At 47.1% G+C, this 122,832-nt stretch overlaps 4 protein-coding genes across 7 annotated transcripts in view; 3 read left to right on the plus strand and 1 right to left on the minus strand.

Annotated features, from left to right (window-relative positions):
* Nucleotides 1-9,895, plus strand: part of FDPS (farnesyl diphosphate synthase) — a 13,650-nt gene extending 3,755 nt beyond the window's left edge. Inside the window, exons 4-11 of the mRNA XM_070951572.1 lie at nucleotides 580-720; nucleotides 946-1,026; nucleotides 2,757-2,879; nucleotides 4,509-4,582; nucleotides 5,051-5,123; nucleotides 5,808-5,885; nucleotides 7,760-7,894; nucleotides 8,681-9,895. Of these exons, the coding sequence (XP_070807673.1) occupies nucleotides 580-720; nucleotides 946-1,026; nucleotides 2,757-2,879; nucleotides 4,509-4,582; nucleotides 5,051-5,123; nucleotides 5,808-5,885; nucleotides 7,760-7,894; nucleotides 8,681-8,881 (906 nt within the window). The 3' untranslated portion in view covers nucleotides 8,882-9,895. The remainder of the gene's footprint in view (nucleotides 1-579; nucleotides 721-945; nucleotides 1,027-2,756; nucleotides 2,880-4,508; nucleotides 4,583-5,050; nucleotides 5,124-5,807; nucleotides 5,886-7,759; nucleotides 7,895-8,680) is intronic.
* A 7,831-nt stretch (nucleotides 9,896-17,726) lies between these two features.
* Nucleotides 17,727-31,133, plus strand: RUSC1 (RUN and SH3 domain containing 1). The gene is made up of 10 exons (XM_070950640.1): nucleotides 17,727-19,344; nucleotides 21,787-22,266; nucleotides 22,924-23,019; nucleotides 23,859-23,935; nucleotides 25,363-25,537; nucleotides 26,248-26,353; nucleotides 26,950-26,996; nucleotides 27,587-28,343; nucleotides 29,206-29,337; nucleotides 30,526-31,133. Exons 1-10 carry the CDS (start codon nucleotides 17,727-17,729, stop codon nucleotides 30,695-30,697), a joined length of 3,660 nt encoding a protein of 1,219 aa, XP_070806741.1. The 3' UTR covers nucleotides 30,698-31,133.
* Nucleotides 31,134-35,757: 4,624 nt separating this feature from the next.
* ASH1L (ASH1 like histone lysine methyltransferase) lies at nucleotides 35,758-103,316 on the minus strand. Its single transcript, XM_070951365.1, is given in 31 exon segments — nucleotides 35,758-38,110; nucleotides 39,335-39,639; nucleotides 40,792-40,832; nucleotides 41,543-41,709; nucleotides 41,868-42,040; nucleotides 42,946-43,084; nucleotides 43,677-43,767; nucleotides 44,801-44,887; nucleotides 45,973-46,221; nucleotides 46,809-46,941; nucleotides 47,083-47,137; nucleotides 47,631-47,783; nucleotides 48,210-48,367; nucleotides 49,840-49,922; nucleotides 49,924-49,935; nucleotides 50,887-51,048; nucleotides 52,218-52,326; nucleotides 53,134-53,280; nucleotides 53,600-53,806; nucleotides 54,847-54,955; nucleotides 55,561-55,606; nucleotides 57,127-57,200; nucleotides 62,256-62,350; nucleotides 66,386-66,625; nucleotides 67,712-68,402; nucleotides 69,693-69,794; nucleotides 77,975-78,716; nucleotides 78,718-78,762; nucleotides 78,764-82,819; nucleotides 97,437-97,952; nucleotides 103,063-103,316. Coding segments are annotated over 30 exon segments (9,180 nt in total). The 5' UTR covers nucleotides 97,854-97,952; nucleotides 103,063-103,316; the 3' UTR covers nucleotides 35,758-38,018.
* Nucleotides 103,317-103,387: 71 nt separating this feature from the next.
* Nucleotides 103,388-121,053, plus strand: DAP3 (death associated protein 3). Of its 4 annotated transcripts, none has more exons than XM_070950987.1 (13): nucleotides 103,388-103,530; nucleotides 105,533-105,581; nucleotides 106,371-106,487; nucleotides 109,260-109,361; nucleotides 110,188-110,296; nucleotides 111,032-111,124; nucleotides 113,128-113,258; nucleotides 114,510-114,590; nucleotides 116,087-116,242; nucleotides 117,136-117,195; nucleotides 118,861-118,950; nucleotides 119,643-119,760; nucleotides 120,895-121,053. In XM_070950987.1, the coding sequence occupies exons 2-13, from the start codon at nucleotides 105,540-105,542 to the stop codon at nucleotides 120,978-120,980; spliced, it is 1,185 nt and encodes a 394-aa protein (XP_070807088.1). In that variant the 5' UTR covers nucleotides 103,388-103,530; nucleotides 105,533-105,539; the 3' UTR covers nucleotides 120,981-121,053. The 4 variants fall into 4 exon arrangements, with proteins under 4 accessions (XP_070807088.1, XP_070807089.1, XP_070807087.1 ...); XM_070950988.1 differs by lacking the exon at nucleotides 103,388-103,530 and adding an exon at nucleotides 103,612-103,791; XM_070950986.1 differs by lacking the exon at nucleotides 103,388-103,530 and adding an exon at nucleotides 103,612-103,787.
* The last annotated feature ends 1,779 nt before the right edge of the window (nucleotides 121,054-122,832 follow it).

Below are 122,832 nucleotides of genomic sequence, written 5' to 3' on the forward strand. Positions count from 1 at the left end.
GCAAAGTCGGGGGGAAACCAGATTCACTTAACAATGGTGGGACTAATTTAACAACCGCCATATTTTGGTTAACAAAACTTGACAAGAACCGTCGTAAAACGGGCCAAAGTTCACCGAGCAAATTTCCTCATTTAGCGGCGTAAATTTTGGGGCGCGGTTGTGGTCGTAAGTCAGAGGGGGGCAGTGACCTAGAGGTGGAGCTCTCGCCTCACAATCAGGAGGCTGTGAGTTCGATCCTAGGTAGAGGCAAATATTTCTCTCTCTGGGCACAGCGAGAATATTATCTGCTGAACAAAACTCCGCTCTGGTGACAGGAAGAGCATCCGGCCAGTAAACACTGCTAGCTCCATTCAGTTGCCCAGACTCCACCCCGCAAAGGATTATGGGGTCGTTAAATGATCATGGATTTGGTTGTAAGTCGAGGACTAGCTGTAATGCCCAGTGGGGTGAGCTGGAGACCAAGAGGAGATAAAAAAAAAAAAAAAAAAACCAGTGGGATTCAGCTGAAGTGGGATCTCTTCTTAGACACAATCGTCACAATTCCCTTACTGTCTTTTTTGGATTTTTTTTCCCCCGTAGGTGATCGAATATAACGCCGTCGGCGGTAAATACAACCGCGGATTGACGGTGGTGGCCGCTATCCGGGAACTTGCCAAACCGAACCAGCCCGACCCGAAGACTTTCCGCATCGCCCTCGTTGTGGGTTGGTGCGTTGAACTGGTAAAAAATTCCTTTGTGACTTTTTTGTGGATGGGTTTTAAACGGCCGGCTGAGTTTTTTTTGTGGGGGCGGGAACAGAATCGCTCTTTCCTTGGTGTCCACCTCAGCCTTCTCGTGTTACTAGTCCTCAATGCCGCGATTTCCCAATGAAAGGTCCCCCGATTGGCAAAGCAGAAAGAATGTCTTTCCTTTTGCCAAGGGCCAACGTCTGATTTTGAATTGCAGCTCCAGGCGTTTTTCCTCATCGCCGATGATATCATGGACTCTTCGGTGACACGGCGAGGCCGACCTTGCTGGTACAGACAGGTAATTCGAGCGGATCCGAAAAGCCTTGCTACTGAAAGACGAGGAAATCGTTTGGCGCTGAAAAAAGGATTTACGATCCCTCAGGGTCGCGGGATCAAAAATTCAGACACTTCGCCCACGGACTCCTGTTTATGACGGTTGAGGAGTCCCCGTGTGTGTGGGGGGGAGAGGGATATCAAGGGATCCCCTTTGGCGACCTCCTGACAAGCAAAAATCCACGAGGTGGGGGTGGGGAAGCCAGATTCACTTAACAACCGTGTGGCTGACTTAACGACGGCAGTGATTCGCTGAACTGCTGTGGCCAGAAAGGAGGTAAAATGGGGCGAAACTCAACTTAACAAATATATCACTTGGCAAGAAAAATTTGGGGGTTAATTAGGATAGGATAGGATAAGAAGAGAGAAGAGGAGAAGAGAAGAGGATAGGATAGGATAGAGTAAGATGAAGAGAATAGGAAGAGAATACAGAATAGAATAGAATAGAATAGAATAGAATAGAATAGAATAGAATAGAATAGAATAGAATAGAATAGAAAAAATGGAATGGAATGGAATGGAATAGAATTATGAAAGAGAAGAGATAGAAGAGAATAGGAATAGAATACAGAAGAGAAGTATAGAATAGAATAAAATAGAATTTTGGAGAATAGAATAGAATAGAATAGAATAGAATAGAATAGAATAGAATAGAATAGAATAGAATAGCATATAAAAGGATAGAATAGAATAGAATAGAATAGAATAGAATAGAATAGAATAGAATAGAATAGAATAGAATAGAATAGAATAGAATGGAATGGAATAGAATGGAATAGAATTATGAAAGAGAAGAGATAGAAGAGAATAGGAATAGAATACAGAAGAGAAGTATAGAATAGAATAAAATAGAATTTTGGAGAATAGAATAGAATAGAATAGAATAGAATAGAATAGAATAGCATATAAAAGGATAGAATAGAATAGAATAGAATAGAATAGAATAGAATAGAATAGAATAGAATAGAATAGAAAAAATGGAATGGAATAGAATGGAATAGAATTATGAAAGAGAAGAGATAGAAGAGAATAGGAATAGAATACAGAAGAGAAGTATAGAATAGAATAAAATAGAATTTTGGAGAATAGAATAGAATAGAATAGCATATAAAAGGATAGAATAGAATAGAATAGAATAGAATAGAATAGAATAGAATAGAATAGAATAGAATAGAATAGAATAGAATATAGAAAAAATGGAATGGAATAGAATGGAATAGAATTATGAAAGAGAAGAGATAGAAGAGAATAGGAATAGAATACAGAATAGAAATATAGAATAGGATAAAATAGAATTTTGGAGAATAGAACAGAATTATGGAAGAAAAGAGATAAAAGAGAATAGAAATAGAATACAGAAGAGAATAGAAAAGAAGGGAGGATAGGGTAAGAGGAGAGAAGAGAAGATGAGAAGAGAAGAGCGGAGAGGAAAGGATAAGATAACCTTTATTGTCACTTTTTTCTATAAACACACTGGCACACATTTTTTAAAAAAAAATGGAATTCCGATGCCCTCTCGAAAAAAAATAATTGTGGTCTTAAGTCGAGAATTATATGTTTAGAGACTGCATTTTCTTTTCTTTTCTTCTTTTTTCTTTTTTTTTTTTGCAAAGAAGTCAAAACTAGGATTTGGGGCTGACTTGATTTCCCCGGTAATCCCTGGTTCCCTTTTTTTTTTGGCATCTTCTCTCGCAGGAAGGGATCGGTTTGGACGCCGTGAACGACGCGTTTCTGATGGAGTCCAGCGTTTACCAGCTGCTCAGGCGGCACTGCCGAGACCAGGCGTACTATCTGAATTTGATGGAGCTTTTTCTTCAGGTGAGCAGAAAAACTTTCCTCGTTGAGGGCCGTTACATTTGGCTGTCTTATTTGGGGCCCCCGAGAAGCTGCGGAGGGGCCGAATAAATTGAATTTTTGTGACATTACGATTTTTTTCTTTCTTTTTTCTTTTATTAAACAGTTTTTTTAAAAAACAAACAAAAACAGATATTTACATCATCTTCTTTTCAACATCTTCACATCAGTAATCCATAATTATACATTTTCTCTTTCTTATCTTAATATATCTTTTATACCTATATTTCTAATATATGTTTTCTGAGGTTTTCGTGGGTATTTGTATGTCGGTCTTTGGTTATTCGGGTTTTCTCCCGCGTAAAATTGGAAGTGTCTTGGCGACGTTTCGACGAAGTCTCATTCGTCATCTTCAGGCTGGTGTTTTCGGCTTCGTGCTTCTAGGAGCAATGTGAGATCGCAGCTGTTTCTTCCTTTTTGAGGAAAAATTTCTAATATATCATATATATATATATATATATAACATTATAATATATTCTATTATTCTAATTATTCTATTTACATTTGACATAAACATGTACCTAATTTCCTTTCCACAATTTTTATTTCTTCCCATTTATTTTCTATATTTTTCCACCTAATTTAATCATTTTTTTTTCCCCTTTTCCTCCAACCATTTATACCATTTCTCCCAGACTAAATAATATTCTGTTTCATCTTTTTTTTGTATCTCCTTCGTGAGCTTATCCATTTACGCACACTCCATAATTTTTCTAATCATATTGTCTTCTAATGATATGTCGTCGTTTTTCCGGTTTGGGGCAAAAGTTATTCGTGCTGCTGTAATTATGTAAATGATTAAGTATCTCATTTCTTTTTCATATGACTCAGTAATTATTCCCAGGAGGAAAGTTTCTGGCCTCATTTCTATTTGTTGATTTATAATTTCTTCTATTTGTGTTTTATGACATTTTGATTTTTTAAGATTCCACCCGGAACCAAACAGTCCCACCGATTGCAAATTTTCACGTAAACTCAAGGGACAAAAAAATAAAACCCAACAACTCTGAATATTGAATGGCAATGAGGTGTGCAGCTAGTCCTCGAACTTACGACGGCAAGGGAGCCCAAAATTTCTGTGGCTACGGCCCCCTCCCTCGAGCCCACCTCTTCATTAACCTAAGAGGATTCGAACTCGCTGTAAATGCAGATAGTCCTTGACGTACGGCAGTTGGGTCCAAAACTTCCGTTGTTAAGTGTGACCGTTGAATTTTGACCCCGTTTTACAACCTTCCGTGCCACGGTTGTTAAGTGAATCACTGAATAAATGCACTGTTGTAAGTCAAGGATTACCTGCAGTGGAGAAGGTTTTGGATTAGGGATGGAGAGAACCAGGTTCGAGTCCTCCCTTCCCTGAGAAACTGAGCCATTCATTCATTCGCCAAGCCTACCTTGAAGGGTTGTTGTGCAGCAAAACAGAAGGGAGGAAGGGATGAGCTCCTGAACGGGAAAGTTGGGGTGTAAAGCAAATAAATAGATGAATAAGAAAGCCAAAAAGTGATGGAAAGAGATGGTTTCTGGTCTTTTTCTTCCTTTTTTTAATCTTTTTTTTTTCCTTTTAATCTTTTTCTTCTTTTCCCTGTTCTTTCCCAGTCATCCTACCAGACCGAGCTGGGCCAAACCTTGGATCTATTTCAGATCAATCTGGATTGCTTCACCGAAGAAAGGTGAGAAAACGTTGCAGTAAAGACATCGGTGGTCTTTGATTTACAAAAGTTTGTTTAGTGACTGTCCAAAGTTACAACAGCATTGAAAAAAACGACTTATGACTTAGTTATTCTGCTAGCCTTCCTTCTGTTCATCTGTCCGCCCGTCCTTCCTTCCTTCCTTCCTTCCTTTTCCTCCCTCCCTCCCCTCCTTCCTTCCTTGGGGTTGGACTACAAGACCTCCAAGGTCCCTTCCAGCTCTGATACTGTTATTTTTCCTTCCTTCCTTCCTTCCTTCCTTCCTTCCTTCCTTCCTTCCTTCCTTCCTTCCTTCTTTCCTTCTTTCCTTCTTTCCTCCCTCCTTCCCTCCCTTCCTTCCTTCCTTCCTGTTGGACTAGAAGCCCTCCAAGGTCCCTTCCATCTCTGTTGGACGGTTGCAAGGAGCCGTTTCTTCTCCCAAAGGCTGAAGCTTTGTGCTTCCTTCCGCAGGTACAAAGCCATCGTGAAGCACAAAACAGCCTATTATTCGTTTTATTTACCGGTGGCGGCTGCAATGTATATGGTGAGTCCAAAATTTGGCGTAGAAAACATGAAGTTGCATCGCTTTTTCCATTGCTTTTTTTTTTTTTTTCTGAAAAGGTGCAATTTACTTTAACAACTGCAGTGTTTGCTTAACAACCACGGCAAAAAAAAAAAAAAAAGGTCATAAAACGGATCCCGTTATGTCACCGATCCACTTTAGGACCATCCTGAATTGCAACTTAGGACCGTTTTTTTCAGAGTTACGCCCTTTCCCCGTGGTCACGTGATCAGAATCCAGGCGATCGATTGGCGACTGACTCACACTTATGACGGTGTCCCAAGGTCACGTGATTCCCCTTTGGCGAAAGTCTTGACGAGCAGAATCCATGGGGGGAAGCTGGATTCACTTAACAACCGGGGTTACTCACCTTTCAGCTGCAGGGATTCACTTAGTAACTGTGGCAAGAAAGGTTGTCAAATCGTGCAAAACTCAGCAGTTGTCTCACTTAAGAACGGAAATGCTGGGCTCGGTTTGTGGACATAAGTCGAGGACTACCTGTTTTTTGTTTTGTTTTTTAAAGATAAATGAATGCGGCCGCAATCCCAGCTAAGGGCGAGGAACAGGCGAATATGCTAGAAAGTTGTATCTTAACTCGTTGCAAAGTTTATCCATGTAGTTTTGTGTTTAATTTTTTTTTCCTTTCTCCTCCTCTTCCTCACTTAGGCTGGCATCGACAGCGAAGAAGAGCACGCACACGCCAAGGCCATCCTTCTCGAGATGGGGGAATTTTTTCAAATCCAGGTACCGTTTTTGCAAGTTTTGGGGTCAAGAGATGGATGGCAAATACATTTGATAATAATAATAATAATAATATTTTTTAAAAAATTAAGATTGCTTGAGATTTGAACATGGGACATGCAGACTCGGAGGAACGAAACTGGCGAGTTTCCTTCGTTTCCCTGATTTTTTTTCGGCATCTCTGCAAAAGGTGGCCTCCATCAGGACTAGGAACCTGTTGGGGTTCTAAATAAATCCAGTGTTCTCCGAAGCCCTCTATTGGAAACAAGCCGGTACTGCACTTCCTAGCTTAAATCCCTTACCTGGGAGATTCGAAGTTGATCTGCCTTTTGTATTTAAAAAAAAAATATGTGCAAGATTCACTTTTAACTAACCGGTCTTTCATGTCTGTCTGGAATTCCTGGAATTAAAACAATTTGGGCCTTAAGTGGGGATGGGGGTGGAAAAAAATCAAGAAAAGCAGGAAATTTTGCAAGGGTGCAGATAAACTGGTTTGGGTTCATTGTCAGCAACCGCAAAAGGGGTTGGACTAGATGACCTTCAGTCATGATGGTGAATTTATGGCATGGGTGCCAGAGGTGGCACGTAGAGCCCTCTCTGTGGGCATGCATGCCATCACCAGCTGTTCTTCCGGTTTCTGAAAAACAGCCTAAAAACAGCCCAAAAATGGCCCAAAAAACAGCTGGAAAACAGCCCAAAAAAACGGCCTGAAAATGGCCCAAGAAAGCCCTCCCCTAATGGCCGGAAAACAGCCCAGAAAATGGCAAAGAAACAGGCTGTTTTCTGGGTCAAAAACAGCTGAAAAAACGCCTGAAAATGGCCTGAAAAAGAGCCCAGAAAATGGCAAAGAAACAGGCTGTTTTCTGGGTCAAAAACAGCTGAAAAACCGCCTGAAAATGGCCTGAAAAACAGCCCAGAAAATGGCAAAGAAACAGGCTGTTTTCTGGGTCAAAAACAGCTGAAAAACAGCCTGAAAATGGTCCCCAAAACAACCTGAAAACAGCCCAAAAACCGGCCTGAAAATGGCCCCCAAAAGCCCCCCAAAACGGCAAAGAAACAGGCTGTTTTTCAGGTCAAAAACAGCTGAAAAACAGCCTGAAAATGGCCTGAAAATAGCCCAGAAAATGGCAAAGAAACAGGCTGTTTTCTGGGTCAAAAACAGCCTGAAAATGGTCCCCAAAACAACCTGAAAACAGCCCAAAAACCAGCCTGAAAATGGCCCCATAAAACCTCCCAAAATGGCCAGAAAACGGCCCAGAAAATGGCAAAGAAACAGGCTGTTTTTCGGGCCAAAACAGCCTGAAAATGGCCTGAAAAAAGACCAGAAAATGGCAAAGGAACAAGCTGTTTTCCTGGTCAAAAACAGCTGAAAAACAGCCTGAAAATGGTCCCCAAAACAACCTGAAAGCATCCCCAAAACTGGCCTGAAAATGGCCCCCAAAAGCCCCCCAAAACAGCCGGAAAACTGCCCAAAAAACAGCAAAGAAACAGGCTGTTTTTCAGGCCAAAACCAGCCGAAAAACAGCCTGAAAATGGCCGGAAAACAGCAAAGGAAACGGAAAAGAAACAGGCTGTTTTCCGGGTCAAAAACAGCTGAAAATGGCTGGAAAAATGGCCGGAAAACGGCCCAGAAAATGGCAAAGAAACAGGCTGTTTTTCGAGCCAAAAACAGCTGAAAAACAGCCTGAAAATGGCCTGAAAACAGCAAAAAACAGCCTGAAAATGGCCTGAAAACAGCCCAGAAAATGGCAAAGGAACAAGCTGTTTTCCGGGTCAGAAACAGCTGAAAAACAGCCTGAAAATGGTCCCCAAAACATGGATTGACCGGTAAAAGATATTCCGGAAATTAAAAAGAATTACTATATTTCTCCCTGCAGGATGATTTCCTCGACAATTTTGGGGACCCCCAAGTGACGGGGAAAATAGGGACGGATATTCAGGATAACAAATGCAGCTGGTTGGTGGTACAGAGCCTCAAACAAGCATCTCCGGAGCAGAGGAAGATTTTGGAGGTAACCTGGTTAGTTATAAAACAACAAACCGAGTTTTCCAACTCGGCCACTGAATCGACCCCAAATCGAACGCTGACTCTCTGGAAATTCGCACACCCCCTTCTAGTTACTCCTTGATTTACGACCACAATTCGCCCCAAAATTTCCATCGCTAAGCGAGAACCTTGTTAAGTGATCTTTGTCACGCTTTACACCCTGTCTTGGCACAGTCGTTAAGTGAAATCCCTACAATTGTTAAGTTTAGGAACAGGGTCGAAGTGAGTTCCGCCCCATTTTATGACTTTTCTTGCAGCGGTTGTTAAGCGAATCGCCGCAGGTATTAAGTTAGTCACCCGGTTGTTAAGTGAATCTGGCTTCCCCATGGACTTGGCTTGTCAGAAGGTCTCAAAAGGGGATCACGTGACACCCCCCGGGACACTGCCACCGTCGTAAGTGTGAATCAATAGCCAAGCGTCCAAATTTCAATCACGCAGTCAAGGGGATTGCGCAACGGTCGTAAGTGTGAAAAACGGTCCTAAATCGCTTTTTTCCAGTGCCGTGGTAACTTCGAACGGTCGCTAAACAAAGCATTGTAAATCGAGGACTATTTCCATAGCACGTCATTCAAAAAAAAAAAAAAGAATCATTTCTTAAGAGCTGAAATTCTGCAAATTCCAAAAAAATAGGATAATTTCTTAAATTGGGTCCTGCAAACCCAGCCTGGGGGAGAGAGAAAAGTTGGAAAAATTAACTCTTAAAACTGTCCAAATTTTTATTTTATTTATTTTTTTGGAACTCCCCGCCTAGGAGAACTACGGTCAAAAGGATCCGGAGAAAATTAATCGCGTGAAGGCTCTCTACGAAGAACAGGATTTAAAAGCCGTTTATAAAAACTACGAAGAAAACAGCTACCAACAGATTGTGGGTTTAATCGCCCAACACGCCATCCGTTTGCCCGGGCGGATTTTTCTCGATTTAGCCAACAAACTCTACAAAAGGGAAAAATAATTTCTGCAGAGAAATCTGGATTTTATTTTTATTTTTTAGCTGGGACTTGAGATAAAAGCAAAAAAAAAAATTCTTTAGAACGGTTGTGGGCTCATTTAGAAACGGGAAAAGGGGGGGGAGAAAAAAAAAGAGGAATATTTTCCTTAGGTTACATCCTCAATGGGATTTTATTTTTATTTTTATTTCGATAGGGGGTGCTATTTAGGAAGGGCGGATAAATTTCATTTTTCTTCCCCAGAGGATAAACCCAGGGATTTATCTTAAGGGATGAAGGCCGCTTTTATTTTTGAGTGGTGGGGTGGCTTAGAGATGGAGCCTCTCGCCTCACAATCAGGAGGCTGTGAGTTCGATCCTAGGTAGAGGCAGATATTTCCCTCACACAATGAGAATATATCTGCTGAACAAAACTCGGCACTGGTGACAAGAAGGGCATCCGGCCAGTAAAACACTCAGCTCCATTCAGTTGCCCAGACTCCACCCCGCAAAGGTCATTAAAAGATGATGTTTCAGGCTGCTTTTTTCCATTTTTTTCATCCTTCCTGAGCCTCCGATGGGGCCGTGAATCCTTGCCACCGGGGGTCAGCGGTTGGGGATGATTGGAACTGTAGTCCATTTAGGAAACGGATGAGTTGCTGCTTGGATGTTACTTTGTGTTCGACGCCGGACGAGGCTCGCTAAGCTGGGATCCGTCTTTGGGTGATGGCGGCGAGGTCTTTTAAGGAGCTGGTTGGAAGACTGTGTAGTACCAATAATAAATTATTTTCCAGTTGGATTTTGTGTGTTGAAAAGGGGCGACCGAGGGAAGATTGTGGCTTTTTTTCCCTTCTTCTCTCCTTCCTTCCTTCTCTGTTCAACCCAGAGGAAGGTAAATCCTCGTCTTAGCGACCGCAATTTAACCCGGAGTCTCCGCGACTAAGCAAGGCAGTTCTTAAATGAGTGGTGCCTGATTTTAATGACCTTTTTTGCCTCGGTTGTTAAGCGAATCATTACTGTTGTTCAGTGAATTAGGCTGTTGTTAAGTGAATATAATAATAAAGCACCTATAACACCAATAATATAACATTGCAGTTGTTAAGTGAATCAGCTGTTAAGTGAATATAATAATAACAAGGAAATTTTATGATTGGATAGAAAAGAGAAATAGATAAAGATTTTGATAACGAAATAGGAGAACGTTGTATTAAATGTATTGTACTTGGGGAGGAAAATATTGAAATAGAGAAGTGGAAATTATCAGGGAAGTAATGAAGATAGGAGGAGTAATTAAAAAGAAGAAGTTACTGAAGAAACACCGAGATGAAACACGGAAGGATTGATGTATTATGTGTTTGTGTAAGAAAATAAAATAAATAATAATAATAATAACCAGAGCCCTGGTGGCGCAGCAGACTAAAGCACTGTTATTAACATCAGCTGCCTGCAATTACTGCAAGTTCGAATCTCACCAGGCTCAAGGTTGACTCAGCCTTCCATCCTTTCTAAGGTAGGTAAAATGAGGACCCGGATTGTGGGGGCAATAAGCTGACTTTGTATAAAATATACAAAAGTATGAAGGCTATTGCTTAACCCATTGTAAGCCGCCCTGAGTCTCCGGAGAAGGGCGGCATATAAATCAAATCAAAAAAATAAAAAATAAAGCGTCAATAACAGCAATAATATAATAATAATCATTGCAGTTAAGTGAATATAATAATATAGCAACTAGCAGCAATAATATAATAATGATAACCATTGCAGTTCTCAAGTGAATATAATAAAGCAATAATAACAGTAATATAATTTAATATAATATATAATATAATAATAACAATAATAATATGACGATAATAATAGCAACCTGTATCAACCATCGGTGCCAGCCAATGCTATTTGTGATACGTTTTTAAATATTCAGTTGACTCAGTTTCGTGTTTAATGAATAAAAGATTATTATGAATAATAATTATAATTTCTCTGCTGACTTTGCAATGACTTTGCAAGTCGAAACGGTTTCACATTTAATATGTGAGTGCAGCAAAATCGCGCAAACTGATTACAAAGCTAGACACGACCGAGTTCCTAATTTAATCCACTGGTCCTTATGTAAAAAAAAATACGACTTAACCTGTATCCGAAAACAAAGTGGAAAAAGTTGTCGAAAACGAGACGGTGAAGATTTTGTGGGACTGTCAGATACAGACGGATCGTCACTTGGAACCCAACACGCCAGATAATCACAGTTGTCAAAAACCAAAATTTTGGTTTTTGTATAAATTAAATTTATACAAAATTGTATAAATTTATACAAAATTGTATAAATTAAATACAATTTATTGACATCACGGTACCAGGAGATGCCAGAGTCGAAGAAAAAGTACTGGGGAAAAAAATCACGAAATATCGCGACCCTGGCCATCGAAACTACGCGGCTATGGATGAAACATGTCACAGTGATACCCATTGTCACCGGGGCACTCGGTACCATGTCCAAGAATTTTATAACACACATCAGCAAATTGCAGCTTCCTGCAATAACACCAGCGGAAGTGCAAAAAACTGCGCTACTCGCAACATCGTACATCTTAAGAAGGTCCTTGGTTGATCCCTAGGATGCTGGCAGCAACCCCTATCAACCATTAGCACCAGTCAATGGTATCTGTGATTCATTTTTGAATGTTCAGTTGACTGAGTTTCAGGTTTAATAAACAAAGAATAATAATAATAATAATAATAATAATAATAATAATAATAATAATAATAATAATAATACAGACGCTACCTTAGCAGCTCTTAGGTCCTTGGTTAAGACTTGAACTGTTAAGTTTTTACCAGTCCCAGACTATGAATTGAATTGAACAGTAAATCTATAATCATCATCCTCCATTGCTCATCATGTAAAAAATACGACTTAACCTGTATCCAAAAAGTCATGAGAATATAAAGGGTAAAAAGTTCTCGAAAATGAGAAGGAGACGATCTTGTGGGACTTTCGAATACAGACGGATCGTCATTTGGAACACAACACGCCAGATATCGACAGTTGTCGAAAACTGAAGCGTACAATTTATTGATATCACTGTACCAGGATCTATCTATCTATCTATCTATCTATCTATCTATCTATCTATCTATCTATCTATCTATCTATTATCTATCTATCTATCTATCTATCTATCTATATTCTCTTGTACACAATCTATCATCTCTCTTGTCTATCATCTATATCTATTCTCTCACACACAATCTATCATCTCTCTCTCTTGTCTATTATCTATATCTATCTATCTAATCTATTTTATCTGTTTATCTTTATCTATCTATCTATCTATATCTAACACTATCAATCTATCTATCTTATCTATTTATTTATCTCTATCTATCTATCTATCTATCTATCTATCTATCTATCTATCTATCTACTCTCACACACAATCTATCATCTCTCTCTTGTCTATCATCTATATCTATCTATCTATCTAGCTATCTAGCTATCTATCTATCTACTCTCACACACAATCTATCATCTCTCTCTCTCTTGTCTATCATATCTATCTATCTATCTATCTATCTATCTATCTATCTATCTATCTATCTATATTCTCTTGTACACAATCTATCATCTCTCTTGTCTATCATCTATATCTATTCTCTCACACACAATCTATCATCTCTCTCTCTTGTCTATTATCTATATCTATCTATCTAATCTATTTTATCTGTTTATCTTTATCTATCTATCTATCTATATCTAACACTATCAATCTATCTATCTTATCTATTTATTTATCTCTATCTATCTATCTATCTATCTATCTATCTATCTATCTATCTATCTACTCTCACACACAATCTATCATCTCTCTCTTGTCTATCATCTATATCTATCTATCTATCTAGCTATCTAGCTATCTATCTATCTACTCTCACACACAATCTATCATCTCTCTCTCTCTTGTCTATCATATCTATCTATCTATCTATCTATCTATCTATCTATCTATCTACTCTCTCACACACAATCTATCATCTCTCTCTCTCTTGTCTATCACCTATATCTATCTATCTATCTATCTATCTATCTATCTATCTATCTATCTATCTATCTATCTATCTATCTATCTATCTCCTCTCTCGCACACAATCTATCATCTCTCTCTGTGTGTGTGAATGGGTTGCTTCTCCAAATTAAAACACGCACCCCCCCCCCACCTTCTTCAAAAGATCCTGAACTGCTCACAATCAGAACTATCCAAGTTCTTCAACTTCAGCTTCATTCCGGCGGGGGGGGGGGGGGGTTGAGCTGGATGACCTCCAGGGGCTCCCTTTGGCATCTCTTTCCCGGAGACACCGATTTAGTTCCAGCATGGCAAGTGTTAAATGGGGTGGGGGGGGGGAAGAGAAATTGCAATGTGAGCAGGCTTTTAGCTCCTCCTCCTCCTCCTCCTCCTCCTCCTCCTCCCTGCTTGGCTGGGGTGAGCTCAGCCCCGGGGAGAGCTGGCACGGCTGGGCAGGGCTGGGTTGAACCAAACCCTGCAGCAAGAGGGAAGGACAGACGGGCAGTCAGACAGACAGAGGCAGGTGAGTGTCCTTGAGGGCGGACACCCAGCAGCAGCCCCCCCTCCTCACCTCCCTCCCACCCACCTAAAAAACACCAGGCTGGCTTTGTGATGGATGGAGGGATGGATGGATGGATAGATAGATGGATGAGTGACAGGACCAGGAAATAAAATCAGGGCAGATCCTAGCTTGTCTTCCTGGCTGGCAAAACCCCTGCCCCCCCCCCCGCCCCCCCGCCATCTGAGCATCCTTCAGGTATGTCCCACCTGCCTTCCTTATTCTTTTTTCTTTCTTTCTTTCTTTTAATGTGCATCCCTGCATTGCTTCCTTCCACGATGCCCTCTTCTCCCATCCAAATCTTGTTTTGTTTCCAGGGAGGAGGAAACGCGGGGGAGTTTGAGGAGGCGAAGCTGTCGCCATTCGAACTCTGGACACACCCCGAAGACCTTTCCCCAGGTCTCCCCCACACCCACACCCCATCCTTTTTGCCTCCCTTCCCCTTTCTTCCAATCCCTTGAAATCAGGGTGTCTCGGTTTTATTTTTTGGGGGGGCAGGAGTAAGAGTGGGAAGGAAGGGAGGGGTCACCCTTCTCCTTTACCGGTTGGAAAGCTGCCTGCACTGTCATCTCTCTGCAGTGACTGCCTGCAGAAACATCCCCCACCACCCCGGGAAACCTGGTACAATTATTTGAGCTGGTCACTTCTGTCTGTTGTTTCCTTCCTGGGTGGGGGGGTTTCTTAGTCTTTGAGCTGTGCAGCCTAGTGGTCTCAGGCCCAGATTTGGGTTCCAATGTCCCCCTCTGCTAGTTTTCCTTCTTCTCCCCCCCCGATGGGCTCAGCCCCCTCCCCAGGCTAAAAGCAGAGCTGAACCCCAATATCAAACTGAGATTTGAGGGGGTGGAAACTACCCGTCGAAGGTATTTTAGCACCGGATAGCATCAAATCTGACGAACGAGAGTCCTCTGCGCTCGTGCAGAGGGCCTTTCAAAGGGGGTGGAATTAAAATTAAAAGTAGGGGGGATCTATAGTTGGGTGGGCATCACATCATTGGCTGAAGCAGGATTCAATCTGCTGAGCTGATAATTCTGGATACAAGCAAAGCCGTATTCGGAGAACCGTGTCAGAGATTCGGGCTGGATTCTAATATTATGGGTCTGTTTAGGGTTGAAATGTTATTTTATCTCCTTCTCTGCTGTGCCAACCACAAAGGTTGTGAAGAAAATCCAATTTCCAGCCATTGCAGGTATATATATATATATATACATACCTTGAAAGGATCTTAAAATATTGTTTTTCTAGACAAGGTGATTTCGCTGGGACAGCATTTAACAGCGTTTAGCAAAACCAAACCCCCCAGATGAAAAGGGAATTCAGTTCACACCTCTGGGGAATACCTACATGGCAGAAATATCGAAATGGAAGGAAAACAACATTGGGGGGGAGGGTTGATTTTTTTCCTCTCTGTTTGCAAAAGGAAGCAGATTTGCAAAGTAGTTACAATCAGATGTGGGCCAAATGCCAGCCCAGAATGAGAATGGATCTCAAAATAACAACAACAACATTATTATTATTATTATTATTATTATTATTATTATTATTATTATTATTATTATTATTATTTTAGTGTACAAAGGGTTTTGGGAATAATTACAGATGTTTTCCCCTGCTTGATTTTTGGTTTTGAGATAGATAGATGATAGATAGAGAGAGAGATATGGAGAGAGAAAGAGAGAGAGAGAGAGAGAGAGAGAGGGATGGATGGATAGAAACACAGACATAGATAGATAGATAGATAGATAGATAGATAGATAGATAGATAGATAGATAGATAGATAGATAGATAGATAGATAGATATGGAGAGAGAGAGAGAGCTGGAAGGATGGATAGATGGGTGGACGGATGGATACATAGAAAAAGAGACAGACAATAGATGGATGGATGTATAGAAACACAGACATAGATGATGATGATAGATAGATAGATAGATAGATAAATAGATAGATAGATAGATAGATAGATAGATAGATAGAGAGAGAGAGGGATGGATGGATGGATGGATAGATAGAAACAGACAGATGATAGGTAGATAGGTGAATGGATGGATGGATGAATGGATGGATAACAGACAGATAGATGATAGATAGATAGATAGATAGATAGATAGATAGATAGATAGATAGATATGGAGAGAGGGAGAGAGAGATGGATGGATGGATAGAAACAGACAGATAGATGATAGATAGATAGATAGATAGATAGATAGATAGATAGATAGATAGATATGGAAAGAGAGGGAGAGAGATGGATGGATGGATAGAAACAGACTGATAGATAGATGATAGATAGATAGATAGATAGATAGATAGATAGATAGATAGATAGATAGATATGGAGAGAGAGGGAGAGAGATGGATGGATGGATGGATGGATGGATGGATAGATAGAAACACAGACTGATAGATGATAGATAGATAGATAGATAGATAGATTGATAGATTGATAGATTGATAGAAATAGAGAAAGACAGACATAGATAGATAGATAGATAGATAGATAGATAGGCAGACAGACAGACAGATGTAGAAAGAGAGAGAGAGAAATAGATAAACAGAGATGGGGAGGGAAGGGAAGGGGAGTGATAGGTAGACAGACAGACAGATATCTGTAAACAGGGAGGGAGTGGAGGGGCTGAGGAGGGAGGGGTCTGCCACCCGACATCCTTGTTGTCATGAGAACCCCAATTTCTCTTCTTGAACAAGAAGACACGGAAAAACAGTCGCCGCCTGTCCCCCCCATCTGCGCAGTCGAAACAGACAAAGCGAGGCTCTTGTCTTAGCCTACTTGTCAATTGCCTTTTATCGTTGGATCATTAGCTTTGGGGGGGAGAGAGATGGTCGTGGAGGAGCAGAGCCTCCCCAGCCAAGAGCAGTCTACCTGGGGAAGGGGGAATCGGCACTCAAGGCTTTTCGGAAAGGACTCGGTGACACACTTTCTGCAGGCATTTTTGTTCTGATGTTTGTGATGCATTGGGGGTGGGGAAGATCTTTGGAAAGGAAGCGGTGAACGAGTCGAGTGTGGAAATAGCTTGGAATATATATATATATATATATATATATATATATATATATATATATATATATATATATATATATATATATATATATATATATCTCAGGCTGATGAATAATAGAAGAGGAACAGCTTAGCGCGCTGGCTATGCCCAACACACATATTACATCTGCCGATATTTAAGTTGCAAATGGGTTTGGGGAAGGGGGTGGGAGGGTGGGGGGAATCTGCGAATGGAATGAGCTCATGGAAAGGAAGGAAGGAAGGAAGGAAGAAGAAAGGAAGGAAGGAGAAAGAAAGAAGGAAAGAAAGAAGGAAAGAAAGAAAGAAAAAGAAAGAAAGAAAGAGGAAGGAAGGAAAAAGAAAGAAAGGAAGAAGGAAGGAAGGAGAAAGAAAGAAAGAAAAAGAAAGAAAGAAAAAGGAAGGAAGGAAGGAGAAAGAAAGGAAGAAGAAAGGAAGGAAGGAGAAAGAAAGAAAGAAAGAAAAAGAAAGAAAGAAAAAGGAAGGAAGGAAGGAGAAAGAAAGAAGGAAGGAAGGAGAAAGAAAGGAAGAATAAAGAAGGAAGGAGAAAGAAAGAAAGAAAAAGAAAGAAAGAAAGAAAGAAAGAAAGAAAGAAAGAAAAAGGAAGGAAGGAAGGAAGGAAGAAGAAAGGAAGGAAGGAGAAAGAAAGAAAAAGACAGGAAGGAAGGCAGGCAGGCAGGAAGGAGAAAGAAAGAAAAAAGAAGGAAGGAAGGAGAGGGGAATTGGGAAGGAAGGGGAGAAAAGAAAAGGAGAGGAACTGAGAAGGAACGAAGGAAGGAATAGATACTGATGGAGATGAATTGGAAGGAAGGAACAGATACAGATGGAGACGAAAAGCAGGAAGGTAGATCCATGCATGTGGGGATGGAAGGAAGGATAGAAGGAAGGAATAGATAAACAGATGAAAAAGGAAGGGAGGAAGGAAGGAAGGAAGGAAGGAAGGAAGGAAGGAAGGAAGGAAGAGATAAACAGATGGAGAAGGAGTGCTGGCTGGCTGGGACATTTTAGGATTTGAAGTCAACCTACTTTAAAGTTGTTGAGGTTGAAAAACACACTGGATGGCGAGAAGGAAAGTAGACCAAGCAGTGATGTCCATTCTCCCCACCTGTTTTTCCTACCTTTTGTCTTTTCTGATCTTCCTTTTCAGGAGAAAACAGAGCCGAATCTACCAACGGGCTCTTGCATTCCAAATCTTTTCTCTCCGTGTGCCCAGGAGCCATGCAGTCTCCCAAAAAAAGCTTAATTTGCAACTTAAACCACGTCCACTTGCAACACATCTCCTTGGGGCTCCACCTCTCCAGGCACCCAGAACTTCAGGAGGACGCCAACACCTTGGGGCCATCAAGGGAACAAGTGGGTTGCCACGAATGCGAGGAACATGGAGGTCAACTGGTCCCAAGCCTGGTGGACGCCAACTCCAACAACCCATCGTTGACTTGCCGGTGTTGTGAGGCTCACCCGGTATCGTCTGAAGTTAAGCAGGGCCTCCAGGCTCCATCTTCCTTGACCAACCGCCCAACGGTCAACCATGAAGAAGAAGAAGAAGAGGTGGAGGAAGAAGAAGAAGAAGAAGAGGAAGCATCAGACCAAACTTCTTCGTCCATCAGCAGCTGCTCGGATCTCAGCTTGGATGAGTCTCCCATCTCGGTGTACTGCAAGCCCTTCCCTGCTGAAGAGGCCCGAAGTCCAGAAAGCCAACCGAATATTATCCCCTTGGAGGACACGCAGAACGTTCTGGTCCACCACCAAGAGAGAGGTCCAAACCTTAATGTCCCCGTGGTTGAGCATCCTGAGGCCCATATCTGGGATAGTCCAGACAGTTTGTACAGCAGCAGCTCACCAGAATCTCCATTTGACAACTCTCCTCCTTGTCCGGAAAGCCAAGAAGGATCATCTCAGGTTGGGTCCATCAAAGTCCTTCCTCTTGTTCCGCCACCTGTCCGCCCCTGCAGAGCACCTCCTGCGGTGCCGGTGGTCCCCCCTCGTGGGCTGGAAGTAGATTCCAACTGTAACGCACTCCCAGCCCGCGAGGTCAAGCAGCTCAACAGTGTCTCCTTGGGCCAAGTGGACATCAACTCCAACCGAGCCACGCCGGCGAGGTCTCGTTTTGGAGGCGTGCCTCCTCCGATTCCCCCTCGGACCAAAAGGGGTCTTCAGGGGTTGAGAAGAAGTGAAGGGGGGAAGCCAGCTCCAGAGGTGGCGGTCCCTCCTGAACCTGTGGAGCACCAACTCCACCGCAGCGAACCCCAAGGAGAAACATCTAAGAAGATCATCACCTCCTTCCATGAGTTGGCTCAGAAGAGGAAGAAGATGACATCCAAGAAGGACCAAAGCGATTGGTTGATTGTCTTTTCTCCCGACACGGAGATGCCTCCGTCTCACGAACTCACCTGGGGAACCGGACAGGAGGCCACCAAGCCATCCACTTGTCCGGTGGAGCCTTCTCCTCCTACCCTCAGTCTCCAACGTGGGGTCATCACATTTAAAGACCTCCGTCATCGGAAGCAAAACAGCCAACTGGCCACCAAGGCAGGCAACCCAAGCCATCACCGGGGGAATCCTGCTCAAGGGGTCCCCGACGGTCACACGGGGCGAGAGATGAACGACTCGGAACCCGTGGCCAATGGACATTTGTGGGGCGCGAAGGAAATCCCGCCCCGGATGAAGAGATCTCGTCCGGGTCTACAGCCGATTGTGGAAGGAGGTTCTGACGATGGAGAAGATGTAGGAGTCAAGCCGAAACAGCTTGGGAGACCCATGGAGACTGAACGCCAGGAGAGGTGGGATCCTGACGTCTGCAGGAAGGCAGAGATGGGGGACAGGAAGGTCCCTAAGGGTAAGATGCTCCCCCTTTTCTTGATTGACAGGCCGTGCCTCATTAGATGAAAACTGGAACGATTAGGAATATAAGCAAGGATTCTGATAGGAGTGGTGCGGTGGCCTAGAGGTGGAGCTCTCGCCTCACATTCAGGAGGCTGTGAGTTCAATCCTAGGTAGAGGCAGATATTTCTCTCTCTGGGCACACTTGAGAATATTATCTGCCGAACAAAACTCCGCACCGGTGACAAGAAGGGCATCTGGCCAGGAAAACACTTGCTAGCTCCATTCAGTTGCCCAGACTCCATCTCACAAGGGATTATTATGGGGTCATTAAACGGAGACGATGATAAGCAAGGATTCTGATATCAACAGACACAGCTCTATGCAGGTAGTCCTCGACTTACGACCACAATCGAGCCCAAACTTTCTGTTGCAAAGCGAGACCGTTCTGAAGAGAGTTTGGCTCCGTTTTACGACCTTCCTTGCCACAGTTGTTAAAGGGCATCCCTGCAGCTCTTAAATCAGTCACACGGCGCTTAAGTGAATCTGGCTTCCCCATGGACTTTACCGGCAACGGTCGTAAGTGTGAAAAATAGTCATAAACCGCTTTTTTTTTCAGTGCCGTTGTAACTTCGGTCACTAAGTCGAGGACTAGCTGTAAACGGAAGGAGATTTGAACGCCCATCCCTGAAGACATCCTCACATCTAAGGAGGCTTAGGATACAAGATGGGGAGCAAAATTTTTCCTTTCTCATATCTGTACATATCGCAGATTTAACCTCTGCAATAAGAATAATAAGGTTTCTAGTCCCTAAGCACTTATCCTATCTAATCTCACTCTTATTTTATCTACGTTAATCAATAATAAGGCAATAATTATACTTCTACAAAGGGACGCGGTGGCTCAGTGGCTAAGACACTGAGCTTGTCGATCGAAAGGCCGGCAGTTCAGCGGTTCGAATCCCTAGTGCTGCCGCGTAACGGGGGGAGCTCCCGTGACTTGTCTCAGCTTCTGCCAACCTAGCAGTTCGAAAGCACGTAAAAAAAATGCAAGTAGAAAAATAGGCACCACCTTTGGTGGGAAGGGAACAGCGTTTTCCGTGCGCCTTTTGGCATTGAGTCATGCCGGCCACAGGACCACGGAGACGTCTTCGGACAGCGCTGGCTCTTCGGCTTTGAAACGGAGATGAGCACCGCCCCCTAGAGTCGGGAACGACTAGCACGTATGTGCGAGGGGAACCTTTACTTTTACGAAGGCTTAGATAGGCGGGATAAAAATGCCCCATCCAGTCCGAACAACTGGTGAACAACTTTGCAATTATAATAGTAAGACAATAATTATAATTCATAATCATGATTTTTTTTAAAAAGCAGGACATTTGCTGGGGATTTTGGGCTGAGTGTTTTTTGTTTTTTTTTGCTTCCTTGGTTTTTTTTCTTTCTTTCTTTTTTTTTCTTTCTTGAATGCTCCTCCCATCCTCCTTGCCAGTCGGATTAAATATTTATTGCTTTCCCCGGGAATCACTTTCTCTTTCTTTGTTCTGCGGCTTCCACCTTCAACCTTTCTGGCAAACAAACAGGACGTTTTGTAAGCTAGCTTCCTGCCTTTATTTAAAGAGCCAGAGAGGCGGGGGGGGGGGGGGGTTGGCGGAAGGGACGAGAGATCCCGAATTCAGGAATCCGAATTAGCTGCCTTTTCCTGTTCAGAAAATTTCCTTCCCCACCCTCCACTCAAAAAAAGGTAATCTGAATTTAGCTTCGTTCGTCCAGCAGGAGGAAGGAAAGCAACTGAACCTTACAATTGGGGTTTAATTGTGGCTTGGCTCTCGTCCTTTCAGGAATCTCTAGTGTGGTGTGATGATGTGCATGGGGGGTGGGGGGCTTGTAGAGTCCAGCCCCCCCCTGTTTTTTGCATGGGAGGGGGCTGTTTTTAACCTCTATATTCCTGTAGGAATCCTTCCCCCCCCCTTCTCAATTTCCACCTTGTAGGCCTTGGGCTGCAGAGAGTAATAAGGAAGCTGTCACCCAGCCCAGGATGAAGGGGATTGTAGTCCGAATTCCAGGCTTCCAAATAGGGGAGGGTGGAGGTATTGGCTTTGTGGGTGGGTGGGCTGGGCCTCCCTCCCCCAACAAATGATATGTCTGTTTTATTGTGGTGTCCAGAATTAACGTTTTTTTTTTCTCCTTCTCATATTCTCTCTTCCTTCCCTCCCTCCTGTCTCTACAACCTGCACCCGGCTTTCGGACTCCCTTTCCTGCTGCCGTTCCCCCTCCCCCTTTTACTTCTTTCTGCACCATCCTCACGTTCTCCACTGGCTCCCCAATATTTCTTTCTGCCACCCACCCCAAAATCCTCCATCCGTCTGGTTCTTGTCTAAAAACCCCCGGCTGCTATTTTTTCGGGACTCTGACCCCGACGTCTTCTGCGTTTCTCGTCCTTCGTTCCCGCCGCCTGCAGCTCACCAGTTCTTCCCTCGGCCTCGGGGTCTCCCCCCAGCAAAGGGGCAGGCTGCTGGACCCTCTTCTCCCCTTCCCCAACTTCCCAGCTTGGAGAATGCTGCTCAGCTGCCCCCTGACCCATCAGTCGTGGCCTTTTGTCCGAGGCTGAAGACTCTCTCCTGCGAAGACGTTTGCTTATTGGCAACCCGGCAGGGACCGCTTTTCGACGCGGTGTCTCCGGACCTCCCCGTCCGTCTCTCGCCCATCGGGGCGTATTCCCCACCGGCTCGAAGCCTGCTCCCCTTCCTCAGCAGCCCTGATCTGGCCGTCCTGTTCTCCCCCTTTTTCCCCTCCAGCAAATCCTTCCCCATCTTAGCTTTCCCCACCCACCAGGTGCCCGAGCTGTCACTTGGAGCCCGAGACCCCATGGGAAAGCAGGGTGGAAAGGGTCCCTGGGGGAAAGCTATGAGCGCCAAGGAGTCGGGAGCCCCTCGCCAACGTAAGCCTCTCCCCCTCTTCCTTGATGGCGCTTTGCGATCTGCCCTGTCTTTTTGAGGGGGGAGGGGAAAGGACCCTAAAAACAGAGGAAGCTTAGTGGAAAAGGAGGGAGGTGGACTTTGGAATCTCTTCCCGTAGTGCAATATTTAAATCAGAGTTTTCCCAAGCTGGGCAAACTTGAAGATGTGTAGACTTCAACTCCCAGAATTCCCCAGCTAGCATAGAATTCTGGGAGATGAAGTCCACATCGCTTTAAGTTGTCAAGCTTGGGAAAACTTTGATTTAAAAAAAAAAAATCAGTCTGGCCTTGCATTGCAAAGGAACATTTTTGGGACTCGGCTAGTCACCTGGAATTAACCCAGATAAGCAGACCCAACTCAGACCTACCTAACCTGATAACAGACTTTTTCTATGGATCTGGCAAAGTTTTAAACAGACACCAGGAAGAGAAAGAAAAAAAACAAACAAACCACACCATGGGATGAAAAAAAAAAAAAAACAAGGGGGAGGGAGGAAGGGGAGAAGGTTAAATAATTAAATAATTCATAAATCCTGCCCGCAGAGGAGCAAGTCAACCTATTAAAGGCAGGTTGATTCTTACGTTCTCCACTTTTTTTCTTTCTTTCCTTTTTCTTTCTTTTTTCTTTTTTTTTACTAGTTCGACATTCTCAGTCCTTTGCTGGGGTCTCACTCCAAGGATGCCCAGCGAGGAAAGGAGATGCGGTCTCTACACAGCTTCGACAACAGAAAAAAGGTAAGATCGTAGGTCGGTTGGTAGGTGAGAAGGAAGAAAGGAAGGAAGGAAGGAAGGAAGGAAGGAAGGAAGGAAGGAAGGAAGGAAGGAAGGAAGGAGATGATAGATAGATAGATAGATAGATAGATAGATAGATAGATAGATAGATAGATAGATAGATAGATGATAGGTAGATAGGTAGATAAGGAAGGAAGGAAGGAAGGAAGGAAGGAAGGAAGGAAGGAAGGAAGGAAGGAAGATATGGAGATGATACAGATAGATTAGATCAGGGGTCTGCAATCTTAAACTCTCAAAGAAATAGATAGATAGATAGATAGATAGATAGATAGATAGATAGATAGATAGATAGATAGAGGGACAGAGGGACAGAGGGACAGAGGGATAGATAGATAGATAGATAGATAGATAGATAGATAGATAGATAGATAGATAGATAGATAGATAGATAGATATGATAGAGGAAGGACGGAAGGAAGGAAGGAAGGAAGATAGGAAGATACGATGGGCAGACAGACAAAGCTAGAGGGAGAGAGAGATGGATAGAGGGGTAGATAGAGGGAGAGAAAGAGAAAGAAAGAAAGAAAGAAAGAAAGAAAGAAAGAAAGAAAGAAAGAAAGAAAGAAAGAAAGAATAATAACATGTAGATGTTATTAAAAGTCTTGTTCGTGTAACCTTTAAATGGGCAAAAGTGTGCATCTGCGGGCAATAATTTTTGAACCAAAATACCTCAAAAGGGTTCACTTAACAGAATGCACCCATAATCTGGGGCCCAGGACTCCCCCGGAATTGGGACTCTTCCCACACCCCAACGCCTTCCTCTACCCCCCCTTCCTTTCTAGCGCTGCTGGTGGCCGTCAGTGCTTCCGTGGACAAAATCATGGCTCATTTCAGCACCGCCAGGAACCTCGTTCAAAAGGTCAGTTCGGCGCGCCGGCCCTCCCCCCCCTGCTCCCGTTTATCCGCACAACCACCCTGCGAAGTAGGCTAAGCCGAATAAAATGCCATCTTCGGGGTGGTGCAATTCAACCGCACAATTGCAGGCGGTCCTCCACCTACGACCACAACGGAGCCCAACATTATCTGCTGCTAAGCGAGACCGTTGTTAAGTTGTTGTTGTTGTTGTTGTTATTATTATTATTATTATGGCCTATTTTATGACTGCTGTTAAGTGGATCCCCGCGGGTGGTTAAGTTAGTAACACAGTCGTTAAGTGAATCTGGCTTCCTCGTTGACTTTTTTGCTCGCCGGGAGGTCTCAAAAGGGGGTTGAGTGGCCCCCTCCGGGGATGCTGCGATCGTCATAAAATGAGCCACTTGCAAAGCTGCGATAGTTGTAAGCAGGCGTGGGCTGTTGGGGGTTCGCAGCTAGAGAACTTCTAGCTAAGATTCTGTGCAGTTCAGAGAACCCCCAAATCCCACTCTGGCTGGCCCCGCCCACCCCGCCCCTCCCAGGAATCCCCACGCGGCCTGTTTTAGATGCAGGTAAGTGCAGGGCACGCACAGAGACTGGGGAGGGCAAAAAACAGGCCTCCCGGAAGTTTGGGCCTGGCCTCCAGAGGGCCTTTGGAGCCTGGGGAGGTCGTTTCTGCCCTCCTGGAGGTTCGAGAAAAGCCTCCGGAGCCTGGGGAGGGCAAAATTTTATTTTATGGCTGTTCACCGCCCTGAGTCCTTCGGGAGTAGGGCGGTATACAAATTTAATAAAATGAAATGAAATGAAAATGAAAAAATCGCCCCCCCACACCGTGGTGCAGTTGGCCGAGTAGGCCACACCCACCATGGCCACGCCCACCCAGCAACCAGGCAGAGAACCCCTTGCTAAAATTTTTAAAGCCCATCCCTGGTTGTTAAGTGTTTAAAAACGGCCCTTTTTCCATGCCGCAGTTCGGTTGGTCTCGTTCGGTGGCTTGGCCGGAAGCCAAAGTTAGGATGATTTTCCTCCTTGGTTAAAAAGTTGGGCGGGCAGGATGTTGAATGTTAATTAGGATAGGCTAATTGGGATAATTAGCAAAGGCAGGGTTGAATTATTTGCTCTTCTCCTGCTGCCAAGCGCTGGCGCGGTCCTTTCCAGTGGTGAAATCCAAATTTTTTTTACTACCGGTTCTGTGGGCGTGGCTTGGTGGGTGTGGCTTGGTGGGCATGGCAGGGGAAGGATACTGCAAAATCCCCATTCCCTCCCCACTCCTGGGGGAAGGATATTGCAAAATTCCCATTCCTTCCCCATTCTGGGGCCAGCCAGAGGTGGTATTTACCGATTCTCCGAACTACTCAAAATTTCCGCTACCGGTTCTCCAGAACCTGTCAGAACCTGCTGGATTTCACCCCTGGTCCTTTCTCTCCTGCGCAGGCTCAGCTGGGCGATAGTCAGCTCACCCCCGAAGTGGGGTATTTGATCCTCAATACGCTGTGCCCCGCCTTGCACGCCCTGGTGGGTGACGGCCTGAAGCCTTTTCAGAAGGACGTCATCACGGGACACCGGCCCAGTTCTCCGTGGAGCGTCATTGAAGCTTCGGCCAGGCCAGGTAGGTGGTGATGGGGAGGTTAAGAGAATTGGGGAACCGGAGGAGAAGGAAGCATTTCGTGTGGATTGTGGTCTGTATTTGTGTTTGTGTGTATGTGTGTGCAGGGATGGGATTCAGCCGGTTCAGACAGGTTCGGGCTAATCGGATGCTAATTTTTACATCCGGTTCACTGAACCGGTAGTTGCAAGGACTGGTTGGTCTTGCCCATCCCTCCCCTCCCAGGAGTCTCCACGCGGCCAGTTTTGCGAACTAATTGCCTCCTGCAAACTCCACTCCCCGTTCACTCCTCTTTCATTCCCTCTGGGAGGGGCCATTCACCGTCCACCTGTGGCTTTACTCCTGAGTCGACCCTTGTTCTTTAGCTGTTCCCTTCGTCTGGCAACTCTGGGAACAGGCTCCAGCTGTTCCTCTGCCTCACTGATGTCCGATTCCGAAGGCAGCTGACAACTATCAGACGGCCTTGGCCCCCTCTCTGCCTCTGACGCAGAGCCCTCATCAGTGCCTTCCCCTGACTCCAGGACTGACTCCTCCCCAACCACCTCACTGTCTGAATCTGCTGTCAGCTCTGCTGGCCGCTGGCGGGCCACAACACACAGTTGTTGGGGTTGACACAAGGCACTCGTTCACACCTAAGTCTATCTTTCCGGCTGAGACATACGCGATGCTCACAACAGTCTTGCGAAGCGATCTGGTCTGTTTTTTCTCTCCAGGTCCCCACACCAGATCCTTTACCGCATTATACTGGCGTGTGTCACGTCTGGCCCCACTCCGGAGTAACCACCAACGCTTCCACGCTTTTATCCTGGGCCTTCTGAAGTGAGTCGGGGTGGTGGTGCAAGGTGGGAGGATGGAACTGAGGGAAATGATTTAAAAGGTTTTTTTTTTAAAGAAATAAGAGTGTTTCGTTTCCGAAGCTGTCACCGGCTCCCGATTTAAGGATAAAGAGTGGCCCCGTCCCTCTCGCGCATTTAAAAAAAAAAAGGGAGGTTGGGAAAAGAAAGGATGGAAAAAAGATGAAAAGGAAAGACCAACAAGGACAAAAATAGAAAATGAAAAGGGAGACGGATGGTCTTCGACTTACAGAGTGTTTTGAAGTTACGACGGCACTGAAAAAAGTGAATTAGGACTGCTTTTCACACTTAAGAAGACCCGGGGCAGTATCCCCAGAGTGACAGGATCCAAATTGGGATGCTTGGCTATTGGTTCCTTTTTATGACGGTTGGATCGTCCCGTGATCTCCTTTTGTGACCTTCCCAGCTGGATCCCGAACAAGCGAAGTCGAGGGGAGAAGCCGGTTTCGCTTAACAAAATTGTAAAAATCAGGCGCGATTCACCGAACGACCAACTGATTTAGGGATGGCGATTCTGGTACCCCATTTCTTAAATGCTCCCCTCTTATTCTTCTTCCTCAGTTTGAAGCAAGTAGAGGAATGGTTCGCGCAGCTGCAGAGAAACTCAGGTAGGTCAGATTCGGGTGGGTGGGTTGCGTCTTTTCCAGAAAAGGGGTGCTTAGTTGAATTGTCAGTTCACAATCTTTTGAGTCTGGCTCAAAACGTCGTTTCCAACGTAGCCTGGGAATTATTTTGATTTTTTTTTTGCAGAGGTCTGAGGAGAATAAGAAAAACATCCATTACCACTAAGAAAATGCTTCTCGACCGTGGCAATTTAAAGAGTGGAGTGGATTTCAACTCCCAGAATGCCGCAGCCAGTGGGGAATTCTGGGAGCTGAAGTCCATCCACACTTGGCTGGGGGAATTCTGGGAGTTGAAGTCCACCCATGCTCGTTGGGGAATTCTGGGAGTCAAAAACCTACTTGTCTTAAAACAGGTTGGTTGGGGGGATTCTGGGAGCTGAAGCCCACCCAGCTTCAAACGGACAAGGTCGAGACACAGTGGACTAGTAGCTTGACTCCAATTCAAACACCCGTTTGCTCTTTTCTCTGCTTTTCGTTCTTCCCTGCACCGAACCATCTCGTTATCCCGTTTAAGATGCTCTTCTCCGTTCGTGTTTCTGACCCGTTTTTGCCATTTTTACCCCCCAAAAAACCAGAGCTGATCTCCTCGCTCTACCTGCCCACTGCTTTCCTCCTCCTGAGTCAGCGGTTCTGCCACCGTTGGGCCGAAGAGCTGCTTCTTCTCCTGCAACCCCTTTCCGTCCTCACCTTCCAACTGGATTTGCTCTTCGAACACCGCCACCTGCCCGTCAGCGTCCGGCTGATGGCCCAGCGAAGCACCCCGTCTCCCGAACTCAGCGCCGGTCGTTGGGAGAGCCCCGGTTTGACACCGGTGGATTTATCCGAATCTCCGATTTCTTTGGAAGATGGGTTCTTGGCTCCATCCAGCCCCTTTCAGGAATGGCTTCTGCCCCAGAGATTTCTGGGGTGGAGAGACCGGTTGGCCAGCACCCTCCGTGGGAACGGGAGCCCGGCTTGGGCCCATCCGGAGCCCAAGGAGGAGACCCCAAACCTGCCGTCGAGCAAGTGGAAGCCCCAATGGACCAAGCTATGGGTGGCCATCAGGGAAAGCCGGGCGGCAGCCGGAGACACCGGTGCCAATGCCGAGGAATGCCCGAAAAAGGAGATAGAAAAACAGGAATCGGTTTGCAAGGAGGAAAGCTCATCGTCAGGGAGCCATCTCAAGCCAGCAATGGATACCCCTGAGGCAGGAGAAGTCTACCTGGAAGGAACCCAAGCGGGCGAGGAGAAATCGGAGGCGGGAAACGGGAACGAAAGGTGGCTGGGATGGCTGTTTGGAGCCAATTTTCCTGGGACGCTGAACGAGACGGATTTGAGCCTACCCCGAGCTAGGTAGGTAGGTAGGTGACGGGACGGCCCTGTGTTTACACCTGGAGAAGCTCTGACGATGACCCACGAAATGTGTTAGGCGTAGGCGGGGAGGGAGGGGGCTGCCGAAAAGGAGTTTAGCTTTGAAAAGTGAAATGGGAAGGGTTATGGCTGCCTGTCTGGATGTGGCCTCGCTAAGGAGTAGAAGCCGGGGCGGGCTGCTGGGGGTTCGCAGGGGTTCGGGAGAACCTCTAGCTAAGATTCTGTGCAGTTCGGAGAACCCCCCCAAATCCCACTCCTGGCTGGCCCCGCCCACCCCACCCCTCCCAAGAGTCCCCACGCGGCCCGTTTTGGATGAAGGTAAGTGTAGGGCGCGCGTGGAGGCTCGGGGAAGGTGAAAAACGGGACTACCGGAAGTTCAGGAAGGCCAGAAACGGGCCTGTTTCTGGCCTCTAGAGGGCCTCCGGAGCCTGGGGAGGCCGTTTTTTGCCTTCCCGGAGGCTCAGGGAAAGCCTCCGGAACCTGGGGAGGGCAAAAATGCCCTGCCCCCCCACTGTGGTGCAGGAGGCCGACTAGGCCACGCCCACCACACCCATGCCTACCCAGCAACCAGGCAGAGAACCCCTTGCTAAAATTTTTAAAGCCCACCCCTGACCAGAAGAAGCCTTTGCTATCCAAATGGGAGAATTCTGAAATTCGATTCTTCAATTTAAATTTAAAATTCGAAGGAATATATATCGGTTAGTTAGTGCATTATTTACATTTTTTCCCTCCCTACCCCTAAGGCTCCGATCCCCCCCATCGGACATTTAGATCCGTGGGGCGATTTCTGAAAGAATCAGCAATTCGTAACGACCTCCATCCCTTCCATGTCTTCGTTCTCCAGCAGGCGCCCCTCGAGATGGCTCTGCCCCACCGTTAACGCGCTGGCCCTCGCGAAGAAGGGGGGACCGACCCAGAAGCCCTGGCAAGAGGCAGACGGGACCCAGAATCCCCCAGACCCATTACAGACCTACAAGTAAGTTGCTGCCTTGTTGGGACACATCTGTGGGGCAGGGCTTTAGCTGATTGGGAATAAAAGCTCCGGCGTGCCAGCCAGTCCAGCAGGCCCTTTTTCAAAGCACACCGTTACCGTTATTTCCACCAAACCTGAGAATTCATTCTGAATTCTAGTCCTGCCTTAGGCATGAAAGATGGCCAGGTGATTTTTGGGCCAATCACCAGGAGACGGGGAGTTCTAGTTCCGCTTTAGTCATGAAAGCCAGCTGGGTGACTGGATCAATCACCAGGAGACGGTGAGTTCTAGTTCTGCCTTAGGCCAGCTGGGTGATTGGATGAATCCCTAGGAGACGGTGAGTTCTAGTTCTCCGTTAGGCATGAAAGCCAGCTGGGTGATTTGGGTCCAATCACCAGGAGACGGTGAGTTCTAGTTCCACTTTAGTTATGAAAACCAGCTAGGTGTCTGGATCAATCACCAGGAGACGGTGAGTTCTAGTTCCACTTTAGTTATGAAAACCAGCTAGGTGTCTGGATCAATCACTAGGAGACGGTGAGTTCTAGTTCTCCCTTAGGCATGAAAGCCAGCTGGGTGATTTTTGGGCCAATCATCAGGAGACGGGGAGTTCTAGTTCCACTTTAGTCATGAAGGCCAGTTGGGTGACTGGATCAATCCCTAGGAGACGGTGAGTTCTAGTTCTGCCTTAGGCATGAAAGCCAGCTGGGTGATTTGGGTCCAATCACCAGGAGACGGTGAGTTCTAGTTCCACTTTAGTCACGAAAGCTGCTGAGTGACTTTGGACCCTCCCTCCCTCCCTCCCTCCCTCCCTCCCAATCCAGCTCACGGAGTTGTCATTGTGGGGAAAATAGGAGGAAGGAAGGAACTTTTAAGTACGTTCACTGCCCCGAGTTAGTTTTAAAAACAATAAAGGTAGGTTGACAACAAACCAACATTTGGCTCCGCTTCCTTCCCTCCCTCCCTCCCTCCCTCCCTCTAGAACGATTATTAGAACAATTAACCAGCGGAACAACTTGCCACCGGAAGTTGCGGATGCTCCAACACTGGAAGTTTTTAAGAAGAGATTGGATAAGGCATTTGTCTGAAGTGGCGTAGGGTTGCCTGTTTAAGCAGGGGGTTGGACTAGATGACCTCCCAGGTCCCTCCCTTCCAACTCTTGTTTCTTCTATTCTATTTATTCTGTTTCTCCAGAGCTGTGCGGGCTCTCTGCGACCACACAGGCGACGCCGCAGGCGGACACCTGGCCTTTTGCAAAGGGGACATCCTGCAAGTGATGGAGACGGTGGACGAAGATTGGCTCAAATGCCTCTCCGGAGACCGGCAAGGCCTCGTCCCCGTGGGTTACACTTCCCTCGTCATGTGAATGGCGGTCCAGGCCAGGTGGAAGGAAGAAGGGAGACCCCCCCAAGGATGGAGGATCGAACTGACCCCCCCAAAAAAAAACTGTTTAAAAAAAAAAATAAACCCACCCCTAAAAGCACCGACTAGGTGGCTCAGTGGCTAAGACACTGAGCTTGTCGATCAGAAAGGTTAGCAGTTCGGCGGTTCGAATCCCTCGTAAAGGTCTCCTGACTGAGCAGGGGGTTGGGCTAGATGACCTCCAAGGTCCCTGTTAACCATCCAAATGACTAAAGCATCACGGAGGGAGCTTCCTAGCACAGCACCCAGGGATCGTTTCAAGCCGACGTGCAAATTTACCCCCCTCCGAAATGCTGAGCTGTGCTTTCTCGGATCTGGGGATCTTGGACTGGCCCATCCTCCCCGCCGTCGGAAGCTGGCTGGGGATGATGGAGGGCGGGGCGGGGGGGTATCCCAGGACACCTCGAGTGTTGCGTAGGGGGGAAGCTGGACCGGTTTCTTCTCTTTTGACGTCCGGGATTTCTGATTTTGATTTGTCCGCCGCTCGTGTCTGCCGTCCAGCCGCCACGCAAAAAAGAGCATTTCCCGTCATGTGTATATTGCATATATCCGTGTAAATATAGAGAAATTGATATATATATATATACATATATACACACACCCAACCTTAAAATAACAAAACACAAAAGACTATAGGAAGTCCTCGACTTATAACGGTTCACTTAGTGACCGTTGGAAGTCACAACGGCGCTGGGAAAAAAAAGGCGATTTTTGATGATCCTTTTTCACCCGTACGACCGTTTCGGCCTCCCTAAGGTCACGCGGTCGAAATTCGGACGCTTGGTAACGGACTCGCATTTATGACGGTCGCAAGTGTCCCGGACTCCCCTTTTGCGACCTTCCGACAAAGCAACGTCGAGGGAGGAAGGCGGATTCGCTTAACGACCGGGATTCGCGTAAGCCACGGTTGGCAAGGAAGGTCGTAAAACGGGGCAAAACTCACTGAACGGAGGTGCTCCCTCGGCAACGGGAGATTCCCGGGCTCGATTGCGGTCATTAAATCAAGGACTGTCTATATTGCTAGGATTAACCGGAAGACAAATATCTTAAGGAGCCTAATTTTTAATTATTATTATTATTATTTTTTGCCACTGCACGCTCTTCCCAAGCGCTCTTTGTCGATTCATTCCTTCTAGAATCAGCCCACTTCTGCTTTCTAGAAGGCCACTTGTACACTGGAGAAGGAAATAAAAATATTGTTCAGACAATCGAATTGGTGAGACCAACTTAACCCTGGTGGCAATGGGGCATCTGGATTGCTTTGCTGGTTCAAAGGCCTGCCTAAAGGTGACGGATTGGGGAGGAACAAGGTAGCGTGTTTTGCACGCGCCACACTCTGTTGCTAGGAATCAGGGAGAATTTTGAATTAATTTGCCTTTTTTCCCTCCTCTTTGGGACGTTTTTTTGAGAAATGAATCTTGAATTCAGATTGTGATCTCAAAGAGATGCATCTTTGGCTCCCTCTGGTGGCGCAAGGTGAAAATAACACCTTTTAAAAAAAATAATAACGTAGAAGCTTTTAAAGGCTCCTCTCTCAAATTTTGGTCACTTGGGAAGGATTTTTTTGACTCCCAGAATTCCCCAGCCAGCCTGCTTTAAGATGGGTGGACTTCAGTTCCCAGAATCCTCCAGCTGGCTTGCTTTAATATGGGTGGACTTCAGTTCCCAGAATCCTCCAGCTGGCTTGTTTTAAGATGGGTGGATTTCAACTCCCAGAATCCTCCAGCCATGATGCTTTAATATGGGTGGACTTCCATTTCCCAGAATCCTCCAGCCAATGTGCTTTAATATGGTGGACTTCAACTCCCAGAATCCTCCAGCCATGATGCTTTAATATGGGTGGACTTCATTTCCCAGAATCCTCCAGCCATGATGCTTTAATATGGGTCGACTTCAATTCCCAGAATCCCCCAGCCGATGTGCTTTAATATGGGTGGACTTCAGTTCCCAGAATCCTCCAGCTGGCTTGTTTTAAGATGGGTGGACTTCATTTCCCAGAATCCCCCAGCCGTGATGCTTTAATATGGGTGGACTTCATTTCCCAGAATCCTCCAGCCATGATGCTTTAATATGGATGGACTTCATTTCCCAGAATCCTCCAGCCATGATGCTTTAATATGGATGGACTTCATTTCCCAGAATCCTCCAGCCGTGATGCTTTAATATGGGTGGACTTCATTTCCCAGAATCCCCCAGCCGATGTGCTTTAATATGGGTGGACTTCAGTTCCCAGAATCCTCCAGCCACTATTCTTTAATATGGGTGGACTTCAATTCCCAGAATCCCCCAGCCAACGTGCTTTAAGATGGATGGGGCTCAACTCCCAGAATTCCCCAGCTGGCATACTTTACAACTGCCCTGAATTATGACCAAATTGGGGGCTTAAGGTCGGAGGTCAAAGACTACCTGCGCTTAAATTCAGTCTTTTTTCCCCCCAACTTTAGCAACCGTTAAGAAGTGTGGACTTCAACTCCCAGAATTCCCCAGCGGCCGAGTTCCACCCCGCCCTTCCCCAAATCCGAGGCTCAATCAGCTGTCACCCCTAAGATTTAGGATTACTCAACTGAATAAATGACAGGTGTGCAACTGATTGTCGGTAAACAGTCGCACAATCCCAAAATTAGCCGGATCTGCAAGACGCATCCCTTTGGGGCCAAAATTGCAAAGGATGCAACCGTCACAACTGGAGGAATTTTGGCTGCAAGTCATCCAGTAAAAGGAACAGAGTTTGATTGACAGCTCTAACCACTAGTCAGGGCCACCTAATCTGCTAATCTGCAATTAATCTCTCCCCAAACCACCAATCTCAAAAGTTTTTTTCCGAAATGTCCCAATTTCTCCAATGTTTTGCCACCTTCAGTCCCCGCTTTTAAAACCGCCCCTGGGAGGAATTTTGATTTCCAATTTACAGGTAGCCCTCAATTTACAACGGTTCCGTTTAGCGACCAAAGTTACAACGGCGGTGAAAAAAGGGATTTTTCACACTTACGACTGTTATAGTATTCCCCCCCGGCCATGTGATCAAAAATTCAGACGTTTGGCAACTGACTCGTATTTACGACCGTTGCGGGGTCCCGAGATCCCCTTTTACCTCATGATGGAGAAGCCAGACTCGCTTAATGACCACATCCCTCACTTAACAATGGCGGGGATTCACTTAACAACGGTGGGCAAGAACTCCTACTGTGAGGCAAGAGTTAACACGTTTCTCGCTTAGCCACGTCAATGTTGAGCTCAATTCAGTGGTGGGTTGCTACCGTTTCGCCCCAGATCGGGCGAAACGGTAGCGGCTGCGGGAGGCTCCGCCCACCTGCCCAAACGCTTCTGTGCCTACCCACAAACGAACTGGTAGCGCCGGGTTTTGAAATTGCGGTCGTAAGGGCGAGGACTGCCTGTAACGAGACTGTTAACGGTAGTGTTGAAAGAAAGACCCCCCACTCCCCAAACTGAGGTCAAAGGGCAGCTAAAATTGAAAGGGAGGGGAGGAAAAAAAAGAGTTTTTAGCAAACCTGGGGAGAAAAAAAAAAAAACAGAAAACACCCTGAAACCGTAAATAAGAAACATGTGGTTTTTTTTCCATTTAATACTAGAATCTCTCAATATTTGAGATGCAGGCTCTTATTTTTTTTTTTTTATGCAATTACATCCAATGTTAAAATTGGTAATACATAATTTACAAAGATTAAACATCAAAACAATTGTCTATTTAGATATGCTTTTGTAAAAAGGAAATATATTAGCAGCAATTCTTCTCAGTCACCACACGGCTTTGTCCCATGCAGGCTAAAAAGAGTTTTGTTATCTCCACTTTGCCACAAAAATGTAGTGCTTTTCGTTTTTTTTTTTTCTTTCTTTCTTTCATTATTTTCTTTCTTTCTTTTTTTTTTTTTAAATTTTCCTGGGCCTCTTTTCTTTACCAGGGTTGTGTTTTTGTTTGAAAACAACGGGTCTGGGTCTCCTTTTTAAGTTTTCATACAAAATAACCTTCCCTTTCCCTCCCAAGCTGTCCCGATTTATTTGATTTTATTTCTCCTCCTAAAAAGTCAGCGATTCTCTACAAACCGAGTTTTAAGAAAACAAAGCCAAAAATAAAATAAAAATAAAAATATTTTTTTTGGGGAAAAAAAAAAAAAAAGCCAACACAAATTCTTCCGCTTCTCTAGAATTTGATTGTCTAAAAAATCATCGGCTTCGTCTTTATTTACTCTTTCCGACAAAAAAAAAAGAAAGATTTCTTTCTTTTCTGTTAAAAATCATCATCATCATAATAATAATAATAATAAAAAAAAAACGGCAAAGTTTTAGTGTCTCGCATCTCGCGTTCCCCCGGGCACGCTTGAATTTTTTTCTTTATTTTTTTTAAAAAAATCAACATTATTCTTCTTCTCTGCTCCACTGTCAGCGACATCGAACATTATTATTATTTTCTCTTTAAAAAGGACTTTTTTTTTGTTTTTAAACCTCTCTCTCTCTCTTTTTTAGTGTTTGACACCATTTCGAGACCAAAAAAATAAAAATAAAATAAAGTATTCCCGCCCGCTCCCGTTTTTCGAACTCGGCGCAACTAAAAAAGAAACAAAAACACAAATTATTGTTTCTTTCCCCCCCCCCACTTGCAACTCCCTTATTTTTAAAACATGCGATTTTGTGGTTTAGTCCCGCACGACACAAACATTTGAGTATCACATACTCTTGGGGAATCTTGCTATACAATTGCTTCTCTACAGTAAGAAAATATTCCAAACGGTGGGTTTTGTTTTTTTTTTACTCCTTTTGTCTTTTGTTGTCGTTTTTCTTTTTTAATAAAATATTTTTCTTTTGCACCGCGAAGGGCCGTCATTATTTGTCCCTCTCAGTTTTATTCCCCCCCCCCCGGATCTCGAGAAAACCCCTCTTCACTTTCCCCGTTTCCCCCCCTCCCTCCCGTCAAAATCCCGCATTATTATTATTATATATATATATTTTTGTTAAAAACCATTGAAATCGTCCGGTTTATGAATGGAATGGCGCCTTGGTTTCTGTTGTTATTGTGGTTTTTTTTTTTTTCTCCGTTGTGGTTTCAAAACTAAGATCAAAAGAAGAATTAATATAGTCAACGAGAAAAATGTACAGTGGTTGGGCAACAAAAATTGGTCCGTCCGGAAGGAACATGGAGAAAGAGAGAAAGAAAGAAAGAGAGAGAGAGAAAGAGAGAAAGTTACCATATTGCTTTACAATCACACGAGAAAAAAAAAAAATTAAAAAGGAAAAGGTTTAAGATATATACAACTTGGCACATTTAAAAACAGGATTTTTGTTTATAAGGACACCAAAAAACAGGACCAAGAATATGCATGTGAACGCCGAAAAGACGAAGAGCGGGAAGCCACGTTAAAGAGCCAGTGTAAAAAAAAAAAAAAAAAAAGGAAAAAAAAAAAAACTCCCGATTTTTGTGTGGGGTTTTCGCTGCTGGGGAAAACTTTGCAGAAAGTCTCTCCTTTTTTGATTTTCCCCGCGTGAAGTCTGGATTTTTTTTTTTTTTTTGCAGCAAACCAGAGGGGGGGGGGGAACGGAAGAAGAAGAAAAAGAAAAACAAACAAACCGCCCCCCCTTTGAAAAAATCCTTATTTTGTTTTTGTCTTCCATGACGATTTTGATTTTTTATTCCCCCCCCACCCCGCACCCTTTGTTCCTGGCCGAAGAGGCGGAGTGCGAAATACACTGCCTCTTTAAGAGGCAGCCGCTTGGTGAGCTGTACAGTTTTTGTCTTTCGAAATTTAAAAACAAACAACAAAAAACACGAGGGTTTAAAAAAAAAAAAAATCAAAAAGGAAAATTTAAAAAAGGGGGGGAAGGAAAAAAAAGCCCGCAAAAGAGTAGTGTCATCGGTGGGTCCAGTCGTCTCGACAGCTTCGCGACAAGACGCTCGCTCGTTCGCTCGCTCAGAAATACTGTTTCCACGGTTCGTGTAGTGAAAAAGTTATATATATATAACTAATATATATATATATATATATTTCTCCTTCTTCTCATATCATTGGGGCGTGGGAGATTTTCTCTGGGTTTTCCCACCCTCCCTCCTTCTCGAATTTCCCGCCCCCCACCACGATATACACTGGACGCATGAGAGAACGACAGCTGAGTACGAAAGCGGGCAGGAGAGGGAAAAGGTGATAAAAAAAAAAAAGAAGAAGGGAAGAAAGAAGAGGAAAGGAAAAAAACGAAAGAGAAAAGACAGGAAAAGCCCGCAAGAAGGGGGGCTAGTCTGAACCCGGAACCTGCTTTTAAAAAAAAAAAAAAAAAAAAAATTCTCCACAGCAGGAGGGGGAGGCAAAAAAAAAAAAAAAAAAAAAAGAATTTAAAATTAAAATTAAGCGCAGCATCCTCTTTGTCCCGTCCTCCCTTGGGATGCACGACGTGGAACCCAAGTGCTTCCGAAAAATCCAACCGTAGTTTCCCTGGGGGGAAGGGGGGGCAATCCGTAGGGAACGCGAAGCTTCCTGTGTGTGCAAAATGTCCGGTAAGGAAATTCTCCCGCCCTCCCCGCGGTCTCGTTCCGGTGCCTGCCAGAGACAGGTTTTTAATTTTTTTTTTAATATATAGATATAGATATATTTATATTTTGCTAGACCTCGGGGGGGCCACGCAGTGCCCGGATAATTCCCCGGGTTTTGGAAAGGGCAGGACCGACGAGGTGCCCGTGGGAGGGGGGGGCAGCAGGGCAGGTGCCCCCCCACGGCTTTTTTAGGCGATGCCTTGTTTTTCTCCCTCTGGACCATCGGAGTGAAATGGGGCAGGGGAATCAAAAAGAATAAATTAAATTAAAACGGTGACCGTCCCGTCCCCCTCCGTCCCCGTCTCCCCGAGGAGAGAGGCTGTTTTTTTTTTTTTTTCCTAAGTACCTTAAGAGGAACGAGATGGCAGGGCTGGCTCCCCCCCCCCCCCCGTCCCCACAGTGCTGAAGGCTCCTGGGGGATGTGGGTGGGGAGGGGGTGAGTGGGTGGGAGGGGGCTTGCCTGCCCAAGTGCAGGGACTAAGTGCTACAGAACCGTTTCGTCAGTTTCCTTCTGCTCGGCCGGACCGCGAGGGCTTCGGCCTCTTCTTGCCACCGGTTGCTTCTTCCAGGAGGGCTGAGAGACGCAGGATGGCGGAAAGTCCAAAAATCCCAGCCCGGCTGTCAGTCTTAATGCCCGGAGGAATTGCAAGACGCACCCTTGCTGCAGGGGGTGAGGGGGAGGGGCGCGCGGGCGGTGTGCGGGAGGGGAGAAAAACACACGGACGCGGGTTCACTTCCTGCAGCTGCTCTCGGGGAGGAGGAGGGTGCGACGTCGCAGCTTCCTTCCGGAGCCTTCCTCCAACAGGTAGGTGACGTCAATGGCTGTACGGAGAAGGGGGGGGGGAAGCGGAGACAGAGCAGAAAGGTTAAGGAGAGGTTTAAAAGATGATAGGATGAAAAGCACGACGGTCGTTTTTTGTTTTGTTTTGCGGGTGGAAATACATAAAGGGCCGCTTTGGGGAGGAACGGGGGGAGGGGGGGAGAGAGATGGAGTGTCTAGCGGGCATTTACCAGACCGTTTTCAGAGCAGGGACTCTTCCAGAACACAGGATAACAGAGTTAGGAGGGACCTCAGAGGTCTTCTAGTCCAACCCCTTAGCAGGAGATACTACAACATTCTGGACAAATGGCTATCACAGTGTTTCTTTAAAAATCCATGATGGGGGAGAGGGAGGGAGGGAGGGAGGGAAGGGAGGGAGGAAAGTTGAAGGGAGCTTGGAGGTCTTCTACTCCAACCCCCTCTCAAACAGTCCTAGACCAGTCCAGACAAAGGGTTATCCAATATCTTCTTGAAAACAGATAGAGATGGAAGAAATGAAGGAATATACAGATACAGAGGAAGGGAGGAAGGAAGGAGAGAGGAATGAATGAATGAATGAATGAGTGAAGGAAGGAAGGAAGGAAGGAGGAACGAAGGAATGAAGGAGAGAGGAAGGAAGGAAGGAAGGAGAGAGAAAGGAAGGGAGGGAGGAAGGAAGGAGGAAGGAAGGAAGGAAGGGAGAGAGGGAGGGAGAGAGGAAGGAAGGAAGGAGGAACGAATGAATGAAGAAAGGAAGGAGGGAGGGAGGGAGGGAGGAAGGAAGGAAGGAAGGAAGGAAGAAAGGAAGGAGAGAGAGGAAGGAAGGAGAGAGGAAGAAAGGAAGGAGAGAGAGGAAGGAAGGAGAAACGAATGAATCAAGGAAGAAAGGAAGGAAGGAAGAAAGGAAGGAGAGAGAAAGGAAGGGAGGGAGGAAGGAAGGAGGAAGGAAGGAAGGGAGAGAGGGAGGGAGAGAGGAAGGAAGGAAGGAGGAACGAATGAATGAAGAAAGGAAGGAGAGAGGGAGGGAGGGAGGGAGGGAGGAAGGAAGGAAGGAAGGAAGGAAGGAAGGAAGGAAGGAAGGAAGGAAGGAAGGAGAGAGAGGAAGGAAGGAGAGAGGAAGGAAGGAAGGAGAGAGGAAGGAAGGAGAAACGAATGAATCAAGGAAGAAAGGAAGGAAGGAAGGAAGGAAGGAAGGAAGGAAGGAGGGAGGAAGGAAGGAAGAGAGGGAGGGTTCCAGGGAAACTCACCGTTTTTTCCTGGGATTCTCTCTAAGAGGGTGAGGAGTATTTGGTTCAGCCGCTCCCGCTGCAGGTGCCGGCGTTCTTCCGGGCTGCAAGGCTCCCTGGGCTCGGGGCTGCCCTCCTCTGCCTTTTTATCCAGCTCGACGTTGTCCAGGGAAGGGGCCTCTTTCTCGGGCTCCTCGGGGTGGGCTGGCGGCTCTCCAGGAGGGGGCTCGGGATTGGCGATCCCCTCTTCCGGAAGGGGGAGAGGCTCCTCCTCCTGAGGCAGGTCTTTATTTTGGGACTTGGAGCGGTCGGACTTCCAAGATGACCTGGGAAGGGAGAAAAGGAGAGGAATGATGGAATAACAGAGCTGGAAGGGGCCTCAGAGGTCTTCTAGTCCAACCCCATGCCCAAGCAGGAGGCCCTATATCTTTGCAGACAAATGGTTGTCCAATCTCATGGGGCACCCATAACTTCTGGGGAAAGTCGTTCCAGAGAGCCTGAAAGATGGGGAGGGGGCTGTTTGGCAGGAAGGGGTGCTTGCCCCTCACCCCCAAGAAGTCCCCACGATCACCACAGATTTGAATTGTAAGATGGATTATAAGAGGCACTTTTTTGTCTCCCAAAAGGGGGTGAAAATGTCTGTGTGTCTTATAGACCGAATATTGCTGAAGCCTTGCCCACCCGTTGGTTGTTTTTTTGGTCTCCGCATAGGCCTTTTTCAGGGCTTTTTTTGGCCCGTTTTCAGGGCTTTTTTCAGCCTGTTTTCGGAAAAAACGGCCTGAAAAAAGCCTCGAAAATGGGCCAATAAAAGCCTCGAAAACAGGCTGATAAAAGCCTCGAAAACGGGCCAAAAAAAAAAAGCCTCAAAAGCGGGCTGAAAAAGTCTCAAAAACAGGTCAAAAAAGCCTCGGAAACGGGCAGAAAAAAGCCTCAAAAATGGGCCAATAAAAGCCTTGAAAACGTGCCAAAAAAGCCTCGAAAATGGGCAGAAAAAAGCCTCAAAAACAGGCCAAAAAAAGCCTTGAAAACGGGCAGAAAAAAGTCTCAAAAACAGGCAGAAAAAAGCCTTGAAAACGGGCAGAAAAAAGTCTCAAAAACAGGCAGAAAAAAAGCCTTGAAAACGGGCAGAAAAAAGCCTCAAAAACAGGCCGAAAAAAGCCTTGAAAACGGGCAGAAAAAAGCCTCAAAATCAGGCAGAAAAAAGCCTCGAAAACGGGCAGAAAAAAAGCCTCAAAAACAGGTCGAAAAAAGCCTCGGAAATGGGCAGAAAAAAGCCTCAAAAACAGGCCGAAAAAAGCCTTGAAAACGGACAGAAAAAAGGCTGGAAAAGGGTTAGGCCCAAAACTTTTTGTTGTTGTTATTTTCCTCTTCTAAATTTAAGTGTGTCTTATAGTCAGGTGTACCTTATAGTCCAAAAAATACGGTACCTCAAAGGGCTGTGGTGAAGGTGTTTTCACACAACCATCAAGGGGACTCACCTGCCTCCGTTCCTCTTGTAGTTGTCAGGTACGTAATGAGGCTGAAATGGAAGAAAAGAAAAGAAAAAAAGCCCATCAGATTCAATCTCCAGGGTATCTTGAGGCCCATCAATCAAAGAGAGGTCATCCCAGGGAGGGAGAGGTTTGGGAAACTGAGGCAGGGCCAGGCAAAAATCTGGTTGCAGACTGTGAAGCGTTAACCACCAACCACAGCGTATCTAAATGTTGAAAGTTCCCGATTAAAAGGGGAAGAAATTGATAAGAGTACAGATAGTCCTTGACTTACAATTAGCGACCGTTCGAAGTTGTGACGGCATTGAAAAAAAAAGTGACTCATGCCCGTTTCTCACACTTACGACCGCTGTAGCCTCCCTGTGGTCGTGTGATTTACATTCAGTTGCTTGGCAACTGACTCAGATTCTGACGGTCGCAGCGTCCGTGTGTGTGTATGTATGTCACGTGATCCCGTTGCAACCTTCCAACAAGGGGGGGAATGCCAGATTCGCTTCCCGGCCTGGTGGCTAATTTAACGACAGTCGATTCGCTTAACGAATGTGGCAAGGGAAGTCGTAAAAACGGTGTGGTGGTGGTGGGGGGGGCGAACTCACTTCGGCGACGTCTCCCTTGGCGATCTAAATTTGGGGGCTCCGCCGCGGTCGTGGAGCGGAGGGGCGACCTGAATTTTAAGGGAGGCGGTCGCGGGTGGCTACCGGAGGCTTCTTCTTTGCCGAGGAGGGTTAAAGTTGCTTACCGAGAAGTCTCTTTTCGGCGCCAGCCGTTTCGGGAAGTGGTCGAAGGCGTAGGATTTGGTGCAGACCGGATAGCGGTTACGATGGATTTTGTAGAAGAGATGGGCCGACTTGTCCAGCCGATAATCGCAGATGTAAACATCTGGCTCCTTCGCCCCTTTGGGTCTTCCTGAAAGTGGGGGAGGGAAGGGGGGGAAGAAGTTCTCAAGGTCATTCTCCGCCCCAAAGACCACCAGCCCTTCCTTCGATTGAGGGGGGCGGGGAGGGGGCAACCATTTGTCTGAGGCAGGCGGGAGGAAAGCCGCTTCTGGGATCTGGCCAACTTGCCTTTGCAGTAGGTGTAGAGATCCAGCACGCAGCAGGTCCCCACCACCGCCTCCAGAGGGATGATCTCGTACAGCGGCACCCGGAAGAGCTCGTTGTGGTAGAACTTGCGGGAGGGCGAGTGGTGGGTTTCGTGCGGGCGGAAATAGTGGTGGCCGAAGGCGAAACGTTCCCCCCTGCAGAAAGGCGAGAAGCAAAGGGAGTCCCCCCACCTAAAGCCGCTGTGCTCAAAAGAGGAGGCTCCTCTGGGCAACCAACAGTGACTTGGAGGGTTTGTGGGGGGTTTTTTTTGAATTTGAACTCACAGCCTGTTGCTGATCGTTGCTTTAAGGTAGGGTTTCTTCAGTTTTAGAAACTTTAAGAGGACTTCAATTCCCAGAATCCCCCAGCCAGCGTGCTTTAAGAGTGAACTTCAGCTCCCAGAATTCCCCAACCAGAATGCTTTAAGAGGTGTGGACTTCAGCTCCCAGAATCCCCCAACCAGAATGCTTTAAGAGGGATGGACTTCAACTCCCAGAATTCCCCAACCAGAGTGCTTTAAGAGGGATGGACTTCAGCTCCCAGAATCCCCCAACCAGAATGCTTTAAGAGGGATGGACTTCAACTCCCAGAATTCCCCAACCAGAGTGCTTTAAGAGGGCTGGATTTCAGCTCCCAGAATTCCCAGATATAATAGTTTAAAGTGGTGTGGACTTCAAGTGCTGGAATCCCATGCTGAGGAATTCTGGGACTTGAAGTCCACACCATTCAAACTTTCAAACGTGAGTGCTCTAAGGAAACTTTTTGGATGAGAAGCGAAACAACTGGACACAAAGATTTTTTTTTTCTGCTGAACATCTATTTCCCACAGCCCTGTCTTAGGCCTAAAGGTATTTACACCACGTAGTAGGGGCTGTATTGCTCTTATCCTTCCCATCTACTTACAGTATATGGGGGAAGGTTTTATATCTTCAAAAACTGTGAAAAACTCCTTCCATGTTTGCCGTGAATTCACGGCGTCCACTGCAACCATTTCCAGCATGGCTGAAAAGCGAAAATAACTTTTTTTTCCCCCCCGTGGAGGAAGACGTGAAAAACTCACTTCTCATTTTTCCACAGCTTCTCGATCCGGAAGATATCCAGCCTTTCGCGGTTGATGTGGGACAGCAGGCGATACGACTGCCGGACCGGGTGGCCGTCGGGGGTCCTTCGGCTATCTCGCATCAGGTACACGCAGTCTCCTGCGGGCGGGAAGCAGAGAAGAGCCTCAAATACATCGGCAGGGGCATAAGGGAAAAAAGCAAAACAAAATAGGAAAAGAACGAGAAATAAGCCCAATGGAATTTGAATATCCCAACAGCTCTTTCAGAAGGTGACTGCCTTCCCCATAGATGCAAGAAAGACTCCCCATAAAGAAAAAAAAATCCACTTTATTTACACTTTGGGAATTAACTGCCTTCACCGACAGAAAGTCCAGGCAAGAGAGTCCTGGTTAACTAAAACAAGAGTCCTTATCAGCTCCTTAGGATAAATGCAAGGCCGTGAGCTCCCAGCCTGGGAGGCTGCCAATTAAGTCAGTTCAAACAGAGCAACAGACAGACCTCAGTTCTGGCAATGTCGCATGAAACACACAAGGAGCAAACTTTCCAGAAATACGAACGGTTGTCTCCTACAACAACCAAACCACTCCCTTTTCCTCCTATTTATTCCCTGTGCTTGGATACCCCTCGCTAGTGAGCGAGAACAGAACCCGGAGACCCTGAAGGGAAGGCAAGAGCTACCCCACAGCCCCTCCTGGCTGCCTCTCACTCCCCCCCGGGGGCAGACACCCACCTTGGCGGAGCAAGAGATCATCCCGTAACAGACAGATGAAGTAAACGCAGCCGGGTTGGGTGTAATGAGGCCGGGGAATCATCGGTACCTCCTGAGGGAAGACGAGAGAAATAGGAGGAAGGGCCCGTGGGGGGGAAAAAACAAAACAAGAGAGAAAGCTCGGCTTTCTTACCCTTAGGGATTGTTTCAAAGGTTTCCAGGGTGGTTCAAAAAGGAAAAGAGCCAGTTTGGTCTAGTGGTTAAAGCAGCAGGATAGAAATGGGGAGTTCTAGTCCCACCTTAGGCACGAAAGCTGGCTGAGTGACTTTGGGCCAATCACCAGGAGATGGTGAGTTCTAGTCCCGCCTTAGGCATGAAAGCTGTCTGAGTGACTTTGGACCAATCACCAGGAGATGGTGAGTTCTAGTCCCGCCTTAGGCATGAAAGTTGGCTGGGTGACTTTGGGCCAATCACCAGGAGACGGTGAGTTCTAGTCCCACCTTAGGCACGAAAGCTGGCTGAGTGACTTTGGGCCAATCACCAGGAGATGGTGAGTTCTAGTCCCACCTTAGGCATGAAAGCTGTCTGAGTGACTTTGGGCCAATCACCAGGAGATGGTGAGTTCTAGTCCCGCCTTAGGCATGAAAGTTGGCTGGGTGACTTTGGGCCAATCACCAGGAGATGGTGAGTTCTAGTCCCACCTTAGGCATGAAAGCTGGCTGAGTGACTTTGGGCCAATCACCAGGAGATGGTGAGTTCTAGTCCCGCCTTAGGCATGAAAGCTGTCTGAGTGACTTTGGACCAATCACCAGGAGATGGTGAGTTCTAGTCCCACCTTAGGCACGAAAGCTGGCTGAGTGACTTTGGGCCAATCACCAGGAGATGGTGAGTTCTAGTCCCACCTTAGGCACGAAAGCTGGCTGAGTGACTTTGGCCCAATCACCAGGAGGCGGTAAATTCTAGTCCTGCCTTAGGAATGAAATCCAGCTGGGTGTCTTTGGGCCAGTCCCTCCCTCTCAGCCCAAACCATCTTGGTTGTTACTGTGGGGAAAATAGGATGAGGAAATATTGTGTGTGTTCACAGCGAGGAGTTATTTGTCTGCCTGCCTGTGCCTCTATCTACTTACGTACTTATAGACACTTACCCGATCCACTGTGCGCAACTCGCACTGTTCACACAGGTAGTGTTCGACGTCCGAGTTCACCCCCATGCAGTCGCAGTGCTGCCAAACCTGCGAGAGAAAGGGAGGATTCAGGAAACGCCGAGAAAGAAACTTTGGCTTGGTATAGGCGAAATATATATATATATATATATATGTATGTATGTATGTATGTATATGTATATATGTATATATGTATATATGTATATGTATATGTATATGTATATGTATATGTATATATATGTATATGCATATTCTTTCTAGCCAGGTTTTACCTACGTAAACTAAGTTGTTCTACAGCCCTGGTCATATATATATATATACATATATATATATATATGTATGTATTATAGGGAAAAAAAAAAAGAGTAATCTGCCTGCTGAGAAGCTTGGAATATCCCTGGCTAATATCAGCTGAAGTTAGCAGTGCTGAGCAAAGCAGAGCAACGAAATAGCAATAGAAGGGTATTGCATTTTGCAAAACAAACAAACAAACAAACAAAACAAACCCAAATAAACCTGAAAAAAAGATTCTTGCAACAGGAAAGAATCCAAGCTCTTACAAACTTCGCATATCCAAACAGGGCAGTGGTGGGATTCAAATAATTTGACAACTGGTAAACTGCCTTAATGACCGGCTGGGTGGCCGTGGCCATAGTGGGTGTGGCCAGGGGTGTGTGACAGGCAGCACTTGGCCTCCTGCAGCTTCCTGAGAGCGAAAACGGGCAGCAAGGGGGCTGTGTTGCACACACACCCTTGCCCCGTTTTGGGCCTAGTACTGCACTTACCTGGGAACAAAAACGGGGGTGCATTGGGACTCCTGGAAGGGATGGGGAGGGGGAGGGGGCAAGCAGCAATTGAACTACCAATTCACCCGAACCGGCTGAATCTCACCACTGAAACAGGGGATCCTGTTGCTTTTAAGATCAGGGTGTCCCCCAAACGTGGCCACTTTAAGATGCCTGGACTTCAACTCCCAGAATTCCCCAGGATTCTGGGAGTTGAAGTCCAGGCATTTTAAAGCAGCCACGGTTGGGGAAATCCTGTTTTAGAACAAAACCATGGGGGGGTTTCCTCTATTTTTGGAGTGGGAAACCTGCCCCTCTCCCGAGAGTCCGGGCAGGGCAGGGGGTCCTTCGGTGCCCCCCCCCACTCACCATGCACTTTTCGCACTGGATCATCAGCCCTTCGTCTTTGTACAAGCCGCAGATGCAACGGATGACGTCTTCGTCCTTCTCGTGCCCGCTCTCCTTCTCGCACAGGGAGGTCTCGCTGCTGTCCGCCTCGCTGGCCGTCTCGCCCACGATCTCGTCGATCTGAGCCGCCGCTTCGTGACGGGCGTTGTAATAGGCTTTCCGCAGCCGGCAGACGTCCCGCCCGATCGGAGATTTGCGGCCGTAGTATTTCTGCAAGGGGAAGGAAAAAAAAAACAGTGGTCATCTCCTCGTGTCGGAATTCCCAGATTCTTGGATTTAACGGGCCGTGAAATTCTAGGGTTGATCCTTGTTAAGTTAGACTAGTATTTCAGGCAGGTGAAGAAGGGTGGATATTAACTCCCAGAATTCCCCAGCCAGCCTGCTGTAAAGTGAACTTCAATTCCCAGAATTCCCCAGACAGCATGCTTCAAGATGGGTGGACTTCAACTCCCAGAATTCCCAAATCAGCCTGCTTTAAGATGGACTTTGACTCCCAGAATTCCTCAGCCAGAGCTTTAAGAGTAGACTTGAACTCCCAGAATTCCCAAATAAGCATGCTTTAAGAGGGGTGGACTTCAACTTCCAGCCTGGCTGGGGAATTCTGGGAGTTGATGTCTTCCCCCATCTTAAAAGTTGCTGAGGTTGCTGAAACACCCATCCTGGGTGCAACGTTATTCCCAGCGCCGAAGCGAAATCAAACAGGGCCGGGAATCTTTGGGAATGGAGGTTTTTGGAGAGAAGGGAGGGTGGGAAACCGTCCTTGGTTTCCGACATCCGTGTGCCAGCTGCCCGCTCACCTCGGCGTTACGGAAAACCTTCAGCATATCCCCGTCGAAAGCCTCCACCGTTTTGTAGTAGCCCGTCAGGATCTGCTTCTCGATGGTGGTGAGATCGAGGGGGTCCGAGATCTTCTCGTAGTAATCGGCGTTCCTGGTCCGGGGAGAGGTTGGAAGTGCGGAAAATGAATGACCAGGGGTCCAGTTTGGACGCTCAGATGGCTGGAGGGAGGGGGAGAGGAGTCCATCCACACACCCCAAGCCCCCCCCCCCCCACTTTGGCAAAAGGACTTACTTTTTTTTCGGAGGGACAACCAGCAAAGGGGTGGCCAGGACTTGCCTGGAGGAATCTGGAAGTCAAAAGGAGAGGAAGGCCGTGAGGACCATGGAGATGTCCCGAAGAAGGAGTCAGCTGCTGGGGGTTCGCAAGGGTTCGGGAGAACCTCTAGCTAAGATTCTGTGCAGTTCGGAGAACCCCCAAATCCCACTCCTGGCTGGCCCCGCGCCCCTCGCCCCTCCCAGGAGTCCCCATGGCAGAAGTGGGTTTCAGCAGGTTCTGACCAGTTCTGGAGAACCAGTAGTGGAAATTTTAAGTAGTTTGGAGAACCGGTAGTAAAAATTCTGACTGGCCCCGCCCCCATCTATTCTCTGCCTTCCGAGTCCTAGCTGATCGGGAGGAAATGGGGATTTTGCAGTAACCTTCCCCTGGAGTGGGGTGGGAATGGGGATTTTACACACAGCAGCTGTAATTTTTACGTTTTAAGCCTCCTTGAACCCTGTCCTGGGTTCAAGGGGACACTCCCCGAAGCTTGGGTTCGGCTTCAGGTTTTCGCTTACCCTCACCTTTGTAGGCAATGATGCCGTCGCAGATCTCCTTGAAGATCTGTGCGAGGCGCGCTGCTCGGGCCACTTCCAGGTTTTCTTCGGCGGCCGCCAACCGTCGCGTCCTCACCGAGCGGGCGGTCTGCAGGGCGGAGAACTGGGTCATGAAGACATCTGAAAAAGAAGGGGAGGGCGATGAGGGAGGGAGGCTCGCCAGGTTCCTGACAGCGTTACGGCAGTTTCCTTCCTTCCTTCCTTCCTTCCTTCCTTCCTTCCTTCCTTCCTTCCTTCCTTCCTTCCTTCCTTCCTTCCCTCCCTCCCTCCCTCCCTCTCTCTCTCTCTCTCTCTGGGGGTTTTCAAGAAGAGACTGGACAACCATTTGGGGTGTACCAGTATAGGGCCTCCTGCTTAAGCAGGGGGTTGGACTAGAAGACCTCCAAGGTCCCTTCCGACTCTATTATTCTGTTACTACGAGCAGCTGGATTTAGCAAACGGGCAGTGATGGAAAGAAGGATGTGGTTTAGTTACGAGAAGCCCCTTTCTGGCTGCAACTTTGAGGCGCTCGGAGAAGTGGAGGGGTTCAGGGGTCCGAACCCTCACCGGATTTGATGTTGCCATCGTCGCGGCACATCCCATTCCAGCGGGTGTACAACGAGGGTGAGTGGAGGCTGTCGCTGTCGTGTTTGACCTCCTCCTGCTTCTGACGGATCTTGTCCCAGTTGCGTACCAGGAAAACGTGGTGTTTCAGCACGAAATTCCTAGAAGGGGGTGAAAAAAATGTGAAGATAGTGGGAAGAAGGATTTTTTGGGGAGGGAGAGAGAGTGGGGGAAACTTTAGCCACTGCTGCAGGCGGTGGTAGGAAGAGGTGGCTGCTTTAAAGGGTTGGTGGGTGAGTGGACAGGGAGGAAAATGGGGGTGGAGTCAATCAACCAGTGACCAACCAAGCAACCTGCTGTTAACCAATCACCATCCAACCAACCCATCATCAACCAACCAAGCAACAACTATCAACCAACCAAGCAACAACCATCCATCAACCAACTAACCAACCATCAACCAACCAACCATCAACCAACCAACCAAACAACAACCATCCATCAACCAACTAACCAACCATCAACCAACCATCAACCAACCAACCAAAAACCATCAACCAACCATCAACCAACTATCCATCAACCAACCAACCAACCAACCATCAACCAACTATCCATCAACCAACCAACCAACCATCAACCATCCATCAACCAACTAACCAAGCAACAACCATCCATCAACCAACTAACCAACCATCAACCAACCAACCAACCATCAACCAACCAACCATCAACCAACCATCAACCAACCAAAAACCATCAACCAACCATCAACCAACCAATCAACCATCAACCAAGCAACAACCATCCATCAACCAACTATCCATCAACCAACTATCCATCAACCAACCAACCAACCATCAACCATCCATCAACCAACTAACCAAGCAACAACCATCCATCAACCAACTAACCAAGCAACAACCATCCATCAACCAACTAACCAACCATCAACCAACCAACCAACCATCAACCAACCAAAAACCATCAACCAACCATCAACCAAGCAACAACCATCCATCAACCAACTAACCATCAACCAACCAACCATCAACCAACCAACAACCATCCATCAACCAACCACCATCCATCCATCAACCAACTAACCAAGCAACAACCATCCATCAACCAACTAACCATCCATCAACCAACCAACCAACAACCATCCATCAACCAACCAACAACCATCCATCAACCAACTAACCATCCATCAACCAACCAACCAACCAACCACCATCCATCCATCCATCAACCAACTAACCAACCATCAACCAAGCAAGCAGAAACCATCAAGCAACCAAGTAACAACCAACCATCAACTAAGCAAGCAAGCAGCAACCACCAACCAGCCCATCATCAACCAACAAATTACCTCCCAATCACCATCCAACCGCTAATCAACTACCCATCAAACCAACCATGTTTCCCACTCCTGGCTAGCCAAGCTGTGGCAAACCAGGGGTTCTCCATTCCGAAGCGCCATGCTGGGCCTACTTAGCTCCTTAACCCGTACAGCGGTTGCAAGACCCACCAAGTAAGTGGCAACCCAGCCCCAAGGAAGGATGGCTCCACCCTTGTGTTGAGGCTGGCAAGAGCCCAGGCCGAGAACCAGCAGCCCTTCCCTTCTCCTCACCTTTCCCTGTTGGACATGGGCTTCATCTGCAGTTGGGGAGTCAGCCGAGTTGGTGGGGTGGCGTTATCGCTGGGCTCTTCGGGGAATGTGGCCCTTCTGGAAAACAAGAGCGGTGTTTCTTGGAGGGCGGGAGGAGAAATCTACACTGGGGGTGGGTGGGTTTCAAAACTCTATGGTTTTACCCTCCCCGCTATGATGAAAAACAGAAGTTTTTGGCCACTTCTGAAATGTTGATGGGGGCTGCGGGCGACTGAAGTGAAGGACAGAATTGTCACCTGAAGCTACCTGCTTCCTAATCCCAGCGACGACCGGGATGCTACAGGTAGTCCTCGTCTTACAACAGTTCGTTTAGTGACCGTTCCAAGTTACAACGGCACTGGAAAAAGTGACTTAGGGACCAGAGGAGGCTGGTGTGGTGCTGCGCCAGCAGCCTGTGCAGCTGGCACTCGAGTCGGACAGTGAGGAGGCTGGAGAAGAGGTGGTGCCAGAGGCGGGGATTCAGCCAGGGCCTTCAGAACCTCCAGAAGCTCCCATAAGTGAAGAGGAAGAAGAGGAGGAGCCTCTTCTCGATGCACGGGCGCGCAGAGCTGCCAAAAGGCACGAGTGGCTCCTCAGAAGGAGGTCTCCTCAAGAGTAACTCTTGGGGCTAATTGGCCACTCCCTTAGCCTATTTAAGGAGGAACCCCCGACTGAAGCAATTTGCAGGGAACAACTTTAGTTCATTCTCCTTCGTGTCTGGATTCACTGCAAATTGCTTCTGGGCTTTCTGCCCGACCTTAGTAAGATTGTGATGACTTTATCTTTGGCTTCTTATAGGCTGTTAAGAAAAGTTTATTAACAGCCTTTGTTTTTGATAAAGACTGAGTTATTTTAGTAAATTAAGTTTTGTACAAACTTTGTGTGTGCTGCGTTCTTTGGGGTCCGTAGCTGGGGCAGAACAGAGGTTTAACCCCCACCACCACCACCCCAGGCTGTTGTTTTTTTGAACCTCACATGTGCCTCTGATTGACGCTAAACTGCAAAGGTCAACTTGGGGTACAAACTCACCCTCTTTTTCAACTTGTGCTTGGACTTCCTCTTCTCTTTGGACCGGCTCGGCCGCCTCTGTGCCGTGACCATCTGGTTGGCTTTGCTGAGCAGGCCGTTCATTCGCTGGCTCTTGCCGCCGATGATCCCTCGGCATTTCTCAAAGCCGCACTTGCAGAGTTGCTGCAATGGGAAGTCAAACGGGGGTGTTTAAATGGGGAGGGGGGGGGTTCCTTTGGGAAGCCAGGGCGCCCCGAAGTGATAAGCAAGACCGAACTGCAAACCCCCTTTAAGGGGGTCCTTGACATGCAGCACTTCGTTCAGTGACCGTTCCAAGTTACGAAGGACCACGGCAGCATCCTTGGGGTCCCGGGGTCAAAATTTAAGAACACTCGGCAGCTGACTCGTATTTTATGACGGTTGAAATGTGATTCCCCTTTAGCGACCTTCTGACAAGCAAAGGCAATGGGGAAGCCAGGTTCAATTGACGGCCGTTGTGATTAAATTAAAAATGGCGGTGATGCACTTAAACTGTGGGATGGTCGTAAAACGAGGCAAAACTCGCTTAACGTCTGTCTCACTTGGCCACAGAAATGCTGGGCTGCAAGTCAAGGACCACCACTGGAAGTTTTTAAAGAAGAGGTTGGACAACCATTTGTCTGAAGTGATGTGGGGTTTTCTGCCTAAGCACGGGGTTGGACTAGAAGACCTCCAAGGTCCCGTCCGACTCTTGTTATTCTATTCTATTCTATTCTCTTTTCTTCTTTTTTCTTCTTTTTTCTTCTTTTTTCTTTTCTATTTTCTATTCTATTCTATTCTTTTATTCTATTCTATTCTATTCTATTCTATTCTATTCTATTTTCTATTCTATTCTATTCTATTCTATTCTATTCTATTCTATTCTGAATCCTATTGTATTCTATTCCTTCATTCCATCATTCTATTCTAATTCTATTCTATTCTATTTTCTATTCTATTCTATTCTATTCTATTCTATTCTATTCTATTCTATTCTATTCTATTTTCTATTCTATTTTCTATTCTATTTTCTATTCTATTTTCTATTCTATTCTATTCTATTCTATTCTATTCTATTCTATTCTATTCTAAATCCTATTCTATTCCTTCATTCCATTATTCCATTCCATTCCATTTTCTATTCTACTTTCTATTCTATTCTCCTGTATTTTATGAACAAGTAAGGCGGCCAACAGATCTCCTTCCTCTTCCTATTTTTCCCCACAACGACAAGCCTGCGAGAGGGAAGGGACTGGCTCAAAGTCACCCAACTGTCAGACGATCCAAGAACAGAGACCCCCCTCCCCACTCCCCCCAAAGCCCTCTGCCCTCACCTGCTTCTCCACGTTGAAGGAGTGGAAATTGTAGTCGTAAGTCAGCTCGGTGCCGGCCGGCATGTCCTTCAAAGCGTAGAGTCCGATCCGGTAAACGCCGTTGACCGACCTGAAGGCAATGAGAGGAAAATGATTACTTTAAAAAAAAACAAAAAACGCACAAACACAACAATTAGGTTTTAATGCATTTCTCTGCGCGATTGTACAGGTAAGTTGACTTACGACCAAAACGGAGCCCCAAACATTTCTGTTGCTAAGCGAGACGGTTGTAAAGGGAGATTTGCCCCATTTTACGACCTTCCTTGCCGCAGTTGTTAAGTGAATTACTCATCATCATCTTCTTTTAACGACCCCGTAATCCCTTGCAGGGTGGAGCCTGGGCAACTGAATGGAGCTAGCAGAGTGTTTGAATGGCCGGATGCCTTTCCTGTTGTCAGAGCGGAGTTTTGTTCAGCAGATAATATTCTCATTGTGCCCAGAGAGAGAAATATCTGCCTGTACCTAGAATTGAACTCACAGCCTCCCGATTGTGAGGTGAGAACTCCACCTCTAGGCCACCGCACCTCTCCTAGTTGTTAAGTGAATCACTGTGGTTATTAAATTAGTTACACTGTTGTTAAGTGAATCTGGTTTCCCCATTAGTTGTCGGAAGGTCGCAAAAGCGGATCATGTGACCCTGGGACACTGAGACTGTCGTAAATGTGAGTCAGTTGCCAAGCGTCTGAATTTTTGACCGCGTGATGCTGCAACAGTGTGGAAAAATGGTCCTAAGTGACTTTTTTTCAGCGATGTTGTAACTTTGGTCACTAAGTGAACTGTTGTAAGTTGAGGACTACCTGGATTTGAGCTTCTGGGGCACGCCAAGGCAGGAGGCGGTTTCCGACGGCAACGTGGGGGGTGGCGGGGGGATGCTTACCATTTCTGCATCTCACAGTTGGGGTTGCAGCTGTGGTTGATGAAACGGGCCTCGTTCCCCATGCGGTAGCTGTCAATCACCATCCCGCTGTCCAGGTTGAGGCAGTAGTGGTCGCTGTGGTTGTGGTACTGCTCAATCATCCGGTTCCTGAAAAGCCGAACAAATGTGAGGGAGGGAGGGAGGGGGGCTGGACTAGGAGACCTCCCGGGGTCCCTTCCGATTCTGTTATCCTGCCTTCTGAGCAAGGGGTTTATTTTATTTTATTTTATTTATTTAAATTTCTATACCGCCCTTCTCCTTTCGGACTCAGGTTGAGCTAGAAGACCTCTAAGGTCCCTTCCACGTCTGTCATTCTGTATTCTGAGCAGGGGGTCACACTAGGAGACCTCCGAGGTCCCTCCCAACTCCGTCATTCTAGGTATTTCTCCCCAGCTTCCTTTTCTTCCTCCTTCACCGGGGCCTTTACCTGAATTCCTGCTCGCTGACAACCTCCCCCAGGTACTCAATGATGAACTGCCCGGCTTTTAGGGACTCCTTGGTTCGGATGCCCCAGCCTTTCTCCTCCGCCCGGAAGCGTTCGAGACACTGCACCCACTCGTGCCTCTGGATCCGCTGGTTGCAGCACTGCTCCCCGCAGGGACACGTGTTGGGCGAACACTCGGCGAAGATCATCCTGAGGAGGAGGGTGGGGGAGAGAGAGAGAGAGAGAGAGAGAGAGAGAGAGAGAGAGGCAAGGCAGGTGTGGTGAGAAGGCACCAGGGAGCTATCTCATGGCTGAAGCTTTTTTTTAAAGAGGGGTGGACTTCAGCTCCCAGAATTCCCCTGCCAGGATGGGAGGGGACAGGAAGGGAAGCAGGGTGGGAGTTGACAACTTCAACTTCAACCTCGGCAACTTTTAAGTTGTGTGGACTTCAACTCCCACATTTTCTTTTCTTTTTTCTTTTCTTTTCTTTTCTTTCCTCTATCTTCCTTTCCTTCCTTCCTTCCCTCCCTTCCTTCTTTCCTTTCCTCTATCTTCCTTTCCTTCCTTCCTTCCCTTTCCTTTCTTCCTTCCTTCCTTCCTTCTTCTTTCTTTCCTTTTCCTTTCCTTTCTTTTCCTTTCCATTCCCCCTTCCCTTCCTCCCCTCCCCTTTCCTTTTTCCTTTCTTTTCCTTTCTCCTTCCTTTCCTCCCCTCCCCTTCTCGTTCCTTTCCAGTGCTTTCCTTTCCGTTCCTTCCTTGTTCCTTTTTTTATTTTTTATTTTTTTATTTTAATTTAATTTGTATACCGCCCTACTCCCGAAGAACTCAGGGCGGTGAACAGGCACAGAATAAAACACGTAAAATACAAAAATTAAGAGCAGAAATAAAATCGAATTAAATCAATTCAGCCCAAGACAAATTTAAAACCCCAGGTTAAGAACAAATTAAAATTTACATTAAAATTTACATTAAAAAAGAATGGGAAAGGTTAGGCCAGACCAGCCTAACTTTCCCTTCCCCTTTCTTTCTCTTCCTTCCTCCCTTTTTCTCGCCTTTTCTCTTTCCCTTCCCTCTCTTCCTCCTTCCTTTCCCCCCTCCTCTCCAACCCTAACCCTTCCCTTCTCTATTACAGGGAGTCCGAGCCCAAAATTTCTGTTGCTAAGCGAAACAGCGGTTAGGTGAGCTTTACATTCGGTTGCTAAACAAACCATCATTAAGTCGAGGACTACCTATATTCGAATGTGCCGCGTACCTGTTCAAACAGTCGTCCAGGCACCCGCTTTTCCGGCTGTCGTCGGGCTGCTTGCAGTTGCAAGTGGTGGCTTCGTAACCAGACAGAGGTTTGACGTCCACATAAACATCTGTAGGTGTGTGTGGAGGGGGGTGGGGGAAGAAATAAGGCCCAGGATGAGGCGTTAGAGATCCTGAATCCGGCTAAGGATGGGGAGGGGGGTATAAGGGCTGTGATGGCGAACCGGGTTTTTTTTCCATGCGTGCCCACACCCATAACTCAATGCCCCCCCCCCGGCCTGTTTCCTGACTTCCGGTGGCCCCAGTGGGCCCATTTTTCACCCTCCCCATGTTCCAGAGGCTTTCTTGGAGCCTGGGGAGGGCTAAAACAGCCTCCCCCGTCCCTCCTGGAGGCCGAAAACACCCTCCCAGAGACTCCGTGCGAGCCTTGTACTTACCTGGCATCCAAAACGGGCCACGTGGAGACTCCTGGGAGGGGTGGGGGTGGGGTGGGATGAGGAGCCGAAATTCAGCTGGGCGGCACATGCATGCGTGCTGGAGCTGAGCTAGGGCAACGGCTCGCGTGCCCGCAGATATGGCTCCGGGTGCTACCTGTGGGCACGCCTGCCATAGGTTCGCCATCACGGGTATAGGGGACTCGAGGGGGAGGCTGTCTGGGGACTCCCTCCCCTCCCAACCTCCCCCGGAAGCCGTTACAAACACTGGACGGACTTACTTGATCGGATCTTTTTATAAAGTGGAACATCTGGCTTTTTGTACAACTGAAAGGAAAGGGGGGAAAGGGCCGTTTAATGCGTTGCACCATGGAGGGCCTCCCAGGAACAGAATCGCAGGGTTGGGAGGGACCTCGGAGATCTTCTAGTCCAACCCCTTGCTCAGAATGCAGAAGAACAGAGTTGGAAGGGACTTTGGGTATAAGGAGTCTCCTCTCCTTTGGCTTGTAAGGCGGGAGAAATAAAACGAAGAAAATGTGGGGGGGGGAAGAAGAAGAAAAAAAAGAAGAGGAAGAGGAAGAGGAAGAGGAAGAGGAAGAGGAAGGAGAAGGAGAAGGAGGAGAAGGAGGAGAAGAAGAAGAAGAAGAAGAAGAAGAAGAAGAAGAAGAAGAAGAAGAAGAAGAAGAAGAAGAAGAAGAAGAAGAAGAAGAAGAAGAAGAAGAAGAAGAAGAAGAAACAACTTTTTTTTTCCCTCGGGCCCAGATCCAAGAAAAATAAGGCCTGAAATTTTTTTCACGGCTGTTGGCAGAACATCTAAATTCTCCAGAGGGGTGTCTCACACTCACACACACATATCCATGCACAACATATCCTTGCTGAAGAGCTTCTGTCAGAATAAAAGTCCCCAGCAGGATTAAGAGACGACATGTTTTGCCAGCAGAACAACTGCTGTTGCTCGGGCACGGCAGGGAGGGAGGAGGCAGAGGCAGGCATGGTTAGAGGTGATGGAAAGAGTTTTGTGCAGGTAGGCGGGTAGGTAGGAAGGAATGAAGGAAGGGAGAAAGGAGGAAAGGGAGGAAAAGAAGAGGAAGGAAGGAAGGAAGGAAGGAAGGGAGGAAGGAAGGAAGGGAGAAAGGAAGGAAGGAAGGAAGGGGAAAGGAGGAAGGGAAGAAAGAAGGAAGGAGAAAGGAAGGAGGAAAAGGAAGGAAGGGGGAAAGGAAGGAGGAAAGGGAGGGGAAAGGAGGATGGAAGGAAGGAAGGGGAAAGGAGGAAGGGAAGAATGACGGAAGGAGAAAGGAAGGAGGAAAAGGAAGGAAGGAAGGGAGAAAGGAAGGAGGAAAGGGAGGGGAAAGGAGGGAAGGAGGATGGAAGGAAGGGAGGGAGGAGGAATGAAGGAAGGAGAAAGGAGGAAGGGAAGAATGACGGAAGGAGAAAGGAAGGAGGAAAAGGAAGGAAGGAAGGAAGGGAGAAAGGAAGGAGGAAAGGGAGGGGAAAGGAGGGAAGGAGAATGGAAGGAAGGGAGGGAGGAGGAATGAAGGAAGGAAGGAGAAAGGAGAGAGGTAGGAAGGAAGGAAGGGGAAAGGAGGAAGGAAGGGAAGAATGAAGGAAGGAAAGGAGAAAGGAAGGAGGAAAAGGAAGGAAGCAAGGAAGGAAGGAAGGAAGGAAGGAAGGAAGGAAGGAAGGAAGGAAGATGTCTTCAACTTCTTCCCTTTTTTAACCATTGCCGTTAACAAAAGACGGCTGGCTGAGTTCAGGGCAGCTGTGGCAGAAAGCAGGTGACTCTGGAAACAAGAGGATGCCGAATTCGAACCTGGGTCGTTCGAACCAGACGCCGGTCTTACCCTTACCTGGTTATGCTTCCACTGCCAGAGAATGTCGTAAGGCAACTGAAAGTCGATTCGCTTTTGCCGAAGGTATTTTCCTGCGAGAGGGGAGTGAAGAAATGCATCCAATCAGAATGGAAGGGACACTTGGAGGTCTTCTAGTCCAGCCCCCCCCCCCCCCCAAGGCAGGAGACCCTATACCATTGGAGACAAGATACTGTCTTTTCATAACAACCTCCAGTGATGGAGCGCCCACAATTTCTGGTGGCAAGCTGTTCCACTGGTTAATTGGCCTCACTGTTAGGAAGTTTCTCCTTAATTCCAGGTTGTTTCTCTGCTTGGTTAGTTTCCACCGGTTGCTCCTTTGTCCTGCCTTCAGGTGTTTTTGAGCCAGGTTTCGCCCAATCTGTACTTGTATCTTTGGTTTTTTCCCTGCCTAGGTGTAAAACCTTGATTTTTCTCCACTTATCCAATATTATTATTATTTTGCAAACAGCCCCAAAGGCGTCTGCTCAAAAGGCAACTGGATTCGGTTTTTCCTCGAAGACGTTTCGCTTCCCACACCCAAGAAGCCTCTTCAAGTTCTGAGACTGAACGGTGGAGGATTGGAAGGATTTGTACTCCCCGCAGTCCTCTGGTCGTTAGCGCTCCCTCTGAGAGTCCTCTGAGACTCTAGGGGGCGGTGCTCATCTCCGTTTCAAAGCCGAAGAGCCAGCGCTGCCCGAAGACGTGTCCGTGGTCATGTGGCCGGCATGACTCAACGCCAAAGGCGCACGGAAAACGCTGTTCCCTTCCCACCAAAGGTGGTCCCTATTTTTCTACTTGCATTTTTTTTTTTTTTTTACGTGCTTTTGAACTGCTAGGTTGGCAGAAGCCGGGACAAGGAACGGGAGCTCACTCCGTTACACGGCACATGGGATTCGAACCGCTGAACTGCCGACCTTTCAGATCGACAAGCTCAGCGTCTTAGCCACTGAGCTACTGAGCCCCTTATACAATAGGGTCTGCTTAAATTACTTCGCCGTTCCCTGCAGGAAAGCTAAGAGAGAGTAAGCCAGGAACGCACCCCGCGTTGCTGAATTAAAATTCCAAAACGCCCAGCCGGGGAGATCTCACTGAAAGGAAAACGAGGAATTACAAGAGTTTGAGCGCGGCTGCTCTACTCCCGATTTACACCAAGGCTGGGCAACCGAGAGGTTTAATGACTAAAGAGGCATTTTTACTCCTTTCCAACCTGGCTTGGAAATGGCCCAGAATTGTTTGACGGTGAGATGATGGGCGTGTACATTTAATAAATATTTAATAATTTTTTTAAAAAATCAACAGCGTTGTCTAAAGACTAAACTTGATCTAGGACAGTGATGGTTAACCTTTTTGGCACCGAGTGTCAAAAATGGAGCGCACATGCGCGCATATGCACACACACGTGCCTGAGAAGAGAGCAGCTGGCCGGCGTGCACGCGTGTGATGGAATCCGGAAGAGCAGCTGGTTACGGCTGCGACGTGGCCCTGAATTCACAGCCAGCCTGTTCCACAGGTGTCGATTCGTTTCCTTTTAGCCAGAGAACTGAATTCGGAAAGGCTCTTGTCCGCTTCAGACTTCCCAGAATCCCCCTGGCTGGGGCTGAGGATTCTGGGATTGGAAGCCCAAGACATCTGGAGGGGATCAGAGCCACAGAAGCGAGCGAAAAGTCCCGGAGTTGGGACTTCTTTGCAAGAAGCGAAAGGGAGAGGAGAGGAAGCCGCTGACAAGTTGGGCTCTTTTAACATTTGTTCGGATTTTCCAGAGCCTCGAGTTGCGCTCGGGCGAGTTCCAGGAAGCGGCCGAATCTGCTGGGAATCTGTTTTCACTTCTATGACCTCACTGGAGGGAAACAAAAGCCTCTTTCAAGAGCCTGGCAGCTGGCCCGGAGAATGGGGAACGCTCCCTCTCGCCCTCAAAATAAAAAGGAGCCACCAGGCTGAGTTGGCCGAGGCAGAGAAATAATCCTGTGATTCATGAGATCCTCGGGGCGAGGATCTCATGAATGCAGCCTGATCTTTCCAGGAGGGTCCCAAGGAAACGGCAGGCTGGGATTGGAGAAGGGAAGAAGGGAATCCATCTGTAAGTCCCTCGTCCCAATTCACAAATTCCTACACAGGCTGTTTTAGCACGAGGGGACCAAGCAAGATTGGCATTGGCATTCTGCCGATGCCCCTCGGTCCTGCCAGGTTTCCTTCGCCAAAGATAACGTGGGATCAGCTCAGCATTGGAAGTCCCAAAAGTGCTTTTTTTCCCCCAAGAGGCAACCGGAGTTTCTGGCGTTTCTTTGAAGACGTTTCGCTTCTCATCTGAGAAGCTTCTTCAGCTCTGATCGGATGGAGGGGAACGGAAGGATTGATACGCCTTGCAGACAGCTGGTCATTTGCATCCTTTTAGAGGGTCGTTGAGGCCTCTTGGAGGTTTCTCTGTGTCCTCAGTCACCTTGAGCCTTCTCCCCACCCATTTGCACTACTCAAGGTGACCCCGAGGACACAGATAAACTTCCAAGTGGCCTCAACGACCCTCTAAAAGGATGCAAATGACCAGCTGCCTGCAAGGCGTATCAACCCTTCCATTCCCCACCATCCAGTCAGAGCTGAAGAAGCTTCTCGGATGAGAAGCGAAACGTCTTCAAAAGAACAAAACCCCCAGAAAAGTCCACTTGCCTCTTGAAAAAAGCACCTTTGGGACAATCGTGACCTTGGATGACGGAGAATCTCTACAGGCATTTAGCGACACCATTTGGGATGGACACCCTTGGAACGATGTGGGGATAGAAATGGAATTCCAGAGGAAAAACTGTAGACTGCAGGAGCCTTGGTGGCGCAGCGGATTAAACTGCTGTTAAAGTAGCATTTAGCTGCCTGCAATTACTGCGAGTTCAAATCTCACCAGGCTCAAGGTTGACTCAGCCTTCCATCCTTCCGAGGTAGGTAAAATGAGGACCCGGTTTGTGGGGGCAATAAACTGACTTTGTATAAAAAAAAGAACACCGCTTGGGGGGGACCTGAAAGTCCTACTAAGCAGGTATATACAAAAGTATGAAGGCTATTGCTTAACGCATTGTAAGCCGCCCTGAGTCTCCGGAGAAGGGCGGCATATAAATCGAACCAATAAATAAATAAATAAATAATAAACGATTTGCACCACTCAGGTGACTCTGAGGATACAGAGAAACCTCCAAGCGGCCTCAACGACCCTCTGAAAGGATGCAAATGACCAGCTGCCTGCCAGGAAGATCAATCCTTCTATTCCCCACCATCCAGTCAGAGTGGAAGAAGCTTCTTGGGATGAGAAGTGAAACGTCTTCAAAAGAATAACCAGAGAGTCCAGTGGCTTCTTAGAAAAAAAAATACCTTTGAGACAACCTGGATGACTTGAGAGCCTCCATAGACACTCAGGTCAAAAGATGTGTGTGTGTGGGGGGGGAGAGAGTTTTCCTCTCCTGCTGCTTTCCTCTCTTGTGAATTTGGGGGGGTGGGAGGAGCGAAGGAGGCTGGGTGGGACTGCACGAGGCGGATTCTCAGCCTGGGGGGAGAGGCAGCTCGGACTGGCGGCCAGTGCCAGGCCTCCTCGCTGGCCCAGTTCCAGGTTATTGTTACCGTTGGCAGGCTGCCTCTGTCCTGTAACTATAAACATGGTGGAGGGTGTTTGCCATAATTGGGGAAGACGATGGGCTGTGTGTTTAAATGTCCCCCTGCCCTCCTCCTCCCGTTGTGGGGAAAAGTCACGCCCACACCCACTTCGGGAATGCAAACCTGGCTTCCTCGCACGGATTCAGGGTTGCAAACCCTTTAAGGGGGGAAAAAAAAAACCCCATGGAATGGAACCAAGTACTGAATGGGTCTATATGCTTTCAAGGGGAAAACCAGGAAGAAGGGAATTTAAAAAAAAACAAAAAACAAAAACCCATGAAATCCATCTTGCTGAACTCAAAACCTCGCATATTTTGTTGCTTGGGAATTTTAAAAGTTCCAAACGTTTGGGAAAACGATGGTAGTAGGGGCAGGGGGTCTTTTCTTTTCTGCCTGGAAGCACAGCAGGGACATTCATTATCTATCTATCTACCTATCTATCTACCTATCATCTACCTATCATCTATCTATCTATCTATCTATCTATCTACCTACCTACCTATCATCTATCTATCTATCTATCTATCTATCTATCTATCTATCTATCTTAAATTTGTTTTGATTTTTTTTTAAACCCTGCTTTTTTATTGTTTTTAGGAATAATTCAAGGTCGGGGAATATACCTAAAACGCCCTTCCTCCTCCTATTTTCTTCACAACGACAACCCTGTGAGGTGGCTGAGAAGGAGGGAGTGGCCCCAAAAGTCACCCAGCCGGCTTTCGTGCCTAAGGCGGGACTAGAACTCTCTGTCTCCTGGTGATTGGCTCAAAGTCACCCAGCCGGCTTTCATGCCTAAGGCGGGACTAGAACTCTCTGTCTCCTGGTGATTGGCCCAAAATCACCCAGCTGGCTTTCCTGCCTAAGGCGGGACTAGAACTCTCTGTCTCCTGGTGATTGGCTCAAAGTCACCCAGCTGGCTTTCGTGCCTAAAACGGGACTAGAACTCCCAGCCTCCTGGTGATTGGCCCAAAATCACCCAGCCGGCTTTCATGCCTAAGGCGGGACTAGAACTCTCTGTCTCCTGGTGATTGGCTCAAAGTCACGCAGCTGGCTTTCGTGCTTAAGGCGGGACTAGAACTCCCAGCCTCCTGGTGATTGGCCCAAAATCACCCAGCCGGCTTTCCTGCCTAAGACAGAACTAGAACTCTCTGTCTCCTGGTGATTGGCTTAAAGTCACCCAGCCGGCTTTCATGCCTAAGGCGGAACTAGAACTCCCAACCTCCTGGTTTCTAGCCTGGTGTCTTTACCCTACATCAAACTGACTCTAATTCTAGTAAAGGAAGGTCTGGTGTCCTGGGGGGCCCTCTTGTCTTGAGGAACAGCAATCGTTGGCTAAATTCTGACCCCACAAGGTACCTCCTTCATGACACCCGGTCACCCACCCACCCCGCCTCCCAAAGAAAGCTGCACATGTCACATAGTTCTTCCACAGTTGAGTCAGAGGAGGAGGAGGAGACCTTCCCTCAAAAGCAACAGAGACCGTGGTCGTCACTCACCTACGTGAATAGGCGCGGGGAATAAGCCGTATTCGTGCTCTCCGGGCGTGTATTCCAGTTTTTCTTTCTTTAACTGGATCAGGCGGCTTTTGGGGCTAAGGAAGAGAGAAAGAGAGAGAGAGAGAGAGAGGATGAGAGACCATGAAGGATGACGTCCAATTCTTGATGTCATCATTGATGTGCAATGATGTCTGAAGCTCTAGAAAGAGTGCAGAGAAGGCTGAGTCAACCTTGAGCCGGTCAGGATCGAACAGTGAGCAGTGAGTTAGCCTGCAATGCTGCATTCTAGCTACTGGGAAGGGAGGAAGGAAGGAAGGAAGGAAGGAAGGAAGGAAGGAAGGAAGGAGGGAAGGAGGGAGGGAGGGAGGGAGGGAGGGAGGGAGGGAGGGAGGGAGGGAAGGAAGGAAGGAAGGAAGGAAGGAAGGAAGGAAGGAAGGAAGGAAGGAAGGAAGGGCAATACCAATAGCACTTAAACTTATATCCCGCTGCACGGTGCTTTTACAGCCCTCTCTAAGCAGTTTACAGAGTTAGCCTTTTGCCCCCCCAACAATCTGGGTCCTCATTTTTACCAACCTCAGAAGGATAGAAGACTGAGTCAACCTTGAGCCGGTGAGATTTGAACTGCCGAACTGCAGCTAGCAGTCAGCTGAAGTAGCCTGCAGTGCTGCACTCTAACCACCGCGCAGTGGTGGGTTTCAAATTTATTTTTACTACCGGTTCTGTGGGTGTAGCTTGGTGGGCGTGGCATGGCTTGGTGGGCGTGGCAGGGGAAGGTTACTGCAAAATCCCCATTTCCTCCCAATCAGCTGGGACTCAGGAGGCAGAGAATAGATGGGGGCGGGGCCAGTCAGAATTTTTATTACCGGTTCCCCCGAACTACTCAAAATTTCCGCTACCGGTTCTCCAGAACTCGTCAGAACCTGCTGAAACCCACCTCTGCCACTGCGTCACCTCGGCTCTGATGATTCTACATACGATTCTCTCTTTTATTAGTTTTAATGGTTTTTTTTTTATATGATGTTTTTATATTCTTGTAAGCCGCCTTGAGTCGCCATGTGTGAGCAGGCAGAAATATAAATCAAATCAAATCAATCAATCAATATCCTACAGCAGAGTCCACCCGGCATATAACCAGGTCAGATTATACCGCATCTACCAGCATTAAAACAGCAACTTTTAGGGGTATCTAGTCTGCAGGCTTAATCCACTATAAAGTAGATTTTCAAAGCAACGGGAATCCCTACTGACTGCTCCCCTCCCAGCCCGATTTCCAAGGACCTATTCACAATGAATGGTGCAATGAATTGTACTGTCACTAGAGGGCACGCTCCCCCAGCAACCATTATCTCCAACTACACCCTTCCGTTTGTGTTAACTCGCACCAGCAGCTACTGCTGGTAGGACGGAGAAATGCATGGCACTTAATGGGGGTCATAGTTTACAGCCTTTAGCTCTTATTCCCACTGGATTTCCGTTCCGGACAAGCGCTATCTTCTTTCTTACGAGCCGCGGTGGCGCAGTGGTTAGAGTGCAGTACTGCAGGCTACTTCTGCTGATCCCCGGCTGCCAGCAGTTTGGCGGTTCGAATCTCAGCAGGCTCAAGGTTGACTCAGCCTTCCGTCCTTCCGAGGCGGGTAAAATGAGGAGCCAGATTATTGGGGGGCAAGAGGCTGGCTCTGTAAACCGCTTAGAGAGGGCTGGAAAGCACTATAAAGCGGTATATAAATGTTAAGTACTAAATGCTATTAGGATGGAGAGAGTTTGGCCCAAAGTCAGCAGATTGGCTATAAGCCTAAGGTGGGGCTAGAACTCACAGCCTCTCCGTTTCTACCAACAGAAGAGAGCATAACTTGTGGGGTTCTTGGTGCTCCCTGAGCTTGGTTGTTTTCTTGCAAACGTTTCATGACCCAACTTGGTAACCTCATCAGTGCTAGAAGGGGGTGGGGTTACATTATTTATAAACGGCAAATCCCGCTCCCTCATAGCACTGATGAGGCTACCTAGCTGGGTCATGAAACGCCTGCAAGAAAATAACCAAGGACCCCACAGTCATCCTCCTCTCCTCTCTGCAAACCCTTCTCCCTTCTAGCACTGATGAGGTTACCGAGTTGGGTCATGAAACGTTTGCAAGGAAACCACCAAGCTCAGAGAGCACCGAGGCCTGGCCTAATTTTTCTCCCCTTTCTTTTAAATTTTTAAACTGAAATTTTAATTTGTTTTTAAGTTATTGGGATTTTAAACTGTCGTGGGCTAAATTATTTAATTTGGTTTTAAATTGTTTCTAACTTTTGTACTTCTGTATTTTATCCTGTGCCTGTTCACCGCCCTGAGTCCTTCGGGAGTTAGGGCGGTATACAAATTTAATAAAACATAAACAAAACAAACCGAGGACCCCACACAGTCCCGGTTTCCAGCCTGTTGTCTTAACCATCACATCATGTCAGACGATGTGATTTATGCATTGTTGGCATATTATCGTATGTCTTCGCTTCGTCGTGTTTTTGTTCTTTTAAAAAGTTTGCTGGGCTTTGCCCGAATAAGTATTATTGATGGGCTGCTGTGCCAAACTCGCTCTGTTTCTCATAGTAAACATGTTTTTAATGGGTTATGCCAAATGCCATCCTTTTTAACAGAAGCGACCTTGAAGTCTACCGGTGGTCAAAACCACACACCACTGCGGTGTCTTACCTCTGACTGCCCCCACACCCCCCACCCCAAAAAAACCTCCCAAGCCTGGGCGATAAATCCTCCCTATCCCAGAGAAAAATGCCACACAGAGTTTTTGTGCGTTGTTTCATAGGGAAGAAAAAAAAGAAAAGAAAAGAAAAGAAAAGAAACTCTGCTTTTAACTGGGTTAACTTCGCGGTAGGTGGAGCCCCCTCCCTCTCTGGAAAACCACATTGCTGCCAAGGAGAGAAGCCACATGATAAAACGTCTTCCTTGCTCGGGGGAATTTATATATATATATATATATTTTATATATACATAATGTGGAGGAAACATTCCTGAAAATAAATTGCTTTCTGGGGTGCTTTTGGATCTATCCCTGAAAGCGGAGAGGGGCGGAGGGGAGGGCCCCGATCAAAATCAAATAGGAAACGCAGATGAGTCATGCGTCTTGTGAGCCGGAGTATTCTTTAACTTGGACGCGACTCAGGAATTTTGTGTGTGGGCTCCAGAGAAGATGGCAAGTTGAATCCAACCACACCGAGCGTGTCTACACTTGAGGTTCCCCTTGGGCTAAGAGAGTTTGGAAAGAGGGAGAGAGAGAGAGGGAGGGAGGGAGGAAAAGAGAAAGAAGAAAAAAGAATGCGAGAGAGGGAAAGAGAATGAGAGAGAAGGAAGGAAAAGAGGAAAGAGGGAGGGAGGGAGGAAAGAAAAGAGAAAGGTGAAAGAGGGAAAGAAAGAAAAGAGGAAAGAGATAGAAAGAGAAAGAAGGCAGCAAGGAAGAGGGAGAGAAAGAAAAAAGGAAGGAAAGGAGAAAGAAAAAAGGTGAGAGAGGGGAAAAAAGAAAGAAGACGGAAAAAAGGAAGGAGGGAAAAGATAGAGAAGGAAAGAAGGAAGGAAGGAAAAGAGGAAAGAGAGAGGGAGGGAGGAAAAGAGAAAGGTGAAAGAAGGAAAGGAAGAAAAGAGGAAGGAAGGGGAAAGAGAAAGAAGGCAGCAAGAAAGAGGGAGATAAAGAGAAAGGAAGGAAGGAAGGGGGAAATGAGAAAGAGGGAAGAAAGGAAGGAAAAGAGAAAGAAAAAAGTGAGAGGGGGGAAAGAGAAAGAAGAAGGAAGGAAGAAAAGATAGAGAAGGAAGGAGGGGAAAGAAAGAAGGAAGGAAGGAAGGAAGGAAGGAAGGAAGGAAGGAAGGAAGGAAGGAAAGAAAGAAAGAAAGAAAGAAAGAAAGAGAAAGAAAGGAAAGAAAGAAAGAAAGAAAGAAAGAAAGAAAGAAAGAAAGAAAGAAAGAAAGAAAGAAAACCACCCCCAAGCCAACTCCAGATTGGCTGGTTCTAACGGTCGCTAAGTGAGGTCTGTGTCTTGGCCAATGAGAACCCAGTCAGGGAAAAGCGAGGCTCGGGGAGGGGGGGGGGAATAGGAAGCCAGGGGGCTCCACCTCAGGAGGAGACCTCGGCCTCTCCGACTTACTCGCTGGTCTTGTAGACGTCCGAATAGAGGCCGGCCTTCTGGTACTTCTTTTTCGGTGGGCGGGCCGCTTTCTTCTCGCGCTGGACCAGGGGGGCCGGCGGCCGTTCGGCTTTCTCCGGGGGCTTCCCAGCAGCCTCCGAGGAGGGAGGAGGGGGAGGGAGGGGAGGTGGGGGAGGAGGGGGAGGGGGAGGGGGAGGAGGAGGAGGAGGAAGAAGAGGGTCAGGTGCGGCTTCTGAAAAGCTGGAAGGAGAAATTTGGGGGGGACGGGGTGAGCTGGAGATGAGCCTCTGGGAATCTGGGGCCCACCCATTGATGTGTGTGTTCGTAGGGGTTCGGGAGAACCTCTAGCTAAGATTCTGTGCAGTTCGGAGAACCCCCAAATCCCACTCCTGGCTGGCTCCGCCCACCCTGCTCCTCCCAGGAGTCCCCACGCGGCCCGTTTTGGATGCAGGTAAGTGCATGGCGCGCGCGGAGGCTTGGGGAGGGCAAAAAACGGGCCTACCGGAAGTTCGGGAAGGCCGGAAACAGGCCAGTTTCCGGCCTCCAGAGGGCCTCCGGAGCCTGGGGAGGCCGTTTTCACCCTACCGGAAGCTCGAGGAAAGCCTCTGGAGCCTGGGGAGGGCAAAAACCCCAACAACCCCCCCCCACCGCCATGGTGTAAGAGGTCGACTAGGCCACGCCCACCATGGCCACACCCACCCAGCAACCAGGGCAGAGAACCCCTTGCTAAAATTTTTAAAGCCCACCCCTGAATCCACCCCATCGAGCAACCTGCCCACCCACAGCAAAGGAAGCCCAATCTGCAGGAGTCAAGCTGTTGCACAGGTAGTCCTCGACTTACGACGGTTCATTCAGTGACCAAAAGTTACGCCGCCACTGGGGGAAAAAAGCGACCCGGGACCCTTTTTTTTTTCGCCCTTACGACCGTCGTAGCATCCCCGCGGTCGGGCGATCGAAATTCGGGTGCTTGTCCACCGACTCATATTTATGACGGTCCGCGGGGATAAAATGCGGCGACCTTTCTTATACAGCCGAATCGATGGGGGAAGACGGATTTGCTGAACCGCCGTCCGACCGACTTAACAAACTGCAGCGGTTCCCTTAAGGATGGCGGCAAAGAGAAGTCGTAAAACGAGACCAAATCCCCTTAGCAAACGATTCGCTTAGCAGCAGAGAATTTTGGGCCGTTAAGTCGAGGACTACCTGTGTTTCCCCTGGGGAAAGGGACCCCTGCGTTGTCTTGGCCACTAGATATGATGCTGGGGCTCACGATCATGAGGACTACAGCCTTTTTTTTTCTCTCCACCCCAAATCCGAAGGGCTCACCTTTTATGGCTCTCTTGCTCCTCGCCGGGGAGCGGTTTCTGCTTCTTCCTCGTCAGCTCTTCTTCCAGCCACCGTTTCCTCTTTGACCCTTTCTCGGTCACGCCCTGGACCACCGACTCGATGGCGTCGGTGACGGTGTCGGGGCCACAGTGGAGGAGACAGTCGGGCTCTCTGCTGCTGCTGAGCTCGGGGCCGAGGAATCGGCTGACTTGCAGTCCGTGGGAGGAGACCACTGGCGCCGAGGGGTATTTCCTGGGCCTCCCCGGCCGGCGTTTCACGAAATTGTTGCCGGTCCGTGATTGTCTTTGAAGCTTCTTGGCTTTGAGGATCTTGTTGACATGGTCCAAGTTTTTCTTGGTGGCCAAGATCTTGTCGTAACTGCACATCCGTCTGGTCTGGCTTTGCATGGCTTCCACCATGCTCCTCTTGAAGTGGTGGTGCGCGGAGCGGCCGGAGAGGAGGGAGAGGCCGTCGCCGGGATTCCCGGGGAGCAAGAGATCGCAAGATTTCTCCCGGCCGGGGCTCCGGCTGGGGCTGTCCGAGGGCAGGGTGGGGACGCTGGCCAAGACGGACTCCAGGGTCTTGTCCAAGGCTCCCTGGGTCTCGTGGTGAGCCATGCGCTGCAGGAGGTGGTCGGCGGGATCTTCCACGGAGGAGCCGATTCTGGAACCGCGCGACGGGATCCCAACGACTGGAAAGAGAAAGGAACTTTGGTAAAGGAAGGTTCCGTTCGGGTTCAAGCAATGGCTCGAACTGGGAACGAGAGCGGAAACGTTGCAGTGGCTCTCTCAAGTTAACTCGCCGAACTGTATAAACGCCTTTTGAAGGAAGGAAGGAAGGAAGGCGTGCGGGATTGCTTCTAGGTAAGACAGGAGGCGTGGAAGTCGAATAAATGAATAAATAAAAAGATCCCGGCTATAAAACGTCAGCTACAGGATTTAGCAGAATAATAACAAAGTTAAGGGACCTTGGAGGTCCTCTAGTCCAACCCCGTCAAGCAGGAGACCCCTATACCATAGTGGACAAATGGTTGCCCAGTCTCTTCTTAAAAACCTCTAGTGATGAGGAAGGAAGGAAGGGAGGGAGGAAGGGAGGAAAAAAGAATAGCAGAATAAGAATAACAAGAGTTGGAAGGGATATTGGAGGTCATTTAGTTCAACCCCTGGTCAAGCAGGAAGCGGTTACACCATTCTGGACTGGGCAATCTCATTCAAAACATCTCCAGTAATGTTACACCTACAACTCCAGGAGGCAAGCTGTCCTTCTCCAAAGTTTCTTTCACCAGGTGACAAAAAGAAGCTGCGAGGGAGCCAGGTGGGCTCACCTGGAGATAGCCTTGCACAAGGATAACTGGGGCGAAAAAAAGAATCCTTACTGGCTTGGACCCAACACCAGAATAGAGACGATTAGATAAATGACTGGCAGAAAAAAAAAAAAAAAAAAGGTCATAAAATTGGGTTGGTCACGGGACCAAACCTGTTTCACAATCGTCATGAGTGGCGACTGTGAGGGGTAGGCTCCATTACGGTTGTAAGTCGAGGACTACCTGTATCTCTAACCCAGTGTTTCTCAAACTTGGTGGCTTTAAAATGGGCAGACTTTAATTATCAGACGGCTGGGGAATTCTGGGAGTGGAAGTCCTCCCCTCTTAAAGCACGCTGGCTGGGGGATTCTGGGAGTGGAAGTCCTCCCCTCTTAAAGCACGCTGGCTGGGGAATTCTGGGAGTGGAAGTCCTCCCCTTTTAAATCATGCTGGCTGGGGAATTCTGGGAGTGGAAGTCCTCCCATCTTAAATCATGCTGGCTGGGGGGATTCTGGGAGTGGAAGTCCTCCCATCTTAAATCATACTGGCTGGGGAATTCTGGGAGTGGAAGTCTACACACTGTAATATTGTTGAGGCTGAACAAACTGGTTTAGAGTTCCAGGTCCGTGACACCTGAAGGGCTCCCTACACCTACCTTAGAAAAGTAACCCAACCCACCTGTGGAAGATGTGCTTTCGGAGGAAGACCGCTTCCTGGAAGGGCTGCAACTGGTGCTCTCCACTGATCTCTGGGAGAGCTTCTCCTGACCTGGAAGGGTACCTGGCGAAGGAAATCAAGACAGGTCAAGAAAAATAAAAGGGAGAGAGAATGATTGGTGGAGACACAAACACAAATTCCAAACCACCTTTCCCACTGGAGTTTCCACAGAGGCCAATGGGAGACAACGCCCGAGGCAGAAAGACAAGGAACGGTTTTCACTCAAGATTCTGGTGTCACCTCCCAAAGCTTGTGGTGGTTTAAGGAATTTTGAGAGCAAAATTCAGCTTGGAGGGGTCAAATGTCCTTTGGTGGGCTCCTCTTGACCGAGCAGCTGGGTCAAGAGCGAAGCACGACCTGAGGGGGTGGGAAAGCTTCATCCTAGAGTTGAAGAAGCTTCTTGGACGAGGAGCGAAACGTCTTCAAAGAAAAACCAGAAAGTCCAATTGCCTCTTGGGGAAAAAAACCACCTTCAAAAAGACGCACTGCACACCAGAACAACTGGACACAAGGACAGTTTTTCCCCGAATGCCATCACTCTGCTAAACAACTAATTCCCTCAACACTGTCAAACTATTTACTAAGTCTGCATTACTCTTATTCTTCTCTTCCTTCCTAGTACGTATCTCTTCCCACTTATGACTATAGCCGTGTTGCTTGTATCTTTCAATTTATATTGTTTTTATTTCTGTCCTAGTACGATTTGATAGCTTATCTCTCCAAGGCTCAAGGTTGACTCAGCCTTCCATCCTTTCTAAGGTAGGTGAAATGAGGACCCAGTTTGTGGGGGCAATAAGCTGACTTTGTATAAAAAATATACAAAAGAATGAAGGCTATTGTTTAACGCATTGTAAGCCGCCCTGAGTCTCCGGAGAAGGGCGGCATATAAATCAAATTAAAAAAAAAAATTAGAAACCTTGACTATCACTAAGTGTTGTATCTTTTTGATTCTCAATGAATGTATTTTATTCTCCTTGTGTACACTCAGAGTATTATACACCTAAGACAAATTCCTTGTGTTTCCAATCACACTCGGCCAAGAAAGAATTCTATTCTATGGGGCAACCAGGATGGCTGAGAATCTCCGTAGACATCACCCTAAAACAACAACACACCTCACAACGTGCCACAACACACTAGGACCTTAGATCTCTCTTCAAGGCTGCTCTTCAAAGCTTCGAGGTTGGGGACCCCTGGCTTAATTGATCCTTCAAGGGAGCTGAGGGCGCCCTTGTGTCCTTCTCAAATGCTCCCAATCCTTGGCCCGAGCGGCTAAATGGACTGCGGCGGGCGTGAGCACCAGATGGCTCGAAAGCCTCCCTTGGGGACGTTTGGGGAAGATTAAAAGACCAGGTGCCTTCGCAACCCAGCTGGCTGGCCTTTGAAGGATCTTGTGTGTGTGTGTGTGAAAAGCTTGGCAACAGGCCAAAGGATGCTGCGCACGGATGTCACCTCTCCAGGCAGGTAATAGCTGCAGTAACCACGCTCTCTCTCTCTCTCTCCTCTCCCCCCTCCCCCCCAGCCTGCTGTTAGCAAGTCAACCGTGTGACTAATTTAATGACTGCGGGGAATCCGGTTAACGAATGCGGCAAGAACGGCTGTAAAACGGGGCAGAAACTCACTCGATGGAATTTCTCGCTTAGCAACATCGATTTTTTGGGTTCGATTGTGGGGTCGTTCAAGTTGAAGACGACCTGTATATACCTTGTTTCCCCCCAAAATAAGACATCCCCTGAAGAGCCTTGGTGGCGCAGCAGATTAAAGTGCTGTTAAGTAACGCCAGCTGCCTGCAATGACTGCGAGTTCGAATCTCACCAGGCTCAAGGTTGACTCAGCCTTCCATCCTTTTCGAGGTAGGTAAAATGAGGACCCAGTTTGTGGGGGGCAATAAGCTGACTTTGTATAAAAAAAAGAACACCGCTTCGGGAGGCCAAAAGTCCTACTAAGCAGGTATATACAAAAGTATGAAGGCTATTGCTTAATGCATTGTAAGCCGCCCTGAGTCTCCAGAGAAGGGTGACATATAAATTGAACCAATAAATAAATAAATAAATAAATAAATAAATAAATAAATAAATAAATAAATAAATAAATAAGCAAGCCCAATTGGGCTTTCAGGCACATGTGCTAAACTAACCCCCCACCCGAAAATAAGCCCTCCCTGAAAATAAGGCCAAGCACTTATTTTGGGGTTCAAAAAATACATAAGACAGGGTCTTATTTTTGGGGAAACATGGCATATTTATTTATTTATTGGTTCGATTTATATGCCGCCCTTCTCCGGAGACTCAGGGTGGCTTATAATGCGTTAATCAATAGCCTTCATACTTTTGTATATACCTTTTTAGTAGGGCTTTCGCCCCCCCCCCCCAAGCGGTCTTCTTTTTAATACAAAGTCAGCTTATTGCCCCCACAATCCGGGTCCTCATTTTACCTACCTCGGAAGGACGGAAGGCTGAGTCAACCTTGAGCCTGGTGAGAATTGAACTCGCGGTAATTGCAGGCAGCTGGTGCTACTTAACAGCGCTTTAGTCTGCTGCACCACCAAGGCTCTTGAAATATGATGAAAATAAGGCCCAGTGCTGTGCGGCACAGGAATTAAAGACATCCGAACTTTCGTTTCGGTCGTTTGCCAACATGGCTTTTCAACATCTGGAGAGCCTGCCCCACTCCGCCCCCTTTGCCTGTATGCCGGGGGGGGGGAGAGGAGGGGAGGCGAGAGGGTCTGAAATCTATTTTTAATTATTGTGTTTCTGCAACGAAGGGGTGGGTGGATGGGTGGGTGGGTGAGGTTTAGGGACAGCTGCAGCCCCCTTCTTCCCCCTCTCAGGCACGTTTGTGTCATACCTGCCCTGTTATCGGAGATGAGTCAGGCACGGCTGGGGGGGAAAAAAAAAATGCCAGAGGGAAGATGGGAGAATAAAGGCTCCCTTGACGTGAAGGGACTTATTTTGGCTAGGAAATATGAGATCAGGCCGGGCTCTGGATGGACAAACAAAAACATGGCGGCAAGCGGAACGTGAAGCAAGTGGCTGGCTCCTTCCTTCCTTTCCTCCCCTCTAATCCTTCCGCCCTCCTTTCTATCCTTCTTTCCTTCTCACCCTCACCTTCCTTCCTTCCATTCGTCCCACCCTCTGCTCTAATCAATCCTTCCTTTTCTTCCACATTTCTTTCTCCTTCTCTTTTTCTCCTCTCTTCTTCCTTCCTTCCTTCCACATTTCTCTCCCTTTCTCCTTCTTTTTCTCCTTTTTCTCCCTCCCTTCCTTTCTCTCTCTATTTCTTCCTTCTTTTCCTTTTTCTTTCTTTCTCTCTTTCTTTCTCTTTCTCCCTTCCTTCCTTCCTTCCTTCCTTCCTTCCTTCGAATGTGCAGCTTTGCAGACACTTGAGAGTTGATTATAACTTCGTCACTGGGGAAAGAGCCTTGGTAGTACAGTGGTCTAAGGCACCCTGTTATTAAGCTGGTTATTAAGACCAGCTGCCTGCAATTACTGCAGGTTCGAATCTCGCCAAGGCTCAAGGTCGACTCAGCCTTCCATCCTTTCTAAGGTAGGTGAAATGAGGACCCAGTTTGTGGGGGCAATAAGCTGACTTTGTATAAATATACAAAAGGATGAAGGCTATTGCTTAACGCATTGTAAGCCGCCCTGAGTCTCCGGAGAAGGGCGGCATATAAATCAAATTAAAAAAAAAAAGAAAAGAAAGGAGGAGGACTGAAATCTGGAAGAATGCAGGTGGTTTTGCTTTGTTTTGTTGCGGTAAAAAGATGTGATTGCCCAGGAGGGTCAACTGGAAGTCCAGTCACCATCCACCAAGTTCCCCCAGATGAGTCCGAGTGAGACAGGCGTAGCAATCGAATAGGCCATTTCTTGCATTCTTGACTTGAGCATCCCAAACTGAGGTAGAAGGTGGTGAGGAATTATAGACGCTGAACCAGGCTGGTGTTCAGTGAAGGTGCTGGCCTAGAAACCAGGAGACTGGGAGTTGTAGTGCTACCTTGGCGTGAAAACCGGCTGGCTGACTTTGGACCAATCACCAGGAGACTGGGAGTTCTAGTCCCACCTTAGGCACAAAAGCCACTTGGGTGACTTTGGGCCAATCACCAGGAGACTGGGAGTTCTAGTGCTACCTTGGCGTGAAAACCGGCTGGCTGACTTTGGGCCAATCACCAGGAGACTGGGAATTCTAGTCCTGCCTTGGCATGTAAGCTGATTGGGCGACTTTGGGCCAATCACCAGGAGCCTGGGAGTTCTAGTCCCACCTTAGGCACAAAAGCCACTTGGGTGACTTTGGGCCGATCACCAGGAGTTTGGGAGTTTTAGTCCCACCTTAAACATTAAAGTCACCTGGGTGATTTTCGGCCAATCACCCGGAGATAGTGAGTAAATTCTAGTCCCGCTTTAGGCATGAAAGCACGCTGGATGATTTTGGGCCAGTCCTTCTCACGCTCAGCCCCAACCCACCTCACAGGAAAAACAATCACCAGGAGCCTGGGAGTTCTAGTGCTACCTTGGCGTGAAAGCCGGCTGGGTGACTTTGGGCCAATCACCAGGAGACTGGGAGTTCTAGTCCTGCCTTGGCATGTAAGCTGACTGGGCGACTTTACAGGAGGAGGAGGAGGAGGAGGAGGAGGAGGAGGAGGAGGAGGAGGAGGAGGAGGAGGGAGCATTTAGCTTACGATCCCTGTCCCCCTGAGCGACTTCTCAAGTAACGAAGGCGGGGTAAATATCTCTTATAAAGAGAAAATAATGAGTTGGCGCTCCAGAGGGGAGGCTTTTTCCTGCCCAACGGGCCTGGAGAAGTGGCACGGGAAGGGAAGGAATAAAAGAAACGCAGGGCGAAGGAACAGATGGTTCCAATTGCTGGGGGGGGGGGGCGGGAGGGGGAAGGGGAGAAGGAAGGCAAGAGAGGACAGCTTTACCGAAAGGCGATCCATTTTCCTCTGACTCACCCCTTAAATGCGCCAGCGGAGAGGCGGTGATTCAGAGATGGCACTCGGCGGAGGCCCTGGAGGAGGCCCGAAAGAAAGCACACACGTCTCTGTTTTCTTTCTAATTAGTGCTGTTTTTCATCAAATCCGCTTCACTCACGCTAATGGAATTCCGCAGGAAATTCCCAGGACTCTAACTAAACCAAGGCAACCTGTTTTCTCTATTCCCTTCCCCCTTCCTTCCACCCCCCCCCCCCATTTGACCCAATGGGGATATTCACGGTCTGCAATAACGGAGCAGGGGTGCATGTGCGTATGAGAGAGAGGGGGGGGGGGGAGAGCGTGGGAGATATTTAATTTATTTGCACAGCCGTCCTTCGTGCACGAGCCTGGATCTAGCCACAAGGAGGAATGAACGAAGGCTGCAAGCAAGGAATGCTAGCTGGGTTTCCATTTTTTATTCTTTATTAAAAAAAAAAAAGGGCGTCATCCTAACTGGAGCGAGGCTGGCCAATTCCACAGAGGTGGCTGTAGGACAAAAAAAAAAAAAAATGAGAGAAAGGAAAGAGCCAGCCCTTGGCACGCAGAGATTTATGACAACACATCAAGGCATCGTTGTGAAAAGTTATAGCACCCCTCCCACCCCCCAATAAATCTGGCCAGCCTTTTTTCTAATGGAAACGTGAGCAAAAAAGGGGTCAGAAAGGGATCCGTGGATCTAATGAGTAGACCCACTGAGGCATGGCTCTAGTGGCCAAATGGCCTGCATTTTAATCATCATCATCATCATCATCATCATCATCATCATCATCATCATCATCATCTCAGTTGACTGAGTTTCATGTTTAATGAATAAAGTAAATAAATAATAATAATAATAATAATAATAATAATAATAATAATAATAATAATAAAGGGCTACCCCGCTATTTAGAAATTCTAAATTTGCCGGACTTGAACATTTTGACTCTACAAAAAACCACCTTACTCGGAACAGCTGACATCCTCCGAAGATACCTTAACAGTTCCTAGGTCCTTGGTTAGGACTCGAGCTGCTGAGCTATTAACCAGCCTCAAAGGCTGTGAATCTCACTAAAGATTAACCAATAAATAATAATAATAATAATAATAATAATAATAATAATAATAATAATAATAATAATACCAGGAGATGCCAGAGTCGAAGAAAAAGAACTAGAAAAAAACCAAGAAATATCGCGACCATCGGAACATCGTATATTTGAAGAAGGTACTTGGTAGATACCTAGGATGCTGGCAGCAACCCATATCAACCATCAGTACCAGTCAATGGTATTTGTGATGCATTTTTGAATGTTCAGTTGACTGAGTTTCATGTTTAATGAATAAAGTAAATAATAATAATAATAATAATACTACGCCAGAGTCGAAGAAACAGAACTGGAAAAAAATCACGAAATATTGCAACCTGGCCATCGAAACTACACAGCTATGGATGAAACATTTAACCGTGATACCCATTGTCATCGGGGCACTTGGTACCATGTCCAAGAATTTTACAAAACGCATCAAGAAATTGCAGCTTCCTGCAATAACACCAGCAGAACTGGAAAAAACTGCTCCATTCCATTCCATTCCATTCCATTCCAAATCCTATTCTATTCTATTCTATTCTATTCTATTCTATTCTATTCTATTCTATTCTATTCTATTCTATTATTCTATTCCATTCCATTCCATTCCATTCCATTCCATTCCATTCCATTCCATTCGGAACATCATATATTTTAAGAAGATACTTGGTGGATACTTAGGATGCTGGCAGCAACCCGCATCAACCATCAGTACCAGTCAATGGTATTTGTGATGCATTTTTAAATGTTCAGTTGACTGAGTTTCATGTTTAACGAATAAAAATTAATAACAACAACAACAACTAAAGTAGCTCAGCCTGCCAAACCAGAAAGTTCTCTGGAAAATAAAATAAAATAATTAAAAAAAAAATAATAACCAGCAAAGGAAGAGATGGTAAGATTGCAAAGCTGAATGACTCAACTGCCAAGGAAACTGGGGTCAATTTTTTTTTTAGGTGCCATTAAAACGCTCAGCCGCCAAGATTTGATCCCTCAACAGCCAAGACAGGAAGCGCCCTTCTCCTCCTTCAACCGAACGTGCCAGCACGGTGACTGAGCCTTGTGGGACGGGCCCACCGAAGAAGAGGCACGCTAGAGAAGAAGGGGGCTAAGGTGCCAATCTTTTTATGCTAGTGCGGAGAAGAGCAAGGAAGACGATTAGGGGGCTAAAACGCATCAAAAACGGCTGCAGGAATTGGGGAAGAGGACTGGGGGACGACGACACATGATAGCAGTGTTATAACATCTGAGGGGATGCCCCCAAAGAGGGGGGGGGGAAATCAACCTGTTTTCCAAAGCACCCCAACGCAGGAGAGAAGCAACCTAGAATTAAGGAAATTTCCTATCGGTGAGAACGAGTTGCCTCTAGAAGTTGTGGGTGCTTCAGCACTGGTTTTGAAGACGTGATTGCACAACCATTTGTCTAGAATGGGAGAGGATCTCCTGCTGAGCAGGGGCTCTTCCTTCCCTTTTCCTTCCTTTTCTTTCTTTCCTCCCTCCCTCCCTTCCCTTTCTGTCTTTCCTCTGTCCCTTTCCTTCCTTCCCTTTCTTTTTCTTTCCTTTTTTCTTTCCTCCCTTCCCTTCCTTTATTCCCTTCTTTTCCCTTTCCTTCCTTCCCTTCCCCTTCCTTCCTTCCCTCCCTTCCCCTTCCTTCCTTCCCTTTCTGTCTTTCCTGTCCCTTTCCTTCCTTCTTTCCCTTTATTTCTTTTCTCCCTTCCCTTCCTTTCCTCCCTTCCCTTCTTTTCCCTTTCCTTCCACTTCCTTCCTTCCTTCCTTCCTTCCTTCCTCATCACTGGGTTTTGAAGAAGAGATTGGACAACCATTTGTCCAATCTCTTGAGGGCCTCTTGAGCAGGGGCCCTTCCTTCCTTCCCTTCTCTTCTTTTCCCTTTCCTTCCTTCCTTTCCTTTCTTTCTTCCCTCCCCTTTTCCTTCCTTCCTTCCCTTCCTGTTCTTTCCCTTCCGTCCTTCCTCTTCCGTCCTTCCCTCCCTCCCTCCTCCGCAAACCTCAGTCCCTTCCAGCACTGATGATATTATCTAGTTTGGTCATGAAACAACTGAGCTCAAAGAGCACCAAGGACCCTCTCAGTTCAATCCCAACCGACCGACAATTCTGGGAAAAGCCACCTAACTCCAAGAAATCCATTCAGAAAGTGGGCTCTTATTCCACTTCTTCAAGGCAGGGGTGGGAAAAGCGGTCGCTTACCTGAAACCCCCTGCACGACCTTCTCGATCGGAGGCAAGGTCTCCTTCCGGAGGGGTCGGCCGAGCGATCCTTCTTGGGGGCTGAAAAGTCCAGAGCCCTCGGACAGTTTCTTACGGCCGCCGGCCGAACCCATGGAGCGGCAACTGCCTATTGCACTGGTAAACAGATTGGTGTGTTCATCGCTACTGGCCGGCTCGGAACTCGGAGTGAACCTCCCCAGCGGGAGGTTGGGAGGAGAATCGGAGCAGTCTATCTGCAAAGGGGTCTGTAATCCCAAAGTCCGGGGCCCGTTTTCGGCAGTCTCCCGCCGGGACCACTGCTCCTCTCGCCCCAGAAGCCCCTTGGGGGGTGAGAGGTGCGGGCAAGTCATGTGGCAGCGATGTTTCTCCTTATGCTTGTACCTCTCGCCCACGGCTTCCTTGCCGAACCGGTAGCGCTTCAGGGACTCCAAGACCGTCCGCGAAGAAGAGCCGGCGGGCGCCAAGGACTCGAGGGAGACCGGCGACTGCTCCGAGGAGCGGTGTTCCCGGTGTTTGTGACGGTGACGGTGTTTGTGCTCCAGCATCCAGCTGTAGGCCATCTCGGGCGGGACGCTGGGGTGGTAGGTGCTCATGGAGAGAAGCGGGGCCCGGCTGGCGGTCAGGAAAGCCTCCTGGCGCAACAGCTTGTGTTTCTTCTTGTGGTACTTGGCGGGGTTGAGGAGCAGGTGGCCGGCGTGCATGTAAGAGGGGGGAGGAAGCGGGGGTGGTGAACGAAGGGGAGGGGGGAGGAGGGTAAAGGGTGGGGGGGGTAGCGTCCGTAATAGCCCAGGCCGATGGGTGCCGCCAGGGGCGAAGGAGAATAAGGCATGCCGTAGGAAGGGTAGAATCCGGTACCGGAAAGCGGGAAACTGAGACCGTGCATGAAGGGCATCTCAGCCATGGCTTCCCGCATTTTGGGAGGGCGCCCCCGCTTTTTCTTCAAATCCGGCTTGCGGATGTAGTGCAAAGGGTCCAGGGAGAAGCTGGGGTGGCTGTAGATGCTGTTGAAGTTGATACGGAAGATGGTGGGCAACAGGTCCCGGGGGATGAAATGGTGGCTGCGGTGCGTGATGCGGATTTCGCTCAGCCGGCTGATCAGCTCCTCCAGCTCTGCCAGGAAATCGGGGTCCTGCCTGCCCCGCAGCTGCGGGAACTTCTTCTTCCGCTTGCGCTTGGGCCGCTTCAGTTTGTCGTAGGCCAGGTAGTCGTGGCCGCGGCGCTTGCACTTATGCTTGTGTTTCTCCTTCAGGCTGCTCAGAACGGCCGAGGCCTCGGGGGCCACCAGAGAGACGTGTTCGAAGGAGTGCCGGCGCTTTTTCGGCCCACAGAACTTCTCCGCCCGGTCCGACGTACTGTTGTTATCGGTGCCGATGCCGCTGTCGCTGGGCACGGTCTCGTCGCTGTGGGACTCGCTGATGGGGGACGGGGTGGCTTCCTTCAGGGAGCCCAACTCGCTCATGTGGGAAGGGGAGTTGGGGAGCAGTGTAGGGGGAGAGAGCCTCCTCCTGGCCCGCGAGGCCTTCCTCATCGCCAAGGTCTGAACCACGCTCCCTTGTCGGCTGTGCAGGTGGAAACAGGGCACCGAGTTGGGCTCCACAAAGCTCATGTCGCTGCTGATGGGGCTCTGTCCTCCGCTGGTGCCCGACGACTGTGAGCAAACGGGGGACGGAAGAACCTCGGGGTTGCCACTGGGGCCAGATGGGAGCAAGGGGGCGCCTGTTTGTCCCAGCATCCCTCCGCTGGCCTGTTGGCTTGATTTCTCCAGGACGGCAAAACTCGAACCAGCCGCCAGAAGGCTGGTCAAGCTGGCTTTGGGCTTCCTGCCCCGTCTCTTTCCTATGTAGATAGTTCCTTTCTTGCTGACGTTGATCTGCTGGCCCAGTTTGGTGCTGAAGGTGGCCGCCAAGCTGGAGACGCTAGTGTGGGCTTTGGATTGGACTTTCCCCTTACTGGACTCCGTCGAGGAAGAGGAGAGGATTTGGTTCAGGATCTTCTTCCTCTTGAGGGTCTTCATCTTGTTGATTTTCCGAATGATGGTTTTCACCAGCTGACCGTTGCTACGTTTGACTTCCTTGTGCTCTGGTTCGCCTTCTGGATCGCTGGCGCTGCCGGCGCTCGAGTCTCCGTTGTCTTCGGTGTTGCTGAGCTGGCTGCGGCTTTCGAAAAAGTCCCCGCTCGGCGGTGGTAGCGGTGGTTGGTCCATGGTGTCTTCCGTCTTGTCCGCCTTTTCGGGAGTGACAAAAGGGGCGACGGAGAGGATGGGCGGCTTCATCTTGATCCCCAAGCGGATCTGCCGTTTCGGACGGCCCCGCTTCTTCGGGAAAGCTTGCCCAGCGAGGCTCTGGCGGAGGGAAGGGATCTCCACTTCTGGGTGCAAGACGGGGGGTTCCTGCTCTTCCTTGGACTGCACCGAGAAGACTTTGGAGGCGGGGATTTTCAAGGCCCGTTTGGGTGGCCCTTCCAACTGGGGCATCTCCTTGGATTTTGACCGGTTCCGTTTGGACTTGTACATGTCGGGGAACAAATCGTCCGACAGGCAGCTCACGGACGTTGGCATGTGGGTGCTGTAGAACTTCCCTGATTCCTTCTCCACGCTGCCCAGCAGAGAGAGGGACTGCAGGCTGCTGCTTTTGCTCAGCTTGGGCAAATGGCGTTTCAGGAAGTCGTGTTCGGCGAAGGCGGGCGGGGGGCCCGTGCTTTCAAAGAGCTTGGCCTGGTCCAGGCTGCTGCTGCTGCTGCTGGACAGTGGGCCACAAGAGACATTTTTTAAAAGCTCGGGCCTCTCTAACTCGAGCTCTTTGGGAGACCGGCAGGCTTTCGTCCAACGGGGTTTCCTCCCTTTCCGTTTCTTGAAGGCCTTGCCCTGGGAATCGGCGCTACTGCTCCCCCTCAGGATCTCCAGGCCTTGCCTCGGTTTCCCTAAGGAGCTCATGGACCCCATCTTTAGAAAGGGCTTGTTGTTGAACAAGCTGGAGAAGCTGACCACCGAAGGGGCGATGGAAGCATGGAGGTTGCTTTCGCTGACCAGGCTGGCTTTCTTGCCTGAGGCTAGACCCAGTTTCGATTCCTCCGTGCAGACTGAATTGGGATTGCTCAACTCTCGAACGACCCCTTTGCTGGTCGCGTACAAGCCGGGATTCCCCGGCCTGTTCATACCAGAGCGGGCGCCGTCGGAGGCAGATGGTGTCTTGCTGCTCTGTTCGGACAGGCTGTCTAAGAGATCCGGCATGTGGTTTGAATGTAACGGGTTGGAAGGGACCTGAGATAGTGCCATTGGGGGGCTATGGGTTAGAGTAGCGACCGAGGCAGTTGGCGAAGGGGAGGGAAGGCCCCCCTCCCCTACAGCACTAAACGGAGACTTGGCGGTCGAGATCTCTGAAGCGCCTCCGGCGGTCCTAAATTCAGGAGAAGTGCAATACACCGGGAGATGTTTCTCTTGCTTTGAGGATTCGGATGGGCCCCTTTCGCTGGGGGAGATCTCCTGCTGACTGCAGGCCCCGTCTTTGCCTCCGCTGGAAACTTCTCGTTGGGACGGCAACTTTTCCGGGAGGCTGTCTTTGCTTTGTCTCACCAGGTGCTTTTCAAATGGTTTACTGCCCCCAGCCCCGTCCTTCAGAAGCCCAGCGGGCACGTGGCTTTCCAGAGGGGCCGAGCTGCTGCCACAACACCGCTTGTAGGGCTCTGCCGGAAGGTTAGCGGTGTCGGCTTTCAGCACCCCCAAGTCTTTGCTGGCTAAGCCCACCAAATTGGGGCTCCCCATCGATTTCTTCCCAGAGTCCTTCGAAGTCAGAGAGGCGAGAATGCCCACCCCCATGTGTTTCTTGCCGGACTCTTTTGCCATCAACCCAATTAGGGGACCGGCTGCTGATGGCTTCTTTCCGGACTCTTTGTTAATCGATCCGCTCGAGGTCCCAAAACTCTGCGGCTTCTTCGCCGAGTCCTTGCTGACCGATCCGACCGGACCATCGGACCCCAGGTGTCTCTTTGCAACGTCCTTATTAAATAATCCAACCGTGTTTCCAGGTAACGGAAGCTTCTTCAGTGAGTCTTTATGAATCAATCCGGGCGGACTGACCATGCTGAGGGATTTTTTCCCGGGATCCCTGTTGACCAATCCGATGGGACTGCTGGTCCCCATCTGCAGCCTTTTGCCACAGTCTTTGCTGGCCATTCCAGATGGTGCCATGCTTGTCACAAGCAGTGGTTTCTTTCCGCCTTCCTTGCTGACCAGTCCGACCGGAGAGCTAAGAACGGATGGCCTTTTCTCATAGTCTTTGTTGGTGAGCCCAGACATGCTTGGACAGGACCCTGGCTGTTTTTTGCTCCCGTTTTCCTTGCTAATTAAACCCCCGGAACTGCCTCCAGCTCCTGGTGCTTTCTTGGCAAACTCCTTGTTGCCCAAGTCGAGGCTGAGGGAGCTACCTGAAATTGGTTTCTTCAGGAAGTCCTTGGTCGCAGTAGCCGCAGTGGCCCCAGCCGTCGGCAGCTTCTTTCCGGAATCCTTAGCAAATCCGGACACGACCGTCATGGGCAGCTTCTTCTGCTTTGGTTTGGAAGACTTTGCCGGAGGGCAGGTTGAGATCAGCTGGGCCAGTTTCTCCGTTACCGTCGGGGGTCCGTTGACCTGGGCTCTCTCTTTCAAGTCGGGATCGCGGCCGCCGATGGGAGCGGAGAATGCTGATTTCACGTACTCCAGCCCTTCTGAACGCAGCGGGGAAAGCTTCTTCAAAGCTGGGCTGCTGGCTCTGGCTCTGCTCTCAGCAAGCAAGCTTTCCACCGTTGCTGGGCCAGCCTCTCCGCTTTTCTTGTACAGCTTCGAGGGGTCCTACAAAATAAAATAAAAAAAATACTTTAAAGCATCCATGCTGTGGAGAAAAGTGTACTTGTTATCAAAACTGAATAATACTGCAGACTGGAAAATCCCGGTATGCCGGGATTAGATTTTTTTTAGAAAAAACATATTCACAAACCACATTATTGACAATGTGAACCCAAGTCTTGCTCACAAATATTTTAAGACTGAACAGCGTGGACAAGATAAAGAGGGGAGGGGGGAACACCCAACAAAGTCCGGTTGCCTTTTGAAAAAGCACCTTTGAGGTAACCATGACCTGGATGACTGACAATCTCCGCGGACACAGGGACTGAAAGCAAAGGGGGAAAAAAGACTCACGGTGACAGAAGATAAGTTTTTTATTTTTTAAGACAAAAACTTTAAGCTCACCCCGTTATGCAGCACTAGGGATCCGAACCACTGAACTGTCGACCTTTCGATCGACAAGCTCAGCGTCTTAGCCACTGAGCCACCACGTCCCTTTGGATTCCTTACTACTTTGAAGGAAAAACAAGGAGGAGGGCGATCGTATGCCCTCAACTTGCAAAACTAGTTGCTGGATGGGGCTATAAGGAATTTGGAAAAGGAGATACTTGAAAATTTTCTCCCCAATGCTTAGGTTTTCTCCTTCTTTCCAAAGATCTCTTCCTATTTAAAAACACATCTATACGTCCAATTCCTGACTGAAAGGAATTCCCTCATTTATCCCAGGTTGCTAATTAATATTTCATTCGTAGGTCCTTGAGCATGCTGGGGGATTTCCAGAACAGAAGGGAAAAAAGAAAAAAGAAAGAAAGACCTGACTATTTAACTAGAGACATAATTTAGTGTAGGCAAGGAGGCATAATTAGGGGAGGAAAGGAAGCCCATAAAACACACACACACACACACACACGCTTACTGGAGCCGTGCCATAAATGCTCTACAATGAGCTACAAGGCTTAATCTCACATGCTGGTAGAAAGATGAAGCAAAATGGAGCAAGTAAACTGACTAAAGAACCATAGCTAGCTAGGTAGATGGGGGAGAGAGAGAGAGAGAGGAAGGGAGGGAGGGAGAGAGAGAGAGAGAGAGAGAAGGAGAGGGAGAGAAAGAGACAGAGAGAGAGAGAAAAAGACAGAAGGAGAGGGAGAGAAAGAGACAGAGACAGAGAGAGAGAAAGAGAAAGAAAGAGACGGAGAGAGAGTGAAAGAGACAGAGAGAGAGAGAAAAAAAAAGAGACAGAGGGGGAGAGGGAGAGAGAGAGAGAGAGAGAGAGAGAGAAAGAGACAGACAGAGATGGAGAGAGAGAGAGAAAGAGACAGAGGGGGAGAGAGAGGGAGAGAGAGAAAGAGAGAGAGAGAGACAGAGATGGGCTAGGCTAGGGAATCAAAACAAGTGGCTAGCAGAGGAAGTTTGTTTTTTATTTACTCAAAATATTTATTTCTCAAAAGCCTTACAACAAATGATAAAGCAATCAGTTGCAACCGCAGAGAACATAAGCAAACAACCAGCGCAGAAACCAAAATAACATCTTGGAGAAAGAAACGTGTTTTCAACAGATGCCTACCAAATGTGTGAAGACACCTAAAGGTCTGAGAGGTACAGGTAGTCCTGGACTTACAACAGTTCATTTAGTGACTGTCCAAAGTTACAATGGCACTGGGAAAAAAAAGGGACTTATGGCCATTTTTCCACAGTTACGGCCTGTGCAGCATTCCCCACGATCCTGTGATCAGACTTCAGGTGCTTGGTAACTGACTCATACTTACGACGGTTGCAGTGTCCCGGAGGTCACATGATCCCCTTCTGCGACCTTCTGACAAGCAAAGTCAGAAGCCAGGCTCGCTTAACAACCAGGTTACTAACTGGCTAGCAACTGCGGTGCTTCCCTTAACAACAGTGGCAAGGAAGGTCGTAAAATGGGGCCAAACTCACTTAACAAACTTCTTGCTTAACAATAGACGTTTTGGGCTCAATTGTGGTCGTAAGTCAAGGACTAGAACAGGGGTCTGCAACCTTAAACACTCAAAGAGCCATTTGGACCCGTTTCCCACAGAAAAGAAAACACCGGGAGCCACAAAACCCTTCCCCGTGCCTGACTTATTTCTTGAGCGGCCACAAAACTAGCATAGGTAGTTGAATTAAACATTTCTTCTCTTGGATTTATCCATGGTTGGCCTACCGGGGGTTGAAAAGCTCAATAAATCGTGTGCCAGAGGGTGTCACACATTGGCGGTCGTGACGCATATTTTGAGTGACAAGGAGCCGCAGCAGAGGGGGGAAAGAGCCACATGCGGCTCCAGAGCCGCAGGTTGCTGACCCCTGGACTAGAAAGTTCTGAATTTGGAGACAAGAGAAAAAGGGCTTTTTTGTGTTAGCTACGCACCTCACTTCTAAAAAGGTAAGCCACTCTGGAAAGCCGGTCCCAGATACAAGATATAACAGTGCCTTGATAGTACAGGGGTTTAGTGCACCCTGTTATTAACACAGCTGCCTGCAATTTCTGCTGGTTCGAATCTCTCCAAGGCTCAAGGTTGACTCAGCCTTCCATCCTTTCTAAGGTAGGTGAAATGAGGACCCAGTTTGTGGGGGCAATAAGCTGACTTTGTATAAAATATACAAAAGGATGAAGGCTATTGCTTAACGCATTGTAAGCCGCCCTGAGTCTCCGGAGAAGGGCGGCATATAAATCAAATTAAAAAAAAAACAAAAAAAAAACAGTGTGATGGCCTTTGTGATTTTGTTTTATTCTGATTTTTCTAGAAAAGGTCAAGGGTAGGAGAAAGGACAGACACCCAGCTCAAAATGCCAAATGCACGATCTGATTTTTTTTTTAATTTTTTTTTTTAAAAAAAACCCACATACATATTGTTTGCAAAAGGAGACCTAAACGGATAATCCAAACAATCATATCGACGCTTCAGAAAATGTTTCAAAGGAAGAAAACCAAGCAATAATAAGCAAACAGGAAATAAAACAAACCAAAAAAAAAAAAAAAAAACGGCCACACCACGAGAATGTGACCGCCTGCTTTAGGTTAAAAAACACAGATGTGGGAACTGAACCCACAACAACAAGCGGTTTGAAGGGAAATTAAGAAAAAGAAAAAGGCAAAACAAAACAATCACTTGGGTTTTAGGTCGATCTATTGATATTTGTGGGGTTTAAAATATTTTAATATTTTAAAAGATGGGTGATTGGGGTAGACAGGCAGTCATCTTGGGAATCCCCTAGGTAGCCTAACGAAAAGGAAGGACTAAGGGGAAACATGATAGCAGGGTTCCAATATTTGGGGGGGAGAGGGGGCTGCCCCAAAGAAGAGGGGGTCGGCCTATTCTCCAAAGCCCCTGAAGGCAGCGGATGGAAACTAACCAAGGAGAGAAGCAACCTGGGACTAAGGAGAAATTTCCTGACAGTGAGAACAATTAACCAGTGGAACTGCTTGCCACCAGAAGTTTGTGGGTGCTCCAACCCTGGAGGTTTCCAAGAAAAGATTGCACCACCATTTGTTTGGGATGATACAGATAAGTCCTTGATTTACGACCACAATAGAGCCCAAAATTTCTGTGCTAAGCGAGACGGTTGCTAAGTATGTTTTGACCCAGGTTTGCAACCTTCTCTTGTTAAAGAGAATCAAGCTGTAGTTGTTAAGCGAATCTGGCTTGCCTGTTGACTGGGCTGGTCAGAAGGTCACATGCCCCGGCACACTGGGCCGTCGTAAGTATGTATCGATGGCCAAGCGTCTGAATTTTGATCGCGTGACTGTGGGGATGCTGCAACGGTCGTCAGTGCGATCACTTTCTTCAGTGATGTAGTCACTTCCAACGGTCACTGAATGAACTGTTTTAAATCGAGGATTACCCGAATAAGGAATCCTGGCACTGGCAGAGGGTTGGACTAGAAGACCTCCAAGGTCCCCTTCCTTTCCAAATCAGAAACATTTACCTGCAAGCTGGACAGGCCTCTCTTGAGTTCCAGCACGTAAGGAGGGGGACAGAGTCCCACACCAGCTCAAGAACGGCAGCTACTATTTAGAGCAGGAAAGGCAACTTCAGGAAATCTAGATAGCTACGTTTAGATAAAGGTAAAGGTTCCCCTCGCACATATGTGCTAGTTGTTCCTGACTCTAGGGGGCGCTGCTCATCTCCATTTCAAAGCCAAAGAGCCAGACGTCTCCGTGGTCCTGTGGCCGGGATGACTCAACGCCAAAGGCGCACGGAAAACATTGTTCCCTTCCCACCAAAGGTGGTCCCTATTTTTCTACTTGCATTTTTTACCTGCTTTCGAACTGCTAGGTTGGCAGAAGCCGGGACAAGTCATGGGAGCTCACCCCGTTACGCGGCACGTGGGATTCGAACGTTCTCGGCGTCTTAGCCACTGAGATCTAAATATCAAGTGTTTCAAGCCTCACATCTCTCATTCCAGATCTTGCTTACCAGCCACAGGTGACCTGACTGCCCCAACCTTCAAAAGAGCTTTCAATTGCATTGCAATCTTTGCATTACAACAGGCCCACAGAGATAAGCCTTTCTGGAAACACCTGTTTTTGTTTTTTTTTTCCTTGAGAAAGCACCAGCTTTTCAAGAGGCACCCTTCAAACAAGGGGTGGGGAAGGAGGGGTGGGTGGGCTGTCAAAAGGCGCCCCGCAGCTTCATCACATCACACCATTTCCCTCCCCAAGCCCCCAAAGGAGTGGAGTGTTCTGGCCTCTTCTTGAAGCTTCCTTTCTCGTCTCGCTCAAAAATCCCAGAGAGGCTCCGTTGCAAAACTCTAGGCCCCGCTGTGACAGACAAGAGGTAAGATGCCTCGCTCGGTTGTTTACTTTGAAAGCTTTTGGCACCGGAGAGGTTTTGTAGCAGGGGAGAAGGAAAGAAAGAGAGGGAGGGAAGGAAGGAGGTGAGACTGGCATCCAGCCGAGCTTGGCGTGGTGGCAGCTGCTCCCCGGTGCAAATTTTCATCAGAAACCTACAAGGGCTGTGATGCTACTTGCTTTGCCTCAAGGAGAAGGAGCCAGCAGTTGAAGAGGCAGCGGCAGGCTGTGGCACCGGAGCCGTGAGCGTTCCCAAAATAGGCACCCTGGCGTGCTCCGGGGGCTCCCTTACATGGCCGAAGGAACACGTTTCAAGCTGGACTTCCTGGCCTGGTCCAGCGAGGTGTCCTCTCAAGGGTCAAAACAGGACTCTGATGGCACTACAGAGCTGGTTTGGTGGGTTTTTTAAATAATAATAATAATAATAATAATAATAATAATAATAATAATAATAATAATAATAATAAAATTCTTCTAACCAGCCACCAGCTGTATTCGCTCCTGTATTTTTCTCCTTCCAAACTTCAGAAGGGGGGGGGGGGTATCACGGGGAGAAGGTATTATATTTTACTTCCTCTTGTTGCGGTTGGGTGGAGAAGAGGAAGGCGGCCTTAGCCGTCATTGGCATGGCAACCTCTCTCGAAAATTAGAACCTGGCCTTCCTATGAAAGTTACCAGCAACTCACTGGAGGACCCCTGTCAAAAATCAGCAGGTAGAAACGGGGTTGGGGGTTGGGGTGGGGGGGGGGTAGAGTTGCATGTGAGAAAGGTGGGACCTGCATACACCATTTTCTTGGGTTATTATTATTATTAAAGCCTCTAAGCATTCAGGAGGTCACTTAAGGAAAAGAAGTGAAAGAAGTGAAAAAGACAGTGCCGGTAGAAAAAAATAAAATAAAAATAAAGAAATGACTTCCAATGTTCTTCTTAGTAGTTATGAATACATTGCATTATCTCTCCTCCTTTTAAAGTTCATATAACAGAATAACAGAGTTGGAAGGGATCTTGGAGGTCTTCTAGTCTGACCCCTTGGTCAAGGACGAAACTTGTCCCATTTCAAATCAATGGTTGTCCGATCTCTTCTTAAAAATCTCCAGGGCTGGGAGCACCCACAACTTCTGGAGGTAAGTCGTTCCGCTGATTAATTGTTCTCACAGTCAGGAAAACGGGTGGAAAGTAATGATTAGTTTCCATCCGTTGCTCCTTGTCCTGCCTTCTGCTGCTTTGGAGAAGAGGTTGACAGACACCTGTCTCATCTTTTCAAATTCTAACCTTTCTAATCGGCAAAGCACTTAGGATGCGGTCTCAGCCTGGCTGCAACTTGTCAGCTGCCCCCTCAACAGCCAGATCCTAACCCACCCACCAAACCCCAAGTGAGCTGAGGTGCAACTTCTCCCGAAGCTTGAAAGCCAGTCTTTCTTTTCAGTGGCTACACTGGAATGCTTGCTCTGTTTAAAGGTAAAAAGGTTCCCCTCGCACATATGTGCTAGTCGTTCCCGACTCTAGGGGGCGGTGCTCATCTCCGTTTCAAAACCGAAGAGCCAGCGCTGTCCGAACACGTCTCCGTGGTCATGTGGCCGGCATGACTCAACGCCAAAGGCGCACGGAACGCTGTTCCCTTCCCACCAGAGGTGGTCCCTATTTTTCTACTTGCATTTTTTACGTGCTTTCGAACTGCGAGGATGGCAGAAGCTGGGACACCCCGTTATACGCGGCACTAGGGATTCGAACCGCTGAACTGCCGGCCTTTCGATTGGCAAGCTCAGCGTCTTAGCCACTGAGCCACCCCTAGAGTCGGGAACAACTAGCACATATGTGCAAGGGGAACCTTTATCTTTACCTTTGCTCTGTTTAGGACCCTTTTAATCCCAAATTGAGTTCTGGTGAGGCCCCATCATCCAGTTCCAGAACCTAAACCTTGCTGGGGGGGGGGGGGGGGGTCAACTTTACAAAAAACCTCTTCCCATGCCTGTCATTAAGGTAAAATGACTCACTGAGTTACCTTTCCAAATACAGATCAGAAAAGATAAATGGAGAAAAGATCGATTAGGAATTGACAGGCAAACAAGCAAATCATTCCGAGGTTTTAGCGACTGCTGTGAAAATTGAAGAGGGCGGGCTCCAAACACCTCTGCTCTTTCTCAAAGAGTGGCCAGCTCAGAAAACAGCAGCCGGACGGATCGTCCCTGCCCTGTTCCAGATGCCAAAGTTGGGCGGAAGGCGAAAGATTATTTGGGGGAATTGTGTATGATATCTAGGAGAAATTATCTCCTCAACCCAAGAAGCAACTGGGAATTAAACTTTTATCTTAATGCCTGCCACAAAATAGATGACAGCTGTCATACGGGCAGGCGGGATTAACAAAAGATTGAGTTTCTTTCTCCATGCCTGTTTTATTTATTTATGTCTGTGCAGGTAGTCCTCAACGTTTCAGCCCAACATTGCCGTTGCTAAGCGAGACATCAGTGAAGTGAATTTTTTTTTTTGCCCCGTTTTTACGACCTTTCTTGCCACAGGTGTTAAGGACACAGTCGTTAAAGGGAACGGGGCTGCCCCATTGGCTTTGTCAGAAGGCCACCAAAGGGGATCACATGACACCCTCCCCTCGGGACACCGTGACCGTTATATGAGTCAAGCCTCCGATCACACGACCGCTGGGATGCTGCAACGGTCGTTAGGCGCGAAAAATGGCCGTAAGTCTCTCTTTTCGGTTGTGACTTCGAAGACCATTAAATGAACATTTGCAAACTGTGTTCCGTTTATTTGATTTTTATCCTGCCTTCCAGAAGACGGCTACTTTCAGCTGAAGGACAGTTTCACCCTCTGCTCCTTTTAACCTTGAGATGTCCCTGTAGGTGGGGGACAGAGGGAGGCAGGTAGACACGCCCTAATGATGAAAGTGTTGGATCTTTGTTAGCCATCCCACAAAAACGTGGGCTCGGAAGGAAATCCTTACAGGGCGTTTTTCTCCATAGCGAGGAAGGCTGAAGGACGGCCCACGGTGGTGGCAGGAGGGAGGAGGAGGAGGAGGGGGGGATAGGCATTCTGCGGAGTTCACCTGCAGTATCCAAGGACGTTGCGGGGACTCGAAAGACACCTGCGTTCAGCAGTTTCTCGGGGAAGCGAGGGGCTGAGAGAGAGAGAGAGAGAGAGAGAGAGAGAGAGAGAGAGAGAGAGAGAACAAGAGCAGATTCCATCTTGTTTGGCTGCTTTGACGGAAATCACAAGCTGTGTAGCGCGTCGCGGGGTTGGCTGTCTCCCTCCACCGCGTTGCCAAGACTAGGAACAGTGTCGGCAGGGTTTGGCTATAAATAGGTGGAAGATTCCAGCGGGCTCTGTGCTTGCTCATCTGGGCCGCTGCTGCTCTCTTGTTGGGTGCCTGAGTCGTGATTTCCCAAGGAAGCGACGCCACCGAGGGCAGCTGGCTGAGCACGTTTACTAACAGAGACAAAGAAGGCTTTAAAATGATGATGATGATGATGATGATGATGATGATGATGATGATGATGATAATGGTGAGGCCTTGGTTGGATGCGTTGGTATGCAGGCAGCAGGCAGTGCGATCTGGGACTGTCATAAAAACCCAGCCAGGGTTGTTTGAGATGTGAGCAATTATGCGCGAGAGTCAGATGGGAGATAAATTCCCAGCCACTTTGGTTTTGTTCTGGTTTCCCCCAAGGGCAAACTTCTGAGTCTTGTGGTTTGAACCGGGTGTTTTCCCTGGCTCTCCTTTCCCAACTTCTTCTACTCCGGGGCCCTGGTTTAAAGAGAAACAAAAGGCCCTCTTTCACCGAGAGAGCCCTCCTGAGGATGTACAAAGTTCTGTCCCTCGGGAGGAAATCGAAGCAGCCAATGTCACATCCATGATCAGAATGGAGGGGGGCAGAACTGCAATCAAGCTTAACCAGGGTAGCTTCCAATTTAGAAATATGGGGGGGGGAGGGAGAGAGAAAGGGAGAGAGGGAGAGAGAGACAGGGAGGGAGGGAGGGAGGAAAAGAGAAAAAGAAGACGAGAGGGAGAAAGAGAAAAGAAGGAAGGAAGGAAAAAAGAAAAAAAGATGAGGGAGAGAGGAAACAGAGAGAAAGGGAGGGAGGGAGGAAGGAAAAGAGAAAGAAAAAAGAAGACAAGAGATAGAGGGAGAAAGAGGAAGGAAGGAAGGAAGGAAGGAAGGAAGGAAGGAAGGAAGGAAGGAAGGAAGGAAGGAGAGGAGGAGTTTGGTTGAGAACTATTAGGAAAAGCAGGATAATTTGTAGTAGGTGACATCTGGAAAAAAAATGCCTCGGGCTTTGGGGATTACACGTTTTATGGCCGTTTGCTGCCATCTCCAGTAGTAAAAAGCAGGAAGGAGAGGAAGTAAAAAGGGGTTGTAATTTTGTGGCTGACTAGAGTGGTTGGAGAAGCTGGACGGAGACGATGAAAAGTCAGGTTTAGGCCCGACCTCAGCCAGGGCAGATTCCTGGCTGACTGGGAGACTGATCAGTATCCAGACACATCTTGTAGGATTGTTTCATGGGGGGATCATTAGGAAAAGAGCTAATTAGGCCACCTTGAGAAGGACATAAAACTTAAGTCATAATAATTGGACCCATTCCTGTCCCGATTTTTCTGCATATATTTGACCAAATGTACCAAACAAACAAATAATCCATGCAGCATTTGAAAAACTGCTCTAAGTAGGTTTGTATGTAAAATCTGGCAAGAAGGACCAGGGGGTGACATGACAGCTTGTCTTCCAATATTGGAGGGGCTGCCCCAAAGAAGAGGGGAAGGCCAGGACAAGAAGCAACGGATGGAAACTGATCAAGGAGGGAAGCAACCTGGAAATTAAGGAGAAACTTCCCGAGAACAGTGAATCAAGAGGACCAGCTTGCCACTAGAAGTTGTGGGGTGCTCCATCAACTGGAGGCTTTTAAGAAGAGATTGGCCACTACTTGTTTGAAATGGTGTAGGTAGGGTCTCCTTGAGCAGGACTAGAGGACCTCCGAGGTCCCTTCCAAACTCTGTTATTCTGTAAGGACTGGTTCTGCATGGTCCCCCAGCTCCTTCCATGCCCACCCTTGATGATTTCTGACTTCCTTCCAGGTGGGAAGACACGCAGTTCAAAACTGAGAGAGAGAGAGAGAGAAAGAGATCTATGCAAATCTACCAAGCTCTTGTTGCATCATACACACTCCCTAGTCTGCTTTTAGCTCAATCACAGGCTTGCTCATCATTAGCAAATTCCACTTCAGGCAAAACAAACAAACCAAATAGATACAAAAGGAAGCCCTAGGGATAAATTTAATAATTCCCGACAAAATTATTGGAGAATTTACTGCCCTATTATGTCAGACAAAATCCTCGGCCCCCGGGGGTATCTTTTTTAAAAAATAATTTTCCCTCTCTCCTTTGGCACTGTAGGTTTAAAAGCCGCATTTCCGGCCCTTTGCGATTTAGGCTACAGGCTGCTGCATTTTGCAATTTATGCATGGACCTTGCAGCGACGTGTTGCACAGGTCAGCCTTGCATCTGGGCTGGGATTACGATCTCCATCATGTGGGTGGGGAATTCTGAGACCCATAACCCCCTATGTATTTGGAGAACCCCTGAGAAGATGACTTATGTCGAAAAACGAAGAGTCAAAAGCATTCTGAATGTTAGGCTCAAAAGATAATTTCACTTTTAGTAACAAGAACGCCTCCAAAACACCAATGTCTGCAACTTGAGTGTTAACATTCCTTATTATGTCTTTTATTCACTTATAAAACACTTCTAAAAAAAAATAATAATAACAAGGAGAGGAAAAAGGGAAGTCCCTGCCCCGGAGGTTCACCGCACAGAAAATAAACATCCTGAAAATAGCACTGAAGGGTGTGATGACCAGAATGTTACCTGTGAACATCCTTTGCAAATTAAAATATATATGTATATATTTAACTTCCCCCCCTCTCTTTAAATTTCAACTGTGATTGTAGCAGGCCTCAGCTAAGTGTGATGTAAAGGAGGAAACATCTTGATCTAATGTTTACTGGGAAGCATCCCTGGAAATCTGCTCACCAGACGTACAAATAATGGTAAGTTGTATATAGGAAACAACAGCATCAGCAACTGTAGCATTTCTGTTTGGCAAACCGATTCCCTGAAATGCCTGCTTGGTTCCTACTCGTTTCTCTTTTGAGTAAGCTTTTTTTAAAAAAAAAAAAAAAACTCAGCCTGCTAGTTGTAATAATTGTTTGTGTTTCTAACGTGGGGTCCTGGGTGCTGTCTGAATTTGGTTGCTTTCTTGCAGATGTTTCATTATCCAACCAGGTAACATCATGATCATCAGCAAATCTCACTGATGGTATAACCTAGTTGGGTAAAGAAATGTCTGCAAGCATTGATGATATAATCTAGTTGGGTAAAGAAATGTCTGCAAGCACTGATGATATAATCTAGTTGGGTAAAGAAATGTCTACAAGTTCAGAGAGCACCAGGGACACTAAAGTCACCACCTCCCTCATCCTCCTCTGCAAAACCCATACCTTCTAACACTGATGGTATTACCTAGTTGGGTCATGAAACACCTGCAAGAAAACACCTGCTCAGAGAGACCCAAGGACCCCACAATTCAAATAGTCTCTTCACTTGTATTTAGAATGTCCACCTTCACACTTTTCCTAAAAATTTCCCTTACAAGGCCCTTTATTCCTTAAACCTCTCTCTCTCTCCAATAAACTTACATGCCAAACCATCATACAGGAGACACATTTACGTCCAACCAACAACAAAAATCACACCGTTAAGCTTTGGATCTGACAGTCATGATTTTAGAGAAGGCTTCCCTCTGAACAACGTTCCCATTTATTTGTACTCATTGCTTATGGATATACTTATACCTGTTTATACTTATATGTTATGTTCATACTTATACTTGTTTTCTCATAGATGCTTGACAAACAAACTAAATAAATAAAAGAAAAGAAAGGGGGAAAAGAAAGACACAATTCTGCTTCTAAAATGGCAATGAAAAAAAGTGCAGCAGCCATAGCTCAATACAGACAATACCCAGGGATAACAGGTGGTAGCTATCCAAGAACATCTGGGGAACAATAGCTCTCTACAAAATAATGGGGAGGAAGATGGACCCCTCTCTCAACAGACAAGCAACATAAATATTTATAGAGAGTGAAAGAACTGGGTGGGAGAGAACGGGAGACAAAAAAAAAAAAAGAGAGAGAGACTGTGCAGGTATTTAGACTTTCTCTACAAAATTTCTATTTTAATGTCACTGTTCTTAAAGGACAAGGTATGAATTGGGTTCTTTTTGGTTGGGGGAACTTAAGATACTGAAATTGTAACAGCTGAAGAACCAGAGGTTTTTAATTTTTTTTTTTTTTTACTTTCTGCCTTCCGACAATAGCCCGGGGTTACAGGTATAGAACATAAATCATTCTGCTAATTTTAGCAAAGTTACGTCCTGCAGCAGAGGTTAGAAACTGCCTGCTTACATGGCAAAACATCAGCTAGAGGCATGAGTTATGGAACTATCGGAGTCACAAGAAGCTGGTGGGCACGTTTTGTCAAATTGTTCAGTTCTGGAATTAAAACACCTGGATCACAGGAACTTTATGATTTAGGACAGCGTGACATCGAGTCCTCTTCCAGCTCCGTTCTCAATCTTTACAATGGGAACATTAATTTCGAAAGCATTTTTGCAGGGCTTTTGAAAAACATTTTAAGCACCCGAATGAAGGCATTAGAAAAACGCCACGACGGGATTACTTTAACAAGAATAAATGGATGAGTACTGAAAGCAGGGAGAGAGAGAAATTCTACCCGATCAGAAACTTGTTTAGGGATGCATCTGAAACCCACAAAGACATGGAAGATTTTTGGTGAGGCAGGAATAAACGCAGGTCAAATTCTGAAGGTGAACCAATGTCACCTGGGAGAAAGGGCAGAATGAGAGTTTTAAATATCGCCACGCGCGGACGCGCATACTCAGCCTCTACAGGACAATTTCTCACTGCCCTTCAAAAATACAATGTTTATTGAAATACGGGCGTTGGGAATCTCTTGAGAAATGATCCGTATCGCTAGTCAACTACCAAACCCCCCCCTCCTTGCAACTCCGCAATGAATTGATACACCTGTCTTCTTTACACTTTGTTTCTCCTCTTACAATTCCTACCTGCTCTGGTTACATCCACATACCTCCTTGCCACCGAGGCCTACAGTTTATGCATTTAGAAAACCAACACGCAGCCGGAGAAGCATCGTTGCTCGTCAACGATTATGAGGACAGCAGGGCACGCAGAGGGTTTATAAGCAAGAAAAGCAGAATATAAATTTAATAAAGATTGTCTGAGGGTTTTGAACAGCATGCAGAGGTTCCCCCCCCTCACCCTGGATGGACGATTCAGAGGCCATTGGAAACCAAGACAACTGGCAGAGACCACTGCCAACCCATTCTGATCAATGTCTATGGAGATTCTCAGTCATCCAGGTGGTTTCGAAGGTGCTTTCTCAAGAGGCAACTGGACGTCTTTGTTTTTCCTTGAAGACCTTTCGCTTCTCATCCAAGGAGCTTCTGAAGTTCTTCTGAAGAACTGAAGAAGCTTCTTGGATGAGAAGTGAAAGGTCTTCAAGGAAAAACAAAGATGTCCAGTTGCCATTTGAAAAGAGAAAAAAAAAAAAGCGTCATTGGGACCTTTCTGATCGGCAAACCCTGATAAATTGCCCAGATCTGGAGCTACATAAGGTAAGGGTTAAAATCAAGAATTTGTCAATTTAAATCTCACCTTTCTCCTGAATTTTACAGGAAAATCAGCATTTTTCTTAGATGCTGGTACTGTATCCCGCAATATGGGGAGAATGCCAACCAACCATACCATGTTATAAGGACTCCAACAAGATAAATGCTGTTTTACAAAACAGAGTAAAACCCCTTTTGTTGGGTTATTCTTGGAACTGAAAAACTGGATTGCAAGTCAGTCTAAATCAAAACACGGAACTATCACAGCCAACATTCAAATGGGGTTTTAAAGAGAAACACTCAAGACAAAGGGAGGAGGGAGACAGGTTGTTGTCGACTTAGAACATTTCATTCAGTGACGGTTCAAAGTTACAACAGCACTGGAAAAAAGCGACTTATGGCCGTTTTTCACACTTAAGACCGTTTCAGTATCCCCATGATGATGCGATCAAAATTCAGACGCTTGGGAACTGACTTGCATTTATGACTGTTGTTAGCATCCCTGTGTGTGTGTGTGAGAGAGAGACGTGATCCCCCTTTGCTGCGACCTACTGACAAACAAAGCCAATGAGACCAGCTGCCTGCAATTACTGCAGGGTTCGAATCTCGCCAAGGCTCAAGGTTGACTCAGCCTTCCATCCTTTCTAAGGTAGGTGAAATGAGGACCCAGTTTGTGGGGGCAATAAGCTGACTTTGTATAAATATACAAAAGGATGAAGGCTATTGCTTAATGCATTGTAAGCCGCCCTGAGTCTTCGGAGAAGGGCGGCATATAAATCAAATTAAAAAAAAAAAATAAAAAAAAAAATGAGGAAGCCAGATTCATTTAACAACCGTGTTACCTAATTTAACCACCGCAGCGATTCGCTTAACAGCTGTGGCAAGAAAAGCCATAAAATGGAGCAAAGGTCACTTCAGAAAGTTGTCTCACTTAAGCAGCAAAGAGTTTGGATTAGTCAGTTATGGTCGTTAAGTCGAGGACAACCTGTACTGAAAAGGAGGGGAAGAGAGAAACCCAAAAACTAGTCCTGTATCAATGAAAAAAAAAAACAAAAACCCAAAACCTGAAAATGAGGATTTAAACCCAAGCGCGACTCACCTGCTTCGCAGATCCTGGCTCGTTCTTCTCCTCACCCATCTTTCCAACTTTCTGCACCCTCCTGGGCTGCTTAATAGTAGTTTTTATGGCAGGGCGACATACATAATTTTCCAAGTTCTTGGGGGGTTTCTTAGTTCTCTTAGCCTGGAGGCCAATTTTCAGTTTTAAATTCCCTTCGGAAAAGTTTGTCTCCTTCACAGAAAACTGGTGCTGGGCATCGGACAGGCTTCCCTCTTTCCCCGCCTCATCGCTGCCGCTCTTCTCCCGGCTCCTCCTCTTCTCCTCCTCTTCCTCCTTTGCGCTACCATCAACCTCTGCTTCTCGCCTAGCTCCCGTGGCACCCGCGGAGGGGCTCTTCCCAGCAAACCCTTCAGAACCAGAGCCCAACCCTAACATAGCAGTATGCTGAGGGTCCATCCCAGTTATGTGCCGTGGCAAAATTTCTCCTCTTAAAAGATGGCAGGCAGGCGGTCCGTGGGTTGCTCTTCCCGGACATCGGTGGCCAACATCTTCTCACTGTTAACAGAAAAGACAGGGGAGAGAATGATTTCCCTTCCGAGGACAGAGATTCGTAATTATGTAAGGGCAGAGCTGAGAAAAATAATAATAATTGGAGCCACTCCAGTTGTACAAAACTGAATCAGCTTTTCATTTATGGAAATTAAAAAGGAAACATTTGAAAGAGAAACACAAAACACTTAAAAGAAACAGCAACAAAAAAATGCTTCAAGCCAAACATTTCTTGAAATAATATCCTATGAGAAGGGGGAAGATTTGTACTGTACAAATCTGTTTTTCATGGATTTCACACCAATGTTTCTGTTGCACACGCCGCCTCTGGACGAGATGGGTGGCACGTAAATCCAACAAACAAACATCTTTACATCTAACTATTGACACTGATTGGCTTCTCTTAAAGACTATTTGATTGACGAATGAAGGCAGATATGCTATTTGATTCAGACAGGTATCAATCAGGTTAGCTGACCTTTTATTTTTTCTAACTGTAATAAATTAGGCCATTGGGAACATCAATCTTGCTACATCCAGCCCTGCTTCTCAGCAGGTGAACAGCCTTGGGGCTGCACACCGGATTCAAAAGTGGTGAGAGCCTCTCCCTAGTTTCTCCTCCATTCCCAATGGCTGAATTAGCTGGGGATTCTGGGAAATTTCAGTCCTAATTTATCTATTTATCAAATGTATTTGCTGCCCATCTCGCGCTTTAAGGAGGGCCACCATCCATAAGAGTAAGGCTGTTTCTAATTGTCTATCAACAAGAGATAACGGTGGTTAAATTTTAAGAATGTATCAAAGAGGGAACTCCCAACTAATAGTATGTCTAGGAAAAGAGAGGTAATCATAACCCTGGAATTCCCCGAACCGGCCAAAATGGTTTTCATTCTCTCAAAAACAGATTACAAAAATACCACAATAAAATCCTCAATCAAACTCTGAACAAGTCAACAAGAAGTGATGGATAGCGTGAGTGATAAGTATTTAGAGCTAAGGTTGATGAAAGTTATCACACAAGTTATGAAGGGATGAAAGTTATCACGCAAGGAAAACAAGGAGAATCCTTATTATCTGATAATAACGAAAGTAAAAGTGCTTAGCTATAAAAATTTTGTTTCAGGGACAAACAGGGAGATGAGAGGGGGAAAAAAATCACATATGGATACCCAGCCTTGATAAGGTATATTTTATTCCCAAATCATATAATGACATGACAATCCTGTTCTTCCCCCTGGCTGTAGGATATGTAATATTGGATGTATTTTAAATCTTATATATAGCACTCCTTTTCTTCTCTTTTTTACATACCCCAAATTGACCACCAAAAGGTCTGTGGGAGCTTACGCATTGTGGCATACGAAAACAAAAAATTATTAACGATCTTTATAAAACTATCTGCACAGCATCTGCGGAGGAATTGCTCTCCAGGGCAGTTCTATAAACAGGTTAACCTGATTGTCAAGAATCTCTTTCGCCATATGGGAGCCAAAGGCTACATTTAAATAAAAAATTAGCATGCAAAGCACATGTAATCTGTCATGTGTGATGATCTATTATAGTGCATGGACACGCTGGGAAACAGCGATTGGCTGAGAGTTTTTTCAACATTTGTATATCAAACAAAACACGTGTTTGTTTATGCATGAGAGTGTGTGCACATCGCACACTCTGTGCTACTTCTCACAAATGAAATATGTTTTATGTTGAATATATGGCAATACTGAGGTGATTTCAAGAAATGAATCTTCGGCTTGTACATACAATTCATGCTGGGAGGACCCAGCAATAATTCTTGGAAATCAAATTTATTTAAGCAACCCTCTGTAAAAGTTTCCAACTATGGAAATGCGCGGCCAAGAGTTTCATACTCATTTTACAAGGTTCAGCCTTCTGAATTTCCATCATATTGATGACCAAAAAAAGACTTTATATAAATAGATATCTAAAACCAGAAGTCTACACACACGGACACACCGTGAAACAAACAAGCATAGAGAAACACATTGCAATTAAGAACAGGAAGACTTCATTACCCAAGTCAGGAATTCTGGAACTGTGCCACAAATTCCAGTGTAAACAGTGAGGACCCAAGAACCTGACAACACAAAGTCTCAACAAGGAGTCCATGTGTAAATTCCCTTATTGCAATTTATCCCACACCTGGCCCTGGACACTATAAAACAAACAAACAAACAAACAAACACCAAGTGCAAGAGTGTGAACAAAAATCCCAAAAGGGAAACCTACAAAATTAAGCTATGAGACTGCAACTGACTCAATCAAACTCTCCAATATAAGGAAGCCTCCCCAAAACCCCAACATGCGTTTAGTTGGTGTGTCCCCCTTCTCAAAACCCTTTGCCAAGACTCACACACACACACACACCCCTAACTAGAGATTAAGCCATCATCTCTCATATATCTAGGTATCTGGGGGATGTATTGTGCACACAGGTGCAGAGCTATACACCCATGCATTTATGAGCTACCCTCATATATCATTGGAAATACACACAGATGTATATAAACCTATGTGTGCAAGTGTAATACCCCCCCAAACTTGTGCATAGGCAAACATAACACACACACACACACACACACACACACACACACGATACATGGCCTATAACTGCATAGAGTCCTAAAAGACACATAATACTCAGATAAAGGTGTGCATATGTATAATATACTCCCCCCATAAATGGCTGCACCTACAGACTTAATAAACTCAGATAAAGGTATGCTCGGACATCCAATACATAGTAAAAGTGTGCTGACATAATACACACACACTGTACAACCCCCCCCCGTAAACAGGTGCACACCCAATCCTAACAGACTCACACAAACATGCCCTCACATACATGGCACTTCAAGGTGTGCGGACAGATGACACTTCCCCATAAACGGGGGCACATGTGGACCTAATAGGCTCATAGGTGTACATCCACACCTAATACACACTCGTGTGTATATACATTGTGTATGTACATTGTGTGTTCATACACAAAATACAAATGTGTGCTCACACAAGACACACATGCCATACAACCCTCCGCACCGTAAATGGGTGCACACACAAACCTAACAGAGGAAGGTGCCCGCGCGCACCCACGCATACAGTAGACATATTGATAGACGTAATACATATAGATGCGCTCGCACAATACACACACACACCATAAAGCATCCCACCCCCCCACAAACGGGTGCACGCACAGCCCTAACACTCACACAAACATGCACTCACACATGACACTTGGTGCGCACACACAAAGCTAATAGACTCAGACTAAGTTGGGCATGCACACCTAATACACACTCAGATAAATTTCAGCACACACACAAATACTCAATGCACATAGATACACACATACCCAATGCACACACAGGCTCAGATACAAGTGTGCAGACACATCACACACACATGACACTTAGGTAAAGGTGTGCACATACTCAAGACACTCCCCCATAAACGGTGCGCGCACACACACACAGAGAGCTAATAGACTCAAACTAAGGCGTGCACACACACACTTAATACACATTCAGATAAATTTCAGCGCGCACACACACCAATACTCAATGCACATATTGATACACACATACCCAATGCACACACAGGCTCAGATACAAGTGTGCACACACATCACAGACACACACACACACAACACACTTAGGTAAAGGTGTGCACACATTCAGGACACTCCCCCATAAACGGTGTGCACACGCACACACACAGCTGATAGACTCAAACTAAGGTGTGCACGCACACACTTAATATACACTCAGATAAATTTCAACACACACACACACACACACACACACAAATAATACACATATTGAGACACATATTCCCAATGCACACACAGGCTCAGATACAAGTGTGCACACACATCACAGACACACACACACAACACATTTAGGTAAAGGTGTGCACACATTCAGGACACTCCCCCATAAATGGTGTGCACACGCACACGCAGCTGATAGACTCAAACGAAGGTGTGCACGCACACACTTAATACACACTCAGATAAATTTCAACACACACACACACACAAACAAATAATACACATATTGAGACACATATTCCCAATGCACACACAGGTTCAGATACAAGTGTGCACACACATCACAGACACACACAGACACACGACACACTTAGGTAAAGGTGTGCACACATTCAGGACACTCCCCCATAAACGGTGTGCGTGCACACACACACACACACACACACACACACAGAGCTAATAAAACTCAAGACTAAGGTGTGCAGTGCACGCACCCCAATGCACGCTCAGATAAATTTCAACACACACACACACACACAGAGCTAATAGACTAAGGTGTGCACGCACCCCAATGCACGCTCAGATAAATTTCAACACACACACACACACACAGAGCTAATAGACTAAGGTGTGCACGCACCCCAATGCACGCTCAGATAAATTTCAACACACACACACACACACAGAGCTAATAGACTAAGGTGTGCACGCACCCCAATGCACGCTCAGATAAATTAAAACACACACAGACACCAATAATGCACATATATTGATAAATATATGTAATATATGCGTATATAATAATATACACATACCCCAAGAAAAGGAGGTGCGCTCACCTGGTCCACACACCCGCGACCCCATGCACCCCCTCCCCCTCCATGGACGTGTGCACATGTAGACCTCCCAGGCTGAGATACAAGTGTGTGTGTGTACACACACACACACACACCACACACACCCTACTCAGCCCCCCCAAACCTTTTAAAAACGCCCCACCCCACTCTTCGCCCCTCCCCCACCCCGCTCCCCCCAAAAGGGGTTTTTTTTTTTCCTCACAGCCCCCCCCTCAAAGGAGCCCCCTTTGCGCGCCCCTCCACCTCACCCCCTCATTCCGAAGCCTCGGCCTAGGCGAGCCGGGGTCTCTTCCCACCTCCCTCCTCTCCTTCCCGGGCCTTGTCACGGGAGCCTTTTTTTCTCGGCCTAGCTGTCAGGGCGATGGCACGGAAACCTCCTCCTCGTCCTTTCCCCCCACCCCCACCCCAAAATTTCCTCACTCCCCGCCGCCTCACCTCACCTCACCGCCGCCTCGCCACTCACCGTATCGCGGCCAGGCCGCCGCCTCCTCATCCCGCAAGGCCGGTTTGCTGCTGCTGCTGAAGGGGGGTGGAGGGGGAGGCCTCGGCCTGGCTCCTATCGCTCGCTTCGCCCCTCACTCCTGAGGGCGGCCGCGGATCCAAAATGGCGGGCAGCGAGCGGCGGCGGCGGCGGCGACGGCGACGGCGACGGCAGCGGCGCTCTGGCCTCAGCGCGCGCCTGCGCGCTCCTGCCCCGCGCTCGAGCGCGCCCTGGCCACGCCCACGCCCTCCTCTTTTTTTTTTTTTTTTTTTTTTTGAAACCAACCTTACTCTCTTTCCTCACTTCAGCGCTTGGATACCTCCCTTAGCTCGGAGGGGAGAGAGAGAGAGACGGACAGAGGAGAGGGCCAATCAAACACCGGACAGGCCCGCCCTCCCTCTCTCTCTCTCTCTCTCTCTCAGGGCCGCCCGCCAATCGACGTGAGGAGGGGTAAGGGAGGAGCGGCGCGTGCTCGTGCGCTCCTGTGGGGAGGGTGGGGAAAGAGGGAAAGGAGGAAAAAAAAAAAAGGATTAGGACGGAGGAAGAATGTCCCTCGCCGGGACCCGTCGGCCGAACGCGGAGACGCCGTTGGGCTGAGGGCGCGCGGCGGGTTAAGATGGCGGCGCCCAGCACGACGGAAAGCTCCTGAGGGAACGGAGGAGTTGTTGTTTTTTTTAAAAAAAAACAAAAAAACGGCGAACTAGCACGTCGGTTGGATTTTTTTTTTCTCCCTTTTTTTTTTCCCCCTCATAGGAATATATATTTCGTATTTGGTGGAAGGAGGGGGGGTGACTTTTTTGGGGAGCTGTTTTGCTTTTATTCCCCATTTAATGCCAGGTTTGTGAGGGGAAGGTGGGGACAACACAGGATGAGACCCCGGCCCGCCCGTCGTTTCTCTTCATAGAACGATCGCGCGAGGAACGACAGTGTTGCTCTCCTACGTCCAGGGGGGAACTTCTTCTCTCCATCGAGCCTACCTCGCAGGGTTGTTGTGCAAAGCCTTTCCCGGCTTAGCCGGGGGCTCCAAAATAATGTGGGCAGGCTACGAAATGGAGAAGTGAATTAAAGTGTATCCCTTTAAAATGTAGATGAAAATAAAGCTGAAGTTCCTCACAGAAGAAGAAGAAAAAAAAAACAAATCTGAGGGAAAAAAACTGCACTAAACCATCCAGCAAGGACCAAGTACAGGTAGTCCTCGACTTACGACCACAACGGAGCCCAAAACAGTGAGATGTGTGGAGTGAACTTCTCCCCCCCATTTGAACCACCTTTCAAGTCGTTAAGCGAATCGCTCAGTGGTTTTAAGTTAGGAAACACGGTCGTTAAAGGGAATCTGGCTCCCCCATTGATTTGGCTTGTCAGAAGGGTCGCGAAAGGGGAATCACGTAACCCCTCCCCCCGGGACACGGCAACAACCGTCGTAAATACGAACCGGTTGCCAAGCATCTGAATTTTCATCACAGGGACACTGCAATGGTCGTAAGTGGGGGGGGGGAAGGTGGCATGTCCCCTTTTTTTCAGTGCTGTTGTAACTTCAATGGTCGTTAAATGAATGGTTGTAAATTGGGGACTACCTGTTATGTTCCATGTTGGAGGTTGGAAAACAAAAATACCAAAAAATGGAAAATTAGAGGGGTTTATTTGGGAAGAAAAGGCATGCTTGAATGGGAACAGCACCGTATTTTCTTGGGGAATCTCATTGTGTATTTTTTTTTTTTAATTTGATTTATATGCCGCCCTTCTCCGGAGACTCAGGGCGGCTTACAATGCGTTAAGCAATAGCCTTCATACTTTTGTATATTTATACAAAGTCAGCTTATTGCCCCTACAAACCGGGTCCTCATTTTACCTACCTTAGAAAGGATGGAAGGCTGAGTCAACCTTGAGCCTGGGGAGATTCGAACTTACAGTAATTGCAGACAGCTGGTGTTAATCACAATGCTATTAGTCTGCTGAGCCACCAGGCCCGTTGTGGCGATGAAAGAGAGAACCAAGGAAAACCAGATCCTCTCACATCTTATTTACACGTTTTCTAGAGTCGGTTTGCTGGTTTATCTAATAGATATGGAAAACTTAGCTTTCTCCTTTTATGCCATCAAGGGAGTTATATTATTTATTTATTTATTTATTATTTATTTATTACATGTATTTATATGCCGTCATTCTCCCAAAGGATTCAGGGCGGCGAACACAAGAAACAAGTACAATAAAATCATAATTTAATCCAAATAATTAATAGTAAATAATAAAGCCCGGAATCAGTCTCAGCCTATTTGTTTGAAAAGCCAAGTCTTCAAGTCCCGACGGAAGGAGCGGAGATCAGGAGCCGTTAACTCCTGATAATAGCAGTTATTAACTGCTGGGCCTTCAGAAAGTTAAAAAAGTGGAAATCCTGCTGAAAATAAACATCTCGCTACCTTTTGTTCATCACAACTGTTGTTATTATTCGCAGGGGGACAATGCTGAGGACTTTGAGAAAACTCCTCCCTCGGGGATACCAGGTGAGTTCACCTACCTGTCTGTGATTTGAGGACAAGGAATGGTTTTTGAGGTACCAAAAGGGATCACGATCATGCGCTTCTTTTTATCTTCAGGCTAAGGATACCCAACAACTTGTTTCTAAATATAGAATAGAATAGAATTCTTTATTGTCCAAGTGTGATTGGACACATAGGGAATTTGTCTTTGGTGCCTATGCTCTCAGTGTACATAAAAAAGAAAAGATACATTAGTCAAGAATCATAAGGTACTACACTTAATAATAGTCATAGGGTACAAATAAGCAATTGAATCATACTAGGAAACAATAGAAATCGTAAGGATACAAGCAACAAGTTACAGTCATGAAGTCATAAATGGGAGTAGATGGATGATAGGAACAATGAGAAAATTAATAGTAATAGTAATGCAGACTTAGTGAATAGTTTGACAGTGTTGAGGGAATTATTTGTTCAGCAGAGTGATGGCATTCGGGGGAAAAAACTGTCCTTGTGTCTAGTTGTTTTGGTGTGCAGTGCTCTATAGCGTCGTTTTGAGGGTAAGAGTTGAAACAATTTATGTCCAGGATGCGAGAGGTCTGTAGATATTTTCACAGCTCTTTTTTTGAATCCTGCAGTATACAGGTCCTCAGTGGAAGGCAGGTTGGTAGCCATTGTTTTTTCTGCAGTTCTAATTATAAATATGCCATTTATGCCATTTTCAAGTTCAAGAGGTTCACTTTTTTTCCCCCCGGCTGTCATTTTGAAAAGCCAGGAGATCTCCCTATTCACGCAGACTCTTTCTTTCCTTAGCTGGAACAGGATGGCTTTCTCTACCCCAGAACCTGGCAGAGGACAATGTCAACTCAGAATGTCCAGCTTCAACCAGAAATGCTCAGAGCGGCCTTTGTTACCAGCGAGAATGACCCAGTGAGTTAACCTGAGGAGGCGTGGAAGCTTGGAAGGAGGTCAGCTATTCTCGGCTGACGACCTCAATTGAGCCCAGAATTTCTCTTGCGAAGTGAGACAGTTGTTAAGTGAGTTTTGCCCCATTTTATGACCTTTCTTGGCACTCGTGGTTGAGTGAATCGCTGCAGTTGTTAAGTTAGTAACATGGTTGTTAAGTGAATCTGGCTTCCTCGTTGAACTTGCTTGTTAGAAGATATGAAAAGATGATCATGTGACTCCAGGACACTGCAACCATCATAAATATGAGCCAGCATTCATCACTGGAAGCTTTCAAGAAGAGACTGGGCTGCCCTTTGTAGAGTCTCCCGCTTGGGTGGGGGGGTTGGACTAGATGACCTACAAGGTCCCTTCCAAGTCTGTTCATCTGAATGCTGATCACATAACCATGGGGATGCTGCAACGGTTTTAAGTGAGAAAAACAGCCGTAAATCTCTTTTTTTCAGTGCTATTGTAACTTCAAGCGGTCACTAAATGAACTGTTGTAAGTAGAGAACTACCCAGTATTTCCAATTGTTTGTGGACTCCGGCAAGGGTTTGCAACTCTGAGCCAAGCAAAAGTAGAATATTTATAGTTTGATCAAGCCTGTGTGTGTTCATTTGGGAAGATGGTTGTTGCCTCGGTCAGCGTGAGTTGCGTTTGCTTGTAGGATCTCGTATAATCTGGCGATCATTTTTAATTTATATGTAAGCAACCCATCTGCTTCGCTGTTTCGCCTTTTCCTCAGCATTGACTTAACTTGGATTGATGGGGTGGGGAGGTCGGCCCATCGAGTTAAACCAGATCAGGAAACCCACAACCACTTGTAAGATTCTGTTACCGATTTTTGATTATCTGCCACCAATTTGGGTTCGACTCCTAGCAACCAAACAGATAAGTTTTGTCTATGACAATCTGTCACTAATCTGTTCTTTTAAGTCTCCTAATGGTGCCCCCTCCAGCTTCCTGCTGGTTATCCTCTTCCTCTTTTACTTTCTACCTTTCCCTGTAGGGTTTTTTCATTACCGTGTTTCCCCAAAAATAAGACCCTGTCTTATATTTTTTTGAACCCTGAAATAAGCGCTTGGCCTTATTGCCATGTGCTCAAAAGCCCGATTGGGCTTATTATCAGGGGATAATGTCTTATTTTGGGGAAAACAGGATAGGCCCTCCTCTAATTGCGTACATATCTATTAGAATTTACAAAGAAAGTGAGTTCTAGTTTTCCTATAGAGTTGATTTTCAGTACCACAATTTTACCCACAGCCTCCAGGGAATCTGCTTGGGAGATTCCAAGTCCCCTCTCCACCTATAAGAAAGCTGCAAGCGTTCTCTAAAAAAATCTGGAATTGCAGTTATAAGGTGCAAACATTTTTAGGGCCTACTTGTGATGCCCTAAATTGCCAACGTGCAGGTTTTGGTTGCAAATTTTTTTTAAAAAAGTCAGACTGGTGATGCCATCGCAGCCGATCACACACACACACACACACACACACACACACACCACACATGATGTCATTTGGGAGGCTGCAAAAAATAAACAGCCCTGCCATTATAAAGAAACACATCTTTTTAAAAAACAAAACAAAACAGAACTTCCCCTTAGGCGTGCGCCTGCTAGGGAGAAGCTATCGCAATCATCTTCATTTTTACAATATGAGGCTGCAGCAACCAAAAAACATGGCGGGCAAAAAAAACGGTCCTCGGGAAGTTTTATAGCCACCTCTGCCATTGAGAATTTTTTTTTTTTTCTCCCCTGCTGAATCTTCTGGGGAGTCTCCATGGAAACCGCAACAGGCAGCCAAGACCCTGTCGGGTAACACACTTACACACCCTCCCAGCATCCGCAGAAGCACGGGGGGCCAACTCCTGCCATCCAGAGTCCCTCAGTTGCCTGGCAACTGATCTTTTCCCTGTTGCTGGGAACAAATAAACCCAGTGTGGGCATAGGCACCCAGAACGGAGGGTGGAAATGAATTTAAACCTGTTTTTCTCAGCTCGAGATCACCAGCGGATGGAGGAAGAAATCTTAGGCCTTCTCGGTCCCACTCCCGACACCTCTTCATGCTGAAAGAGAGGAAGACTGATGGCATGAAGGCTCAACAGTTTGTAATCCAGAGCTCTCTAGATACCCGCAAACTGCTGGATAAACAGCAAGATATATATATATATTTCATCCTTGACTTACAACAGTACATTTAGCGACGGCACTGGAAAAAAAAGAGAGCTCATAAGTGCGCCTTTCGCACTTTCATTGCAGCATCCCCATGGTCGCGTAAGCAAAATTCAGAGGCTTGACAACTGACTCACATTTATGACGGTTGCAGCGTCCCGGGGTGTGTGTGTGTGTGTGTGTCACGTGATTCCCCCTTTTGCAACCTCCTGACGAGCCAAGTCAACGGGGAAAAAGCCAAATTCGCTTAACCAACCGTGTTATTCATGGAACAGGTGCAGCGATTCACTTAGCCACGGTGGCAAGAAAGGTCCGTAAAAAGGGGCCAAAACTCTTTCAAATGTCTCACTTAGCAGCATGAAGTTTGGGCTCGTTTGTGGGCCGTAAGTCGAGGACTACCTGAATTCTCCTTGCGGCAACACTCAGTCCGGTGATTTTGTCATTCCCTTCCTCTGGTTCTCTGAACTCCTGGGAAGAGTTCCTTGTAATTTTCCGCAACAAAAGAAAAAAAAAAACAATTCGGCGTGACGAATCGACAAGAACTGAACTCCGCCATCATCTTCTCCTCCTTTCCATCCTGCAGGCCCAACACAGCGCAGATCACGTAGGTCAGTATTACACCATCTCCCCCGAGGAAGTGAAGGAGACCCTCCCTCACGGGCTCCCAGCTCGCTTCAAACTCCAGGTGACGTATCGGCCTTTCCAAATGTTGCAGGGCGAACCACGGGCTGGGCCACCAGAAGCAGCCCCGAGGCTTAGCTCCTCTTTCGCTTCAGCCCAAACTTCACACTGACCTTGCTGAAATGATCTGCCTCCCTCCCTCTCTCTCTCCCTCTCTCCCTCCCTCTCCCCCCTCCCTCCCTCCTCTCCCTCTCCTTCTCTCTCTCTTTCCCTCCCTATCTCCCCCTCTCTCTCTCTCCCCCTCCCTCCCTCCTCTCTCCCTCTCTTTCTCCCTCTCTCTCTCTCCCTCTCTTTCTCCTTCTCTCTCTCTCCCTCCCTATCTCCCTCTCTCTCTCTCTCCCCCCTCCCTCCCTCCTCCCTCCCTTTCTCTCCCCCCTCTCTCTCTCCCTCCCCCCCTCTCTCTCCCCTCTCTTTCTCCCCCCTTCCTCCCTCTCTTTCTCTCTCCCTCCTCCTCCTCTCTCTCCCTCCCTCTCCTCCCTCCCTCCTCTCCCTCTTTCTCCTCTCTCTCCCTCCCTATCCCCCTCTCTCTCTCCCCCTCCCTCCCTCCTCCCTCCCTCTTTCTCCTTCTCTCTCTCCCTCCCTCCTTCTCTCTCTATCTCCCTCTCTTTCTCCTCTCTCTCTCTCTCTCTCTCCCCCTCTCTCTCTTCCTAACCTCTCTTTCCCCCTCTCTCCCTCCCTCTCCCCCTCCCTCCTTCTCTCTCTCTCTCCCTCTCTTTCTCCTCTCTCTCCCCCACCTCTCTCTCTCCCTCCCTCCTTCTCTCTCTATCTCCCCCTCTCTCTCTGTGTGTGTGAAGGTCTTGACTTTCTCTCTTTTCTCTTTTCCCCGGCAGATGAAAACTTTCAACGAAGCTTGCGTCATGGTTCGACAGCCGGCGGTAGAACTCATCAGCTACTTAAAACACACCAACGTGTCTCATCCAGCCGTCCGATATCTCCTCTGTATCCTTTGAAACGGAGCCAGGTCTCTCGTTGCTGTTCTTTCACCCAGGGAGACCGGGCAAGTTTCTGGTCCTCATGCTAAAGTAGTTAACAGAGGAGTGGTGCGGTAGCCTAGAGGTGGAGCCTCTCGCCTCACAATCAGGAGGCTGTGAGTTCGATCCTAGGTAGAGGCAGATATTTCTCTCTCTCTGGGCACACTGAGAATATATCTGCTGAAAAAAACTCCGCATTGGTGACAGGAAGGGCATCCGGCCATTAAAACATTCTGCTAGCTCCATTCCGTTGCCCAGACTCCACCCCGCAAGGGATTATGGGGTCATTAAAAGCCGATGATGCTGATGCTAAAGTAGTTACAGAATAACAGAATAAGAACAGGGCTAGTCTGCAGGGTCCCTTCTCATTCTAAATATCTTGTGTAGTCCTCGCTTAGTGACTGTTCAAAGTTACAAAGGACCTCCCCAAGTCCCCTATTTATGACCTCTGTTCTAAGTTGCGACGGCTGCTCACATACACACGCACAATCACATGATGGCGAATTTGGACGCTTGACACCCCGGCTCAAATTTACAGCATCCTGCAGTCACGTGACCACAATTTTCAGTGCCACTGTAACTTGGAACGGTCGATAAAACAAAAACAGCCATAACTCCAGGAGTCCCTGTCCATGCACGCAGGCACATTCTTCCACACGACAGATGACAGGTACGGCTGTGGCTTCCTTAAACGGTCTTGAAGACGGAGAGAAGAGTACAGGAAAGACCATGGTCCTCTGCCACGCTGTGCATTACTGTGCCCGGCAGAATTGGGTCATCGTTCACATTCCAGACGGTAAGAGCCATAGCGATAGCACTTGCATGCTTGCCCCATCGTACTTTATAGCGCTCTTCGGCCAACTTACAATGTAGAAGCGTTGTTTTATTTACACATTGCCCCCAACAATCTGGGTCCTCGTTTTTTTTTTTTTTTTAATGTTTTTTTTAAATTTTGATTTATATGCCCCCCTTCTCCGGAGACTCAGGGCGGCTTACAATGCTTTAAGCAATAGCCTTCATTCTTTTGTATATTTTATACAAAGTCAGCTTATTGCCCCCACAAACTGGGTCCTCATTTCACCTACCTTAGAAAGGATGGAAGGCTGAGTCAACCTTGAGCCTTGGAGAGATTCGAACCAGCAGTAAATTGCAGGCAGCTGTGTTAATAACAGGGTGCACTAAACCCTTGTACTATCAAGGCTCTTTTACTTGACCTTGGAAGGGTGGAAGGCTGAGTCAACCTTGATCAGAATAACCGAGTGGGAAGGGACCTGGGGGGGGGGGGGTCTTCTAGTCCAGCACTCACCAACTGGTGGTCCGCGAGAAAATTTTGGTGGCCCGCAGAACAATTATTTGCATTTTTTATATCGCACTAAATCAGGGGTCCTCAAAACTACGGCCCCTGGGACGGATACGTGCAATGGATGTTTGTGTTAATGCAGAGAGTCTCCCCCTTTGGGGTCTTTTTGTGCGGGTCGGAGGGGGGCAGAAATTCCGACTCGGGGTCTGCTTCGGCCTCCTGATGTGGGGCTTTGGGCGAAAGCTGGAGGGAAGAGCTGCTGGTGGCGAAGAGCCGGAGGGCCTCGTTCCAGTGGGGACTGCATCATGGCCTGGAACTGGCTGACCATCTCAGCCCGCTGAGCCTCCAAGGTGCCGGTATCTGGCCTTTCACTCCCGCAGGTCTTCCCTCTGCTTGGAAAGCCTATGCTCCTAGTCCTCAGTGAGGTGCTACTGCTGAGCCTCCTTCTCGGCCAGATCCAATTTGAACTGAGCAGCTATTTTGCCAACTCTTTCACATCCAAAACGGGCCACATGGGGACTCCTGGGAGGGGAGGGGAGGGGAGGGGAGGGGAGGGATGGGCCCCAGCCAAGAGTGGGATTTGGGGAATTCTCAGAACTGCCCAGAATCTTAGCTAGAGGTTCTCCCGAACCCCTGCGAACCCTCAGCAGCGAATCTCTGGTTCTTTTTTTTTTTTTTTTTGCAAAAGGAGGCCATTTCATTGGGACACGTTCCATCGGCCAAAAATGGCTGCATTTTCAGCCGATGCCTGGCAGATGCTTGGACCCCTGATGTTTAAAACGAGACGTTTGTGCGTGCATGTGTCCTTCACTCACGCCCTTGTCACCTCCCGGCTGGACTATTGTAATGCTCTCTACATGGGGCTCCCCTTGAAGAGCACTCGGAGGCTCCAACTGGTCCAGAATGCGGCCGCGCGGGTGGTTATGGGTGCAACTCGTTGCGCCCACGTGACACCCCTCCTGCGCGAGCTGCACTGGCTCCCAGTGGTCTTCCGGGTGCGATTCAAGGTGTTGGTGACCACCTTTAAAGCGCTCCATGGCATAGGACCCGGGTACCTTCGAGACCGACTTCTGCCACCAATAGCCTCCCACCGACCAGTCCGCTCCCACAGAGAGGGTCTCCTCAGGGTGCCATCGGCCAAGTTATGTCGGCTGGCGACACCCAGGGGGAGGGCCTTCTCTGTGGGAGCCCCAGCCCTGTGGAATGAACTGCCCCCGGAAATACGTAAGATCTCCGACCTCCAGGTGTTTCGCTGCGCACTAAAGACCCTGTTGTTCCGCCAGGCCGGGCTATTAACATAACGATTTTAAATTGGGGTATTTTAAATTTCTGGGATTTTAATTGGAGCCTAATTATTTAATGATTTTAAATTTTAATTGTTGTTTGTCTTGTGATTTTAAATAGGCTGTACACCGCCCTGAGTCCTTCGGGAGAAGGGCGGTATAGAAATAAAATTATTATTATTATTATTATTTTTATTATTTCTCTCCCTGCTCCAGCTCACCTGTGGGTGAAGAATTGCAAAGAATTGCTGCCATCCTCTTACAACAACGAGCGGTTAGACCAACCCGTAGAAGCGGCCAACTGGCTGAAGAATTTCAGAATCACCAATGGAAAAGTTTTAGCCCAGGTTTGCAGAATCTCTCTTAAAGCTTTGGGGAAGGAGAGGTAGAAAAAAACCAACAACAACAACATGGACTTGGTTACAGGTGGTCCTTGATTTACAACCGTTTGTTGAATGAGCATTCAAAGTCACAACGACACTGAGAAAAGGGACTTAGGACCGTTCTCCACACTTAACGACCATTGCAGCCTCCCCACGGGTCGCGCGATCCAAATTCAGACCCTTGGCAACTGGCTCGTATTTATGACGGTTGCAGTGTCCCGGGGTCACTGTGGATTCCTCCCTTTTGCGACCTCCTGACAAACCCAAGTCCACGGGGGAGGCTTATTTGTTAAGAACCCCGTGATTCATTTAAAAGCGGCAATGATCCGCTTAACGGCTATGACAGAAGTCATAAAATGAGGCGCAACTCACTGAACAACCACCTTAAATTACAGAAATTCTGATCCCACTTGTGGTCATAATTCGAGGACTACCTGTATTCTATCATGTTGGGTTTTTTTTTGGTTGGGAAGCTATATGGAATTTCCAGGGTCAGGAGCAATACAATTTCTGGATATTTGTTGTTTTCACGTCCTGCTTTGCAACCTGACTTTTCGTTTACTGTATTTTTCAGACTATAAGATGCACCTAAATTTAAAAGAGGAAAACAGCAACAAAAAATGGTTTTGGCCTCTGCGCGCCCCATTTTCGGGCTGTTTTCGGGCCTTTTTTCAGCCCATTTTCGAGGCTTTTTCCAGCCTCTTTTTTTTTTTTTTTTTAATTTGATTTATATGCCGCCCTTCTCCGAAGACTCAGGGCGGCTAACAATGTGCTCAGCAATAGCCTTCATTCTTTTGTATATTTATACAAAGTCAGCTTATTGCCCCCACAATCTGGGTCCTCATTTTACCTACCTTAGAAAGGATGGAAGGCTGAGTCAACCTTGAGCCTTGGCGAGATTCGAACCTGCAGTAATTGCAGGCAGCTGGTCTTAATAACCAGCTTAATAACAGGGTGCCTTAAACCCCTGTACTACCAAGGCTCTTTTCTGCCCATTTTCGAGGCTTTTTTTGGCCTGTTTTTTTGGGGGGGGCTTTTTTCGGCCCGTTTTTGAGGCTTTTTTCGGCCCATGTTTTCCAAAAATATTGCCAATATTCGATCCCTAAGACGCACAGACATTTTTCACCCCTTTTTGGGAAACAAAAAAGTTCGTCTTATAATCCGAAAAATACGGTAGTGGGTTTTTTAAAAAAAAATTATCTCTCTGCACTGCAGATCAAAACACAACAGAAGTACATCTGGGGCAAACGGGATGTCACGGAAGAAGGCTGTTCGCTGATGGACCTGTCTGAGAAGGTGAGGCGGGCGTTAAAAGTGGAAGAAGGGTGGGATTCATTGACTATTGTTACTGAACGACAGCAATTGCCTGTGGGGTCGTTTATTGCTAACTCGGAGGAACATTATTCATGTCTGTTTTCACTTCATAGAGGTCTCTGAGGGGCTTTACGGATTTCCCTAGCATGTTAAAAGAGAGCAGGTTTGTTGTGGTGCTTCAGGGGCTGGATTAGAAAATGGGAGATGGGGAGTTCTAGTCCCACTTTAGGCATGAAAGCTGGCTAGATGATTCAGGGACAATCACCAGGAGACGGGGAGTTCTAGTCTCACCTTAGGCATGAAAGTCAATTGGGTGACTTTGGGCCAATCACCAGGAGACTGGGAGTTCTAGTCCGGCCTTAGGCATGAAAGCCTGCTGGGTGACTTTGGCCCCATCACCAGGAGATGGGGAGTTCTAGTCTCACTTTAGGCATGAAAGTCAATTGGGTGACTTTGGGCCAATCACCAGGAGACTGGGAGTTCTAGTCCGGCCTTAGGCATGAAAGCCGGCTGAGTGACTTTGGCCCCATCACCAGGAGACGGGGAGTTCTAGTCTCACCTTAGGCATGAAAGTCAATTGGGTGACTTTGGGCCAATCACCAGGAGACTGGGAGTTCTAGTCCGGCCTTAGGCATGAAAGCCGGCTGGGTGACTTTGGCCCCATCACCAGGAGACTGGGAGTTCTAGTCTCACCTTAGGCATGAAAGTCAATTGGGTGACTTTGGCCCCATCACCAGGAGACGGGGAGTTCTAGTCTCACCTTAGACATGAAAGTCAATTGGGTGACTTTGGCCCCATCACCAGGAGACGGGGAGTTCTAGTCCCACTTTAGGCACAAAAGCTGGCTAAATGATTCAGGGACAATCACTTGGAGACGATAGTTCTAGTCCTACTTTAGACATGAAAGCTGGCTTGATTATTCAGGGACAATCACTGGGAGACGGGGAGTTCTAGTTCCATCTTAAGCATGAAAACCGGCTGATTCATTCTGGGGCAATCACCAGGAGAAGGAGAGTTTCAGTCCCGCCTTAGGCACAAAAGCCGGATGATTGATTCTGGGGCGATCACCAGGAGACGACGAGTTCTAGTCCCGCCTTAGGCATGAAAGCCGATTGGGTGACTTTGGCCCAATCACCAGGAGACTGTGAGTTCTAGTCCTGCCTTAGGCACAAAAGCCGGATGGTTGATTCTGGGGCGATCACCAGGAGACGACGAGTTCTAGTCCTGCCTTAGGCACGAAAGCCAATTGGGTCACTTTGGCCTAGTACTCCCTTCCTCTCAGCCCGACCCACCTCACAGGGGTGTGGTTTTGGGGAATAGAAGAGTCGGGAGCATTATAGAAGCCGCCTCAAATGTTTTCGAAAGAAAGCCAGGATGTCATCCCCACCCTGCAAACCACAAAGCTTATAGCTCAGCTGTTGGCGCTGGATGGCAACACCGCCCCACCCGTCTCCTTTCTTTCTTTCTTTCTTGCTCAGGGCTTGGCTTGGGTGAAATACGCCAGCGATGTCGTCGGGGTGATCTTGAAAGAGCTGAAGCAGCAGTCTTGCCAGGGGTCCTTCCGACTGCTGGTGGCGGTGGACGGGATCAACTCCCTTTGGGGGAAGGCAGCGTTGAAACATAACAAGCAGAACGTAGGTTCCCCTCGTCGACCTGCCTTGTACGTCACGCTAAGTGACATTCGGTTTAAGCGGGGCTTAGCACATTTTTATTTTTATTTTATTTTTTTACTTCAAATTTATATACCGCCCTTCTTCCTGGGAACTCAGGGCGGTGTACAGCCAGATAAAAACACATAATATAAACATTAAGAACAGATTAAAAGGAAATATCTCAATTTGGTCAAGAATTTAAAAAACATACAAATTTAAAATCATTTAAAAGGATTTGTTAGGCCAGCCCGGCTTGTTGGAAAAGGAAAGTTTTAAGGGCACGGCGGAAGGCACTTCTCCTTATCTCTGGGGACAGCTGATTCCAGAGGGTAGGTGCCCCCACAGAGAAGGCCCTCCCCCTGGGGGTCACCAGCCTGCATTGCTTGGCTGATGGCACCCCGAGGAGGTCCTCTCTGTGGGAGCGCACGGGTCGATGGGAGGACGTCGGTGGCAGAAGGCGGTCTCGGAGATAACTAGGTCCTATGCCATGGAGCGCTTTAAATAACGGTAGTCCTCGACTTAAGACTGTTTATTTAGCCATTTGTTCTGTAACGGATGGAAACTAACCAAAGAGACAAGCAACCTAGAGATAAGGAGAAATTTCCCCGACAGTGAGAACAATTAACCAGTGGAATGGCTTACCACTAGAAATTGAGGATCCTCCACCACTGGAGGTTTTTAAGAAGAGATTGGACAACCATTTGTCTGGAATAGTATAGGATCTCCTGCTTGAGTAGGGGGTGGACTAGAAGACCTCTGAGGTCCCCTACGACACTATATGTTCTAACCTTCCCAGTGTGGAGTCCTTAATGAGGGTGACGTAACGTGTTTTCCCAATCTTGCTGAAAATGTTGAAATTTTCTCTTCCTCATCAGGTCTCTGTGGAGGAACTGACGCTGATACACAATCTCAGGAAGATGGTGGAGAACGATTGGGTGAGGACAGCGCCTTCCTCCCAGGAAGCTTAGAATTAGAATAGAATGGAATCGGGAAAGAATAATAATGGATGGGATGGGATGGGATAGAATTAGAGCCGAGGTGGCGCAGTGGTTAGAGGGCAGGACTGCAGCTACTTCAGCCGACTGCTAGTTCAGCAGATCAGCAGATCAAATCTCACCGGCTGAAGGTTGACTCAGCCTTCCATCCTTCTGAGGTGGGTAAAATGAGGACCCAGATGGTTGGGGGGCAATATGCTATTTAGTATACTGTCTTTGGTGTAAGCCGCCCAGAGTCCTCGGAGAGTGGGCGGCATAGAAATATGACTAATAAAATAAAAATAAATAAATAAATAAATTATGGAAGAGAAAAGAGAATTAGGATAGGATAGGATAGGATAGGATAGGATAGGATAGGATAGGATAGGATAGAATAGAATAGAATAGAATAGAATAGAATAGAATAGAATAGAATAGAATAGAAAAAAAGGATAGGATAGGATAGGATAGGATAGGATAGGATAGGATAGGATATAGAATAGAATAGAATATAGAATATAGAATATAGAATATAGAATAGAATAGGATAGAATAGGATAGAATAGAAAAAAAAGGATAGGATAGGATAGGATAGGATAGGATAGGATAGGATAGGATAGGATAGGATAGAATATAGAATAGAATAGGATAGGATAGAATATAGAATAGAATAGAATAGAATAGAATAGAATAGAATAGAATAGAATAGAAAAAAAGGATAGGATAGGATAGAATATAGAATAGAATAGAATAGAATAGAATAGAATAGAATAGAATAGAATAGAATAGAAAAAAAAGGATAGGATAGGATAGAATAGAATAGAATAGAATAGAATAGAATAGAATAGAATAGAATAGAATAGAAAAAAAAGGATAGGATAGGATAGAATATAGAATAGAATAGAATAGAATAGAATAGAATAGAATAGAATAGAATAGAATAGAATAAAAAGGATAGAATAGAATAGGATAGAATATAGGATAGGATAGAATATAGAATAGAATAGAATAGAATAGAATAGAATAGAATAGAATAGAATAGAATAGAATAGAATAGAATAGAAAAAAAAGGATAGGATAGGATAGGATAGGATAGGATAGGATAGGATAGGATAGGATAGAATATAGAATAGAATAGAATAGAATAGAATAGAATAGAATAGAATAGAATAGAATAGAATAGAATAGAATAGAATAGAATAGAAAAAAAGGATAGGATAGGATAGAATATAGAATAGAATACAATAGAATAGAATAGAATAGAAAAAAAAGGATAGAATAGGATAGAATATAGAATAGAATAGAATAGAATAGAATAGAATAGAATAGAATAGAATAGAATATAGAATAGGATAGAATATAGGATAGGATAGGATAGGATAGGATAGGATAGGATAGGATAGGATAGGATAGGATAGGATAGGATTCTTTATTGGCCAAGTGTGATTTAGACACACAAGGAATTTGTCTCCAGTGCATAAGCTCTCACTATACATATAGAACAATAGTGATAGATCATTAAAACCGATTCAGAGCCGAGCGAGATGCCACAGCTACTAGGAGGCTGACCGTGGATAGAAGTTGCGGCTCTGACCTGTTTTTTTTTGTGTGTGTGTGTGTTTTCAGACGGGAGGGGCCATCGTGGCCACGCTCAGCCAAACGGGAGCCCCCTTCACGCCCCGACCGCTTTATTTGCCGCATGAGTTGCTGGGACGGGTGAGTCGGGTGCTGGTCTGAGAGACACCAGCTCTTAATGGAGTCCCAACTCTGATCAGCCTAATTAGCCTATTTTGGTCCTTGAATACCATCTGGCCTCCCTGGTTGTCTTCTAGATGTTTCATTAACATACTAACTAACATCATCACTGCTAGGAGGGAAGAGAAGGATGAAAGGGAGGAAAAGGAGGAAGTAACTAGCTAACATCATCGGTGCTAGAAGGGAGTGGAGTTTCCAAGGATGAGGACTGGGGGGTCCTTGGTGCTCCCTGAGTTGGTTTATTTTCTTGGATGTGATTCGGGGTGGAATTCCATGCTTAAAAATGTTATTATTAGCTGTTTTTAAAAATCGAGTGTTTTTGCTGCCCGAGGAAGAAAACGCGTGATGCCGGGGTCAGAAAAAATGCTGCCCAGGAGCAAAAAACAATTTTTTTTGACTCAAATGTAATAACGGATGCTAGGATGTGATGCGGGGTGGAATTCCATGTTTAAAAATGTTATTATTAGCTGTTTTTAAAAATCAAGTGTTTTCCGCGGTCAGAAATGGGCTGGAGTGGGACGGTAGTTTTCACTTTCCAAGTTCATTGCCCTCCTTCTCTTGGACAAGCTAAAAGAATCTCCACTATTTAAAGGAGATTTAATTGTGTTCATCCTCATTTTTTTCCCCTCCACCATTCTATTCCCAATCTCCAGGATGGTTTCGCTGCCTTGGATCCTTTCGTTCCCATCGAGGTTTGCAACTACACGGATATGGAGTTTGAGAGCTGCTACCAGTATTATCTGGAACGCAAGTGGCTGCAGCATGAAAAAGGCAAGTTTAGCTGTTTTCAGAGTCAAGCCGTCAAGTTTCCTGCCTGTTTGAAAGAGTAGAATAGTAAAGTCAAGGGATTTGTTCACCTCTGTATCAAGGCACCTGGCTACAAACCAGGAGACGGGGAGTTCTAGTGCTGTTTTAGGCATGAAAGTCGATTGGGTGACTTTGAGCCAATCACCAGGAGACGGGGAGTTCTAGTCCCGCCTTAGACATGAAAGTCGACTGGGTGACTTTGGGCCAATCACCAGGAGACGGGGAGTTCTAGTCCTGCCTTAGGCATGAAAGTCGACTGGGTGACTTTGGGCCAATCACCAGGAGACGGTGAGTTCTAGTCCCGCCTTAGATATGAAAGCCGGCTGGGTGACTTTGAGCCAATCACCAGGAGACGGTGAGTTCTAGTCCTGCCTTAGGCATGAAAGTCGACTGGGTGACTTTGAGCCAATCACCAGGAGACTGGGAGTTCTAGTCCTGCCTTAGGCATGAAAGTCGACTGGGTGACTTTGGGCCAATCACCAGGAGACTGGGAGTTCTAGTCCTGCCTTAGGCATGAAAGTCGACTGGGTGACTTTGGGCCAATCACCAGGAGGCTGGGAGTTCTAGTCCTGCCTTAGGCATGAAAGTCAACTGGGTGACTTTGAGCCAAACACCAGGAGAGTGGGAGTTCTAGTCCTGCCTTAGGCATGAAAGCCGGCTGGGTGACTTTGGGCCAATCACCAGGAGAGTGGGAGTTCTAGTCCTGCCTTAGGCATGAAAGCCGGCTGGGTGACTTTGGGCCAATCACCAGGAGAGTGGGAGTTCTAGTCCTGCCTTAGGCATGAAAGCCGGCTGGGTGGTTGTGGGGGAAAATAGGAGGAAGCAGTATTGGATACCTTCACCATCTTGAATGATTTATAAAAAACAGTAAAGGCAGGATAAAAAAAAACCCTAATGAATAAAATAAACGAACAAAACTTGCTTGTAAGATGATTTTGTGTCTTTGTGTGTGTTTATTCTGGAGCCCGTTCCTAACCTAACCGTCTTTCTTTCTTTCTTTCTTTCTTTCTTTCTTTCTTTCTTTCTTTCTTTCTTTCTTTCTTTCTTTCTTTCTTTCTTTTTTTATCTGTATATGAAATTCTTTCCATGCTGAAATAGCCAACACCAAAGAGGGGAGACTGGAGCTCCGTTTTCTCACCGGATGCAACCCCGGATTGTTCGAACGAATCAGCGCTTTCTTGTAGCCAAGGATCTCTCCCACCGACCCACGGACATCCTGGTTTAAGAAATCCCCTTGTAATAAACGTTCTAAAAAGATTCCCCTTTTTGGCCTGTGCTCTTTCGTACACTAACCTGGAACACGTTGTCTTGGAAAAAGTCATTTTTGTTTTTGTTTGTTTTTTTTTTACAAAAATTCATCCAGTGAATTCAAACCTGTTTGCAGGTCAAGCCCTCGACGTCCCACCACAAAACGAGTCCCAAAATTCCTGGCGCTCAGTGAAACATTTCTTCAATTTACCCGGCTTTGCGACTCTCCTTGCCATCGTTGTTAAGTGAATCGTTGCAGTTGAGAAGTGAGTAACCTGGTTGTTGAGCGAATGTGGCTTCCTCACCGACTCTGCTCATCAGAAGGTCGTAAAACCACACCTAGAATCCTGCATCCAGTTTTGGTCACCACACTGTAAAAAAGAGGTTGAGACTCTGGAAAAAGTGCAGAGAAGAGCAACCAGGATGATGAGGGGACCGGAGGCTCAAACATACGATGGACGGTTGCAGGAACTGGGCCTGGCTGGTCCAGTGAAGAGAAGGACCAGGGGAGACAGGATAGCAGTCTTCCAGTATTTGAGGGGCTGCCACAGACAGGAGGAAGGGGACCAAGCTGTTTTCCAAAGCAGAAGAAAGAAAGAAAAAGAAAAAAAGAAAGAAGAAAGGAAAGAAAGAAAGGAAAGAAAAGTAGAAGGGAGGGAGGGAAGGAAAGAAAGAAGGAAAGAAAAGAAAGAAAGAAAGAAAGAAAGAAAGAAAGAAAGAAAAAGAGGAAGGGGGGAAGGAAAGAAAGGTAGAAGGGAGGGAGGGAAGGAAAGAAAGAAAGGAAGAAATCTGAGTGAACCATGGATGGACAGAAGACATGGCTAGTCTAATGAAAAAAAGGACCAGGGGAGACAGGATAGCCGTCTTCCAATATTTGAAGGGCTGCCCCAGAGAGGAGGAAGGGGGTCAAGCTATTTTCCAAAGCAGAAGAAAAAAAGGAAGGAAGGAAGGAAGGAAAGGTAGAAGGGAGGGAGGGAAGGAAAGGAAGGAAGGAAGGAAGGAAAGAAAGGTAGAAGGGAGGGAGGGAAGGAAAGAAAGAAGAAAGAAATCTGAGTGAACCATGGATGGACAGAAGACTAGTCTAGTGAAGAGAAAGACCAGGGAAGACAGGAGAGCCGTCTTCTAATATTTGAGGGGCTGCCCCAGAGAGGAGGAAGGGGGTCAAGTTATTTTCCAAAGCAGAAGAAAAAAAGGAAGGAAGGAAAGGTAGAAGGGAGGGAGGGAAGGAAAGAAAGAAGAAAGGAATCTGAGTGAACCATGGATGGACAGAAGACTAGTCTAGTGAAGAGAAGGACCAGGGGAGACAGGATAGCTGTCTTCCAATATTTGAGGGGCTGCCCCAGAGAGGGGGGGGGGTCAAGCTGTTTTCCGGGGTGCCCGAAAGACAAGGAATAATGGATGGAAACTGAACAGGGAGAGATTCCACAGCTTGCCTTTGGAAATTGTGGGAGCTTCATCACTGGAGGCTTTCAAGAAGAGATTGGACTGCCATCTGTCAGAAATGGTGTAGGTGTAGGTGTCTCTTGCTTGGGTGAGGGGTTGGACTAGATGACCTTCAAGGTCCCTTCCAACTCTGTTAATCTGTAGTTTAATGCAAAGAAGGACCCGGGAAGACAGGATAGCATTTGAGGGGCTGCCCCAGAGAGGAGGAAGGCGGTCAAGCTATTCTCCAAAGTGCTTTTGAAGGCCAGACAAGGAACAATGGATGGAAACCGATCAAGGAGAGAAATTCAACCTAGAAATAAGGAGGAATTTTCAGACATTGAGAACAATCAACTGATGGAACGG

This window comes from Pituophis catenifer, unplaced genomic scaffold (genome assembly GCF_029215685.1).
Source record: "Pituophis catenifer annectens isolate HBS135680 unplaced genomic scaffold, rPitCat1.0.hap2 SCAF_10, whole genome shotgun sequence".
Lineage (NCBI taxonomy): Eukaryota > Metazoa > Chordata > Lepidosauria > Squamata > Colubridae > Pituophis > Pituophis catenifer.

What these genes read in the sequence shown, in the direction of transcription:
- DAP3 (XM_070950987.1), top strand. Translation starts at nt 105,540, where the DNA reads ATGCTGAGGACTTTGAGAAAACTCCTCCCTCGGGGATACCAG. An exon ending in CAGCTCGCTTCAAACTCCAG is followed by an intron (nt 109,362 to 110,187) that starts GTGACGTATCGG and finishes TTTCCCCGGCAG; the next exon opens with ATGAAAACTTTCAACGAAGC. An exon ending in GTGGCTGCAGCATGAAAAAG is followed by an intron (nt 119,761 to 120,894) that starts GCAAGTTTAGCT and finishes ATGCTGAAATAG; the next exon opens with CCAACACCAAAGAGGGGAGA.
- RUSC1 (XM_070950640.1), top strand. Translation starts at nt 17,727, where the DNA reads ATGCAGTCTCCCAAAAAAAGCTTAATTTGCAACTTAAACCACGTCCAC. An exon ending in TGAAGCTTCGGCCAGGCCAG is followed by an intron (nt 25,538 to 26,247) that starts GTAGGTGGTGAT and finishes TTTTCTCTCCAG; the next exon opens with GTCCCCACACCAGATCCTTT. An exon ending in GCAGCTGCAGAGAAACTCAG is followed by an intron (nt 26,997 to 27,586) that starts GTAGGTCAGATT and finishes CCAAAAAACCAG; the next exon opens with AGCTGATCTCCTCGCTCTAC.